The sequence below is a fragment of the Stegodyphus dumicola genome, chromosome 8 (assembly GCF_044657685.1).
Source record: "Stegodyphus dumicola isolate Sdum_Otavi_A_Nest chromosome 8, ASM4465768v1".
Lineage (NCBI taxonomy): Eukaryota > Metazoa > Arthropoda > Arachnida > Araneae > Eresidae > Stegodyphus > Stegodyphus dumicola.
In genome coordinates, this window is record NC_140775.1 from 120,312,993 (window position 1) to 120,457,171 (window position 144,179).

Here is a 144,179-nt window from a genome sequence, read left to right on the forward strand (position 1 = left end):
TTACCCTCAATAAGGAGTATAATCTACCTAGAAGCAATACGGAACATACTGCAATGTGTAAGGTTCTCAATTAGGAGGTCTATCAGTTCTGTATGAAATGATAGCCATTGTTCTTGCTAAGAATTTACAAGAGTCTGAAGAGGAGGACTGAGAGCAGCTATACGTTTTTCTGGATTATCTCAAACATGCTCGATAGGATTCAAGTCCGGTGATCGACATGGGCACTCTATGAGCTGAATTGTTTGGGCCTGAAGGTAATCATCCATGATATGAACCCTTCGCGATATGTTCGCGGTCTAGTGTTATCCTCACCTGTTATCTCGGTTTAAGAGATCACATAAGCGTCAAGAATACCATCTGTATAGGTCTGCGCATTCACGATTCAACGTGTAAAGACATAGAGGACTTTGCGTCCACCCAAAGAGATACCAACCCAAACACAGGCACGCTTCTTCCATATGTATCTTTTTCAGGGATGTTGGATGGATAATAAAGGGTTCCAGGTTTTCTACAAATTAAATAACGCCTATTGTAGCTTTGGAGGCTAAACCTAAACTCATTCTTAAAGTGAAGAGTGGACATCCAGTGGACATATTGATATGCCTACCTCAAACATTCCCTTCTAAATGTCCTTTCAAACGCTCACCTCGATGGATCAATGAAAACAAATAATATCATCCCAGCACATCCCAGCAAGCTCATTCATCAGTTAAAGCAAATGGTACTTCTAACTTCCTCATTCAAGCATCCTCATAAAAACTGCTCATAAAATTTTAGTGAAGCTTAAGGTGTTATCCAGTCTTTGATGCTGCGTGATTACATTATGATAAGATTATGCATTACAACTTCATAAATATCGAAACTTTTTCTAAGGCTGAAGTACAAGTATGATCAGTCGTTAAACACGTAACTAACTTAATATTGTGAAACATTGTGTCCTTTTTTAAGTCTGATAGTTTGCCATATAATTGGTAAATTATCCAGAGAGAGAATATTAATGTATATTTAGGGTACAATTAATTCAAAAATACTCTGTTATAAACTAAGAATGCATTTAGTTAATAGTACCATTTAGTGCATTTAGCTAAGTTCCTATTTGAAATCCTAAAAGGATCTCGTAGCAATAACGTTCACTATATAACACCTACTGTACCATAAAGTCAGAACTTTATTGAAAGATATGAATAAATGACATCAGGCGAAAGATTAAACATTAATATTACTGAATAACGAAAATGTTCCACTCCGAATAAAAATGAAGTAAACAAAGCTTTATGCTCTTCTCATAAATATTTTACATCAAATTTGTTTTTAAAGATGCAGCCTTTACTTTCTCAAAAAGAAGGAAAGACAGGAAGTATCTTTATACTACTAACAAAGAAAGTTTCTTCGAAACTAGCCAAACTGTAAGCAGTTGTCAGAAATTTTATGCTTTTAAACAGATTCTCCATAACAAGAACATCCAATGATCGGAAAGAAGTTCGTTCTGTAATCCTCTGAAGGGAGACGGAAGATTTTGCTCCCGCTCCATCAGTAGACTCTCCCTTCCTCCTCCACAACCAGTCTCGGTCCCCATTTTCAGCACAAATCCCAAGAGTACCGAGTTCTAGTTGAGTAAAAACTCTATGATCGTGATTCGTGGTTGCCATTCCCAACTTTAAAGAGCAGAATAAGCCTCGTAGACCCTTGACTGCTTAAACATCGGAAATAAGAGGAAATTCGAAACTATTGAAGATTTATGTTCCTTTTGTGAATCGGTGGAGTGTTTTCAAATTTTACTTCAACTCACGAATACACAGGGTCAAATTTAAAAGCAATTCCAAATTGTTTCATTTCCATAAGAGCAATTTTACACTGCTGCTTAAGTAAAAGATGTTTATATATATATATATATATATACATATAAATCTATATAAGAACGGCTGCTTATATATTTGAATATCTTACCAATTCAGTGATTAAAACATTCAGTATCTATACCGACTACTTCATTAATAAAAGAGATTATCCTTTTGCAATTCTGCCTATCGTATGGAATTCGAAAAAGAAAATATATGGAAAACCTATATCATTTCAGTTTTACTATTTTGTTGTATAATATTAGAGTTTCAGCTTTTATTATTTCAAATATTCAGCGTTTTTATATTTTTCGCAAAGTTGGAAAATAGTATTAGAAACAAATACTCAGTAATACTTAGAACAAATACTCAGTGTAGAAGATTTTCTATTATTTAACAAAGTTATCTTATTATTTTGATTTAACTTCTGCAACTGTCACCTGCCATCCCCGAAAGATAAATTAGTCAAAAGTAAAGGGTGGCCCAGAAGTCACTTTACATTTTGAAAATTAAATAACGTTTTCTTAAATGACTGTATTTAATTAATTCTTTATTATTTTTTGCTTATTCACATGTCCATTCAAATGGAAATGAGCTTCATCTCCCATGATCAACTTGTGAATAAACTCATTGTCATTTCTTGCAGTTCTCTGAAACCTGACAGCATAATTTACTCGTTTCTGAAAGTCTGCTGGTTTTAAAGATTGCACTAATTGAACCTTGAAAACGCGTCACTAAGTTCCTTATTGCAGGCCTACTAGGGGGATGTCGAACATTAAAATGGCGCATATCTTTGCGTTGCAACAATTGACCGTCCATTTTCAAAGTAAAATTCAATTATCTTCACTCGTTGTTCTGTTGTAAACTTATCCATGCCAAAAATTTCCAGGGATTATATTTTTTAATTCTGAAAAGAGAAAAAGAAATATATTAATAGAAAAAAAGTTATTTAATTTTCAAAATGTAAAGTGACTTCTGGGCCACACTATATAATGCACAGGGTAAAATGCTTGTGCAAAGTATAATGCTTATGCTCAGGGTTCTTGAGTCAGAGACAGTTTTGGATAGTAAAAAATTTCCCGCCACTCTGCTTCGCTTAATTAATCTGCTTTAGCTTCGGCAAAGCTGCATTTGCTTCGCAAGCACATAACAGCCCTACCAAGGATTAAAATGCTTGGAAAATTTGCATTTCGAGTTCCAGTTCAAATACATGTTGTAAACTCTCAGCAAGCAGCGAAATTTTGTTCCTGTTATAATTTTCAGTTTGTTCAACCGTTAAGATAACATGTTATTAAAAAGCATTTTTAATAAACTTTACGTTTGAGTTGTGATCCCTTTAGACTGAAGGAAGATAGATGAGGCGTTTAATAATCTGTCTGCCTTTACGGCTGTTTGGAAGTGGTTTTTTTACTTTAAAATACTGAAGAATATTAAGGATATTACACTGATTTTACATCTTTGCCGAATTATCCTTTCCATTTTATCAAATATTTACTTGCTTATTTGGTTTATATTTTGTTGACTTATTTTTGATTTTGCTTCCCTTTATCTCCCGCGAGATTAAAGATGTAACACTTGTTCGAATCGGAAAAATTTTGAGACTGAATGTATTCATACAAAACGTACGAAACGGGCACATCACAACATTAACCGATGCAAAAGTAATAAATTTAGATATGCCGATACGTTATCCATATCGATCAACATATCTAATTTTATGTATTTCTATGTCCCTATCGTATAGTGACATATCATATATTTAATATATTGTTGCGTACGTACGGATTCGTAATAGATTGAATGCACAAGTCCAATAAAAAGTTAACAAAATTTATTCTTATTACAAGAAATAAAACAAAATGCTGAATTTTTCCTCACAGATATTCGTACAATATCACAACATCACACAGTAGTTATATTTTAACGTTAAGTAAGAAAACGTTTTACTTAACGTTAAAATATAAGAAAACGCACTATTAGAACGTTAAACAGAAAGGAATCCAAAGTACAGAGAAAACTAATCCGATCTCACCGCGAATTCGCTGCAATCAACAAAAACTTAGTATAAAACTGAACTAAGATGATTTCCTCTGGTGTTTTTAAAGATTTTTAATCGTGCACGAAAACATTCAGGTATTTTCTCGAGGTTTCTGGAAAACAAAAGCAGTTACGAGATATCCATTTGTTAAATGCGCATGCTCCTGTATTTTTAACTTTCGGCGGAGCTTTCTTTTAAAACTCGTCAGATGAACATTCCACGGGAAAATGAAACAATTTTTATTACAGTTCTACTAAAAATAGCAAACTAAATACAAAACCCTTAACCATATATTTTCTATAACATTTCTGAAGAAATGTTCTTAGAATATATATATTTCTGTATGTTTCTTCAATTATACAGCTATTGTAAAGATGTTTAGTATATGAATATTTTCTTATGTAGCAAGCATAGTTCTGTGTGGATATTGAAAATAAGATTTAGCTGATAAAGGTATTTTCTGAAAATACATAAAATAATTTTGAAGCACAATGTAATACTTACTAAACAATTCAAAATATGTTATTCAATCAAAATTTAAATTTAATGTATGTGAATCTGTATAAAACATTAAAATACAAATAATAAAAACAAGCACATTTACATTTACGTCTCCTATCTCTTATTTCTAAGTTTCAAATTTTCAAAGTAATAGCGAAATGCTGAAAGAAGCTTCAAGTAATCGAATATTCCGGGAACAGGATATTAACCATTTCATTTTCTACAAACATGCAAAAACTTTCGAATAATAAAAACAGGAAATAGGAACTATGTTTTCGAATGGAAATACAAGAATCACTATAAAAATGAATAAGAAAGTTCATAGTTGTCCCCGTTCAGATAAATCTACATGTAGTATGTTTGTACTGATATTTCAAAAATGAATGTTTTCTATGTATTTCTGTATTTTGGCGCAACTATAAGGATTTGTGTGCTAAAAATAGTATTACTCAAAATTATTACTAAGTTTTTCTTGCCAGTCGCAATATTTCTAAAATTAAGGAAGAAAGGAGAGTTGTAGTAAGACATTATTATTGTATATTTTATCTTGACCTCATAAGATTATTGTAATTAACAAAATTATGTTGATTTCTTGACCGTACAGAGGAACAGAGGTGACCGTAATATCAAAAATAATGTTAGTAATCTTCCGAGAAAAATTAAACAAGGATCTTATTATCAGAAATCGTAGTAGTAATGAAATGTTGAAAAACAGAAAGAGTAATTAATACAGCCTACAGCATTTTTCACCATTGTTAGCTACATGTGTATGCATGTGTAACGTGCAGAAAAGTGCAAAATATTACGAAACTAAATGTCTTTTGAATAGTTTTTAAGTCATACGGCTTCAGTTTTATAAATAAAAAATGAAGTATGCTTGCAGATTACGATTATTCCCATCTTGAAATCTTTCATAGAAAATACTTCTAAGGCAGATTTAGTAGAAATGTAAAAACGTATTGCCTAGTCACTGTTTAAATCATGAAAATACATAATATTTGATGCGGCACTCTTGATATTCCTGGAAGTGCTATTAAAATGCCACTTTTAGAGTCTGTTAAAGGCTGCTGATCAGGTCAGATAGAATGAACTTAGACTAATATAGAACATAGAATAATATAGTACACCTAGAATAATGTAGAGCACATAGAATATACACATATAATAATATGGAACATAGAATAATATAGTACAATAGAAAATATGGAACATAGAATAATATACAAGTATTACTATGAATACTTAGAAACATTTACACTTAGGAAATATAGAACGCATTAAGCTGTACTATCAACAGAGAAACAAGCAGTCAAAGGATAAGTGATATCGCAAGTAAGTTGGTTAAAGAATGGCCGAACTATCTATCTGACCAAAATACCAAAGCACCTTCGCTGTAACACCTTTGCTCAAAATGCGATACCACGCCAGTTGGTCAAAATATGTTTGAACTCCTTTGGCCCAGCTTTCATGCTGTTCCAACACTAACAAAGTTGTTTTGGATACTTTTATATTAAAAATATTTTTACAAGCAGTATGCTAAAAGCTCTTAAATAGCTAACATTATGTATTGTAAAGTTTCATACACGTGACATGAATTTTTCTCGGACATTTCGAACTGAGGAGCGTTTTTTTATATGACCACCTTTAGTAAAAATATATAAAATTTTTATTTGTATATGGAAATAAAAATTGCAATATCTTACCTTACTAAATATGATGAAAACGCAGTTGGAACACATGTAAATTTGAAACTAAAATGTTTATCAAAATTATATGGCTTATGCGATGAAAATGTATAAGCTGCCATTTACGAGGGCTGCATATAATGTCATGTCAGGAAAAATTTCGAATTTATACATTTTAGTAGTTGTAAAATTAAAATTAACTCTTATGTATTTCTTCTAAAATTGTATAAAAATATTTATTAAACATAAGCTTTAATACCTGCAGCTACAAAAATTTAATTAATAATTTTTCCTGTGATTTTCATAGCATTAAAATAACTTTTTTTCTATGACAAATTCAGTTACGAGAAGCACTTTTTCATATTCTCAATGCTTTCGCACAGAGCTTGCATTAACATTTTTAAGTGTCGTATTATTTTCTTTCAGAGATGTTAACCATGAAAGCCTAGTTTTTTCTCATTCATTTCTATATTTGAACGTTAGGTATATGCGCAGTCTTTAAAGATATTTTTAGTCATTTTGAAACACCTTGTGTAATGACATCTGATACGAATTTCTGAGCTTTCAACCATAAGAATAAGAGAATTTATTTCAATCTGTGTTAAGGCATATATTTATATTATTATGCCGAAGAATAATTCATTCACAAAAATTATTTAGCCATTACTAATTTAGTGGAAATAATGTAAAACCAATAAAGTGTTTCCTGTGTGCATTCTGCCAAATGTAAGTAAAAAAAAAATGATAATAAATAACAAAAGCAGAAACAGTATGTGAATAAAAATATTCGTTCCGGACGCTTTGTTCAATTTTCCCTTTCCTGCAAGAACACGACGTGCGCGTCCGACCGAGTAGGACGTCGCAATATTTAGGCAAGCCATTCTTCACATCACACTGGGAACGTTTTCCAGATTTCTTTAAAAAAATAGAAATTACTTTGTCCCGAGTTTGAATTCTGCCATCGAATCTAACTTTGTTCATTCATTTTTCTCGGTGCAGCTCATTGTAACGAATTCAATTTATCTCGGCAAGCTTTCTCTATTGATACCCAACAGAAAGAGAGGAGGAGAGAAAGGAAAAATAAGCGTTTGAAATGAGAAGAAAAATCTCGCTGAAAAATGATAGCGTTGTAGATTAATGGTCGCGTTACACGTCTCGTTCTCTGGCATTGGTTTTTGTACTTCTGATGGGGAGGGTATGCAAAAGAAAAAGAAGGGTTGAGTTGTTATACAAGGCTATCATTCGCTCTGAAGATAGAATGTTGATCTTTGGATAAAACGTTCTGTTTTCCCATTTACAAAGGTAGATTTTTACGTAAAAGCAGGGAATAATGGATACTTAGCGTTTTGATTTTCAAGTATTGTTATATATGTTTATAATAAAATACGGAGTAAGAAGTTTTGAACATGTTCATCACCAAGATTAAATACTGAGGAGCGGGACCATTAGGAAACATAACTTACGGTTTTTTTCAATGTAAATACGTCTTTCTTCAGAACTTAATAAATCTGCCATTTCGTAACAGTATCCAACATTTCTCAGTTTTTCAGATTTATATTTTTCAGTGTACTATGCTAAAAATACATGGTAAATAAATTTGCTTCAAATCTAGCAAATGCGTTATACGAAAGAATGTACTTAATTTTGGAACAAATTTTAGAAAAATATTTTGTAAGCTGAGGCTTAGATATTTCATGCCGAGGGGAAAATTAGTCGAATGTTTAGCTTGTTAAAAATAAATAAATAGAACATAATTTCAGGAATTTAATTTTTGAACTTTTATGTACCTTATGTGGTTAAACGCTACTAACTATTAAACTAAACCTTACTTACGAGCCGGGATCCAACTATTCGTAATTTATAGGCTTAAGAGTTAACAAATACAAAAAATGACTCATCAAACTCATTTCATTATGTTCGAATCATGATATAAACCGCTTTTTTGATGCACATTCAAAGCTTCCTGTGTATCTAAAGTATTCATTTGCCATTCTAACTGCGTCTAATTTTCCTTCTTGTGGAGGCTGACTGAAGAAATAGATGTTTGCAGGAAAACGTTATTATACAAACAACGAGTTATCTGAAAGAAACCTTACAAGCTATAACTTATAATTTGCAAAAAATAGATTAAGCTAAATGTTTGACGAATTATTTAAGTAAATAATAAAAATTTTAGCTTCAGACCAAAGTATTTGATTTCTGCGGATTACAGCTTATTAACAACCTAACGAGTAAGATGTAAGTATAAATAAATATTCTACTTCTTAAAAGAGATTAGTAATTTTATCAGCAATATAAATCACTTTGTTCATAATGTAGCAATCTCGTTTTTTCGAAAAGCGTGTCTCTGGAACGCTGCATTCGTACTTTATCAAATAAAGGTCATTTTAGGAAAAGTTTTAAAGCGTTGATACTTTTGAAAAGATGAGAACTGCACCTCGAAGCGATTTTTTTCGAAATTCGAATTCGAATTTTTTATTTTTTTTTTATTTTATGTTTTGTGACGAAATCGCGTCATTTTGAGACATAATAGGCTATAGAAAAGCGAGATTTTACTCTACGCACTCCATTTGCACATCGTCATGAAATGTAGGCACTTAGCTATTTTACGAACTTAAAATAAATTTCGTGTTTCAATTAATCGATTAAATACGAATTTATTTAACAAAGTGAGCTTAACACCTTTTCAACGGGATTTTTTTCTAAAAAAGTTTAAGTTTAAAAATGTACAGTTTATTTTTCTTTGATTTTTGGACACGTTAAACTTTCACCTTGCGACTGCTTTTACAAAAAGAATTTTGGGAAAATGATAATATTTTATATTTTTAAAAAAAATTTTAAATGAAGCTTCCGAATACCCTTCTCACATCTCACATCTTTAAAAATGTGATTTTGACAACAATTTTTCTGTCTTATTGTTGTTGATAGATTTTTGATGAAATCGCATCATTTTGAATAGTTTCATTCTTTTAGAAATATGGGTTTGGCAACAATTTTTCATCGTATTTCTTATGTCACTGTTTTTAAGAGCTTGAAATATTTCATTGTAATTTTTTATATATATAATACATTTTTATTGATGTTTTTTATAAAGTTGTTCTGCAGAGTGTGCGGATTTTTTTTTTTTTTTTTTTTTTTTTTTTTGAGTTTCTTTCATGTTATTTTTTGCTTATTTCACTGTTTGTAAAATATTGAAAAGTTTTTCATGTTTTTTCTTTTCTTCAACGGAAAGTCGGGTTAATTTTTTTTTTTTTTTTTTTTTTTTTAGGATAATTTATATTTGCATTAAGGGATATAGCTTATTTCATTGTAATTTTTGGTGCTACTTTGGTAGACGGTTGCACGGATTTTGGCGATTTTTCTTTTGGCGAATAATACGACTTATAGTAAACCCATTGCTGGATAAGTTATTTATGGTAACCGATACTTTGTTGTCATTTTATTTAAAATATATTGCGTTTTATTATGCATAAATTCCGTGTTTTAATTATCATTTATGGCTTCTAAATATTAAAAATCAATTTAATTTTGCATTTTATTTGAAATAAAAATTTTGTTGTTTGTAATATTTTATATAATTTTATGTTGTATATGATGTAATCAATGACGTCAACTTACTTAAAAAGTAATTGGTTTTATTAATATCTATAAATTTTTTCTAATGTTTTAAACATTATTTATGGTTGTTAAATATTAAAATACAATTTAATTTTGCATTTGTTTTAAAAATGATTTTATTATGAATGATTATTTAAATAATTTTAATTCTATGCATGATGTAATCAGCTCCATGATTGGTTACTGAATATTTGTGCATTACCGCGCCATTTTAAAATTTTATTATTCATCTCTTCGAATTCCTCAGATTTCAAATGAAATGGATACATCCGTTTCGAAGATGAATGTTTTTATTGGTAATTACCAAGAATTATTGGTATCAGAATAAAAAAAATTGCCCTTTGAAACCTTATTTTGGCCAATCTGGCTTTCCTTATCAAAGATTTATTTATAAATTGTTAATAGCGTCAGAGGAAATTTATTTTAAATTTTTGGAGAAAACCTCTCTAATTGCTACTCCAATGAAGTGCGAGAGATGTGGATCACAGATGAAGATCATTTTTTTTCTGGGACTTATCAATATACGACAGGTAAAATACTTTAAAAAAATCTAAGTACATAATTTTCCTTTACTTTATAATTGTATACTTCAACTTTTATTAAAATTAATTAATACAATGTTTTCAAAAATTCCTGAGATATTTATTGCCACATATGTTTTAATGTTAAATAATTAAATCTTATAAAACTTATTTTAAAGTATTTGAGTAATATTTTAATTCTTTTAAACGTTGGTATGGTGTTTTTAATTCGATATTCAATTTAAGTAATATTTTAATCCAATTAAATGTTAGAGCAATGTTTTTATAGCGGTGTTTTTATTCTATTATATGAAAGTAATAATTTAACCTTACTTTAGCATTTTATACTCTTAGTAAATATATTTATTTACACTTATCAGCCATCTTAAAAATCAACGTTTTCAACAAAAAATTAATCCATTATTTTTAACGATATTTATTTTTTTAAAGTTTCTAATGCTTTACTACATGCGTAAAATACGTAAAAAGAGCATTTTTCAAGATGGCTGATGACTATAAAAACCGCGCCAACAATTGCGCCAATGTAAATCGACAAAAATCCGTGCAACCGTGTACCAAAGTAGCACCTAATATTTTTCTCTTGAAAAAATATAAGATAAAATATCATTAATTATACTTTGCTTTTCAGAATTTTTGGTTTTTCTATTCTTTTATGTTATTTATTGCTCATTTCACTGTTTTTGAGATATTTAAATGTTTTGAGTGATTTTTTTTAGGAAACAAAGTTCTTAACCTCCTTTATACCATTTGAGTTCTTAAGATTTTGCAAAGGGAAGTTGGTTAATTTATTTATTAGGATAATTAATATTTGCATTAAGGGATATTGCTTATTTCATTGTAATTTTGTTATACGTGATAACTTTTTTATGAAGTTTTTCTGCAGAGTAAAATTCTATGCAGTTTTTAAATTTAACGTTTGGTGTTCCCTTCAGCCATTTTCCCGGTACATTTAAAAGCCAGACGAAGGCTCGCAGCGAAGCTGCTAGTTTTCAAATAAATTGGTTTTAAAATTTACCCGGTTAAATTTTAAATTATTACGCATTTTTAACCTAAGTAACCTAAATCTGTATGTCACTGATTATCACCGGAATTTTAATGCAGACTGATTAAACTGCTATCACTAAAATTATATTCTGACAAATATCTTGTGCAATTGATAACAATTAACATGCAATTAACATGTTGAACTTCTTTTTCTTTCTTAGATAGGATTTTATCTTCGGTTCTCATCTGAAAATTTGCAGCTTCTACTCCATTCTTTGCTTCTGATAGTTGCTTCTGTAACGTTTCTGTAGTCTGTTCTGATACAGAAACTTTTTTTTCCAAAGATCTAACTTGTTGTTCAGGAGCCTCCAAATCCATTTGTAAAATAGATTTTTCTTGTTTTAATTGTTCTTCACCTGTAATTGGTAAACGTCTAGGTCTCAAAGAAATAGGTTGGTCATCTTTTAAAATAACATGCATTTCGGTATTAGTAGATTTTCCTTTGGCTTGTCTTCTCTTAAGTTTTTCAGACATACCAGGATCCAGTTCTTCAGCTGGAAGTCTCTCTTGCTGCTTACTCTTTTTTGCTGTTGATATTTCTGTTTCACTATTATTATCTTCAGCCAATTTCTCAGATTTTGAATTCTTTCTTTTTCTAGAACTTCTTGGGTCTGAAGTGGGTTTTTCGGAATCATTAATTTTTCCATTACTGTCTTTGATTTCCTGAATTTTCTTATGTGGATTTTTTCTTCTTCCTTTAGGAATGGAATTCTTCTGTTCCTCTACACTTTGTAATTTTCCTTTCCCACTTTTAACATCCCGTTTTTCTTCCTGAGATTCCTCTTTTTTTAATTCATCTTCAACAGCATCTGTTTCTTCTATAGGGTTATCAGTTCTATTAGAAATATGACTTTCAATTGAGTGTTTTGATTCAGAGCTATGCGCTTTATTCATATCCGAACAATTGGCTAACTCATTTTTTTTTATCAACACTTATATACATTAAATTCGATTCAGTTTCATCTTCTATTACTTTCATAGATATCCCGCTCTTGTTTATAATAATTTCCATTTGCGAAAGCAATTCATTTCCAATAACAGCATTTTCTTTCATTGTTCCTTCAGGCACAATATAAATATTTTATTTAATTCCGCTGTCATCAATTCGTAAGGAATCTTTAAAATAACCAATAGGTTTTACTTTATTGTTACCAAAGACTACTAGAATGAAACTGAAAGAATTAATATTAGGTGAACCAATTATTTTATAAATATTTTCCGATACTATATTTATATTACTTCCTGTATCAATGAGAGCTTTTACTTCTATATTATCTATTGATACCGTTTTATGCATATCATTTAACTGCTTCTTTACAAATACATGATTCACTATGGCAAGAGCTTTTGTATTCGTTTTATTTTTTATACATTCTGCGGCTACGTGACCAAATAAATTACAACGAAAGCATTTTTTCCCTTGCTCTTATTTTTGCAAAAACTCTCCACGTGACCAAGATTTCCGAAGTTATAGCAACGGATATTTGTTTTTAATTTACTTTCAAAATAGTCGCGTCTGGTTTTAGAATTAGGCTTAACGGATTTGTTTTTATCATTAGCAAATTTAATTTTTTCATATATTTTAAGTTTTTCTTGAAATTTCTGCCAATTTTCACAACCATAAAGAATAGCTTTATTAAATGCAAAATCGTTTATACCATTAATAACATATTCAAATAAAGCGGCGTTTTCAATATTACCTTTAGAACACATATTTTTAATTACCAAAAAATATTCATATAGGGATTCTTTTTCCTGCATTTTACGTTTCGATAATAATTCATGTAAGTGAGCAGAGTTATACTGAACACCATATTCATTTACTAATAAAGCTTTGAGTGCATTCCACGAATTAATTTTCGTTTCGCTTTCAATAAATAATTTTGCTTTACCAGTTAAAGATATTTGGGCGAATATCAATTTCTGTAATTCATTTAGTTTTAAGAAATTAGATACATCCTCAAAGTTTTCAATGAATTTGTCAATCGAATTTTACGGATTACCATCAAATTTAGAAATCAAGCCTTCAATATCATAAAAATGTATATACATACTTGAAATCTGTGAAAACGGAAATTGAACTGATGACTTACTAATATTTTGTTTTAGCTCATGATCTTCATCAAAAACAGCGGTTAAAATGCGGTTTAGCCCACTGCTTGGCGATTGTTTTTCAATGGACAATAAACGCACCAACATGGCTAACCCGATGTTTTGAAGCTGTGTTGTTATTCTGTTGCCACTAAATGTTATCGCCCTGTGTTATATTTAAAGAAATTAAATACTGAAAAATCTGCATAAATGTTTCTCGCATTGTGATAAAACAACGGTACCTAGAGCCATCAAATTTTGAATAACATACGTTTACAACCTAATATGGGCATCTGGAAGCCCAAACTTAATTTTTTTATTATTATCTGATTGATATTTTGTAAAACTTGAACGAAATTTTTATTAGCAAACTCAAAGATTTCAAAGCGAGCAACTGCAACACAGTACGGGAAAAAAAAAAAAAAAAAAAAAAAACATTTTTACGTGCAGAGCGCAAAACTGTGTATCAGAAATTCTAAAGATATGCTTATTTTAAAATTATTTTGCGATATTGCTGTTGAACTGAATTTTATGGTTTAAGTGTAAAGAACATTATATGATAAAGAAATGTAACATACAAAACGTTAAAAAAAACGCCCGTAATGTAAAATCTAAAAGCTTTCATTATTTTTATTTTATTTATTTATTTATTTATTTTACTTGTTAATTCTGTTGCGGTTTGAATGTTCTTATGTGGTTTCTTTTTTTTAATCGAGTGTTTTTCCCCCCTGTGGGTTTTAGCCTATTTTCTGCATATATTACAGAAACGGCGTATAAACGTTTGTAAATTTATTTAAAGATGAGGGATCCAAAAGGGTTTCCCCCTGAAATAAATTCACATATAAAACCCCTCAAAAAGACTTTACATTTTTCTTGAAAAGGGTAAGTGCACAAATTTTTCTTGTATGGTTCGTTTTAAAGTTGCTTATTTTAATATTTTGTATTTCTTTTTGGCTCAATCCTAGAGGATTGGAAAAGCTAACATTGTGCAATTCTCTGATTTTTTTTTTTTTTTTTTTCTTAATGAAAATAGATCGATATGTACATGGGCAAAGCGAATGCAGTGCGCAATGTTGACGTTGTGCGCGATGCGAGTTTGTGCAATTCTGGGATTTTTTTTTTTTTAAGTGAAAATAGATCGATGTGCACATGGGCAAAGCCAATGTGGTGCGCAATGCCGAGTTTGTGCAATTCTGGGATGTTTTTTAAGTGAAAATAGATCGATTTGCACATGGGCAAAGCCAATGTTGTGCGCAATGCCGAGGTTGTGCGCGATGTCGAATTTGTGCAATTCTGGGATGTTTTTTTAAGTGAAAATAGATCGATGTGCACATGGGCAAAGCCAAAGTGGTGCGCAATGCCGAGGTTGTGCGCGATGCCGAGTTTGTGCAATTCTGGGATATTTTTAAGTGAAAATAGATCGATGTGCACATGGGCAAAGCTAATGTGGTGCGCGATGCCGAGTTTGTGCAATTCTGGGATGTTTTTTAAGTGAAAATAGATCGATGTGCACATGGGCAAAGCCAAAGTGGTGCGCAATGCCGAGGTTGTGCGCGATGCCGAGTTTGTGCAATTCTGGGATTTTTTTAAGTGAAAATAGATCGATGTGCACATGGGCAAATCCAAAGTGGTGCGCAATGCCGAGGTTGTGCGCGATGCCGAGTTTGTGCAATTCTGGGATATTTTTAAGTGAAAATAGATCGATGTGCACATGCGCAAAGCTAATGTGGTGAGCGATGCCGAGTTTGTGCAATTCTGGGATGTTTTTTTAAGTGAAAATAGATCGATGTGCACATGGGCAAAGCCGATGTGGTGCGCGATGCCGAGTTTGTGCAATTCTGGGATTTTTTTTAAGTGAAAATAGATCGATGTGCACATGGGCAAAGCCAATGTGGTGCACGATGCCGAGTTTGTGCAATTCTGGGATTTTTTTTAAGTGAAAATAAATCGATGTGCTCATGGGCGATGCCAATGTGGTGCGCAATGCCGAGGTTGTGCGCGATGCCGAGTTTGTGCAATTCTGGGATTTTTTTAAGTGAAAATAGATCGATGTGCACATGGGCAAAGCCAAAGTGGTGCGCAATGCCGAGGTTGTGCGCGATGCCGAGTTTGTGCAATTCTGGGATATTTTTTAAGTGAAAATAGATCGATGTGCACATGCGCAAAGCTAATGTGGTGAGCGATGCCGAGTTTGTGCAATTCTGAGATGTTTTTTTAAGTGAAAATAGATCGATGTGCACATGGGCAAAGCCAATGTGGTGCGCGATGCCGAGGTTGTGCAATTCTGGGATTTTTTTTAAGTGAAAATAGATCGATGTGCACATGGGCAAAGCCAATGTGGTGCACGATGCCGAGTTTGTGCAATTCTGGGATGTTTTTTTAAGTGAAAATAGATCGATGTGCACATGGGCAAAGCCAATGTGGTGCGCGATGCCGAGGTTGTGCAATTCTGGGATTTTTTTTAAGTGAAAATAGATCGATGTGCACATGGGCAAAGCCAATGTGGTGCACGATGCCGAGTTTGTGCAATTCTGGGATGTTTTTTTAAGTGAAAATAAATCGATGTGCTCATGGGCAATGCCAATGTGGTGCGCAATGCCGAGTTTGTGCAATTCTGGGATTTTTTTTAAGTGAAAATAGATCGATGTGTACATGGGAAAAGCCAATGTAGCCAATGTTTCAAATTGTGGCTAACAAATATTATCGCCCTGTGTTATATTTAAAGGAATGAAACGATTAAAAATCTTCATATATGTATGTATGTTTCCCTCATTTTGATAAAACAACGGTACCTAGAAACATCAAATTTAGAATAACGTCATCCTCCTGCAAATATCGGCATCTGGAAGCCCAAATTTGAAATTTGGAATTTGTTTTATTATCGTTTTCATATTTTGTAAAACTTTAACGAATTTTTAATTAACATACTGAGGAATTTCAAAGCAAGCAATGACAATGCTCTACAGATAAAAACATTTTTATCTCCAGCGCGCGAGTCTGTGTATCGGAAAATCTAAAGATATGCTTATTTTAAAATTATTTTGTGATATTGCTGTTGAACTGAATTTTACGGTTTAAGTGCGAAGAACATGATATTTAATTAATAAAGGTAACACGTAAAGTGTTAAAAAAATGCACCTTTGGGGCGTAATGTAAAATCTTAAATTTCAGATTTTATTTTGTTTTTTAATTTCATTATATTTGTTGTCTTTTTTTTTTTAAATTTCCTATCGTTGACAATATTACCTATCGCAGCTTTAGATATCGAAAAGGCTTTCACAGCGCTTTTTAATAACTAGATACAAATAAATTTCTTTGGAGAGAGCACAAATGTCCGAAGACAAATTATCAGTTAGCAGACGACAATTTATGCTTTCAAAACTATACTTGCAGTTAAAAAGAATTTCCAAGCAGACGATTTCTTTTGGAATTTTTACTTCGTAATTTGAGCAGTTAATTCATTTGCCGTTTAAATGTTCTTATGTGGTAGTTTTCAATCGAGTGGTTTTATCTGTGTGTTTTTGCTATTTTTCTGCATATATTTCGTTAAATAAACAATTGCTATGGATTTATCTGTGATGCTGAGAGTGGTGAGTGAATGTATATGTAAATTTATTACTTTATTGGAAATGTAAAGGAAACGTGCCGTCATTGTCAAAAAGACTTTTTATTTTCCTGAAAAGGGTAAGTGAAAATATTTTTTCTTTTTAAAATTGCTTATTTTTAATATTTTTTTTCATTGTGAGAAATTAGATTTTTTAAATTTATTAAGGTATCCGACCTCGTACAAAAGACGATTTTCGGTCAAAATTTCGATTTTTACTTTATTACATTATCTTAAATAATACATCTTTGGCTATCAAATACAAGTTCTGATATATTAATTAGAACTGAAGTTATAAGCATTTTTCTGTAACGGAATAAACCGGAAGTTCCAATATTCTGGGCCGGAAGTGAGAGTTTAAATAGATATACCTATTAAGAAACCTCATTTATTATCAAGATTTTGTAAATTATAAACCTTCGTACTAAGTTTAGATATTTTGTAATACATTTTAAGAATCTGGCGATAGTTTTTTCCCTTAATTTCGTATTTAGTTTGGCGCAGAGGGTATTCGACGTTGAATGGATGTGTTGCTGCTTTGTCGATTAGCGTTAACAAAGTCCTTGATGTGAAAGCTATGTCAAATTTTTGCATCATTTGCAACAAAATAAACAGAATGGAATGCAATCTTTAGCACGATATATGTAAAGCGTAACATAATTGTTCTGCAAATGACAAAGAAGCAGCCTCGGGTATGGAAGCAGTTGGTGCTTATGCGCTTTTTGAATGACTTATTACATTACGAAAGCTGAAGTACACGGAGTATTATGAGGATGGGGATTCTAAGTGGTTTTTAAATGTGAAGTATATATATGGTAAAGATTCGGTCAAAAAACTGGAATGCATTGGACATATATAGAAAAGGGTTGGTAGTAGACTACGAAAAGTAAAAAACTCCGCTCTTGAATTGAAAGGAAAAGGTAAACTGGCTGATTCTTTTATTGATAAACTGCAGAATTAGGAATTGCAATTAGAAGTAATGTGGAAACTTAATTGAGATGCAGCAGGTTGTACTAGCTGCTTGTTCCATTGTAGTTCTTCGAAGCAATGCTCTCCTCAATCAATGAGTTGGAATGTGCGATTGCAGAAATCAGGAAAAAATCAGGAAGAAAAAAAATCAGGCAAAACCCTCTGGTATATCAACATATATTTTGATTAAACCTACATATATGGAGTTGATTACATAAACAAGAGTTATTAAAAAAAGTGCATACATGGCAAAACTCAAAATATCAGGGAACGTTTTAATGACATTTTATTGCTAATTGTTCCGAAAGAAACATTCATTAAACTTGCGAACATTAATGTTTGTAGCAAATATAAGTGTTGTGTTATTTAATGTTATTTAATGGACTTATAGGTTTGCTTGAAGCATTTTCAAGGTTAGGTATGTATCCTGAATTTTACACTGAGCAGGGAATTCGAAAACTTGATAAAGTGCAAAATCATGACTCTTGGCGGCATTCCACAAGTTTTACAAAAACCTAAATAAAAATTTACGCTTTGTTCGAAAGAAAAAGTAAAAAGTGTGTGAAGAAAAAATAAGGTGTCAGTTACAAAGAAGGCGAAATTTAATGATCAGAGATGCTTCTTTCATTAAGAAATTGTTTTATGAAAACTTAAAACTTGTTTTCTGAAAAATGATTTTTCTGTAACTATTGCCAATAGTAACAGCCATAACTTAAAATTTTATCGATAAAATTAAATGATGCTTTCTATGCATGTTTCATGTAATATGATGTATGCTCTGAAGCAGAAGATTTTAAAAATATTAATTAGAAGTTGATATGTTACTTTTTATTTTTAGATTTTGGATGCAATAATAGGAAAATATACAGTAAATACTATACATTTTGACATATCTCAAGAATATATGAATATTTCTTAATTATTTTGCTTCATTGCATACAAAACAAGTGTAAATATAAATACAAATTAAAAAAACTGCATATTTATATATAAAGTTTTCACCGTGGTTGTTGCCGTAAAGGCAAAATTTAGGGAAAAATTATCCTTTTGTTTCATTATTTTTCAAAATTAAAACTACTCAGCCTTACGTTTTAAGCTGTTTTCATTAATTAATATGCTTATCTTCAAATTAATATGTTTATAGTTAAAATAAAAACCATTTTTAAAAAAATGGTACCCGAACGAGGTCGGATACCTTAATGTGTAGAATTATAATACGAAAGTATAGAATGTGGTTTAGGAATTTAAGAAACATGGAGATGAAAGCTGTGTATGATGTTGATATTCAATAATAAATATTTTCCCTTTTTTATTAATATAAAGATTAAAAATTTTTAGAAAATAATGAAGATTGTTTACTTACTAGTATGTAAGAGATAGTGTCGTTACGTAGCAATAAGGTAATTTTGTAAAGATGATAAAGTTAAAATGTTCCGCAATATGAAATTAAAATTTTAAAAAAATCTGTTTTTATTTGTATAAATACTAAAGCTTAATCATATTCACCCTGTATGAGAGACTGCGACGTTGTTTACAGTTTTAATAACTGTTACAATTCACTTCCCGTATTTAATAGTTTGAAATACGAATAATTTGCTTTACTTATTTCTACATCTGTAGAGAATACATTGTGACGTCACAATCTTAGTCCCACCCATTTATGAACGTCACATAGCTCCGCGTTCGCAACTTTGTTTATACAACGTTTACTGGCGATTTTTTCAAAATCGCCGCTACTGAAAATCGCCAAGCAGTGAGCTAAAGCACATTTTCACCAAAACGGCAAAAGAAGAGTCGTTGAAAATTCGAGCAGTTGATGCATCGATTTCACTATTAACAGAAGTATTTCTTCTTTCATCCAATATTGCTTCATATGCCTCTATTTGTTGTTTGTAATTTGATCCCGATTCTGACACCAATTTTGTGGGTTCTTTGGTTTCGAAATCACATTTCATAGTCACACAAAACACATTTAATAAAACATTAATACATCTATGATATAGTTCCTCTATTAATACAATATCTATATCAACTTAAATCTATTAATACAATATCTATATCATCTTGCATCTATTAATACAATATCTATATCATCTTGCATCTATTAATACAATATCTATATCATCTTACATCTATTAATACATCTATATCATCTTACATCTCCTCTCATAAAACAAAGTGGAGAGAGTTCTTTCAATTTTACTCGTGCAGTCAACAGCTAAAATTTAGACAGCGCGCGAGGAATAATATTAAACTATGGATTTAAAATCCCACATATATATATATTTTTGTCATAGTTATTATTTTAGGTAATTTTTAAATTTTTATACTTTTATTTTAATTGTTTGTGTTGCATTGTCTCTTCAGATAATTGTTTTAAAATTTTCTATTTATTCCTTCGAACTGAGCATTTTAAATATATTTATTAATATAAATTTTCCAGAATTTGATTTTATTTATTTGAATTGCGTTTCTTTCGGAATAATGCAACCCAGACTACGATGCGTTTGAAAACTGCATATATTAAAAGAGAAAATACAGTAAAGCACAGTTAACACGCCTTTCAATGTTCTGTTCAGAAAAGATATATATAAATAAGAGAGATGTATAACCGACATTTTAACTTAGGATGACTTGCATACACTGCTTTAAACAGTTTTATCATTGTGCCCATTGCTTTACACAATTTTATCCTACATTTGGTTTCTTAAAATGTTATTCATATTTTAGTCAAATATTTTATTTTTGAAATCCCAAGAATCAAATACCAGCGACTTTACCGCTCGGAAGCTGTTTCATCAGGACGGGAAAAGAACATCTTTAGGTGACATCCACATACATCACTGGATAAACTCCTGATTCTTCAAATAATTCGACTGAGAAAATCATGGGATTCTCCATTTATGATACGATACGATGTTTTATAACGTAATTTAAATTTATACAACCGTATAGTCTAAAACCAGTCGCTCTTCACTTTAATCTGCAATCATATCGTTTTTGTCTTTTCTGTTAACACAAGCTTAATTGATGGTATTTGCTGGTGTACACCAAGTGTTTTCTCTTTGAACACCTAAATTCTTTGAAGTATCCTGAAAGTATATTCAAAAGCGTCTAACTTTTTGAAACATCTTGGTATGTCTGACAGCCACATTTCCGTGAAAATTTTTGCTTATCTTTCTCCCTAATTTTCTTCTTTCCTTCTACAGTTATTTTCAGTGCTCACACAAGAAAATTAAGATTTTTCGATTGCTAGACTTCCATAAATTTTGCATTCTTGTCAATTTTTTTAAAATATCAATTATTGCGTTTCAGCTGAAAACAGTTTTTCATTTTCTAGTCATTTTAACGATAAATAAAGTTTAAAGCGAAGTCCAAAGAATAAATATTTTAATTAAAAGATTTTTGATAAATGACAAAGAAATAAAACAGTCCAGCAGGGTTTATTCTGTACCACCGAGTGATTCGATTCTTATATCGGCTGAAACAATCTAAATCATATTAAAGATCATGTTTTTTATACAATCTATAACGCTAAAGAAAAATTAGCTTCTTAAAACATTCTTTCTAAGAGGATTAATGTAAAAGATTATATTTATATATATATTTTTTTAAAAGCTGGGACTTGAACAAAATTGTCAAACTTTTAAAGTTTAATTTACATGGTAGTAATAAATTAAAGTTCCAGTTTGAAATGGTCATGAAAGGAAAACTACCGGACCAAATTTTATTAAACTTGGGAATCGTGTAAAGGAGTTTATGGGAATTTATTTTCCGCGAGAAAAAAAATAGAGTTTAAAAACTCCCCGTCAGGGTAAAATAGCGCTGTATACAATATTGTTAAATGAAATAAGACATGAAAACATCTGTTTAAAATGTGTTTAATAGTTTCCGAAACGTGTTACAAAGCATGTTCAATGTAGCGTCCAGCATTTTCCGAAAGCAAGTTAAATCTTGTTACTGTATTCTCAACAGCAGCTCTTAGCATATCAGGAGGAATGTTACGGATATGTCAGTGTATCACATTTTTTATTTCTGCCAAATTGTTTAGATTATCACCATAAACAGTGCTTTTGAGATAACCCATAGCCAAAAGTCACAGAAGTTGAGGTCTGGTGGGAAGAGGGGAAGTGTCGGCCTATAAGACGTTCATTCGTGAAATGTTACCTAAGTAACTGTGCGACACACGTGAGGTGGGGCCCAGCCTGCATAAAAATTGTAGTATCTAAAATGCCACGTTACTGCAGTTCATGCATCACGAAACATTTTAACATTGACTCTTAAGTGAGCTGCAATCACAGTGGTCCAGCTGTCGACTCCTCTTCAGAGAAAAATGGTTCAGTTATAAAACTAGCTGTCATTCAACACTAAACGGTGTGGAATGACTGCTATGCAATCGAATGCAGTAGGAGAATGCAATGGAACTGGATATATAACATGACAGATTTCTTTGGCCCAAATCGATTAAAAGTGTTTTGAATCAGTATCTTCATGTTTTAGGGCCGAACTCAGGATTCAAAATTTACAAATTAGCGATCTGTAAGAAAACGATTTCCAGATTATACGCACTTGTACGAGTAATTTGCGATCTCACATTTTCTAATCGCTAATTCGTGTTTTCACGGACGAATTTCTCACTTACACGGATGGCGCACTCGACTTTTATCGAATTTAACGCCTTTCAATGGTAATTTGCTTACTTCAAAATTTCTTAAGGGTATACAACATATTAAACCCGTGTAACAAAAGGTTAAGTTAGATTCCGACCCATATTTTATTTAACAATACTGCATACAGCGCCATTTCCCCCCTGGTGGTGAGGTTTCGAATTTTCTTTTTTTCGCGGAAAATAAATTCCTATGACCTCCTTTACACGATTACCAAGCTTGATAACATTTGATCCAGCAGTTTTCCTTTTATGACCGTTTCAATGTGGAACTTTAATTATAACCACTCTGTATATTATTAAATTTTAATTTGAAGCTATGTGTTGTATACCATGCGTAAAGTTTTCGCTTTTATGGAAAAATAAAGAATCGAAACAAATATATTTAAGATAATGGACCAAAACTGAAAAAATTTCCCCTCCCTCCGAAAATCAAATATTGAATTTCGACCTTGAATTTATTGGGTTATCGAAATATATAATTTGACTTATCTTCTTAGTCCTAGTTCCGACAACAATTCCGAATTATTTAAGCTGAAGTAAAAGATTTAGTATATATTCACTGTATGTTAATAAAGTAATCAGATTGTAATAAAAATAGATTATAGAATTTAGGCTGATGCAACTTTTTTCTGACTGCACAACATGTAATGGAAGAGAAAGGTTGTAGAGATCTGTTTTTGACATGCCTCTAAAGGTAGATTTCATACTCCTTTTGTCTCTTCAATGTCAAAAGACTTTCCTTTGAGAGGCAACTTTAGTTTTTGGTAAAGAAAAAAAATCACAAGATAAATTTGAAGAACATGCAGGACGATTGAATACACATACTTATTTTCGGAACGCAAGCGGTTCTCCGACTGGTTATTGAATAAAGAAAACATGCATTGTCATGCAATACGAAACATTTGGAATACATTTTCTGACTGAAAACGTAAGATTAAAAGTCATCTGCTTAATTTACAGCCATTTATAAGTCAACTGCTCGGGCAATTGCAGAATCGTTTTGATCCTGAGCTTGTAAGAGAAACCTAATATCACTAGATTTAAACACATCTTTAATCTTTCGAGAACGTCCCTTCTTTAGCTCATATTCCAAGAATATTAAGTGAATACAATTATTGCAAAAGAAATTGAATATTCATTTGCACTACGGCTTGGTAGTTTACTAAGGAGTTAACAAAACTTAAACTCTGCTTTTTGTGTCTAAATATACAACAATATTTTAAATATTTACAAATAAAATATTAAATTGGATATTTAATTGGAGCCTTACCAGTTGCCTAGCATTTGAAGACTGTTGAATACTAATTGTTTGTTGCGAAGTCTAACCCAGGCTGCATGGTTGGTTTTCGTAGTTTTGTAGGTTTTCTTTACAAAGGTTCTCTATGAAAGCATCTTAATCAAATAGCTCCCATGTTCTTTCTATGTTTAAATAACCAACTAACCTAGTTTAAGCGCGATTTCCAAGTGAAGTTACTACCAAAACCCGAATACTCATTAAAAATCATGTAGCTTGCCAATCGGGAGTAACATGAAAGATACGGCGCCCATAATTGAACTCCTGTTACGGTACGCTGTTTCTAAACTTAGATGGTCATTCCTTAATTAAATGGCCCACCAGCGGCCGAGCGGTAAAGTCGCTGAACACTGGTAGTTCGGTCCGATGTTCGAATCTCGCGAACGGGTTAGATTCATGGGTGTTTTCGTGGTTTTCCCCATGAGTAACGTGTATTCCCTTAGAAAGTCCTTCTCCAGTTTCCCTTAGAAATTCCTCCTCGAAGGCATCCCTCCCCTTAGGCAGATAGCCCTAGTGTGCTTTGCCATAATTAAATAATCCAATCCAATCCAATCCTTAATTAAATATAATTGATTTGTAACTTCTACTAGAGCTGACGGTAAGAATTGAAGTGTAAATAAATAATATCGTGTGCAATCTTGATTAATATAAAATTTAAAATATTTGCATAGAAAAATATTTTCATTCAGACAGAAAGTTTTTTGAAATATTTGCAATTACTTTATAAGAAGGATTTATTAATAACCGTAATAATTACTTATTATATTACTTATCATTCAGCCATTTTATAAGCAACAGTTTCTTTAGAAATAAATTATGCAGTTAATGTCATAAAATATTTTCATTCAATTTCATTCAATTAAACATCAAACGAAAATTCTCAGTTTTAGACAATTCGATTTAAACAAAGTTAAAGTAAAGTAGCAGACAATAAAACGCCGAAGGTAAAAATTTACTCTTCATTTTTTAAAAAAAAAGGAAGAAAGAGAGAAATTTAAAAAAAAAAAATAGTTAAAAATTTGAATAATATCATCTGTAATTTTTAAAAAAATAGCTTTTCATATAGTATTAATAAATATTTATTACGCATCATTGAGGGAAAATATTTCATATAATTAATTCTCCGTAAAATTTTACTTGAAATTTAAGGTTAAAAATAGCTGTGGCAATTCACTGCAACAAAAATTAATAAACCACATTTGGCGTTATTATCGCTCAAAAAAAAGATGCCAAATTTCAAAACGCGAAAGTATGTAAATTCGTGTATATCTTAGAAAATTTTGAATAAAAAAGTCTAATTTTTTGCGGATATGCTTAAAAATACACCTACTTTAAGATGATGGTAAAAATTTTATAGGTTATAATTCAAAACATTTTTCGAAAAATTAATAAACATTTTTTTAAAAATAGAAATTTAAAAAATAAAACACAAAAAATGGGTAAATTTTATTTCGAATGAACCTAAATTTCGAAATGTAAAAGGAAAAAATAATAAAAGTTTAATAAAAAAGAGATATTAATAAATATTTACCAAATTCAATTAACATTGAGGAGCTAAAATTTTTAGAGCTAATATTTAAGAACTACTCGTGAGATTTTTACAAAACTTGGTATTCTGGCATAATTTGAGTCGTAGAATCGAAATATGAAAAAATAAGTGCGATTTTGTGTCAAAATACCTATGTTAGAATAGTGCTATATATAAATCTAATATATATCCTAAGTCGCGCTTTCGAGACGTGAAAAACGCAGTTCGAATTTTGTCAATCGGCCCAGTAGAAGGGGAGATATAGGACTGTCCCATTTTTTTTTTTTTTTTTTTTTTAGCAGTGTACATTTAAAAGCCAGACGAAGGCTGGCAGCGAAGCTGCTAGTAATATATAAAGCATCAAGAAATTACATCATTTATTCTTTTTCCCCAAACAATTGAAGAAAACTGAAAAAATCTGATAAAAATTAGGTTTCATTTTCATGCTGTTCCCTGTCATAAATAATGGACACTGCATAGCTTTTATTATCAGTGTTTATATAGCCCACAGAAGAAAGATAGGACATTGGGAAAGAAATTCTTGTGTTTTAAGGATCCTAAGTTTTACTAACGTTTGTTTTATTTTAAAACTGTACTATCACTTCTTATTTTCTACTTCCGGCCAGAATTAAATGCTTTAACGTGTTTATGCAAATACTTGCTAACGCCCAAGTATTTAAGTTGTGGCTTTTTGCCAAGAGTGAGAGAGAGAAGGAGATTTAGGAAGCGAGTCGCTTGCCACTGCAGGCTTACGAGTTTTCACTCGGTTGCTGTTTGCCTTTAAGGCCAGAGGTTTGGCCCTCTTGATATTTGCAAACGTATTGTAGTTTCAGCAGCTCGGCATACTACATACGTACCCTTTTAAATAAAGGCCAATCTTAGTGCTAGGCATTTGTATACTAATTCAAAGTTAGCTTTTAGTTAGAGTTTTAGTTAATAGTTTTATATTTCTTACGTTCAGACCACAAGTGGTTGGTCTCTGTATCCCGAAGTTCAGAAGTACCTGTAAAGTATAGAAAATAAAGGGTTTCGTATACCCTTCCTGCTTGTGTCGTCTATTCCACACATTCTTGCACATAGCTTGAGTAAGCTCCCTGTTCCTAGTCAGAACCATTCATGTTTCCAAAGCAAATCAAGAGAAACACAAGTCCTGACAGTATGAGTTCTTGTTTTCAGTATCCGCAAATGAAGTACTAGTAAATGCACTTGCACACTTCAATTTCTGATGCTTATGATATTCTCTTCCTATTCGAGGAAATGTATTAATTGCTTAACAAGTTTGAAAATTTCCGTACTTCCAACAGAAAAGAACACAGAAAAATACCTTACGAATAAAGAACAGAAAGATGTCTAGGAATGTGTGTCCAGTCTGCAAAGACTGTTGACAACTTTTAAGTTTCAGTCCAATACCTGTCTTAAATTTTTAACCCTAGAAATTAGATATGAACAAAAGTCTCCGATCTAATTTCTAGTTCTTTCTGTTTTAAATCATATTCTGTTTGAATCCGTAAAAATCTGTGTTGATAATTTGTCATAATATGAAACACTTTCTAGTAGGTATTTTCCAACTAGAACGTAACCGAAAGTTACACAGAGTTGTGCTCTATTGTTTCAAACAACGTGTTGAAAAAACACAGCGCAACGCTGGATTGCTGTTGAAAAATTCTATTTTAAATCTAAATATAACGCAGCGTAAGTCTGCGGAAAAATTCTGTTCTAAATGTAAATCTAGCACAACGCAAATTCTATTCTATTCTAAATATAACGCACTAGGTTAGATTGTTGTGGAAAAATTTGTTTATCCTTACAGTCGATTTTTTTTTCTTTCTGTTTTTATAGATAATGCAAATATTTGAGTTATACATCCTTCAGAACTACAAATAGAGAAGGGCAAGGAAATCACATTTGCCCTCAATTCATCTTCACAGATAAAAGCTCTAAAATATTTTGGAATATCTAAGGTTTTCAACTCTAATTTGTGGGGTCACTGTGTAAGCTCTTCACAATCGTTCAGTAGTTTAATTTAATGCTAGGGTCTCCAAATTATATCTTTAATGGTTAATTTCGCTAACTAGTTTTATATGTGACCCATTTATTTAGCATACTGAAAATTGTGTATTGAATACTTTATCAAAAATTACACGGTTTATTTATCCTGCGCAATTTCACTATGTTTTATTCCTTATAGCATAAAATGCTTTTTCTAGAATTAACTTAGTAATAGTCACTTCATATAATATAAAAAAGAATACATGCAAAAGAAATCTGAATACAATCCAACACTTCTTTTCAATACTGTATTTAAGTATTCATTTATTTATTTTATGTTCTTAAATCATTAATAACCATTATTTCGCATGGTAATTATTGGCAAGTAAAAACAATAAAATAGTCAAGAAAATGTACGGATGTCGAAAAACCTCCTTTATTTGAATATCAAAATTGCGAATTTGTATGTAATGTAAGAATGTTGAAAGATTATACATTCTGAAACAGACATATTAGATAAATTTTAAGAAAATGTAGGAAAATAATTGCGTTTGTTCATTTCTCATGTATAGGAATTTCCCGAAATCCGTTTAAATTAAATGAATCCATTGAATGAATATATATGCATACAAGCACATATACTCATTTTATTTCAAGATTTATTCGTAAATAATCTTATTTGTTATAATTATATTTTCGTCAAAATAATTCTGTAAAGATATTTAACTGTTTCAAATTAATTGCTTATCAATTGACTGCAGGGTAGAATTTGGGAATTTCCTCATGTATAAAGTGAACAGCTTCAAGGTTTTTTTTAAAAGATTCTTCATAGACGCAGCTCTTGCCTTAAGCTTCTAAACAGCTCCAAAGCAGAGGAAGGTTTAAAATAAAATAAACTTTAAAGGTAAAGATGAAGAAATAAAAAGTCTTAAAATATTTTTTTCTTCATCGTTTGACTTTCACACCATTTGTTTAATAACGAAAAACCAGCTCCGGCGGCTTTGAAGAAACAGACCTAATGATTAAAGTAATATTTAAATATTAAATTACAAGGCAAAAAACACTTACAAGCTTCGATTATATCCTCAACTTCCATGAGAAATTATAACTAACAAAGCTAAAGCCGATTTAAATAATTTAGTCATTTGGGAGAAGCAAAAGCCAAAGAGTCAGCGATAACTACTAAAAGCTATCTTTCAAAATCAAGAACTCTATATTTTAACTAATTTACTGATATATGATGATTTTAACTAATTTCTGATAGGAGCCGACAGAATTAAAAGTTGAAACAAAGACAAAATAATAGGCTAACTGGTTAATAAACATAAAACCACACACATGAAGTTAACGTTTAAACATTTATCTTCCCCAAATAAAAATAAAATGTTCAAGGTTTCTTTCATGAATTTTTTTAATGATCTATTAAAATATACTTTGCTGAGCTCTCAAATAATATAAATCATTTATGCGTGCTTACGCTAAGTAATATTTCAATTATTTATTTCTGTTAATAATTTTATGCACAGTTTTACTTCTCTGGTTGCTCACATTTTAATGTATTTTACCAATAATATGACATTCGAATCATGAAAAAGATCCAAGATTAAAAATTAAAATGTTCTTACGATTTCTAATGCTGGAATGTTTTTAATCCTAACCTAACTAATATTCATAATAATAATTCATAAGCATTCTAAGTCAAACATTGGGTAAAGTTAGTGTAATTGAAATACAGGAAAAAGTGCTCATTAGAAAAAGACATTCGTTGAATGATCAGTGATAATCATCATTAATTCACACGGTTGCTAAAATGCTTTTAGGAACTCTTAAAACAACAAAACAAATATTGTTTCTTAGTTTTCTAGAGAGATATCAGTGTTCTATGTTTAAATTTTATCTATGATAACCCTAAAAATGCTTAAAACCTTCTAATTCAATACCTATTTTATTTAGAAATGAATATGGAAAATTTAAAATTCCCTGAACCATTATTCAAATATTTTTTTCAATAATGCTGATAAAACTAACATTAGTGTTTTTAATTTATCAGTTATACACTTCATCTAATAAGTTTAATTTCTATATTATAATAACTATGAATATATATTTAAAACCTGTACTTATAAACGTGGCTAACATTAAATGCAGATTTAAAATTTTCTTTTACTTTTAAAAGCTCTTTACATTATGAAATGTTTTCTTCCTTTTTTTTTCTTATTGTTATTCTCACATGAAGGAATTGAGACATTCGAGAAAGTTTGAAATGTGTTCCAGATGCAAGAATCTTTTAAATTTCGAGTTCAAATTCAGGAACAATTCATTTCTAAATTTTGCCATGCACTTTTTTAGAATAAAGAAAGCATATTCGCTAAGTATCATTCAAATTTCCCAGTAATTAGTGTATTTGCTTAGCTAAATATTTTGCGGTAACATAAAACTTTCCGCTTGCGGCTGTATTAAGAATCCTAATACACAAATAATTTTTTATCAGCATGAAACCTCTTTCCAGTTTCGTTCTGTCAGACCCGACAAAGCGATTTTAAAGGTATTTTTCGTAAATTTAGGCTATTACTTTCCCTCCAATATGGCACTGTAACCCAGAAAATATTTTGTTTTAGAAATTTCAGATATTTTTTTTATTTCAGGTAAAGTTTTAAGCTCATGTTTACAAAAAATTTCAAACATAGCATTTCCCTAAGATTATTGTTTTCAAAATTGAAATAACATATAACGTAATTAATAGGAGTGAAAACGGATTTCTGCACTAAAAGTCATTCCTTCTGTTAGCAATCCTGAGGGAAGAAATATTGTTTAATACAAGCTCTTTATCATCATATTATTTAAATCTCAAATCACATAGAAAATAGTCCAGGAATGAACTAAAAGTATATGGGTTGATCAGACGAAATTCATTTGCAAACAATATCTGGTAAAGTAAAAGTTGTATTTAACAGCACTTTATACATTATGTACGCATCTAGGTCACCGAATTTGTTCCATTCCGATATTTGTCCCAAATTATGACGAATTTACAAATGCTATACATGTCAAATTTTGAAGATGTGGCTTTTAAAACATTAACGGTCAGCCATTTTCACGTGAGAATTTGAGTCTAACTACTGCATTTTCATTATTTACCTGTTTTTTAACATCTTCAGCATCCAATGCGCGCGCACTTAGTGATACTTAGTGATCTTCCGTAATAGTCTCATAACTCATGTTTAATTGATTCTCTACACATCGAATACTGAGATGCATGTTCTCAAAAAATAGCATCTCTACCCTTTTGAACTCTGTGACAACAACATTAGCGTGACCGGGATGAGAATATCATGTGTCCGTTCTCTTCTTTTTTTTCTTCAATCGCGCGTTTCCTGCGTCGCCATGCACTTTCTTCATCCTATAAGAAGCACTTCAGCAAGTTGACATCTTTCAACATTACGGCACTTTAATCTTGTTTTGACGAAATATGTATGTGTAACTCCATCTTTCAATTATTATTCTCTGCAAAGATAAAAGTCATGGCCACGTAATTTATATTGTAAATGAACAACAACCGTAATATATCATGATAAGCCACGGTATGTCACAGAATAATTTCAAAATGCAAATATCATATTTCATTGCTTGAATACTGAATATTAGGCAGATATTATTTATACCTTCATAGTTTATTGTGTACTTTTAGAAATAATGCAATTTATTTCCTTAACATTGCAGAGTACAAATTATAAAAACCGCGCTTAGCTGACTATTGCACAAAACTAAAGGAAAACTTTTGCTTCTCTTTTCTTGTTCTAATTTTTAATAGCTTAGCTAGAATCATTCTATGCCGGAGATTCATATATAAATATAGACGTGTCTACTGCATTATAAATTTAAAACTTGCAATCAAGAGAAAGCACAGAGTGGCATCCTACCATAGATTGTAGATTGAATTATTGGATAGAATGCAGACCTCAGGTAGGATGTAGACTGTAACGACTCAATTCTTTGAAAGAAGATGACTGATATGATGAATTAATACAAGTTTATCATTGATGATAACTCCTCGGTACTGCATTTGTTCACCTGAATTTGTTGGCTTTTCATCTTTCAAAGTATCCCTATACGTAAACTAATTTGAGTCAAAATTAATTAAAATTTTCCAACTGAAGAACCAGTTCTAGTTATCAAGTTATAAAGAATTTCTCCCTCCTTCCAGCATGCCTTCGTGGTGTAACGACAGCACAATCGGCGCGTATTTCGAGAGGTTCAGGTTCGATTGCCAGGTTCGATTGCCAGTGCTTATTTTTCGTCTCCTGCTTTAAAATAACCTAATGAATATACATTTCTGTTAAAAGGCAATACCCGTATTATCAACGTAAGAAGCGATGATGTAATTATAATCATACTTGAAACAATACACACGCAAAGAGAAGAAGTGCACTGCTTAAAATATTTGTATTATTAAAAAACTACTAATGTTATTTTTGTTTCCCAGTAGGCTTATTCGGCAATAAGCTTTAGGACAGCTGTATTTGTTGTTGCTGCCGAAAATTCATCGATATTATTAAAAATGTTTCTTGGGCAATTTTTCGTACACTTTTTGTCTTTAGGAATGGTGGGAAGGCAGTGATTCCAACAATATATTTTGAAGGATAGAGTATTCAAACCAAATTTGGTTACGAAGCAAATACGTTGAAAGGTACAAAAAGGAGCATTTCGTTGACAAATATACAACATTTAACAGAGTTCTAGCAAATTTAATTTATTCATATTAAACTTGGTGCGGATAATTTTGGCATTCTGATTAAGGACTGTAAAGTCGCTGACCGTCAGTCATTACTAAGGTCTTTAAGGATGTCGAAAATGCTGCAAAAGCAATGCTACTAAAAATCATGAATCTTAAACTACAGTAAACATTACTTCACATCCATATTATTTGCTGCAAAGCGAAGCTAATATAAAATTGAAGTTAAATAACAGCATCATTTATTCAATAAAATACGAAATTTATTTTTTAAATTATAACATTTTAAATTATATTATATTACAGTCTTTATAAGACTGTATAGGAAATGTGAGAGAATGAAAATCTCAGAATTAACAAAGAACGATGGGTTTTATTGCTGCAACTTTACAATCCTTTATACTGCCAAAATTTCTCAAGTGGAGAAAAATAACTCTAATAATGTACACATTAAATTAAATTAAATTTCAAAAAAATAATATTTTTAATGCATCAGTTATTCTAGACTTGCTCATATGATGAAAACTTTTAATGCTATTTTCTTGAAAATTTGGAAAAAACTGTTGCAGTTGAAAACATACTTTTAGTGAAATATTATCTCAATTATTAGAACTAGTAATCTTAGATTTCTGATAAAGCTTCTCATAGTGAAATTGGTAGCAGTTCTGTTAAACTCGTTTCTCGTCATGATTTCTCTAATACTGATAACGGATTCAAGATCTTAAGAGCAATTTTGAAAGATTCTGTTTTCATGGTGCAAATTTTTTTAATATGAAGGTCTTAGTGTCATGATGCCCATTTCAATAGAAAAGCCCTGCATCTGTAATATTTGAACATTTTCCGCACAGAAGCATCAAGAGATAACAAAGACCCTGCAAGTTGTAACGGGGCAATTCATTCAAAAAATGTCTTAATCTTTAAAATAACGCTATTTCGATAAATTTTTTTTTTTTTTTTTTAACAACCGGATCTTTTTAATTTTTCCAAAGCCTCACAAACTAAAATTACTTACACTTTCTTCATCAGTCTTAATCTGAATATGAATTGCTTAAATAAAATCTTAGCAGTTGTAAATTATATGTTGTTCCAACCTTCAGAATTAAAACTACATATTTTACACTATTTGAATCTTAATATTGCATATGATAAAAATTATTGTGGAAATTCTTCTGCATCGTGATATTCCTTGTCGTAAAATAAGGCTCACCTGTCGATGTCTAGGGAAACACATATACTAAATCCCAATAAATTGTGAGGTTTATCTGTTATTCATTGAATAGATAAACCTTTCATCATTCGTCATCAGGGAACCTGAAAAATAAAAATAATAGTAATAAAAAATAGAGAGATAAAAAAAATTAATTACAATGAGCAAAAAGTCACTTTAGATGATTCAATCAAACATCTTCAGTCGCCATCTTCGTGTTCAGAAATAATGGCTTTATCTTTTCTTCAATACTCTTTTAGTTGTCTTTTATCTTTAACAGTCTACCTGAACATTATATCCGATTTTAATTTACTTTACCATTTATATATTTTATATTTTTCTTACTATAATTTCCTGAACTTTCTCAGGAATGACGATGCTTCCATCAGCTGATCATGATTCTTAATGAACTTATGAACATTCTAAAAATTGTTAAAATCTTTAAACCATAAACTAACAATTATACATTATAGACTAATAACGCAGCCGACAAAAAGTTTATATATAAAAACTATAAAGCATCCAAAATTTAAAATGAAATTAAATTGGAATCAAGACACGGCAATTCCCTATTAATAATTGAAACCGTGGAAAAAGGTCTACAATGTAATTAAACATAATCAGAGTTAATATAAGTGTTCATCGGTAGACTAAATCCGAAAAATAAAAAACAAATTAGTAATAGAAATAGAAAAAATAAAAATAAAAATAAAAATAAAATGCAAATTGGTAATAGATATAAAAACTACATATTAATTTCATTTTTCTGAAACCCTAATTCAGAATTCATCAGGGAAAATGAATTAAAGTTTCATAAAAGTCGATTAATGTGTCTCGTTTCATTCTTCTGAATCATTTTATTTAATTTTTGTTTTTGGCATATTACTTTGTTTTATATATATATATATATATATATATATATTGTTGCGTTTTTTAAACCAGTTGTTACGTTATCTTCTTCCTTCACGTTCGTAGATTGAGCGAATAACGACGACACTTAATGAAGTATCGAAACACACATTATTTACCAATCAGGGACAGCTCCAAAACACTTTTACACTTACTGTACGACTTTTACAGTCGTCGAAGATCTACTATAAACAAGTTGACACATTCAGCGACACAGCCTCCAGGTTATCAGGCTATCACGGTGGAGACAGGTTCACAGCAAAACACTAGAGTACAGCTCCCGACTCTGCATGGTCGTTCTCCGAACTCCACGTACTCTCGAGACTCTCCATGCTACAACTAGCGATGCACTCGAGGACATACAGAGCACAGCTCCCGACTCTTCGGTTCAGTCGTTACCGAAGCTCAACACGCTCTCTCGACGATTGACTAACCGCGATACACTACGAGACTCTTTCGGTGCACTCGACGACCCACTCGGCACTCGCTGCCCGGTTGTCAACTCGATCGACTCCGCAGGGTTTGACTCGCTAGACCAGACACCAACTCGATACTAACTAACTCGCACTCTATGCGAGGCACTCACTAACTCGCCCTCTCGACGAGGCACTCTCTCGATACTAACTGACAGCGGACCAGAAGGGTTTATATGGCTTTCAGCTTGTGTTCGGGAACATTCTGGGCTAAACTGGTAAGAATTCGTTCCAGAAGGTTCTCCATCCGTCCGTGGCATATCGCCAATTTTGTAGCCAAATGTCGCCAAATGGGCTATTTCTCCCCACATATGGCGACCCGGCCTTCCCTTGTCATTTTATGGCAAACCTAAACTTTCTTTTCGGGGGAGCTACCTTACCGCGCTTTGACATTTCGTAACAATATCTAATGTAGTATATACCATCACCGATTGTAATTTATCAATGACGTCATCAATTAATGACAACAGAAAGCAATCTCGAATATTTATTTTTTTTTATTCAGAAGTTGTCTACGCATAACCGATACGAACCGTTATTGTTTGCGTAATACAATTTTACTACTGTAATCCGAATAACTTGGGTTCATGATTTGTTTTTGTTTATCTAACCATTCAAATCTGTTTATGAATTTCACGCTGCTCTGAACGCGGGGTAAACGTCTTGGCGAGCATTGGACCAAAAACTTTTCTTTCAGTCTCATCTTCAAAGCAGAGGGTTTTATATTATTCGGCTTGTAACTCGTTGTTAATCGCAGTATTTCATTACGCAATTCAAAAAGTTTCATTAAACTTCATTCAGTGACGCACAGTACCATCTACCTATCATGGAAGATATCCTACAATATTTTATGATTCTAAAGGTTTTCGAAGCTTTGTTTCCTATTAACTGTTACAAAAGACTACTACAAATCGGAAACATATTGTAAGGATTATGTTAATTTTATTAACAGTTAAATTTTAAGTTAATTTCCTGTCAAATTCTTAACTTACTACTTCCGGCCAGAACGTAGTTTTGGAATCACTCTGAATACTTAATGAGGAGGAGCGGTATTTAAACCGCGAAGTTCTACTCGCTGAGTTAGAGAGAATCACAGTTTCTGATTTGCGTGCGTGTGCCCTTTTGGCTACTCTCTCTCTCAAAGCTGTTATTACGCTCGGCGGTATTCAGGCCCTTGATAAGCTTCGTAGTCAAATAGAGTTAAGGGGCCAACTCAATTAGAATCTTGATAGCTTCGGCTATATATCTTTAGTTAATCTTAGTTTTAGTTTATTTCTTAGTCCCTTAAGTTCAAGCCCAAGTGTCGGTTTTTATTGTACACTCCAAGACAGAGTTTTGTTAAAACTTATTGGAATAATAAAGGGTTAGTTACCCTTCCATCTTGTTTCTTGTTACACGAACTTAAGCGATTATTCGCTAACTAGTCCTTAAGATTCGTGACTTTTTACAGTAACTGAGAAAAACAATAGTGAGAATCTTACAACATCAAAATAATGATATCTTGTAATTTTTATATAAAATGAGGACAAAGAATATTGAATAAATCTGTAAAAAAGCATTATTCCGTTCTATAATAACATGCAATTTATTACCAGCTTAGGTAACTTTATACGCTTTCAACAAAGTTTGTTAGTTTTATCTAGATTCAGATGTCTAACATGACAGTCGTAAAAATAGATGCTGTTCGGAAAACATTTTCGGAGCCTATTTTATGTATTATTAGCACCACGCTTTCACAGTCAGAAGAAGTAATTCGCAAGGTCAATCTTTCCTAAGCGATGCAGTTCGCTGTGGCTAGTTGTTAAGAAATAAACGTTAAGATACTGAAGAACATTTCATCATCTTGGTTTTGAACATTTACCGTTTACAAGCTTACTTAAATCCACTGCAGAACTGAAATGAGTACAAATATTAAATGTACTAAAAGTAATATTAAATGCTATAACAACAATGATACTGTAACAATTAAGTTCTTGGAAAAATTCCATAACACCTTTAAAAATACGAATCCTAGGAAGGATAGATAAAAAAGGAATCCTGGGACTCCAAAGAATGTTTTACTCGAGCGAATGCCTCAAAAATGTACGTTTCGTTACTTACTTCTTCAAGAAAAATACTATGAAAACGACCCATTATCACCATAAATATTTTAATTTATTCATTTATACTTCATTTACAAGTGCAAAATATGCCGCATAAATTCTACCAGTAAAATAAACGCTTCAACGTAATGGTGACAAATCATATATATGTGTTTGACATAAATGTTTAAAATATTTTCTTCTTTGATTTATTTAAGACGTTTCATTTTGTTCTTATAATGCCCAGCCATTGAGAAAAAAGTGTTCAAAAAAGAGATTATAATACTTTATGTGTATTATATATTCTAGAAAATATCAGAAGGAAAATAAGCGAAGCATTACAACTCGAAATTAATATTTATTCTTAAAATTTCTGATTCTTTACGTAATACTTTCAATAGTCTTTTCTTCGTCACACAATTCATGATACCAAAGGGGATTATGTAAAACAGTTGATTCTATTGGCCCATATCACAGTCTCAATTACAAAAGTAAATTTTAATTCGTTAAGTCAGTTTCGTAAAAGGCCAAAGGGTACCTGAAAAGTACCTGGAAGCAATTCAACTACATTCAACTAAAATTCTCTCTTCTGTCGGAAATTGATGTTATGAAAGGAATATTTACAATTATTTGCTTTTGACGTGAAACATCGATAAGCCTGTACCGAATAGTATGAAGAATTTTTCTATGTTATAAAGAAATTGTCAGACAAGCAATTTTCTCCTCCATCTACAGTTATTATGCTTATACAAACTGCACATTATAAAACAGATTACACTAATATGTTCTTATTAATAAATCGTGTCCAACTATGTATCTACTTTCGGAAATAATTCAAGAAAAATTAGTTAATGTTTTTCTCAGTAATGTATGTAAAATATGTCTCAGTTGGTCTAAATTGCGTCAAGCAAAGTGAAAATGCCGTCGCACTAAATTTTCGTATGCCAAAAGTTTCATTTGTCATTTTAACGAAAGCTTACCTATAATCATGCCTTAATGAAATCTCATCATCAAACTTCCGTTGATGATGAAATTTCAACCGAAGGTTGAATAAGTAGTTTCAAAACGGTAATTTTGAAGGTAGTCTCAAAACGGGATTTCGCGTTGAGTCTTAAACATTTCTCAAATTGTTGCCACCAAATATTATTTACCAAGCTCTCCTTCACATAACATAACTGTTGAATATTTAATATATATTGTTTTTGCTAATTTTAGTAAAATAAAGCATTTACAAAATGTAAACAATTCATTGATTGTTAAAATATAGTACTATAATATAAAATGAAATGTTAGGCAGTATTCTTTGTTTAAACATTGTTTATTCTTCCAGTACATAGAGAAACCATTAAAAATGTTGTATTATGTTACAATACATTCATATAAATGCTAATGAAGAAACGTTATTATTAAATAAACACATTTTATTATAAACATATTTTAAATAAACCTTTAGCATTGTTAATTAAATATATTATAACATTATATTATTGAATAAACAAATTTTATTCACTATTAAAATGCATCTGGGAAACAAGTATTTCAAACTCAGTTTTGCAATTTGTTTTGATTAAGTTTTCTTTGATCTTTTTAATCCAAAGAGAAATATAAATTAATTTAATAAAAGAAAAAGAAATTACCAATAATTTGCGGAAACATTTTCATGCTTTTATTACCAGTGGAATAACTTGATTAATAATTAAATTATGAAGACATAAAGAGAGGAAGTTTCATGACAAAATATTAAATACTTTGTATTATATTACCTGAGTCTTGCAAAATATATAATAGAAATCGCTATTATACCTCATTGAATGGTCTTGGTAAATATTTTCCTGCATGCAGTTTTCTTTTCTGATATTTTTTTCTCTAGGCTAGATAATAACATATCATCTGAGTTAGATTTTTATAGAAGTGAAAGGAAAAAGGATAATACATCTCTTACAAGTTTTCTTTCAATATTTCTGAAATATATTATAGCTCATTGCCGTATGGGATTTTTTAAGACGGAAAGAAGATGAAATCAAAAACTTTCAAGAGGAATATATTTTTGTTATTAGTACGTATTTTTAGTATTTTTGGTCAATCCGGTTTCGACTTATAAGATCATATGTTTTAGAGCATATAATGCTTCGGAAATGTTTCACATGTGTGATTTCTATTATGTGTTTGTAATGTCTTAGATATATAAAAATAAGCACACAGACGCTGTTTGCATACTTTAACACAAAACTTCACATTAGTATAAATAACATGTTAAATAAAGTTTTCTTAAATGCTACCTCTAGTAACCGTTTCTCTAGATAACAGAACTAAATCTTGTTTTTGCAGATGGCACAGCATATATCACGTTAGTCCTGTTTTATTTCATCACCCATCTATTGTGTTCAGTAATCGGACCGTTTTTTTACCTCTCTTCGTTTTTATTCTTATTATTGTCCAAAAGTTTTAGAATTTTTGTTTCTGTGGAGGAAATGTTTAGGAAAGCGATCCTATACGGAAGCTCTTTTATCGAAAATATTATTTAGGCAAGCGCTCGATTAGGAAAGCTCTTATATCTGAAAACCAAAATAAGCCCATTGGTGAAATAGCAGTGTAATTTGAAAGATTAGGAAGACATTATGTAAATTAAACAATTTTCAAAATCATTTTTTGTTATTCTCTCAAAGAATTAGCACTACATTCAGGTAAGTAATCCTTTATTACGCAATTGCAACGAGATGGGGTTGTTTTCATTGTTAGACTTGTGTATAAAAATCCGAGGAATTCCCTCTTAAACGCTATCTTATACTACAGTTGACATGACCTAAGATGCTATTTAACTAATGCGAGAGGTTGGATTTAACATTTTTTATTTTTTATCTCGCGAATAATAAATAATCATCTTTTTCTAAAACTTCTTTAAAACGTTTGAAATCTTATAGATCACATTCTTTACTTTTAAAATAATAAATCGACTTTTAGACCAAATGGCATTAGCCAAGAAGTGATATTAGCCTCAAAACGTGATTTTGTGTTGAATTACTATAGAAGTCTGAATCACTTTTCAAGTTGTTGCCACCAAATTTTATCGCCTTGTTTTATATTTAAAGATGTTAAATAATAAAGAATCTGCATGAACGTATGCATGTTTCTCGCATTGTGAAAAAACAACACAACCTAGAGCCATTAAATTTTGAATAACGTAGCCCTCCACCCGAATATGAGCACCTGGAAGGCCGAATTCATAATTTGTTTCATTGTGCATTTCATATTTTGTAAAACTTTAACGAATTTTTGATTAAAAATTTTAACGATTTCAAAGCGAGCATTGGTAACACTGTAGGGAATATAAAATCGTGGGTAACACTGGCCGTAATACAAAATATGAAAACTTTCAGATTTTTTTTGCTATTACGGTCATTTAAGGAAGTACAAGTAGTAAAATATTTTCCTTTGTCTTCTAAAATATTTTCAAAAAATTCGACTTCACAGTCCCATAATTTTCGTTCACTACACATTGGCAAGGAGCGATAAGCATCACAACCTTTAACTCTTTTAAAACTTAATTTTGTTAGTTATTTCGGTTAATATTACGTCCAATATATAAAGGCATTTAAATCGTCTCTTTATTTTGTGACCAGGTGTCTTATTTAAAAACTTGCAAAATATGTAATTTTTATATACTCGTTCATCCAGTTCAAAAAACAATATTTAGCAAGGCTGTGCTTTGTAATGTATAATACAATTTCTTCTGCATTAGACATGTTAATTTCATAATTTATGCAAAGTCTTTTATCATAGAATAAATATATTTTATTTTGGGAATAGGAAAGGCCTTATCTTCTTTATCTTATCTTAATTTCTTAACATACGTCAGTTTTGCAGAAGTTGATATTTTAATTACATCAAATGAAATAATTTTGTCACCAAATGATAAGTTGTTGCTAATACGTTTTCCCCCAGCAAAACGTTTTTGAAAATATACTAAGTCTTTTTAGAAACTCTATTTTATATTTTTTCTCTCACTTTATTTTAAAAACTCTAATGCAAATATATTTGAAAACTGATACAGGTAGAGATATACTTACATGTACATTGTTCTTATTAATTGCTGTGACAGTTTTTTCGGCGTAACTACCGAGAGCGGTCTCACACACCGCTTTAAAGAAATGTCTACAAATACGTACTTTTATGCCTTTTAAGGAATATATAGATACTTTATGCATATTTATGGAATTTTAATTCATTTAAATCAATATATTTAAACATAAATCATTTAATTTTACGCAGTTAAATTCATATAAAAATATCACTATTTTCTTCGTTTTAAGGAACAAAGTTTTTAAAGAACAAATTTTATTAACGTACATGAAATATGTGACTTTATCAACTATTACTATCAATTAAGCCATAATTCTACAACAGTAAATTTAATTATTAATAAATAATAGATTAGCATATCTTTACTTACAATGATGAATCATAAGATGATATACGGTCAAAACACAGTTGTGAGAGCAGTGAAGACACACTGGTTCCTTGCATTCCAAGTATTTGTATGCTGTTTTTCTCTTCTTACAAGGTGGGCACAGACTACATGTTTTTCTTTCTTCTAACACTTCTTGATTTTATAAATCGACTTTCTTAATTTCCTTCTGCCTAAGGATTCTTCTAATTGTTATCTTCAGTTCCCTTGACCAAAAAAGCGGAAGTTATCCCAATTTTCAGATGCAGTGTAATAAGTTGATTAGCTAATAAAAGCATGTTTTTTTCTTTATAGCATCAGGATATGACTGGAACAATATATATGAACATAAATTCCAAGTATCTTCGGGCTCTGCTCTAGAGCCTATTTTTGCAGGATGTTTCAGACCAGGGAGCTGAACTCTTATGTTATGTTTTGGTGTACGTACCGCCCGACTTGGTTCTTTTTTTTCTCCATTCGAAGTGCTTTTTTCCATAAAAATTATCATTTTGTTCACAGTCATTAGAAAAATTATAATATTCATCTACAGAAACTTTTGCTTTCGCTGTGAATACGATATTGTTACGAATTTGGTATTTAAAAAGCTAATGTTAGTTCAATTACAAATTAAATTATTTTATTTCTCGCGCAGTGCAGCGCGTGACGAATATTAAAAGAAAGCTAAGCCGTAAAATTAAAAATACAAGAGCGTGTGCATTAAATAAATAAATATCTCTTTTTGATTTCGAGAAAGTACTGGAAAATTCTAGCGCGTGATTTTAAAATCTTATAAAAGGAGGAAAACATCTCAGTTTGTAGTAGTTGCTTAGTTTGTTGTTGTTTAGAAAACTGCTCTTGTTGATTGTAGCGAATTCGCGGATTAGCGTTCTTTAGCTGTTTTTAATTGCGTTCTATTGGACATTTGAGTAGTTAAAAGATAACTACTGTGAGATATTGTAATACTGCATGATAATTTGAGAAAATTTAAGCATTTTTTTGTTGTGATAATAATAAATTTTTTTTTGTTCATTTTTCATCGGACTTGTGCATTCATTTCATAACGAACCCGTACGCACGCAACAATTTTTGGTGTCAGGAGTGGGGTTTGAATGCCAATAACAAGAGCAATGGAAGAGCAATTAAGGCAGTTAATATCAGCCTTTGCCTCATTTAAAGAAGAAATTAAAGAGGAAATGAAATTGGGCCAGGAATCCGTTAAGAAAGAAATGAAATTGGGCCAGGAATCCGTTAAGGAAGAAATGAAATTGGGCCAGGAATCCGTTAAGGAAGAAATGAAATTGGGCCAGAAATCCGTTAAGGACGAAATGAAAGCCGTTCAAGCTGGTCAAGAAGAAATGAAAAGAGAAATTACTTGCATAATAGAAAATAAATTTGAAGCTATGGAAGGCAGAATTGACGCAGTTGAAAATAAAGTTGGACATATTGAAGAAAAAGTTTCTTCCGTAAAAGATCATATTGAAGAAAGAGTTTCTTCGGTGAAAGAAGAAATAGAAGAAAGAGTTTCTTCTGTAAAAGAACATATAGAAGGGAGAGTTTCTGCTGTGGAGGAACGAATTGAAGGAAGAGTTTGTGCCGTCCAACACCAAATCGAACAACAAATTGATGAGAGAGTTTCTGCAGTTGCCAAAGAAATGGATACTTTAAAGAAATTCGTAGCGTCGGCAGGGAGCAGGAGTGATGATTTTAAATTCTTACCAATGCCTGCTCGTCCACCTCTGAAGCTATCCACATATGATGGGAAGACCTCCTGGCAGGTGTATAAGACACAATTTTCTATCGTGGCGGATGCGAATGGATGGGATTCCCAAGCTAAGGCCTGTCATCTCGCCGCTTCTCTAAGAGCCGACGCAGCGGATATCCTTCAGACTCTTCCCGAAAACAAAAGATTAGATTTCGAAGCTCTGTCCGGCGCCTTGGAGTTGCGCTTTGGGGAGAAGTGTTTAAAAGACTACAGCAGGCTCCAATTAAAATCTCGACAACAGAAGCCTACCGAAACACTTCAGGAGCTCGCCGCGGATGTTGAAAGGCTGTCCCATCTCGTCTTTTCGGAATGCCCGACAGAAACCAGGGAAATCCTGTCCTTGCAATACTTTATCGACGGCATCCGAGATACTGAAATACAGAAAGCTCTACGAATGGCGGATGTAAAAGATTTAAAAAGTGCTCTAGTGTACGCCATGAAATTTGAGGCAGCCCAGCAAGCCACTCGTCGAGACCGCCACCCAGTCAGAGCTGCTCAAGTCCAGGAGCCAGGGGATCAAGTCACCGCTCGACTTGACGATTTAACTAGACAACTGAACGCCTTGAGACAGAATATTGGTGAGAAGAAACCGACCGTTAAGTGCTGGAACTGCGGTGCTGAAGGACACATACGACGAAACTGCAAAACACCCCAGGGTACTGATGTTAAGACCGCTTCTAACAAGCAGCAGGGAAACTAATTAGTGGCCATCTCGCGGGGCGGAGGTTGCCAGATAATGAAAAGCCCCCGTTTAAAGCGCTTCAGATTTCTGCAGTGAGAGGCGGCAGTAATGGACTTTTCATAATAGGACATATTAATGGAGTTCCGTGCAATATGACTATAGATACAGGAGCCAACGTCACCATCATCCGAAAAGATTTGGCTCAACAACTAGGAAACAAACTTATCTGGACGCCGCCCTGCGTTACCCTCCAGACTGTGTCCGGTGAGAAGATCGACATCGGCGGAAAAGTAAATGTTAACATCACGTTTGGAAGTGCCGCTTACCATCACACGGCATATGTAGCAGAGATCACTGATTCTTGCATACTCGGATTGGACTTTCTAAGAAAATACAATTTTTACTTGGATTTTAAAAATAACGAATTGCATTCTACATCTGAGGACATAGCGTTATTTCTCGTTAATGATGAAGAAGTTAAATCTGTCCATAAAATCATAGCACAAGACTATATCACAATACCGGCAAGAACAGAAATTTTACTTCCTGGATCCATAGCCGAAAATAGAAATTTCCGCTACGGCATCATAGAATATCCCAATAACTGTAATATCCCAAAAGGAGTACTAGTAGCCTCAACACTCGTCGACCTATCCAGAACGGTTATCCCGGTGAGAGTCGCCAATGTAACTGAAAAGTCGAGAGTTATTAAGAAAGGTGAAGTGGTTGCAACATGTACTCCAGTAACCAGCGTTGAAAGAAAGAGTAACATCCCAGAATCCGTGTCCTCAGAGAGCATTACATCGGAGTTATTGCAGAATGCACAATTAAACGATAAAGAGAAAAATGCTGCCGATCGCGTCATTAAAGATCTTCAAGTTGTTTTCTCCCGCTCGTCTTCTGACGTGGGTCGAACTAGTTTGACACAACATAGAATAGATACTGGCGATCATCCCCCAATCAAGCAACATCCAAGACGTCTACCGTTTGCTAAACAGGAAGAGGTGCGAACACTGTTAAAAGATATGGAAGAAGGCGATGTCATCGAGCCTTCAGCGAGTCCATGGGCATCTCCCATCGTTCTCGTCAGAAAGAAAGACGGCTCAACAAGATTTTGCGTTGACTATCGCCGGTTGAATGAGGTTACGAAGAAAGACAGTTACCCTCTTCCTAGAATTGATGACATTCTAGACACCCTTTCTGGAAGCAAGTGGTTCTCAACTCTTGATTTAAAGAGTGGGTATTGGCAGGTAGAAATCCATCCTGATGACCGAGAAAAGACGGCATTTACTACGGGACAAGGACTTTGGCAGTTCAAAGTGATGCCGTTTGGACTGTGTAATGCGCCGGCAACATTCGAACGTCTTATGGAGACTGTTTTGAAAGGCCTTTCCTACGAAGCCTGTCTGATATACCTGGACGATATCATCATCGTCGGAAAGAGTTTTGAAGAGCATCTAGAAAATCTTAGAAAGGTGCTTCAGAAACTGAAAGAGGCCAATCTGAAGCTGACTCCCGCTAAATGCAAATTGTTTCGAAAGGAAGTGACTTACCTGGGACATGTCATCTCTGCAGAAGGTGTGCGCACGGATCCTGAAAAGGTATCAGCGGTTAAATCCTGGACGCGTCCCGAAAATGTCCATCAGCTGAGAAGCTTCCTAGGGCTTTGCACCTACTATAGGAGATTCGTGAAGAACTTTTCTTCCATCGCAAGACCACTTCATAAGCTGACAGAGAGCAAGCAAAGATTCTTGTGGACAAAGGAATGCGAGGATGCATTTAACAACTTAAAGGAAGCTTTAACATCTGCTCCAATCCTGACGTATCCTCAGCTCGACAGACCATTTATTCTCGACACCGACGCGAGCAATGAAAGTGTCGGTGCTGTTTTGTCCCAAGAAATAGACGGCCAAGAACGTGTAGTAGCTTACTGGAGCAAGTGCCTGTCTAAACCGGAGAGGAATTACTGTGTCACAAGGAAAGAGTTGCTCGCCATAGTCAAAGCTGTAGAACATTTCCATCATTATCTATACGGCAGAAAATTCCTCCTCCGCACGGACCATGCCTCATTGGCCTGGCTTTTAAATTTCAAAAATCCTGAGGGTCAAATAGCCAGGTGGATACAGAGACTCCAAGAATATGACATCACTATCCGTCATCGTAAGGGATCATCACACGGAAACGCCGACGCCCTGTCTAGAAGACCTTGCCAAGAAAGCTGCCGATATTGTTCCAGGGTGGAAGCGAAATACGAGCTGCTGACTCCGGTCGCAAGACAAATTACAACATCAACATCGGCTGATCGAAACCCGTGGAGTGATGATGAAGTCAGGAAAGACCAGCTGGAAGACCGCGACATTAAACCCATACTTGATTTAATAGAGTCATCAAACAGAAAACCTACATGGCAGGACATTTCTATCTGTAGTCCTACAACAAAACAATACTGGCCACTCTGGGATTCACTTCACATTCGAAACGGCGTCTTATACCGGAAATTCGAGTCGGATGATGGGAAGACGTTCCGATGGCAACTGATACTTCCAAGATCCCGGATTCCTGATGTCCTCAAAGAACTACATAACAGCCCTACAGGAGGTCACTTTGGAATTATGAAGACCTTACAGAGAGTTCGTGAGCGCTTTTACTGGAATAATGCAAAGAATGACGTGCAAAAGTGGTGCCGATCTTGCGATGCCTGTGCAGGTCGGAAAGGACCGAGGAAACGCAGCCGAGGCAGACTGCAACGTTACAACGTAGGTGCGCCTTTTGAACGTATCGCCTTTGACATCCTGGGACCTCTGCCACGAACTGCTGATGGCAACAAATACATACTCGTTGTCATTGATTACTTCACCAAGTGGCCTGAAGCTTATCCTATTCCTGATCAAGAGCCAGTCACAGTAGCTGAGGTAATGATACAGCACTGGATTTCCAGGTTCGGAGTGCCTCTTCAGTTACATTCCGATCAGGGAAGGAATTTTGTCTCGGCAGTAATCAAAGAACTATGCAAACTACTTGGCATTGACAAAACTCAAACGACGCCATTGCATCCTTAGTCGGACGGCATGGTAGAAAGGTTCAATCGAACCATCCTTAATAACCTCTCATTAGTGGTTTCCAGAAACCAACAGGACTGGGACAAGAAATTACCACTCTTTTTACTGGCTTACCGCAGTGCTGTCCACGAGACTACCGGCTATTCTCCATCACAGATGCTCTTCGGCCGTGACCTTCGTCTGCCTTGTGATCTATTGTTTGGCCGCCCTCCGGATGCTCCTTCATCGTCTGAGGAATATATTCAAGATCTCCAGGCCCGGTTTGAAGTGATGCACAATTTTGCACGAGAGCGAGTCAACTTGGCGACGGAGAAGATGAAGACCCGATACGACACAAGAGCTACTGAACATCAATTCCACGAAGGAGACAAGGTGTGGTTGTGTAATCCGACTCGACGGAAAGGACTTTGTCCGAAATTACAGTCACCTTGGGATGGGCCGTACACAGTCCTAAACAGGCTGAATGACGTCGTGGTTCGGATTCGTAAGTCTTCGAACTCTAAACCTAAAGTCGTTCATTACGACAGGTTAGCTCATTACTATGGCCATAGTACATAATGTAAATAATTGTAAATAGTATAAGACCATGGTCCATTTTGTTTTTAAATGTGTATTTGATTTGTTTTATGTATTGCATTTATTGTTCATGTTGTTTATTATTGTAATGTAATGCTTATTAATGCATTTATGCCACAGTTGTAAGTTTAGTTTCCTGTCCAGGGATTGTACTGCCCGGGACGTGCAGTCCTTGGGAAGGGGGCAGTGTTACGAATTTGGTATTTAAAAAGCTAATGTTAGTTCAATTACAAATTAAATTATTTTATTTCTCGCGCAGTGCAGCGCGTGACGAATATTAAAAGAAAGCTAAGCCGTAAAATTAAAAATACAAGAGCATGTGCATTAAATAAATAAATATCTCTTTTTGATTTCGAGAAAGTACTGGAAAATTCTAGCGCGTGATTTTAAAATCTTATAAAAGGAGGAAAACATCTCAGTTTGTAGTAGTTGCTTAGTTTGTTGTTGTTTAGAAAACTGCTCTTGTTGATTGTAGCGAATTCGCGGATTAGCGTTCTTTAGCTGTTTTTAATTGCGTTCTATTGGACATTTGAGTAGTTAAAAGATAACTACTGTGAGATATTGTAATACTGCATGATAATTTGAGAAAATTTAAGCATTTTTTTGTTGTGATAATAATAAATTTTTTTTTGTTCATTTTTCATCGGACTTGTGCATTCATTTCATAACGAACCCGTACGCACGCAACAATATGATTCTTTAGAATCAGAGTATTCTTTATCAAAAATATTGTTGACAAGTTTGTCAATTTCTTATTGAGAGAGATATACGAGACGTTTTCTTGTAAAATTTGAAGTCCACTAAAACTGGTACGCATCTTTTGTGAGCGGCTCCCAGACACCTTAAAAAGTAAAAGAGCGTAATAACTGAAACCATTATAAAGAAGTGTAAAACTGGATGTGTGAACTTGTGGAACAGATTTGGGAAGGTAGGAGGAAAGACAGGGAACATTCTCCGTTTTTGGGGGTGGAAACGACGGTTAGAAAATCCTCAGCAATCTCTCAAACCGCTCACAACAGTTAAAGGTTAAATGAAACAGTATAGTATATGTTTTACTATGTAGATTTATAGTTTTTCCACTCTCGTGTTTAGTCTATAATCGCTAATGGATTTTAAAATTCATTATGTAAGTTACACTGATTTTGCGTAAACTGATTACACTGATTTTGCGTAAGAAACTTTCACATAGACCCAATAGCTTTGAGGAGGAATATATTATTATATGTATTATTTCTGAAGTGAAATCACCTTTTCCTCATTATCTGATTGAATAAGTCTAAAGGACCATTATTTGGACAAAATTTGGAAGGAAGCTATTATAAAAGTATTTTTATTTGTTACTGACGAATACTAATTATATTGTTGAAAAATATCTTAAAACTTTATAAATGAATTCTGAATAAAAAATATCAATATTTAACATTTAAAATGATTCATTTAATAAAGGCACATACTTTCTTCTATAGACGTACCTACAAGCAATATACCCTGTCGAGTCATTAGGTTATTTTAAGCAGGGAGACGTGTAAAATGAGCAATGCCCTCGCCGGGACTCGAACCTGATTTCTCAAATACGTGCCGAGTATGTTAACTATTACACCACGAAGGCATGCTAAAAGGAGGGAGAAATACTTTATAACCTTTTTTGTGACCTCAGTGAAGAGCCATTACACTTTGAATGCTTAAATAAGAATCTAAAGTGCTTAAGATTGTATTATAGAGAAGTTTATTACACGTTTCTAATGATGCCTAAAATGCTGATTTCGTATAAATGCATTTCTGTCACAATACAGATGGAAATGATGAGCGTTCATTGCAGCCTAATCCGAACTTCAGTTATTAGGGTTTTCTACATTACATGACTGATAGGCGAAGAAATAAAATAAAAAGATTCGGGTTAATCTTAGAACAACTTTTTTGTTTCTCATATATAATTTATTTACGTTCTTTGAGGTATGTTTTAACATTTGCAGTCAGCAACATAACAAATTATTAACTAATTATAAGAAATTAAATATGCACTCATTACTTTTCTCTTTCAGTGATTTGATTTACATTATTTTAAGCTCTTTACTCTCTTTTGCAATGCTTTACTTATGTTAATTCGAATATTAGTGATCTTATTTTTTTCTACTTTCACTGAAGAATTCGTTGACAATAAGCATGCTATTCGCTCGATAATAATCATTTATTATTTCTGTAGAAAACATTCCTTCCTTCTATTTATCTACACATCAAAGCCTGGCAAATCCTTCACTAAGAACATCCCCCCTTACACACGCACACACACATACACCCAAAAAAAAAAAAAGAAAAAGAAAAAAGAAAAGAAAGAAAGAAAGAAACGAAAAGAAAAAGATCAGGAAAGGAGCTTAATGGTAACATCATAATATATAGAATAGACTTTACGGAATACATATGATGGAAACTAAAGAAATTCTGTGCGAATTATTCTATGTCAGAGCGAACATAGGTCTAATTAGCTATACTAATTCAAACATTAAAGCATTTATTATGAGAATAGTTAGATTCTCATAATAAAGAAATGGTAACTGGATTGCTTTATGTTTTCTGTCCTGGTTTATGGGAAGAGTTAGAGGCCGTACATCTGTGAAATTCCTTTTACAATACTTCAAGCATTTTAACAAATAAAATAAATATGCACTGCAAATAATTTAAGTATAATAACTTATAACATGGGTAATTATGTGAAATGGTTGTAGTATAAAATGTCTCAGTCACTTAAATTTCTTTTTAAAAAATATACCAATAACAGATTAATTTTTTATCCAAATGAATACAAAATTCAGTTTCTATTCACGTATAAAATATCGTTTTAATTTACCACATAGACACACAAAACTACAAGCAGAAAAAATGCATATTTCTGTAGTAAGTAATATATAGAGCGAACCCTGTTTTTGGTTTAGTTTAGCCTACTTGAAATTTGCACTGTTTATCATGGCCCCTTCAGTTTCCCTATATTCACAGTGCACACCAGTACCCTCTTTTACATTAGCAAAATTTTAAATTTTCCACTGTTTACAAGTGTACACCAGTAAACATAAACAGAAGATGGAGATGTAAATAAAAAAATACCGAAGCTTTCGGTTTCGAATCGCGAAGAAGGCATGGATGTAAATAATTTGTCCCTTCATGAGAAGTAACGATGGCCCACCTATTAGTGTCCTCCTTAAAAAGTGACCACCGCTTCTAGACTTAATAATAGCACAAGCATATAACGACTAGTAGCCGCCACTGAGGATAAAAAGAATTAAATTTTCTAAATATATTTAATAAAAAAACTTCCATTTTAGAAATTCGAATGAATTGCATGAACCTAATGAATAATTTTTCCTTTTAAACGATTGTTTTTAGTTAAATTATAAAACTGTAACATAAGTATAATCAAGGCTTCCTATTATTGTAAAAAGTTCTTTTTATACGACAAAATAATTGAAGAGAGAAATTCGAAATAAACTTTAAATTAAACTTAAATATATGACCGTTCCGTATTCCTTCTTTATATGATTGAATTACGTTTATATTACTTGGGAAGTCAATAAAATGTTGCAATGTTTTTCGCCGTTAACAAATAAATATCAATCAGAATACTTAATGTATATTATATGAGAATGCAGTTTCTGTTATCTACATTTACTAAAGAAAATTAAAAAAATGAAAGGTTTCAGATTTTAAGGGCCACCTTATAAGGTATTTCTCCCACTTCCCTAGCGTGCCTTCGTGGTGTAACGGTAGCACGCTGGGCCGGTATTCCAGAGGTCATGGTTGTATTCCCGGCGAAGGCGGTTGCATATTTCTCAACTTTTCTGCTTCCAATTAACCTAATGCCTCTACAACCTGAAAGAGCATGCTAAAGCTCTCGTTGATCGCGATGTCTAAATCACAAAAACTTTAAAAGCAGCTTAGAATTTTCGGCGCAAAATTAAGCGTTGCCATACATGTTCCCCTTTCTTTTTCAGTTTATCGTATCAATGATCAGGTTTCTTAATAAGACTGCTTACAAATGTTTTTTCCTTTTAATTATTAACGTTTATGTGTTAAATTTATTTATTAAATATCACGTTCTTACACCACATAAAATTCAGGCAAACAGAAAATCATAGTAGATTTAAATAGAATATATCTTTAGTATTTTCGATAGGCAAGCGAGAGCTGTAGATAAATATGCTTTTTCCGTACAGCGTCACCACTGCTTCTTTTCAAATCACTGAGTATATTAATTCAAAATTCATTAAAATTTTTCAAAATATGAAATACGTAATAAAAAATATGTAGAGCGTCATACTATGAAAATATTGAATATTTTTAATTAGATAGGGCATGATTTATATGAATTTGTATTATTTAAATCAAACCTATTCAAAGCATTCAAAACTAAACGAACATTTTTAAGAACCGCATCTATTGTTTTCAAATAGCTTACTTTGTTAACCCATATCAGACAGACTCAATATGAAACATAAATACCTTATATTTTGCCGACTAGCAACAGACTCGAATAAAAGTAAAACTATGTATTTATAGTGATTTCATGCAAAATCCAAATATCCCTTTTTCGGGTAGAAATAAAGTTACTTACGAACTAAATTTAGAGCTTAAATACAAATTCATTTGATGCAATATCTCATGACTAACTCACATTCCGACTGCGTTTTATTTTTAGCTCACAGTTCCATCAAAATTCCTGAAAGCATGAAGTATTACTTCTGGGTGTCCAATATTCGATGACGTCACACGGTTCGGGCAAAGGATATCGAATTTCAATGTAATTTATTGCCCACCTCATTGTTTCCCCTTTTCTCTCCATCTTAGATGCAGGGGGTAAAGGGAGTGGACCTAACTCATCTGGAGACCTGTCGATAAATTTTACAACTTGCTCGACAAAGTTTCAGATGTGAAGGGAGAGCAATTACTTAAATAGGAAGGAAATTTGTTTTGAGATTGAAGGATTGACGAGTAGTTGATTACTTTGGAGAATAAAAAGCCATTATTTTCCAACAAACTCGTTAAAGTATCAAGTGAGTGGCATCTCTCAAAAGAAGTTTCGCATAATAGAGTTGATAGTTTTCACAATTTTTGTGCTTGTTTAAACAGCACAAAATGTTTTTCTTGGAAGTTAATATATAGTTTATATATTGCAAGTATCCATTAAATAATTTATAATAAAGTTAATAAATGCCACATTGAGAATTTTCATATTAAAAACGATCAAATATGTAGTAAAAACGTGTTTATAACAACAGGGTCTTAACGTTTTCCTACGTTTCTGAGATTTCTTTTCTGGATTAGTATTACGAAACGAAAAGCGAGAACACAGTATTTTGTCATTTATCTATTTAATGGGAATTCAATATTTGAAAAAAAAAAAAAAAACAGGACTATTTTCCATTGTCCTGAAAATAGTATTTTTAAAAATAGTATTAAAATATCCATAGTATTTTTTAAGACAGTCTTGATTTCATAACTGTGTTTAGGCGACATAAAATTTATGCAGAATTTTATATTTCAGATACCATTAGAGTAACTAAAAGCTATACTTATGCCAACTTGCATAGCGTCAATTGATAATTTTTATCCAAATTGCATAGTCATTTTTAATAATGTTGGGGTTTCGGAGTGATAGTTAAGTATCAGAATTTTGCGTGCCTAGAAGAAAGCTGGATGGAAGTGATGAAAGTAAGTTTTTAGTTGCCTGTTTTTTAATACTTAACAGGATAGGTGAACAGTGCATGCCATCCTATGACATATGAAAAAGAAGAGGAGATAAACAGGTGGAAATCTTATAAGGTATTTCTCCCACTTTCCTAGCGTGCCTTCGTGGTGTAGTGGTTCTGCACGCTGGGCCGGTATTCCAGAGGTCTGTGGTTTGATTCCCGGGGAAGGGGATAGCTAATTTTTCATTTCTCTTGCTCCAAAAAAATACTAATGTCTCTACAATCTGACATAATAATTGTTGCGTCATATCTATTCGGTGAACTTCGCATTACAAGACGTTATCGGGCACTTGACTTGTGCATTGCTTTGCTGTGTACATAATACATACTGGCGCGGCTTGAATTCTAAACCCCAAAGGACTCTTCCCGTTCTTGTCTTCGACTGCTACATCCACGTCAGCATTTCATGCCCATTCCACGATGGAGAGTAACACAGCTACAACCACGGCGATAGCCACGCCAATACTGAGGACGATAACCACCATCAGTACAATAACATGGGCTTCTACTGCGTATCGTTGTACTTCTTTTCGTTTTCAGCACTGAGCAGACGCAAGGGAATGGTAACATCTAATTCACTTTCTGATTATTTTTATTCCTGCTTTCAACATTCGATATACTTGCCGTGTTTTCAGCTCATTTTGGAGTATATACCTAAAAATAGTCGTAATAGGACTTTGAAGTTTAATTGCTGATTATGATTTGAATATCTTAAGAAATATGGTGTTTTTCATCACAGAATGAACAAATGCACCGGGGAGATTTAAAGATAGTCAAACAAAAGTTTGTTATCAATTAATAGAGTACACAATAAGCTGGCGACGTTTCCTTGAGGGTGCAAAAATCAGAAAATAATAAACAAAATTTCATTCCATTTTTCGAATTCTCATTTTCCTCCTGAAAAATAGTTTTGCTTTCCTGTTTATCAATCACAAACAATAAAATTGAAATTTCCTTTTTACATGATTGCAACACTTTCCAAACATTCGATATAAAATAAGGCAAACAATTCGGATCTCTAAATTTTCATCTTGTTAGAAATAAAATTATTAGACTTCTTACGAATTTCTAATTTCTTTAACAATGCTTTTCGCGCTTTTTTTTCGCGCTTTCTTAGGGAATATACAGTTATTCGTCATTCTTCTTTACTTTGTACAATATTCTTTTAGAAGAATTGTATCACAAAGCGTTCTTTTTAATTTTTTTCCAACCTAAAATTTTCGTAAACTTAGGTAACTCTAAGTTTCTTACTATCTCCCAGACTAATGCTTAAGATTTGAATGCATACCAAACATAATGTTTAACAATTCAACGTATAAACATTGCAGATGTAACATAATTATCATAATAATATTAATATATTCAGATATGTCGTCAGTTTTCACAAATCACTTATTCATTTTCCCATGAACTATGAAAGTTGAGGGAGCTGCCGCTAAAGTTACAAGCAAAGTAACCGTTCCGGCAAAGTGATGAAGGAACAGATATCTCTTTATTTAGTTAGATAATCAATAGACAACGGATATATATTATTCTAAAAACATAAATAGATGTGATCTCAGGCTTGAAATTATCTGAAAAATAAAAAATTAAATCTTGAGCCATCAAATCGGCGGCCTAAAATCTTTAATTGTATTTACAATGGAAATCAATAAGTTCTCTCGCGCAGATTGTATGAGAGCGCTGTGATGTAACGCCTATTTATTATTGGCACTAAATCCTATAGTTTGCCAAAAATTGACAATGGAAAAGTGCAAATAACCGTACAAGCTATCATTCAAACATACAAATCAAATTCCATAAGATCACACATTTCTATACCATAGCTTATCACTCTACACTAGAGTTAAACAGCAGTTGAATATATTGGAAAGCAATAAACAGCATTAATATATTTCATTTATAATGTCGCCACTTCAATATTCGGATGTGTTTTATTTAATATTGAAATCATACAAGAAGACAATTTATAGTAATACTCAAAATGTTGTCCGGTTCAAATGTTCAAAATATTCAAACCAATTTTCGGGATTCATTTCTGTTTATAAAATCACTACTGAATGTATAATTGAAAGAAATAGCTAAACATGCTCGTTAAAGTACATTACCTGATTAGGTTGTAGAGTCTAGGTGGGTTAACTTCTATCTGAAATGTGAGTAGCAGGAAACTACACAGGAGGAAGGCTCACGTATCCTTTATTAACTCTTTAAAATTTACAATGCGTCAACTCGACGCTAACAAACTTCGCCTCTAATTGGGCGATAACTGAAATTCAGATAATTGAAACTAAACGTTGAAACATTAACAAGTGATAAAACTAGTCTACAAGGCTCAAGGAGATCCCGTAATTTCAACACCCTTCTAAACTAGTGGCAGCAAAGCAATGTAATTAAGACACTTGAACCAGCAATAAGCAAACGTACCTACGGCAGAGACTGCAGCTAGAGCCTAACTCTCTCTTTCTCTTACCGAAACTCGGCTTTTAACTACTTCCTTCAAAATAGAAAATTTGCATTCGTTCACGCGCGCTACAACATTTAACTATTCTGGCACTGACAATTAGGGGAATGAAGGCTTATAAGAAAGTTTCCAATAAAACTTTAAATTATTAGTTAAAATAAATATAAATCCCTACAGGGTAAGTAACGTTAAACGTCTTTCTTAATTGCTAAGAAACTGAAATTAATATTTATTCCCTTTGTTAAAAATATGGAAAACCAAAGTCTATAAAAAAAATTTACGAGCAAATAAAAGGAAAATCATCTCCGTAAAATTAATTCGTAATTTCACAACAGGTATCCAAAAAATATGCAACTGTGATCAACCCCCAAATAACCGAACTTCGATTAACAAGTTGTAGTTTAAATGGGCCTGTCAATGAGAAACATTATGCATGTAACATTATATATTGTATGTACATTATGTATTTGTAATAGCATAGAGAAATAAATATTACGAATTACTATAGTAAAACAAAACTGTCTAACGGAATTACAAAATGAAAAATGCATGATATAACAGCAGATGGTGTGACAGTCATTTAATAGCTTAGCTTTACGGGGATTTATTTAGTTTGACTAACATTTAATTTTTAGTTAAAACAACTTTTCTTTTAGTCCCGTTTTAGCTCACGCTTTCCTGCCAGAATGTTAATAAGCTAGCGCGCGTGTATTCAAACGAGGTAGGAATAAAGTTCTTGGAAGATGATTTTAGAGCATGTTATGCCTGCTTGAAGCCCAGGTTGCCATTTTGAATTACTAGCAATTTGATTCTGTGGCGCTGAGTACTTCAAGCCATTAGGCTTGTTTTCCGCTCACTTCTACGAGTCAGAGCCTTCCCGCGGGTTTACATTACCCTGTGAGCCGTTAGGCTATAAGTCATCTGTTTACCTTAATCGTCACCTGCCAGAAGCCAGAAGTGTTGGGTTTATATAAGCCCAAGGCGTGGCATTTGTGAATTATTGATTGAATAAAGGGTTTTTTGCACCCTTTGTCTGACTTTTCTGTTGTACTAAAGCCTGCAATAATTACTTATACTGTCTTTTAGAGCTCGTTGATTTAGAGCTACCAAAAGGAACAAAAATCTATAGCATTTTTCATTCGTAAGGATGTTCATTCATCCATATTTTACAGTGCGTTCTTTTGATTTCGAATATTGATTTAACTTGCTGGAATAAATGGGTTTATTCTTTAAAATAAAGAACATAATTATTAAAAATAGAATTTAATTCTTAATACTATTTTTCTGTTAATTACAATGTGAGGTATTCCTCTTTCCTGCAATTTTTAACTGCCATCCGATGAACTGCGATTTGACGATAATCATGGACGCTATACATACTGAAACTCAAATTTATCGGGGGTTGACTGCATTATACACTGCTATCCAAAAGTTAAGAAACAGCATATTTTTTGTGTCTAATTTGAGAAAGAAGCAACATAGAAATAAAAAATTTAGAGCACATGTTCTCTAACAATTCTTTAATGAATGTGGCAAAGAAGTTAAACACAAACATGGATTGCAACAAAAAATTGCACTCTTGGCAGAGAAATGCAGTCTTAGATGCACAGTATATCACAGAATTTTTGATTAAAAATGTGGTTTGCTAAAATGAGTTCTAATAAGGAATGTGCCCACCACTAGCTGCAAGACATTAGCGGCAGCCAATATACATTGCAATACATTGCTGCATTATTCTCAGAGTACAGGGTGTTTGTTTTAACTGACGGTACTCAGAGACCTCTGTAGTTCGAACTATTAATCGCGAAGCCACTAAATTTTGTACGGAGACTATTGATGACATGGGAAAAAGGAATGAGCGAAAATAACATTTAGCTCCAAAAGTTGTCGATGGGCGAATATGGCGCTTTTGATCTAAATTTTAACTGCACGATAAAATTTCTGACCACTTTAAAAAGTTACAGCAAACAGATAAATGAATGATAAAGAATTAATTTTTCCACAAATGTGCTTTATTCTAAAACATAATAAAATGATTATAAATGGTAAATGTTCACAAATTTAAAAAAAAAAGAGAGAGAATGTTGTTTTCGACTTCCTTTTTATTTGTTCTTTTGTTTTTTTTTTCAGTAAAATCGTTTTCCTGGGGAAGATATCGACTATTTTCAATATGACCTCCATTTTCTTGGACTAAGCATTGCATTCCGTTAACCGTAGCTGAATGGAACATTTCAGGAGGTGTGTTCATAGCAGCCCGTGTTATGTTTTCCTTTAAAACTGATAATTTAGAAACTCCACCAAGATAAACCTTCGATTTTAAATAACCCCACAAGAAAAAGTCACATTGTCTTAAAGTGTAAAGCGCCGCATTTTCTCCTATCAGCAACTTTTGGAACTATTTTTTCGGGGATTTCTTTCTTCCATGTTGTCAATAGTTCCTGTACAAAATTTCGTGGCTTCGCGACTGATAGTTCAAGCTACAAAGGTCTTTGACAACTGTCAGTTTTAAAAAAAAACAACCTGTATTATTAATTCTCAAAGTATCTCAAAGTATCCATTTCCTATTCTAGTTTTTCAAAATTACTTCGTGAATTTTTTTTTACATTAACCTCATTCATTTTTTTAATTCTTGAAGTAATTCAAATATCTTAAAATTCTAGGTTTTTAAAATAAAATTAAACATATTTTAATGATTAATCACATAACATTTGATTATCACATAACGCATTCTGATTTAGATACTTTATCTTGCATATTTAAAAGCATGTAAATTAAAATTGTAACTTAAATTATCAATAGCCGGATGATTCTTTTTTTAATTCAGGTACTCCCCTCTCTATTTAAGAAACAGTAATTGCTTATAATAACTTTCGCTGGAATGTATCTTTTCTATATTAATCTTTAACCCAGGAACTTTATATTATTAGCGACGTAAATGGAACTAAACCTCAAGCAGCCAATAAAAACGTTAGAGCATCAATAATTATCCAATCAAATAATATTGAAATCGAAACTGATTTACACTGAATTAAGATTTCATCCTGAACACATCATATTTCGTTCCTGTTATTTCTTGGCCCAGATAGACTGATGCTTGCTACTTTTCTTTTGACTGCAAAGCTATCAAAAATATAAAGGTTATATTCTGAAACGGACACGATTAGTGTGCCAAGTTATTTGTAGCCGCAAAACGCTTAAGTAAAATGAAAGAAATATTATTTATATCTGCAATGACTGCTCATTATTTGATATGCTATGTTTTAAGCTTAAATATCTCATGTCTCATATCATTAACCAAGCCACAGCATATGTATATTGTAAAAAGCTTCATATATTTTTATATCATAAAAAGCAGCCACTTCTTATAGGAAAAAGAGCTTTTTTGTTCTTCATAAACTTTAAGAATTATAACAGCAAATTAATAAAAGCTATGCAACATCGTTTACAACACTGGAAAAAAATAGTTTCATGTAGTGTTTCAAATTGTTATTTTTGCAGCAATGAATGCAAGAAAACAGTCGGCCTTAATATCTGTTCATCATGGATTACCAAAGCATTGACAGTTTACATTCCACTTATGTTTTTTGAAGATTCGTCTCCTTTAGGTGCTTTGTTGTTAGGTTAAATATTTTTCAGCGTTTTCCGGAGATTCGGAATTTATTCTTTTGTATTGATAAGGGGTTATGCAATGAAATATCTTTTAAAAATTTAAGAATCTCATTTTCGATTACAGAAAATTTTTAGATTGATATATAATTGAAACAAAAATATGTGATATGATCTCATTCTAAAATTGCTTGGGCTAGACAAATCTGGCCTTCCATAACATGCAGCTACTAAGGGAATATTTCTACACTTTGCATGTATAGATTTATAAAACCCTTCTTTCATGGACGTGTACAAAATATTCTGCGCGTTTGAATGCCAGTTATTGAATTGCAGGAAAGAAATTCAAGAGACACCAGCCACACTCTGAATCTACAGTTCTCCTGCAAAATTTAAAAAACAGAATTTTAACCTTCTGTATCTACTCAGTTACAATGATTTCTTAAATATTCTTAGAAAGTGCGAAGGTCCATTATTTGCTATAATACCTCTCGAAACCAGCATGTTGCTATGTAAACCATGTGATGGAAACTATTTTCGGTCTCTGATTTCAGAAAAATAGCGGAGAAATTTTCTTTTCTGAAAGTGAATTCAAGATAAGAAAGGTCATTTCCTCGAAATTGCTCTGCTGACCAAAAAGAACTCTTACATACAGCTGTTGGCTTCAGTTGTTACACTGCTACTCTGCACTGAGAAAGGGACAAAACTTCGAAGCTCTTAGGAGTGGATGTGCTATTAGTGAAACGTTCTTCTACCAGAATAAGTGTCTGTTACTTGAAGGTTTAAGAGATAAAATACATTGAAGATTACCAGCCACTTTCCTCTTCTCTAATACTTTCCAACTTTAAAAATAAGAGAGAGAGAAGAAATTTCTAGAAGGCTGAACGTTCACATCCAATAAAGCAATTATGTTGATTATCTTTTTTTTCCTTGTGTGTGTATTTTGCTTCCTTGTTCATGAATAGTTTTTTTTCCATAATTCCGCAGTTCTAAATAAACATTTTAAGCAGTATTTACTATCGTAGATGACAAATTCTTAGACTCATTTGCCTGTATGTAGTGAGCAGATTCTTATATTTAAAATTACCTTTCACTAATTTTATGATATGGCTGATTTTTACACTAATAGTATCAAAAGGGAAACAACATTTTCGATCAGTTTTTCTTTGTGACAATGGTTCCATGTTTTTGGTTTTTGTGATTGCGGTGCATATTCAAACAAAGTTTGAAAGCAACTTCTAAAATCATTCGTCACTTTTTATATTTTCCCATATCAATCTACCTCTCGCTCTCTCTCACTTTCTCTTTATATATACAGGATAGTTCAAAACTGTACGTCAAAAATATAAAGAAGCAGGTAGTGGGGACCTGAAAAAGCAAATTTCGTATAGGAATTTGTGTGCGGTAATGCCGCATTAAAGCGCTAGCATGTAAAGCTGCATGGATTATAGGAAACTGAAAACACAAGTAAAGGCAAAAGGAAAAAATATCGACTTTTTATAATGGGTATCCGAAAGAGCGGCCACCAGCAGCGAAACAAGATTCACAGAGCATTAGAAAAGACGTCGGCCATGTCTAGAACATGCCCAGCAGCAAAAGACAAGCAGGTAACAGGAACTTCTGCAGATGTAATGGGACGTTCGTACACAAGGAATTTAATATGACCCCAAAAGAAAATATCCAAGCAGGTTAAATTAGGAGAACGCAGTTTGGCCAGGGAATCGGTCCGCTGCGTCCTATTCAATGCTGGCCGTAGACAGCGTCCAAGTGATTTCTCGTTCCTGGACCCATAAAACGATACACTCGTACTTAAATCGCGATGAAGATGCTCGAATGTTCTACGATCCGGCTGACTCCTATCCTTGAATCGCACCCTGTACATCCTTTGAGCAGCTAATACATTTTTTTTTGCAGTCTTATACATGAAGTGCATGTCGGTAAGCTCCGTATTGGTGTAACGATGCATTTTTCGAGATCCGTGCGGGAAATGAAGAATACAGGTAGCGCAGCGCTTTTATGCGCTGCACTCATTAGCACTCTGCCGGCTCAACGCGCCATTACCGCACACACATTCCTATACGGAATATGCTTTTTTAGGTCCACTCTACTTGACTTTATATTTTTGATATATAGATATGAATCACCCTGTATATGTAGAGAGAAGGGGGAGATAGATAAATAGATGTAATAAAATATAGTAATTAAATTAAAAATGGTGGCAAACAAAGCTAACAGAAAAATATAAACCAAAATTTAAACAAACATAGAAGCCTTATGACATATAGAAATTTGAAATGGAGAAAAGCTAAGGAAGTGAAAGAGTTTATTCACGTTCTTTTTGTACTCCCCTTAGACACCTCGTGGAATCCTATATTTGCATTTTGAACCTAATAAGATTTTCCCGGTTTTCTTTTCTTTTTTAAACTGATGTTAGCTTTCGACTTACTTGTATTTCCTACTTTTTCATATTATTTGTATGTATTTTATTTGTTTAACTTTAATCGTTCAGTTTTTCTCCACTTTTTTATGTTTATATTTAAAATTTCATTCACAAAATTAATTTTATTGAAAGTAATTTTGTTAAATTTATTTCCCTAATTTTACAGACTCTGATCGTACTTTTCAACGTTTTTTCGTAAATAGAGTCGAGGATGGAAATTATTAAGTGGATAACGTCTTAGAATTAAAACAATCATAAATTTGTACAAAGATTTTGGCTCGGAACTTGTCGATTCAGCTTTTGAAATTTATTTTCTTTCATTAAGCTTTTAAAACATTATTATAAATTGTATTTCGTTTACACTCTATTCAGTATCTCTGGAATTTATTTTTCTTTCATTTTCTTTTTTGTACATTTACTACTCTTTCTTTTATTGTAAGTAAGATAATTTAACACTTTGTGGCACAGTGTGTCCGGTCTGCACACACCTACAAATTTCCTTCTGTACGCACAGAAAAATTGAATGAAAAAGGATTTATAGGTTACTCTGAACCTTCTTTATTTATACTAGATGGCAGCTCAACGCAAACCAGACAATATATTTTAGCCATGTTTAGTTTTTTAAGACCCTCATTTTTCAAAGAAATCTGCCAGATTTTTTAGGGTATAAAAGGAATTGTTTGAAAAGAAATTTCTATGTTATTTTTTGGATGTCTGCTAATCTCCTTATTCTATATTAGTTTTAAATTTTTAAGGGCACACTCACAGAAATAAACGATAAGTGTTATCTTCACAAAATTTTGCTTGTGCACTCCTCTAGGCCTAATTAGACTTCCTACCTTTTTTTTTTTTTTTATCATCAAAACTCCGATTTTAAAACGTAGCGTACTGGAAAAAGTAAAAGCAGTATTTAAAAATTATGACTGTTTTAATTACTGCTGCATTTAAAAATTATTACTGTTTTAATTATGCGATTGTGAATAATTAATTAGTTTCAAAGAATGGCAAAAGTAGTTTATAAAAAACTTAGTTTTTAAGTGTAGTCTTATATATACACTCTTTTGCAAAACAACTGAAGAACCAAAAAGGACTTTTGCGATCGTGACAAAATTTGGTATGCAAAAAACATCTTGATCGAACATGCAAATGATCAAAGTTTCAAGGCAAATGAACAGGAATTGCGATCATAGCTCGCATTTTTTGTGTGCAATTCGCAAAGTATAAAACAAGTAACAGAGGCGGAAAATTTAATTTTTTTTATTTTTATTTTTTATTTTTTGTCGCTGACATGATAGCTTCGCCGTTATTTTGAGCTAAGGGTGCTAATTCGGTTAGAATTTTGATAACTTCGGCTATATCTTTTTAGATTTCGAAACATTTTCTCCTAGAACTGAACTGTCTAAAACCAGAGAAACCAACTAAACACTCCTACACCTCATCTTCTCTGACAATGCCCTGAAGGAAGTGCCTGCAGGAAACAGCTCAGAAAACGATCCGGTCTAATACAACTTAGGAAAGACACGATTAAAGAAATTTTTGAGCTAAACAATGGATACGATAAACTTTTTCTGTCCAATTTTACAGTCCTCTGAAGAATCGCTCAAGTCAAATATAGTGTAGTGTTATCTTGTAAGAAATAAACAACATAGTTTTATGGGCCCCTCTCGTTGAAGTTTTCCCGAGATGTTACCAGCTGATATTAGCTTTAAATAGCAGTGTAATATCTAGTGGAGCGGATCTAAAATGATTCCATCTATGTGAATTCTGCCAAGCGCATTATATAATTTTAAGTATATATTCATGTTACAGATGATGCCAAAGTTGTTTTCTTTCATTCAAGTGTGAGTTTCACTCTGACACAAAAGTCACCGACTGTCTTTCTTCATCTCTTCATCACTTTCATCAAACGATAGACTAACGGCTTTGATCATCTTATATTGTTCTGCTCCTGAAATGTTTCTGCTGTTACGAATGTCTATATCATATGTGGCCCAGTGTATTGCAAAATCTCTGATAGTCTTTTGTAAAATTTACATAATTAGGCTAAAACCATACTCTTAGAAACCATCCTAAATGGCGCTAAATTTCAGGTTCGATATTACTTTCAGTAGAAAGTGCAAATTAAATATTTGCATTGGATTCTGTCAAGGTATCATCATCAAATGTTTCGGTAACTTGATGGTTTCACTCATAAGAAATGAATTCTACTTAAACACGTAAAGCGACGTAATGTTAGTCAGTAAAATTTCAGAGCTATAATACTGCCCTTATCTCGAGTGCAACCTTAGGTTGAAATATGTCTTCTTTCTATGGAAATTTTGTACTGTATATCGAAATTTACTTTTGCCAAATTCCATCGCATCTATTTTTTTATATTATCTACAATAGATATTTTGAAATGTGTTTTTAAAGGATCTAAGTAAAGATATATTTCGTCAATTTGTGAAAGATATAGAACTTTCCCACCAATTTAATGTATGTGCGCATTAGAGCCTCAAGTGAAAATTTTTATCTATAGACCTCTTGCGCAGTCTCGTAGCTTCCATGCATATACTTACAAAATAATATCAAAACATTTAAATTTTTACAAAACAGAGTTTTGTTTTAATCATCTAGACAGTTTTCAGCATTTCCGTTTTTTCAGGTCTGTTTGTATATGAAGCTAACAGACCGCCATATTAGAAGCGAAGTCAGCAAACTCCGCTAGTGCACTTTGGCTGTCAAGTACAGCAAAAATACACTCTATAAATATCCACTGAAAAACGCAACAACTTAAGCGTTACAGACTTTGAACGTCTGACGATGACCAGATGTGAATATAGAGATTTTTTTTGATACGGTATACAGAATTAAGTCGCTAACTGTAGGCATGGTAATTTGGTCTGTTATCACATTTCAAGTGCGGTATGGAAAGCCTTTATTACAAAGAAGATTAGAAGACAATAGCTACAGTTTTTATTTTTTAAGTAGATGTTAAAATAAGTGTTCAAAATTCAAGTCACTAACAGTAACAGAAACAAAATACTGTCTTTTCAAAGACTATCTTCGGCATACATCGGAGAGCGTCCTCATTACGTTGCCGGAACTCAGGAAGAAAAGAATCTGTTAATTTAAATAATGCCAGGACTGTCTATCGAAGAAAGATATGCTGTTTTTAAAAATTTTGCGATTTTGCTGCAAACATATGCTTTTGAATTTTATGTAGTGTAAGTGCGAAGACCGTGATATTTAATAAATAAATTTAACACGCAAAACATCAAAATAAAAAGGCAGAAAAATTTTTTCCAACCCCTTTTATTAAGAAAACTGAACATTGATATGATAAAGTGAGGAAATATAAAAATGTATACCAACACTTTACACTGCATCCGGAATTTTAATCCGGCTTTCTCCGTTTTGTAATTTTGCTGTTGAATTGCATATGGAGTAAGAGTAAAGAAAATTATGCTTAATAGTAAAGCTGAAAAGACAAAAAACAAATAAGTTACCAATAGCGAGTGCATCAGTTTTTTTTCGGGGGGGGGGAGACCTCCTTTTTTTAAAGGAACATAAATTCTTTGAAAAAGACATCTTTTTCAAAGTGAATCAACTTTCCACATAAAGCCTACGATACTATTAAATAATGCCTTATTCCAATTCATTATTATTCAGAATAAATGAAAATATTTATACTGTGAATAAATGTTAAATAAAATAAGAGTTCATTCAATGAATGAAAAAAATTATGGAAATTCTGCAGTATTTTGAAAACCGAATACTTCATGAGATGGATAATTTTAATAGAAGTAAAATAAAATTTTGAAACCTTAAATGCAGCATTATTATGCAGAAGAAATTTTACAACTAATCTTTGGGCTATGTTCAGTAAACAGATGAAATACAGGGTGAGCACAAAAACAGTCCCCGGTTTCGAAAGGGGATAACCGAAAGGACTATCTTGCCCAAATTTTTAACATACTTACATAAACTCATAAACTTTTTGGTGGTATTGATTTGAATTACAAACCCTCGATGTGCGCGCCACCTGTTACGCGGGAAACATCGATGCGGTAATTCAGTTCCAACCACACGTTGTGAAGCATATCCGGTGTGATGGAGTTGACAGCAACACTGATTAGTTGCCTTGAACTAAAAAGCATCAGCTTTGTATAATAAACTTTATTGTTACTCTAAAACATAAAATTCTTTAAGAGAAATATTGCCTGCAGCGCAGTGCGGCTAAGAACGCTATTCTACTGAAACATAAACATGAACAACTGTTGCCATTCACACAAACTTTATAGTAAAATAAAGCACGTTGCCAGTAACAAGATTATTGCAAAAATCATAACATAAAATTAAGCAGTGAGGAAATAAAATATACAAAGAAAAAAAGAAATGCAAATATTAAATATGCATCCAACATTAACTCCCACCCTTGCCATTGCATTAACAATAGATCATTCCCGATGCAATGGCAATGGTAAAAGTTTTACTATAGGTCTTTTAAAATAACCATGAACAGTTTTTACTGTAACAACTCTAACAATGCCATTCTTTCCTGGATGGATTTCAACAATGCGACCTAAAGGCCAAACACCAGGAGGCATGTTGTCCTCCTTAATTAATACAATATCACCTACAGACAAATTTGGAAGTTGTTGCTTCCATTTGTATATTTGTTGTAAAGAATTTAAATACTCCTTATAATATCTCTTCCAAAAGCCTTGTTTCATTTGCTGTAATAATTCCCATCGTTTTAATAACGTGGGTTTGGGAATATTAGAAAAATCCTGTTCTAGGATGCTAGTAATAACATCTCCAGTTAAAAAATGTGATGGAGTCAAAGCATCTAAATTACCTACATCATTGTGATTAGTTTTAGATAAGGGGCGTGAATTTAACACAGCTTCAATTTGAGTTAGTAAAGTAGTTAATTCTTCAAATGTTAACTTTGTCTCTTTGTCTTTTCAAATGAAATTTTATGGACTTGATCCCTGATTCCCACAAACCACCAAAGTGGGGAGAAGCAGGTGGAATCATTTTCCATTCCATAGTATTTTCAGCCAAATAATTTAAAATCAATTCATTGCTGTTAAGTGAAAGTAGCAGAGTTTGCAATTCGGACAATTTTCTTTTTGCGCCAACAAAGTTCGTACCATTATCCGAAAATAAGTATCGAGGTGTACCACGCCTCGATACAAATCGCCTAAGAGCAGCAATGAAAGAATCTGCAGTTAAGTCGCTAACTACCTCAATATGGTAAGCTTTGGTAGCTAGACATACAAACAAAGCTATATAACCTTTAGTGGTCTTAAAGCAACGACCTTTGTAACATTTCAAAATTACAGGACCGGCATAATCAATACCTGTGCTAAAAAATGGTCTCTCAAGTGTTACTCTTTGTTTTGGAAAGTTTCCCATTAACTGATTATTAGATGACAATTTATATCTGTGACAAACAATACATTTATGGATAAAAGACTGAATAAGTTTCTTACCATTTACAATCCAATAGCTTTGCTTTAAAATGTTAGCTAGTAAACTGGGCCCTGCATGCATATAAGTTACATGATATTGTTTAACAAGCAACAAAGCAATCCTGTGTTGACCTGGTATAATTATGGGATGCTTAGCATTGAATGACAAGTCAGAATTTTGCAGCCTACCTCCCACCCGTAAAACACCATCATCATCTAGAAAAGGAAAAAGTGAGCTTAAAACACTTTTAGGACTTAAAGATGAATTATTTTTGAGATCCTTTATATCTTTATGGAAGTGCACAAACTGGATCCATTTAATGATCAACTTCATAGCTGCTTGCCTTTCATTAGATGAAGGTACTACTGCAGGACTTTTTAACCTATTATCTTCAGAACCAAAGACCCGTTCTTTGCACCTAGAAATAAATCTTAAACAAAAAGAAATTACATTAACTATTTTAGATAAAGAAGAACAGTTCTGAAATAAATTGTCCAGAGTGTCATTAGTCAAATAAGCTGTTGTACAAAAAATTGATTTTGTCCTTTGTTCAGTTAAGACAGTTGCATCACTGTTAGTCTCATTACTGACAGAACATTGTAGAGGCCACACTGTCGAACGCTAAGAATGATGGCCCATGCCACCATAGGGATATGTTCGGTAGAACTTTAGGATCGATTCCTCTAGAAGGAAGATCGGCAGGATTCTGTTTCGACGAAATATAGCTCCACTGTTGATAGGGAATAGCATCTAATATTTCTGAAGTCATGTTTGCCGCAAAAGGCTTCCATTTTCGAGGATGAGCTGCTAACCAACAGAGAACAACCTTAGAGTCAGTCCAAGCGTGAAAGGAAATTTCAGTACTGGAGAAGGCTTTACGGACAGCTTTGATTAATCTGGCAAGGAGCAATGCACCTAGGAGTTCCACTCTAGGTATGGACACTTGTTTAATGGGAGCAACTTTGGTTTTAGCAACCACCAAATTGACTTCATTTCTGTCGTGAGATGTTGGTTGAACACAGTAGATAACAGCAGCGTAAGCAGATTCTGACGCGTCACAAAAACCATGCAGATAGATGTGGTTAGACGTAGTTTGAAGCCACCTTGAAATTTTAACATTTTTGAGAGCCTTAAGATCTTCTTGAAGTCGCTGCAACTTCTCTTCCCATTCTTTAGGCAGTGGGGCATCCCAGTCAAGTTTTAAAAACCACAATTGCTGATAAAATATTTTCAACTTGACTGTACATGGTGATAGCAAGCCAAGAGGATCAAAGATTTTAGAAGATTGAGAAATGAACCTTCTTTTAGTAATTTCAGTCCCAAAATCCATAGAAATGTTAAATAAAAATACGTCTTCTGTAGAGTTCCAAAACAGCCCTAAAGTCTTGGCACATTCATCTGAGTGAACTTCCAAGTCATCTTCTTCATGATTATCAATGGATAAATTTTCGAGAAGCTTTGAGCAGTTTGATCTCCATTTCCTTAAATTAAATCCACGTTTCTCTAATAGGTGTGAAAGCTTAGAACATAGGTCAACTGCTTCCTCTAAATTGTTTGCTCCAGATAAACAATCATCTACATAGAAATCATTTTTAAGAACGGAAGATACATGAGGATGATCCTGTTCTGCATCCAAAGCAATTTGCCACAAACAGCGTGTTGCTAAAAATGGTGCAGATGCAGTGCCATATGTAACTGTACATAATTTATATGTCTGCATTTTTGAATTAACAGATTCTCTCCAAACAATTCTTTGTAAATGTTGATCCTCATTATCTACTAAAATCTGGCGGTACATTTTTTCTATGTCAGCAGAAAAAGCTATTTTATGTATACAAAAGTTGAGTAATATTGAAAATATATCTCGTTGTAGTGTTGCACCTACCCCTAAAACAGAGTTCAAAGAAACTGAATTTTTAGGTTTACATGAACCGTCAAATACTACACGAAGTTTAGTGGTAGAGCTACTTGGTTTAACAACAGCATGATGCGGTAGATAATATACTATGTTTATTTTCTTCATTCTCAACAACTGGAACCATATGATTTAAAGTTTCGTATTCTTGCATGAACTCCTTGTATTGCCTACAAAGTTCTTTATCTAAATCAAATTTTCTTTCCATGGATAGAAGACGAGAAATAGCCAAAGGTTTGGAGTCGCCTAAATCTTCAGCATTACTGAAAATGGGCAGTCGGACAACAAATCTGCCATTTCCGTTTACTCGATAATTTTCTTTAAAATGCTTCTCACAAAACTCTTCTTCAATCGTTGATTTCTGATTTTGGAACGTTAATTCTTCCAACTCCCCAAAAAGCTTAAGTGTTGCATCGACGTTATCCTCAATATGTAAACTAATGCGATTAACACTAATGGGATGCGGAGTATTGCCTTCTGTTTTAATTCTGCCTGATACAACCCAACCAAAAATAGTATTTTGCGCAATTACATTTTTATAGCCAACAATCTGCCCTGGCTGAAGCAGAGAAAAGAAATAGTCAGCTCCAATTATCATGTCTATTTGTTTGGACGTACTGAAATTCGGATCTGCAAGATTAATTGAATTCAAATAATCAAGGTCCTTGCTATCAATCTTTACTGAAGGCAAATGCGAAGTTAATTTTTTAAGAATATATGCTTGTATTAAAACACCATTTTTTTTCAACTCAGATTTCGGAAACAATTTTACATTTACATAACCACGAGTCAAAGCTGCTTCAGAATCACCAAGTCCCTTTACGAAAATACGGGCATTTTGTCTGCGTATATTTAATTGTCGAATAAATGATTCACTGATGAAAGAAGCTTCACTTCCACTGTCAAAAAGAATGATACATTCGTGACCTTGACCAGCAGAATCGTAAATTATTACTGCCGCCGTTGGTAAAAATAAAGTACTCTGACCCTGAATAGAAAAACTCGAAATATTATTTTGTTCGTCTGAATTAGAAATTTGTTCATCAGATGGAGATGAATTTGACATAACTACGTTATTACTTTTAATATCTTCATGCAGTAAAGTATGGTGTTTTGCTTTGCAAATAGAACACACATTCTGCGATGAACAAAATTTTAATTGATGATTTCCGAAACAATTGAAGCATAATAAATTCTTGCGAATGATATTTTTCCTAGTCGTAATATCTGCACCTTTAAATTTATAACACTTTGATAAAAAAATGAGAACCATTGCAATGCTGACATTTTAGAACAGAATTTTTATTATTATGTGAAACATTCTTCGAAACAGAGCACTGATTTTTATGCGATACTCGCTTTTCATTATTATGAGTGTTTAACATTTCAAGTGAAACACATCTTGAGTTTAAGAATTCCAAAAAACATTCTAAGGTAGGAAATTCTTCTTCACCATTTTTTTGTGACCATAAATGGCGCGTTTCCGGATCGACTTTTTCTAACAAAAAATAAATTAGCCAAACATCTGTAGACGAAGCCTTTTCGCCAAGAGATTTTAATCCACGGATAACTTCATCAGATGTATCAGATAGTTTTCTTAGATTAACAGAATCAGCGCTAGTAATTTTGGGTTGCTCAAGAAATGTTCTGACAATTTGATTTTTTCTATCATAACGATTCATCAGTTTATCCCAAGCCTCATCATATGTAGCTTCGGAAATCGGAATGTGCTTAATAATAGCAGCTGGTTCGTCTTTTAAAAGTCCTATCAAATATTGGAATTTCTGAATTTTTGCTAATGACTGATTGGTATGAACTGTCGCCATGTACAGATCTTTAAAATTAAGCCAATCAGTATATTTACCATTGAAACTCGGAATGTTTAAACGCGGAAGTTTAAAGCTAGCCTCAACTGCAGTGGGATTTGAAATCAAAACATTTCTGGCCGTTACGGATTCAATGGCGGATTGATACATTACTTTCGTTTCAAAATATTTAGCTTCGAATTCAGCAATTTCAGAAGCTTCTTCGGGTAAAGCAGCATCATATTGATCAAATTCTTTAAATATTTGTTCAATTCTTTCTAATCGTGCTTTTAATTCCGTTAAACTTAACTGATTACTGAAACTATTGTGAAGCCGCGTTAGGGTAGATTTCGTTCTCTTAATCTTTTAAGATCAGATTCACTTAATTCTGTCATTATTACCATGAATAATGATTAATAAGCACAAATAACTTCAACAAGATACTTAAGCAGCAAAAAATATTTCCGCTTATCTTTCTGACGTCACGCAGACGATTCGCAGTACCAGTACTTAAAAGTTCGTTAAACACAGTTCTAAAGCATATAATAATAACACATTAAATAGCATTAAATGCCTCACCTGGGGAACCAAATAGTTGCCTTGAACTAAAAAGCATCAGCTTTGTATAATAAACTTTATTGTTACTCTAAAACATAAAATTCTTTAAGCGAAATATTGCCTGCAGCGCAGTGCGGCTAAGAACGCTATTCTACTGAAACATAAACATGAACAACTGTTGCCATTCACACAAACTTTATAGTAAAATAAAGCACGTTGCCAGTAACAAGATTATTGCAAAAATCATAACATAAAATTAAGCAGTGAGGAAATAAAATATACAAAGAAAAAAAGAAATGCAAATATTAAATATGCATCCAACACTGATGCTTTCTTGAAGATCATTCAGAGTTGGAGGTAACAATTTCCTCCGTCGGCCAGAATGTCCTTTTCTTTGATTACAAATGCACTCTGTCTCACTAAATGTGTTATGCCACTTCAAAATGGATTTGTGTACAGGTGGATCAACATCAAAGTTTCGTTTGAACTCACGCTGCACTCTCACAACACTGCTTGCTTTTGCAAATTGTAACACACGCCAGCTTCGTTGCTGCGGGGTGAACGCCATTTTTGATGTCACTGCCCTCTAGCAGTCAAAGTCATGCGTAGCGATTCTGTAAAGAAAAGAAATGAAAAATATTTGAGTTAACTGAGTTGTGGATATTACATTTATCAACATATCCAAGTAACTGTTAATTTTATGACACCTTGAAATCAGGTACTGTTTTCTGCTCATCCTGCATTTTAAGAATTGTAGACGTGAAGGACTCAGCGATATGAAAAAAAAAAATTGCAATCGCAGGTTCAATATATGATTACTTCAAATTTAATGTTATTAAATGAATACTATCTACAAAACACAATAAAATAAAATTGAATATAACAAGGTGCATCTGCTTCCGTAATATCACTTTGTATCATTTAGTTCTTAACAAGACAATTACGAAGGATTTTCTCAGATTTTGATGTAAAACACCTTAAATATTTATTTCATGCGGGCCAAAAAATGGACGATAAGTAGACAAATTAATTCTAAAATACCAACCCCCTTGATATCAAACAGCGACAGCAACAAGGCACAGCAGATTTTCCCTTCTCTGAATATCCCTTACAGAAAAACGCACTAAGAACGTGGGTGCCATTACGTACCCGCGTAACAGGGCACAACTGCAGCGCAGCGACTGTCATTGCCATTCCCGAACTTCCAAAAGTTTTCCGCGCAATTTGCATAATGCTGCTTTTCATTATTTAATCATCAGTGTTTGGCATCCAGACAGAAAGAGATGCTCTTGAAAGAAAGCACAATACTTGATTCCCATTCGGCAAATCGTAAACCTTAATGAGGAGCGGAGAGCGAAGTTAGTCACACACATTTATGCGACTGGTTAAGAGAAGAAAGTTTTGGTAGACTTTCGAAGCATTTGCTCTTGATGGCTGAGTGAAAGGAACTTATAATATTCATCGCATTATATGACCAATTTTTAAGTTCATCAATGCGTTGTCTAATTCAGATTTTCATAATGAGATTCACCAATACATGCTTTCTCTTCAGAGCCTGAGTAAATTAATCATAAGCTAATGATGACATTCTAAATATAATGCGCATGCAATGCTTCGTAAGAAGTTCTGTTTCAAATGACGATGTATTACATAATGAGGTGGCTGTAATATCAACAACATAAGATTTTTGGAAATAAACATTATTTATTTCTTTGAAAAATAGGGGATGATTCGAAAGTACCTATTAAGTTATAATTGCGAGAATTAAATAAAACTGATCCTATTTCATTCGGCATGCGTACATATACTGACTTTTGTGTCACAAATACCACACAATATGCATGAGCGTAATTAATAAACAACAGAATGAAAATATGAATCGTGAAACCAAATGAAAATTTGGACAGTGAACCCACTCTAAGAAGATTTTCCACAAATCAAGACCATTTAGATCTCCTGTAAAAGTACCCGTCTAAGGAAAGATAATTATCAACGATGGCGATTATCGATTTGTATAATGGATTTACCTTATTCAAGCCTTTTGAGTCTGTTAAAGTAAAATACTCAAGTCGAAGAGCGTCATATTGATTTCTTAATGATCTTTTTATGCCGCTGAATATTGATTATTATATTTACTTCTTACTTTATTATTTGCTACCAACGCCCTAAAATTACTTTCTGACTCTTTTTACACTGTGATTTTTGTGTTTCGGAGCTTTAAAAATACATTCTAATTATTATAGGTCATGCATTTTTATACTATTCGAAGATCTTTTGCGAATTTTTATTTCCCTTTAGGCAATCATATCTGTGTATTTTTGCATATTTAATCAATCATTACTTATCCACAACAAACTAAATTCTGCATTTTTATGCCATCACTTTATTTATGGGTTTAGTGTCCCTTTTATAGCAAGTGAAAAATAATTTGTTAGTTATTATTTAATTTGCTTTTTTTTTGTCATTTCATTCATGGTTTATTAATGCCATTAAATTACCAAAATTAAAAAAATAATGATTTCGTTTAGCTTTTTAAATATTCGAAGTGTGTAAACAGTACTTGCATTTTAAAACCGTGCACAAATCATAGAGGAAGAAGTAATTCTATCTCAAAACACATCTTATGTGCGAAAAAAAAAAGAAAAAGTTGTTAACATTGCCATTAAATTGTGCTTTTCAGTAAATGCCGGTTTTAGATTTCATGGTAAAACCGGCAATGGGAAATTGTTTGGTGCCCCCTTTTTCATTTATGCTCTAAGCATATGTTCATATTGCTTAGTGTTTAATCCAGCTTTGACCCTTGTTCTAATTTTTTGTTCATCTCAATTGATGAATGAATATTACGAATATCACCTAAATTCACAGTAAAATTAATAAGAAAGAATTCCTTCTTAAGAGAGAAGCACTTCAAGGGTTTTATTCCCTTTACTGCTAAGGAAGAAGAAACGAGAGCGTGGAAAGGGGATCATTTTGAATTAGAGGGTCTAGAACAAAGTTCCAAACAGTGATATATTATTTCGAACCTTCCTCACAATTTCTATAAGCGCTACTGATTGTGAGAATAGTTTTCTAAGTAAAAATCACATAAATAGGGTTTTAGAACTATAATTGCTTATTTTGCATTTAAGAAATCTACCTGTACTCTTTACACTACAGCAACTGGAGCAATCAAGAAGCCCACTACTATAACTCAGGCAAAGAAAGAATACGCATATTACTAATATTAATTTTAAAATGTTTGAAATAAGCTTTTTCGTCAAAAACAAACTTAGAGCTGTAAGGTCCCTTACTTGAAATTCTAAGTTAATGTTGGAAGTGAGGAACCTAGGAACTGATAAGCGAATAATCTCTAGAGTTCGAAGACAGGAAACAACAAGAGAGAAGGGTAAATAACCCTTTATTATTTCTATAAGATTTAACAAAACTCCGCCTGGGAGTGAACAAATAAAGTCCGTACTTTGGACTTGAACTTAAAAGACTAAGATTTAAACTAAAACTAAGATTAACTAACTAAGTATAGCCAAAGTTATCAAGATTCAATGAGAGTTGGCCCCTTAACCTATTTTACTACGAAGCTTAGTAAGGGCCTGACTACGGCCGAGCGTAAAACAGCTTTGAGAGAGAGAACGGCCAAAAAGGCAGACGCGCGTAGTTCAGAAACTCTGTTTCTCTCTCTGTCTCAGTAAGTAACTTCGTGGTTTAAATACCGCTCCTTCTCATTAAATATTCAGCAAATTCCAAAACTACGTTCTGGCCGGAAGTAGTAAGTTGAAGTTAAGAATTTGACAGGAAAGGAACTTTAACTTAAAATTTAACTGTTAATAAAATTAACATAATCCTTACAAAGCTTAAATTTATTTCCCCACTTTGACATTTTTTTTTCAGTCATTTGTTTATACATATAAAAGGACGCCAAATTCAGAGCCTGACCCGGGTAGCAAACGCTTTGGCTACGTTATTGTTAACGAGACAATAATGAGAGTAAACTTTTGCTGATGCCTTTGCTTCCGCACTTTTGGTAATGCAAAAGAAGTGAATCGATTGTTAATTAATCATTCCTTTTTGTTCTTAAATTTTAAATTACGCTTTTATTACTGAATGAATAATGAGCGGGAAATTACATACAAGTTAAAAGTATTAATTTTATTGATATTGTTCACATCAATATACAATAAAGAATACTCACCTGAAAATTTAGCAGTGACGAGATGTTTAGCTAACAAAAGAAACAGAATAAAAAAAACTGATTGCGAAAATTATGATGGTTTATTTGGTCAGCCTCTATAAGAAGAAAAAAGGAAGAACACCCTCCAAAAATTCAAAAAACAAAAGTCTAGTTATAAAGCCAAAACCATAGAAGCGAATACACCCTTTTTTCTGAACGCTACCTTAAACGCAGTGCTCCTAAACGGTAATGAAGACACGGAAGTACAGAAGACTATGAGCAACAATAAGCACCCTCCAGACTCAGAAAACTGCTCACCGTTCACTCAAGCTGAACTAACGCAAGTTATCGAAAATCTTAATAACAAGAAGCTCTCGGCATCGATAGAATTTGCAATCAAATCGTTAAACGTATCCACCATACCAATCCCGACATAATTTTACAGTTTTGCAATAAGTGCTTCGAACTTAGCACCTACCTAAAATGCCTTAAAACTCATTACATCATCATTTCCTTAAAGAAGAATAAATCATCCGATAGTCCAAATGCTTATCTCCCAATAATCAGAATTTATGGTTTCTTGATCTTAATATTATTTGGTTTTTCTCATGGATTAAAGTCGTTAAACTTTTATAAGTTTTTTAACTATTTGAAATTTTGAATTTAGTACTCTAGACGTATAATCAGAACATGGTGTGAGATGAAAGTTTTAGATATTCTAATTTTGCGTAGAAATTTAAGCAGTTTCACTGCAAGTGAAATTATAGAAATTTGTAAACAGAAAGCTTAGTAGAAACTTAGTAATTTCTCATCGATAGCTGGTACACTTGGCGAAAGGCGCCCTTAAGAGATTGGAGTCAAGATGAAACCATTTTGCTGCAACAAAAGCAATACAAATATCTCCGTCTTACGAAAGTTTCTTTTGCGTCCTTCGTATTTATAAAAGATCTAAAGCTGTATATTTCCAAGTAAATAAAGGAAATCCTAAAAGAACTATTTATGTTATGGATAATACGAAACTGTCTATTAATGCTTGTTTTCTACAATGGCTGAAGACTACTGTATCTTTGGCTATGAAAGAAAACGCAGAATTAGAGCTAGGGGTTTGAGAATTGTTTGATCATTCATCTAGAAATAGGAAAAATACGATGTACTCTAACAGTCAAGTGATCTTAGTACAGCAAACCTTTCAAGTGTTTCTAAAAGGTAAGAAACTTCGATTTTTAAGCTAGGTAAGGTAGACTTAAAAACTGCAGATACAGTGACTTCATGAGCACTAACATCAGATATTAGTAGACATGATTTTCTTTCTTTCTCGGCTATATCTTACTCTCCCATGTCTCATAGTATGGTATTTCTACAGTCCTAGTTCATCCTTATTGTCATCATTATTAATCTTAGGTGTAATCCATTCATCCCAATTTCAAAACAAGCTGTGATATGCGTAACAGTACTCTATTTAAATGAGAATTTTATTTAGCTCATTTTTTTAATTTGAGCACTGTTTCAGGTATAATGTTGTAAGGTATTTTCTCCCTCTTTTCCGCATGCCTTCGTGGTGTAATTGGAAGTAATCTCACGGAGTATTCGAGAGGTCCAGGGTCGAGTTTTCAAAAGGAAAACCTAATGACTCTACAATAAAATATTTGGTGAAACGTAATGTTTTTTTAAAACATTCTGCATTGCTTTCAATATAAGTTAATGGCAATTTTATCCTCACGTTAGGATATTTCGGCTTTTGATTCCCTAATGTCCTAGTGAATAAGGGCAATAATCAGTCCCTTTGTTTTATATCAATCTAAATGTCAGTTTAGTTTAGATGACTTGTTAGTTTACTGAATAGGAACTTATCGATTCAACTGAAACGACAGCAGATTGTACCCCACCATGCGATTAAAATAAGCGGCAATAAAAATGCCACAGTCAACTGCTCCGCAGTGTGAGTTTTAAATCCCTCAACGGTTTTAACTTAATTAAAATATCCCGCGGTCCATTAGTTGAAGCGTCACGTTCGGGATCCTATTACAGAAACACTGACAAATAAATCAGGCAGGGGAATCAACCTCTTAAATGAATATTGACGTTAGGAGTTAATAAATCTGATTTGTAGCGAGTTTTCTATTTGCTCTTCTAAATGCGCAGTCAGATAAGTGCTCACTTACAGGAATGTGTTTAGAAAGGAGTAAAGGGAAAGGTTTACAGGAAGAAGCTCTGAATGGTTAGTATTTGAAGATTTAAATCTTAAGGTGATTTTCTATAAAAGGAAAAGTCAATTTAGATGTAACATTAATCTTCATTTTGATTCTTAACAAATTTCGCTTAAATAAATTCTTGCCAACTCTCGTCATATTCCCGTTCTTGAAATATGTAAGGTTGCATTTTTGTTAATTACTAAGAAAAGAATGAAATTGTTTAGCAGGTTTGATAACGAATTCAAAAATTATGCATCAGGAAAACAAAATACTCTACTGTTTCAATACGTTAAGAAAAATTAGTTAAAGCATATAATATTTCAAAGCGTGTACCCGATTATTTTGACGGATATTCTGTACAAAATTTATATGCATACTGGAAATATTTTACAGCACTTTCCTACAAGAAGAAGAAATATGTAAGTAAAGAAATGATGATTAAAAAGACAACCTGTTCTTGTACATTAGAGTACTTTTATGCAAGGCATAATATCTTACGTCTAAAGTACAAACTTTATGAATTTTTCAGCTTATAGCACGTGATATAGAGCAGGGTTTCTTAAACTGTGTGTCGCGACAGGGGGTCGCAGGACCAGCAGCAGAGGATTGCCAAAACTTTTAACAGTTTTGATAATTCTTTAATTTATTATAATAATTTTAAAAATACCAAATATTTTTACAAAATGTATCTGGAAAAAGAAAAAGATAAGACAATACAGACAAAGAAAAAAAACGAAAACGTTTCGATGCATTCTTTTTGTAATATAAACGTTCATTTTCCTTGCTTTGCACGTGACGCTCTCATTTCGTATGTTACTTATTTAAAATTTTCACATTGTTCTTAAAAGTAGAAATTAAAGTTAATGACCTAAAACTGCAATAGTACATTACACTACAAGTGAAAAAAAATGACAGTTTCACTCACGCGTGTGTCGGATTTGCGCAATACTTATGGAGGTCCCACAAAATTTTTGTAAATATTGTGAGGTCCTGGGGGTTGCAAAAAAATCTCACTGATGAAAAGAGGTCGCGACTAAAAAAAGTTAAAGAAACCCTAATATAGAGGAATGTCAGTTTATGCTAAATGAAAGCAGTAAATCCTCGCACGTTTAATTAATTGTGTCAAAAATGGATAAGGTATTTAAGCTTTAAATCTGTTTTTATTTATTTTCCTACTTAAGGTTTGTTATGTGTAAGTTGTAATTTCTGTTATAAACTATCGAGATATTCAATATTTTCCCTTCTACATCTGAAACCCGGCTTTGTGCTATGCAGCAGCATCAACAAAATTTTAGTGCTGCAAATGATATAGTGCTTCAAAGCACATACAAAGTTAAAGATTATTTTATGATTTCTAGTGCATAGTTTAATATTTTATGCATCATCAGTACATAAAGCTATTCACGGAAATTTAATTTTAAAACGAAAGTATTCGAAATTTTGTATAAAAGTTTGTATTTATGTTATGCGTTCTGCTGTATTTAGCATCATCAATGCATAACACTGATCAGGGAAATATATTTTTGAATTATATCTGTCCAAAAATTTACGTAAATTGTAGTAAAACGTTTTGAATAAAAATCAAAATTCCATTGATAAGCGTTTTTATTCGCTGCTCGTATGCATTCTGTTTTAAAATTTAATGACTGTAAGGTACTGTAAATTGAAGCTGAATTAAATACTTAAATAGGAAAAAAATTATAAGACTTAGAATAAAAATGTCTTAAAAGCCTGAGAGTTACAAAGTTACGAGTGGTTCCTGAAAGAACATTTAGACTAATATTTAAATTGCTGTCTAATATCATAAGAAAAAGTGTAAGAACAATACCAGTCTAGTAAATGATTATATTTACGACAAAATGCATATCATAAACTTTGGAATCTTTAAAAAGCATTTACAGCATTTTCTGATTAATTGTGGATTTAAAAAAAAACTATTCAAATTTAACTGCTGCGATGAAACTTATACAACAAAAATATAAATTTATCATACAGTTGTGGGACATTCTTTAATTTCTTAAATAAAAGAGTTTCATAGTCATTATATATCGTAGATTATTATCTTTATTTTAATAAAACCCTAATAATGTATAGGTAGTTTCCAAAATGAAAATGCTTGTTTGAATCATATAAGCGATTTCATAGTATGTATGTTAATAACCACAACAATGGGAATGTGAAAATATCCAAAGGGGTTTCATGTATAATCATAACTGCATGCAAAATAAAAAAAAATAATAAAAAATTATAAAGTAACGCTATGGACGATCTAGTGGTTAGCGAAACTAAGGGTATGGTTTCGAGCCCAGCGTAAGGCATGGTGCTGGTACCTTTTTAGGAGTGCAGCCTTGAAAAGAAGTCGGCTCAGGCAATCGGTGTTTTTCGATTCGGGTTGCTGCGCAAACAGCGCTACCCTCAATAGAACATGTTGCTGATTTTTCTGACACATATAGTTAGTTCATAAAGTAAGCTAGATGCGGATGAAATGACCGATGGGTTCGGCCAACCTAGATGCTTGCTTCAGAAGTAATTTCGATATTCATTCGTAATATCAGAATTAAAAGCAGAAAAAAACGAATTAAAATTATTCAGTATTCTTGATTTCTAGTTATGTCTGAACACATCACCATGTCATTTCTACATTATTCATTAAAACAAAATCAAAGCTTTGGATACATATTGTTATAATATGAAAAGCACTTGTTAAAAGGACTATTGTTATTAATCACTTAACGAACGCTGGAGATATCTCGGGAATAGAAACCGTTTCGATTTTCCTATAAACGAGTTAACTCGAGCACTGAAAATTTTACCGATATTTAACGCCATCACCCGTAATATCGCGTGGTAATGGACAATTTGCCATGCACATGTTTTCATAGCTGTGAAAGGGGTCCAAGCGGCTTTTGTGATTACCCGCTCAAAGTGATTATTCCCGAGCGGTAATGGCGGTATTATTGTCCAGCCTCTGATGTGCCGTTATGTGTTACACCGTGTTTCAGACTGTACCATACTGTCAATGACATTTATAGATCGTAGAATGTATTTACTTGATTTTTATTGAAGCTCTTATTACCTGTTATTACCTAGACTACAGTTCTGTCTTACTTTCGGCTAGATTTTTTTTTTTTCTTTTTTCGGCTGCTTCATTGAAGCCTGAGTTAACTATGAGCCATAATCTTGTTTTTTCTCGAAAACATTGTTTCTTTTTTGCGCCTCACAAAGCTACATCTAGTGAGCTACATCTGTAGATAATAAAAATGGTATAAAATGTCAGGGATTTTCGACTTACATTTTAATATAAATTCGGTCATTAAGCGGTTAATATTGATAAACTATGTAACTATGTCAAGAATTCTTATTTACTTTATTTATTTTTAACGAATTTCCTTTCTTATTACTATTATTTAGGTAATACGTTTTTACTTAAACAGCTATTTTTAACTTTTATATTAACTGATTAAATGCATTTACTTAGCGTTTTACTGAAATTAATTAAAATAATTTTTATATGTTCTTTAATTATGACTCATTATTATTGCCATTAGAATAAACAATAATATTAGTTGATTAAAAATCTTTCGTTCATTGAAGTTGCACTATTAACTTATGGCATGCTCTTTAATTTATGAATCATTCTAATTGTTAATTAATACTTAATTACTTTTGCTGTTGACATTTCAGATACGCGTAATATAAGAACTCTAATGTCCGTTGTACTTATAAATCCGAGTATCAGTTTTGCGTCAGGAAACGCTGTCAACCATCCCTTCCCCGCAAAAAAAGGGTTTATAGTTTATCGCAGATTTTGGCTTTACTAATAACTTTTAACAAATTAACGCATATTTTGCGTGTTAGTATTCTTAAAATAAAATAAGCTGAATACAAGCAAGTAAGATTAGCAGTAAGCAGAATTTCATGCAGATACATCTGAATCTATAACAATAAGTAACTGTAGATTTATTCTAGTAGCAAAAGTTGTAACGCAAAGTAAACGTTTTCTATATACAGTCTTATGTTTACTGACAATTCTGCCATTGCCAGAAGCTTCGTGTGATGTTTTCTTTAACCGTGTTCAAATACATTACAGCATTTTAATTTCTATTAAAAGATCTGTGTATCTGTTTTCGGAGTAAATAACAAATTATTGCTTTTATACAATTTTGAATTCGTTACATAGCTAATTTTTTTTAAAAATTACTTTGATATCTTACGTTTATGACGTTTCTTTCAAAATTTCGACTTCAAAATTGCTGTACATTTCTAAAATTTTAACTGAATGCTTTTATTTCAAATAACTTATTTCAATAATTAAGGGTATTTTATGTAACTTGGATGCAATGATATTCTTTAAGTTAAAGAGAAAGGTTATGCTAACGTTTCTTCCTTTTTTTCGTTTCAGATAGTTTATTCGTTCATCAAACTCAACTTCTATTGCTATAAGGAACATTTTGGGCATCTTCAACTACTCTCTTTCTTCTATTTTTCATCACATGTCAGCTGGATCAGAAGAAAGGAATCCTGCATTCGTATAACAGACAAATATGAAAAGTGTTATTAAAATGAAAAATGTTAACTATTCTCCCATTTCAACTGTATATATTTTAACTGAATTCTAGAATTAAAACAATTTTGCTTTAATTTTTTTATATTCACTGAAAGGGCAAAATGTATAATTCAAAATTGTTTAAAAGTTATGAAGGTGCGAATAAATAAAAATGAAATTATTTTCTGCAGTTCTCAGTTCTCTGGTGGAAATGGTTTTTATTTATTTAATTTTATTTATATACTTTCACATTTATAAATTAATAGAAAATTTATAAATAAATATATGCTATTTATGTATAATATATATTCGAGTATAATTAACATAAATAAGTACTAGCGTATTATAAGCATACGTAATTTAAATAATAACATAAGCATTTTAACGTTAAAATGCGGAAATCAGGAAATGTACAGATTATCTAGGTAATCTGTAGATTAATTAAGGCCTCTTCGTAAAAGTGCACAAAATAGTTTCAATCCTCACATTATTTTGTTAATCTGCAAATCATGTAGTTAATCTGCACATTACTAGGCACTCATTAAAGTGAAAATAACTTAACTCGAACAACACAAAGTTTTTTGTACGATCAAGACAAACAAATTAGTAACACTACATGCAACTAATTAAAAAAATCATGCTGCATTTGCATTCCATAAAATTATAAATAATCTGAGATAAAAAATCAACAGATTGCAAATAAAGTATACTGGCAATTGTTTAAATATAACTAACATTAATTTACTGATTAAGCGTGTGCAATAATCAGTATATTGTAAATAAAATGTACTGATAATTGTTGAAACATATTATTATTTATGTTGCCTTCGATATATAAACAATCAAGTTGCTGGAAACAGCTAATCAACATAATATCAACACAATCAACGAACAAAGTAGAAAACAAAAATTAAACTAAATGATTTAAAACTATTATTACAATTAAGTGAAAAATTTCTAACAACATGAAAAAATTACTCTTACTTAGGGCAACACTGGTGACACTTTGAATTATATAGTAACTGACTTTTGACACAAGCACATCTATTTGTCATAAATACAGGTTTACAGTCACATTTTCAGAAACTCTATCCAGTACCAAGGGATGGCTTTACTATGGTAAATTGCTGAAAAGTCTTTTTTTTTTTTTTTTTTTTTTTTTTTTTTGTAGACGTTTATGTACTTAAAACAAACAAATCAGGTAATATGCACATTAACTAAGTAATCGAACTTTTAATCGCTTTCGAATTTGAATGTAACAATTATATGTAATAAGCAATATAAATTCAATTATGACTTTATTAACCTGACATGATTAACGAGACACGGCGAATTCCATAAACAAGCGTAACAAGCTCATTTCAAATTCTACCACACCGTTTTAAATCCTTTTTGGTGTGCTAAAATTTGTCGCAGCTCTATTAGGCCAATTTCAAAGCAAAAGTCTTCTGTGTTTGAAAATATACCAAAGCACATTACCAAGTATTAGCCGCCCATGGGGCCACAGTAAATATATTAACTAAGCGTGATGTATCACCTTCTGGTAAACAGAATTTCCTAATTCATCAGCGATTCTCTTTGTTTGATTTGGATTACTTGTCGACGGCGGAAGGTTTTAATAGAATCAGAGCGTTATTCGGCTTAATCCCAGAGAGAATTTCCTGAAAGACATTGCAGCAGTAAACAAACATATCTTTCCACTCAGAAAGCAGGAGACTGGTGTTTCGTTATTAATGTCTACTGCTCTTGAAAGTAACATCTGGGATTTATAAAAGACGATGCGGCCATTAATATCTTAATTTTTAATAGGGGATATATTACTTATTGTACTTCACAAATACTGATTCCTTGATGCTTGTAGCGACACAGCGATGATATATTTATTCACTTGTACTTGAGGTGAAAATGCACATGTAGTTTTGAATATGATATATTATGATCTATTCTTTATTTCGCTGTTTGTTTTTTTTAAATGTTTAAAGACGTTTATCTCTAAATTGAAATTCGAGTATTTATTTGTGAGTCTAAATTTGGCGTGTTACATGTACGTAATACTATTGTTCAAGAACAACGCTCAGATACATACGCAAAATTGGATAATGCCTACGTATATTAATAAACACTAAATACAATTAATGTGAGCATTCATTGGATATTTTCTGTATTACGGTTTGAGCATATTCGGAAGCTTTATTAAATATTTTCAATATGATTATAATTTTTGAAAGTTTACACATTTGAGTTTCAATGCATGTTTCGTTATCTGTGCACATTTCATGAGTTATCATGTTTGGTAACCAGAGTAAGTGTTTGTCGTGACCTTGTTGTATTACTGTTGAAAAGGTATGTCAAAATGCCGCGTAGCTGGCAATTCATCATCTTCCCATTGTCATATTTTTCCTTTCAAATTCCGATTACATATAAAAAAACATTTCTGGGAAATTTAAGCCATATATTGGATAATTATAATAAACGTAGTATTCCAATCGTGGATCTGTAAGTCCAGAAGTAAATTAAATATTCCTCCGAAATAAGTAATAATTCATTTTAATCTAGAATTTACTAGGAATTGTGTACAAAATCATAATATATGCACTATGATATTTTAATAATATGTTTTGAGCCATCTGAACATTTCAAAATTCTTTGTTTATTCTGTTTGATCTTTGTCATCTGTGACGTTCAATCCCAGTATTCCATACATGTTTTAGTAGCAATATTGGTATTTAAAGTACACTTCTATTGCTTAAAGTAGAAAGTACACTTCTTGGCTTCTTTCTTGCAAAACAATGTAACGCACATTCATCTATTTCAATACTTTTACGCTCTCTGTGCATAAAAAAATTATTAATTAACCATCTGTAAAGAAAATGACAGCGAAAAAATGTCTGAGGCGCTATAGAAAACAACTGTAATTCGCAAATATTGCCTTGAACAGTGAGAAACCGAAATACCACAACTCGGCGAAGAAAAAGTAGAATAGAAACAAAACAAAGTTAGAAATCTTGAAAAATGTGTTGAAACTTCAAGGCGCAAACATAAGAGAATCAATAAAAACATTAGCTGGAAAGCGGAAAAGAAAATTAAGAAATAGAAAGCACCGAGATTTTGTTTTTTAACATAACAAATATTGTAGCAAGGTCTTCTTTAGATTTTCATAAGAAACTACCAAAACTATCCCTCATAAAAAGAAAACAGTATGAGCGTCAAGAAGGAAAATTATTATTTCGTCTCAAAAGAACGAGGTTTTGATGTTTCTTCTTCTATGTGAAAAAAATGTAAAAGTCACTGAAAAAAGTGTAAAGGCAGATTGTACTTCTACATCTTGTAAGCTGTTTACATTTTAATTTTCAGTTTTTGCATTTCCAAATATTTTGATTTTTTTAAAAAATTAAAACATGGTATTAACTTCTTTTTTGAAAAATTTTATGTATCTTTGCATGCAGCACTTTCACGTTATCAGGTTATGTTTGAGAATTTAAATAAAAAAATCTGATAGTGAAAGATGTAACAAATTCTGATTCTTACCAAACTTAGTTTTCCTTACTTTTATTTTTAGAAGTTGCTAAACAATCATACTTTGGTTATAACTTCTTAGGATTTATTTCAATGCATGTATGCAATTTTTTTATTGTATTCATTTACATATGAAATTTTTAAACTATCTAAGCATTAAAATTGTTTCATTTAAAAAAGTCTTCTAAATATAAATTAAAAAACTTTTCATGCAAAAAGGAAGTTAGCGCATTTCAGTAACGCATGAACATTTGTTAAGATATTGCTGATTACTAAGTTTATACCAAAGTTCTAGCCGCTTCTAGACATACACAAATTTGCAAATCTATTTGATGTCGTATATGACTCCAAGATTACTGGAATTTTGTTGGCCATAAATCCGGTATAATTACAGCATGTAAAGCCGAATCTCCGTTTATCATCAGATGTCTGATATTCCCACAGACAGGATTTGATTCATTCTAAGACTGTTATATCCTCATAACTGTATATCTTCATATTCTCATATCTTATATTCTCATAACTGGATTTACCTAGACTTTTGCAACCTGTTTCAGATTTTGAGTGTACAATACTTTTCTTTTTGATTCCTCAGGACTCAATAACTATGTTTTGTAAGCCGTATTATTTCTGATTGGACATTTCTCTTTCATTAATGTGTCATTTCACACTACATGGGCTCAATATCTATGGACTATTTTACATGATGTGCTTCTTTCCTACCCTAGAAACTACCCCCTAGAAACTTTCTACCGTATCTAGCCTAGAAAGAGCTTTTAATGGAAGCTTTGGAAATAATTAGTTTGTAGGAAATTACCTAAGTATAGAAATGCCCCATGCTTGTAAGAGTAAATCCACTCGTAAAAATGTCATACGGTTCAGATGATAAATGATACGAAGCACATCAGTCACTGGGCAGTACTGTAGGTTTAGTATGTCCAAACATTCGTCCAGTTTATCACCACTTATCACTGTTTTCTGAGAGGATTTATTAAGCCTTATCAAATGTTTCATATCCAACTGTTCAAAACTCTTAGCGGAAATGCTATTTGAACACCAAACAATAAAGAGAAATGAATGCACCAGCATGGATTGATTGATAAACTGGATCAGTGAGCAGTTATAATCCTAGATTTTCGGTCGCCCATATGCAAATTAAAATTAGGCGTCCTTTTTACAGAAATACATTATGTTTGATAACTACTCCCCCCCCCTTAAATCTGGCCGCCCATGTGCTGTGCACCATCTTGCCCCGCGCTAGGAGTGGCTCTGTTAGTGAGTTCCATATTCGTTCTCTAAAAAGAAGAGATAAATGAGAATCAGTGTCTGCAGTTGTAGAGACGCCTTGGCCGGTAATCGAACCGCGGAACTCTGGAATACGCGCCCAACGTGCAGACCACTACACCATGAAGGCACGCAAAGAAGGAGGGTGAAATACCTTTTTTATTATATGCATCATTTTATTTTTTATTTTTCATACATTTTCATTTTTATTATATACATTTTTATTTTATACATACATATATATTACATATTTTTATTATATGCAATATATTTTTATTTTTTTATATACATCCCCTTTAATTTGTTTATATACATCCTCTTTTAAAGGGCGACTGAGATTTTTAGGGGACCCAATCGCCAAATCCTGTGTGTGTAGAATCATCATCCAAGACCCTTTTTAATTCGGGTGCTAGTGTAGAAACATTATGATTTTTTTGAAAGCAGGAAAGATAAAAAGTGAGCAACACCTTCGCCGGGAATCGAACCACGGACCTCTGGAATACGCGCCCAGCGTGGAGACCACTACAATACGAAGGCACGCAAAGAAGACGGAAGAAATACCTTATACAGTTACTTCATTTCTTGTTCTAAAAATTCATATTCTTGGAATGCATTGTAGTAAATGAGAAGACATGAGTACCCTTCCATATTGTCAAAAGATGAAGGACTCACTGTAAAAAAAAGTTCGCTCTTTACAGGCAAAAGTTTTGTAAAGTTACAGAAATCAAAAAGTTACACAAGAATTTCCTGTAATGGTAACAGGTTGAAAGCAAACTGTGGCTGGTACAGCTAATTTGCCTGTAACATTACAGATAATGTTTCAGTAGCCGCGCGGAAGAATCACGTGACTGACTGGAAATCAGCCAATCAGAAGAAAAGTGTTTGAAAGCTAGTTGCAGAAAAAAACATGGCTGAATGCATGTTGGTTGTATAGCGCAGGTAAGTAAGAAAATGTTTATAATTACGTTACTCATGCACTTTGCACTGTTATATGTAGTGAGTAAGTATATAAACGTTTAAGCTTTGCGATTAATTAATATCAGTGTTCGTAATGAGTTGAAAGAGTGCAGAATATTTATTCCAAATGCAGATCTAATAGTAGTATTTTGTCATTGCGCATCCGATAAATTACGCCTTAAATTGCCCGTATTATTATTTATAACTAATTATTCTAAAATTTAATCACTGTTGTGGTATTTAATTGAAACGGTAATGTGGTTGTTGAAAACAAAATTAATCATGTTAGCGTTCGTTTGCAATCGTCTGACCAAAGAACGTTTGACATCTTTTTCCCGGCAGGCCTTGCGAGAAAAGTTTATGTAAACATTTAGAATTCTGAATGTAATGTATATATTTTTTTTGCTTACTAGGTTTAGTTTATTCTTTTTCTAGGATTACCTAATTAATTATACTTGGTTTATAATTCAATCTAATATGTTTATATACGAGTGTGTTATGAAGTAAAATTACAAAAACTTGAACAATGCGGTCGAGAATCTCGTTTATTCTTTAATGTAATAATATTATTTTTTCAATGGTATTAATTTCTTACGAATATGTTATAATTCCAAAATGAAGTAATTATATTGATTAAAAATATGTCGCATCATACTTTTCGTAATGTTTTGGTTTACTAACTAGATGCAACTTAATTATTCCATATATTTTAATATACCAATATCAACAGGGAAAAGATGGAAATGACCTAAAATATTTTTCTAAAAATTCGTGAAACTAGTTATAAAAGAAAACTAAAATTTTGTACATTATTTCCAAAAATATTCCATTAATATTTTATAAGTTACAAAATTTATTATATTGTATATATAACTACCATTGCATACTTATAAGTTTTTAAACATTTAATGTAGAATTTAGGTTGATTTTATTTTGCCCAATTTTAATACAGTTTTGAAGTATGATAGTCTTGTTACTAGGATAGCATGAATCTGCTAATACAAGTTTAATATATTTCTTGACAAATGTTTCTCTTATTCATGTAATATAATATATAAATCATAAAATAAGTTTTTTTTTAAATAAATTATGATTGTGTATTGGAATTTAACACAATTCTGTATCTATATGTTAGTATTAAAAATAAAATAATAATAAATTTTTAATGAAGCATTGATTTTAGGATTAACAACTGTAAATATATATATATACTCACACATGAATAAATGGAAATGCAAGTTACTTTTCCTTACAAAGCCGTCCATGAATATATACTTCCCTTTAGACTGATAGCCTTTGCATGCTTTGCCATATTCTATCAATCCAAATGATGCAAATATGCAGAAAATTTTACTTTCTTTGAAAGTTAATTCAGGAAATAAAATTCAGTGCATTTGTAAACTACATTAGTTCTCTTATAGCTTGGTATTTAATTGTCCAATGATTTACTAGTCCAAACTAATGCAGAATTCAGATATTGTTCAAATAAAAGAAAATTAATAAGGTCTGATTGTTAGACGTATATATGAAGATTTATTTTTCTAAATATTATTTTAAGTCAACTAAATTAATTTCAAATTTAAGTAAGTATTCATGCCTTTCAGTAGCATTATTTTTGGAAATCTTAAATTAAATAACTGAATGCAATATTTCTTGTTAATAAAAGAAAAGCAATGTTATGAAAGACTAGCGAAGTGGATTTGCAAGTTCTAATTACGAAAGGTCCCATGCTCTAAGGGGTCAATTTTAAAAATACTTAATTAAAAAAAGTATTTAACGTAAAACTTCCAACTTCACACATGTGCAATATTAATTCTATATATTTTATCTCATTTTATTGATTAATTTCATAGCATTTCGTGTGACACTAGTAGAAATTATTTATTAAATTTTATCCAGTTTCTGATCTACGTTTTGATTTTGTTATTAATTACGTTAGGTTACATAAGATTTAAAATTATGTAAGGTACAAAAACCTTCTGCATCTATTAATATATGCTGAAGTGAATGAAATTATGTCAGTGAAATTTTTTAAAATCAAAAACAAATTTCTGTGGAAAATTAAAGTTATAAATTCTAAATGCAAACAAAGGAGTGAATTTGAAAGTTATCAAATAAGCCAAAGTGTTGTAATTTTTGCAGTTTTGCAGAAGAATTTTTATACTGTGCAGAATGGGAATATGATGTTTGGTTTTGTTAGTACAGTCAAAAGTCGTTAATCCGGACTCGTCGGGACTTCGGCGATTCCGGATTATCAATTTTTCCGGATTACAGATCATCAGTTTAAATCTGGTAAGATGGCATGCAGAAATTTTAAAATTAAAAATATGAAACCGTAATTTATGAAATAAAGAACAATTATGATTTAAAGGGTATCAAAATTTACAAAAAAAAAAAAAAAAAAAAAAAAAAACTTAATATTTATTTGTTTACTTTATTAAACATTTCTTTCAATGTAAGTTGTTTAAGTTGCTTCGTTTTATGTGATCATACTTTCTCTTTAATTCTATAAACAGCCATAATTTCTTCTTCAGTTACAAAGTTCCGCTGTTGAAGTCCTATAATTGCTGTGTCGAGAATACCGACTAATTTGACGAAAAATTTAGGGTAACTTGTTTTGTGAGCGCCTTAAGAGAGACAAACATTACCTAAATCATTAAAACAATTTCAGAATCCTGTTGCTAAAAGAAAGCTTGGGGGAAAATGTTGTCCGAGTCCCAGTGATTCATTTGGACCAATATATAATATTGTTTTAGAAATTTAAGGTAATAAATATAATATTTTTCGAATGCTAAAACAGTTCGAGAAATTTATTCAAGTTCTGAATTCTGAATATAAGTATACTGTATATTATATTTAATAACTATGGTGGCTTCATTTATGAAAAGATTTGCATATTGGCTGTTTTTGTACAATGAACCTTCTCTAAGCTAGTTATGCGTGATTCCTGAAGATTTTGATCTTTAATGATATTGGGCATCTTAGAGAAATTATGTTTACTAATTAGTTATTTTATGAGGAATGCTGGTTAAATTTAAAAAGTGATTGACTGAGGTAGCTTGTAGTAATGAGACGGTTCACTGTAATGCAATTTTTTAAAGTATTTAAGCTGTTCCTGATTACTTAAGATATTATAAAGAAATATGATTAAAAGTGTTATATGAGCACATGTTTAAAACATCTATTAAAATAATTTTTATAAGCTTTTCAAGAGCATGATTATGATTTTAAAAGAAATGTTTTTTTCTTTATTTAGGAGACATGGTTTACAAAGGGGGGGGGGGAAACCATTCATTTTTTCCAAGCAGTCGAAACGAATTTTTATGAAATGTTATATTGTGTTATTTTTTAATTAATTCTTTTTTTAAGGTTTTATGTAAAGTTTATGAATTAAGTAATAAATTATTTTTACTTCTGTATTTTAATTAGCATATTAGTTGCTTCATAATGTTTCACAATAAAATTATGAATTCAATAAACTTCATAATTAACATGCTGTAATATATATATATAGAGAGAGCATAAAGTTTGTTTTCTGTTGTCACATGTATATTTCACAATTTTGTATGCAAATCTCGAAATTTATAATAACTAAGAATACTTTTTAGTATCACTTTCTAAATGGTAACTATTAAGCTTAAAGTTTTATTACATATCACGTTTGTAAAAAATCATAGGTAAAATTAAAATGCATTAAATTTTAAGTTAAACTGAAGTATCAATTTTTGAAACAAATTTGTTAAAGGCATAATTGTATTAAGCATCAAGAATTTTAATGGAAGCAAGGCTTTAAAAATTAAGGTCAGTTGGTGAAGTTTTATGCTTATTCAAAAAGCATGATATTAGGTTTTTAATGAAAGACTTCTATCTGTTAATTCAAAGGAAATTATTTGAAGGTAGGGTAAAAACGTTATGCAGTTGCCCTCTATTACTTCAAACAATAGCAGACTGTTGTCAAACACTGAGTGCAAATAAGAATAAAAAGGTTAGTTGGACGTTGTAATTCAAGCTTATGAACAAAATTTTGAATTCCTTGTAGTAACAAAATAAAGTTCATTGCTATGTTGAATTCTTTAATTTACTGAAAATGTCATTTTTTAGAAGGAGAGAATATAATATTTTTGAAACATAAAGAACAGCTGTTCTGAGTTCTTCATAGAAATATTTCACAAAATGTCTTTTATTGTAATAATATGATCATATCAACATGCAACACGTTTACTCATATAAGTTAAATCTAAAGCAACATGTGTCTATTTTAGCTAAAATTACTAAAAGAAAGTTCTAGAACATATCTTAATAATTGACACTAAAACATGCAAATAAAGCATATTGTTTTTTTTTTTTTTTTTTTTTTTCTCAGCTATCTTACAGGCCAAATATAAATTCCAGATGCCATTTCATTATTTTATATAAAGCATATACATGTAATTTAATGTAAGGAGTAGCATATCAATTTGAACTTAATTATCAAGTTAAACTCAAATCGATTATTAATCAAAATGATATATATACATACAGATATTGTTTTACTGAAAACATATTGATTACAATGTATTTTATTATAATAAGCATCATTTTATACAAAAATCTATTACTTTTATAGACATATGCTTTAGTATTTCATCTATGAAAAATATATTCTACACACATATAATTACTTAATGAGATATTAGAAGGAAATAATCTGAAACCTTTACAGATACAACCATTGGAATTTTACGTAAGAAAAGTATCTTCTAATCACATAATAACTTGCTGTAATAATACAAGCAAATAACCTGTAACGGTTACAGATATATCTGTTGAGATCTTACATGAGAAAAACATGTTATTTTTACATAATTATTTGATGTAATATTACACGCAAATAATCTGTAACCATTACAGATATATCGTTTGGGATTTTACACAAGAAAAATATGTTCTACTTACATAACTATATGCTGTGATATTACAAGAAAAAGATCTGTAACCATTACAGGCAAAACTCTTGTAAAGTTACAAAGAAAACACCTGTTGCTGTTACTCAAATAACCCATGGCATCCCAGTTTCCATGAGTTTTCTTAGTAACCTTACAGATTTTTTTTTACAGTGTAGCGGTATTCACCTCAAAAGAAGAACTGCGACCTGAAAATGTTTGTCAAATGTATGGTCGAATATGATGAAATTGATCCATTGGGAATAATTCCTTTGTAACAGACCATTAATAATATTCCTCAGACACTGCTCCTTCAAACTACAATCTTTTTCTATCATTACAGAATTCCTTGACCTCTCAATCTTTTGATGATGTACAAGATGTAAAAACAACAGTACAACATTTGTTTTACTAAAGCTAGAAGAAATTTATTGACGATGGATTAATGTACTCCAGGGCAGACGGCCGGATATCATACTTAATGCTGGAAATCACGAGAATACATAGGTGCTCCAATTGTTTTTATTAGCTTTTTTCCACACACATATATATGCGGAAATAAATAAAAGCGGATAATTTTTAGCTTATCCAATACATTATTTAAACATTATTTCTACCGTATATCTGAATTATTTATTCAGATGCCCTTACAAAAGACTTTCTCATATGTCACCTATCGCAAATAATTTCAAGATATATAGTGTTCCTTATGCAAATGAAAGAGCAGAGAAGGAATATGTATTAACTCTGGTAGTAAACATAAGTATATATATTTGTGTTTATCTTAATGACGATTACTCCATCAGACAAGTTCCATTACGCTCAACAGTTTTCTTCCCCCGTTTTATCAGTTGCTCTACACACATATAAAATAGCTTCCTTATTTATTTCTTCCTTCTTATTCCGTCATTAATTTCCGTAATACAATTTACTTTTATAACTTACATTTAAGACAGATTGTCAGATCAGTAAGCTCATCAAAAGCATTGTACCTTCGAAAGCACTAATGCTGTACCATACACAATTTGTTCATTCTTACATAGCTATTAAAGCACTAATACTGTAGTACTATCTGCTGAAAACGCATTATACTAATCACAGAAATTTATACTCTAAAGGAGGCACCTCTTGACTCCATGGTCAAGCAAATATCTTCCTGAATGTTATCAACTGCCAACTAATTATCAATTTTTGCAATGTTACTAAAAGGGTAAAATTCTACAGCGTTTTCGAAATATCCTGTACCTTTGAGTTATACATGTTTCTTGAAATATTCCAGTATTAATTTGTGTCATATATTAAAAAGTGAATTCGAGGTAAATATTTCAGATATTTTTGTTCAAAGAATTTTCTTATAAAATATTCACATTAAGTTTATATCTTTACACTTTGTTTAATTAGTTTTATAAACAATGATTACGATAAACTTCGTTCGCACATAGGACATTCAGACCTAAGCAAATGTGATATTTAAAAAAAATACTGCAAAATACATTTTAAAATGTATGTTCCCAAAATAAAACATGGGCCATTTTTATAAGAAAACGCAGTTTTTCATGTTACAAATGTGAGAAAAATTACTTAAGCTCCTCGGTATGCATTTTAAATATATGGTTTTCATAAATCTAAAGCGGCATGAAATTTATGTTTACGGAAGCACGCTCTAAAGTTTACAATAAATATTTTTCACAACAGGAAATGTGGGCAATGACGAATGAAAGCTGCAGGCAAAAACTCTCTTTTTTCTTTCCTTTATGTTAGAAGCGACAATGAAGTATACGACAGATATTCGAGATTGGAGAAATGAGATATTGTAAAAGAGGAAATGTATAAAAATAGCTCATGAATTACATTTATGTGCCTTAAAAATTAATGGACGGTAAATTTCAAATTATTTAGAAATTTTATTTTACTTGCAGGTATAAAATCAAAATATATTGATAAGAGTAACATGGTTCTCTTTTTAGCATTGCATTATACAGTGCTACATACATTACGATTACAATATTAAATTGGAATATTAATATATACGCATATTTTCTTGCATTTCATTTAAACTTATTGGATTGAATTAAATCTACTTCGCCGACAGCGCATAAACCACAATAGAATAAATGCATTCTTTAAAATTCACACTAGTATTTGTTTACCATAGCGACACTCCGGCGCTAGATTCACTTAACAGTATTAATAATTGCATAACAGTTAACTTATATAATAATTATATAACGGAAACTAAGTTAACTGTTATATAATCCAATAATTATATAACAGTTAACGTATACATTTCGTTCATATTATAACTCATAATGCACAAAATTTATATCATTTAAAGAATAGATTATCTAATCGCTGCCACATGTTCTACTCAAATACTATAATAAAGCTAGAATGATGTATAAAAGAAATTAAGCAAACAAAACAAAAAAGAAACAGTTTTTCACAGACGATTAAGTATTTCTCATTTAATTAATTCAGTTCTCACTTCGCGAGAAGGCAAAAATACATAAAAACTCAAAATATTTATATTAAAAATTACGAAGTAAATCTCAAACACTTATTTCCTCGAAAAAATTCCAGAAAGAATTAAGCATGATTTAATTGGCAATAATAAATGAATGCGTTATCTTTGTTGTTGCGAAGCTAAGTTTCTCTAGATTGGCAACAAATCCACTAGTCTCCTGTTTCAAATGTAAACATCAATGGCCGCCATTAAAAACAGGCTTAGCGGCAATTAAACAACTTTAAAATTGCTGATGATTCTAAAAATATTTACACAGATTTACTAAAAATATTTACACAGGCATAAAATCCTTAACCGGAAGATAAAAGCAACATAACTCAATCATTTTGTAAATTTTCAAAAAATATACAATTTACAAACATATAAAAGTAAAGAAACTGAGATCACTGAGCCGGGTAACAGATTGGATATATATATAAATATGTTTATATACGTTTGGTGCGGCCGATTGCAACCAAAATACGAAGTGCACATCTAGATGTTATAGCAGTCCTATATACAAAATTTCAACGTTCTGAGGCTACTCCTTTTTTGAGTTATGCGAGATACGTACGCACGTACGTACATACGTTCGTACAGACGCCACGAAAAATTCCCTTCAGAATTAATTTTAAAGCAGTTTTATAATTTTTTTGAAGGAAAAGAGTCTTTTATTCTGTCCTTACGTACAGATATCACGCAAAAACATCGTTAAATTGCATTCGATAGCGGTCAAAATGGATATTTTCGTTGAAATATGCTGCCTGAAACTTTTCGCGATTACAATACTTCCTTTTTACTTCGTACAGGGAAGTAAAAAAGGAAGGAAGGAGTCGGAAATCTAAAAGCTTTCAGATTTTATGCTATGCCCGAAAGGGCGCTTTTATGACGTTTTATGTGTTAACTTTATTTATTAAACATATTTTTTTTTGCATTTAAATCACAATAAATTCATTTCAACAGCAATATTGCAATATATTCAAAAACAGCATATCTTTAGAATATCTGATACACAGTCTGGTGCTAGAGATAAAAAAGTTTTTTTTTTTTTTTTTTTTTTTCCGTCCAGTGCTTTCATTGCTCTCTTTGAAATTGCTCAATTTGTTACTAAAAATTTGTTACGTTTTACAAAATCTGAAATAAAAATAACATTGCCAAACATTAAATATATTATTATTATTACCGAGCGACCGCTTGTGGGCAGAAGCATTTGGCAATGCAGAATGAATTCACTCTGCTTTTCTTCCTCGGTTCTTGAATTTAACTTATCCTCCTGATTTTTGACTGTCTGCTTTGAACTGTGAACACATAGAATCGGGCCAAGCTTTCATATACCGTATTGATTTTGTATTTCGCATCTAATTTCATTCGGACTTTGTTCTGAATTACCCGTAAGTTGTGGAATTATGTTTGTATTATCTGCTGATTTTGCGCAACTTTCGTTTGATGCATTATTAATAGCCTTTATCTTAAAACTTTACTTTGATTTACGATGTCTCTAATTAGCACCCAGACGAAATTCGTCTAGACGTTCCTAGGTTAAATGTCGGTGATTTAGTAAAGCAAGAGATGAATCATATGCAGTTACCTAAAACTGAATTAAATACAGAAATAAGTAAATAAAACCAATACACAACATTTAAAAACTCATAAAAAGCAAAAAATTATTCAAATAATTATATAAGTAATAACCTCATTCCGTTTTTTAAATGACATCTAAGTAAAGTAATAAGTAAAGGATAATTTTTTTTCAGTTTTCTTTTCGTATAACTATCACATATTTCTCTCCTTGAAGCGTGCAGATTTATTTTTGGGGTACTTTTGTCTTCTATTCAATCTAAGTATTCTTTGTATTTCACTCCACGACTGTGCTGATTTGAAATATCAGTTTGCCTTGCAGTTCTTTTCCCTATTTCATATTTTATGTATTACGTTGCATTCTTTTGCTTTCTAAAAATATCTTTCCTAGTGCACGAATTCTCTTTCTTTTCCTCTTTTTTAATATCCGAATTCTGCATTCGCTGTAGAAAAGTGATTTTCCATTTTATTTGAGTAAAGGTATCTGATTTTTCTTGCCTTTCCTCAGCGAATTCTTGCAGTTTCCTAACGTTTCGCTGACAGCTGATTCGGTGTTGCTCCTTCATGATTATGAAATAGTGGTAAGAATGCAGATTTTGTTCTTGTGTCAGCTGCATAATATGGTTGATTCTAGCTACATAATGTGACCTGATTTTGTGAGTGATTCTTCGGAAATCGTGCACAAAATCAGATCAGTTTTAGAGATAACACATGTGTGATTTCTGTTTCAGTATTAAAAGTATGAAAGATTTAGAGAACAGCAGGGTAAACAAAGTACTTTAAACATTTTGAAACACTCAGTTTTTTAAGGTATAGATTTAATGCAAGTGCAAGTATAATAAAAGAACTTGTGAAGTAAAATTACTTTCATGTTTAGATTATTTTGAAGAAATGTTAAAATTTAAGTTGCATTTATAAAACTCTTCTCAATCGTATATGATATAGATAAAACAAAAATGTGCTAAACAAAATCCTAATTTTAATTTTTAATAGACTATTCTATCTCCATTTCATTTTAGTGCTTTTAACTTTATGTCCTTAATAATAACATGATTTTATGTACTTTTTAAAACTAAATCATTTCAACACTATTCCATGTCGTATGAGTCTTAAATGCCTCTAATGTCTCAGAGGTACTTCTCATGAGTGATAGCGTTTAATGTTAAGATTCGCAACCTAAAACCTGTTATGTGAGATAAATTTATATGTAATAATATTGTATCGTTTTTTTTAAACTAACCCACTTTAGCTTAACCTTCTCGCTTACTGGTGTTTGATAAAATAAAGATACGAAGTATCACCTAAAAATAAACTTAGAACTTCAAACCCTTATACTGAGTAGAGGAACTGTGTGATTGACCTAAAACTAAATTAAATCAATAAATTCACATCCTTAAAATCAATTAAACAAAATTCAAGTTCACACTTATTAAGGTATCCGACAAAAGACGTACAAAAGACGATTTTCGGTCAAAATCTCGATTTTTACTTTATTACATTATCTTAAAGAATACATCTTTAGCTATAAACTACAAGTTTTTGCTTGTTGATAGGTTAATTAGAACTGAAGTTATAAGCATTTTTCTGTAACGGAATAAACCGGAAGTTCCAATATTCTGGGGCGGAAGTGAGCGTTTAAATAGATATACCTATTTAGAAACTTTATTTATCAACAAGATTTTGTGAATTATAAACCTGCGCACTAAGTTTATATATTTTGTAATACATTTTAAGAATCTGGCGTTAGTTTTTCCCCTTAGTTTCGTATTTTAGTTTGGCGCAGAGGCTATTCGACGTTATATGGATGTGTTGCTGCTTTGTCAATTAGCGTTGACAAAGTGCTTGATTTGAAAGTTATGTCACATTGTTGAATCGTTTGCAACAAAATAAACAGAATGTCATGCAATCTTATGCACAACATATGTAAAGCGTAATATAATTGTTCTGCAAATTATAAAGAAGCAGCTTTGGGTATGGAAGCAGTTGATGCTTATTCGCTGTTTGAATGATCTATTACATTACGAAAGCTGAAGTACGCGGAGTATTACGATGATGGGGATTCTAAGGGTTTTTTAATTGTGAAAGATATATATGGTAAAGATTCTGCCAAGAAACTGGAATGCATTGGATATGTACAGAAAAGGGTTGGTACTAGACTACGAAAAGTAAAAAACTCCGCTCTTGAATTGAAAGGAAAAGGTAAACTGACTGATTCTTTTATTGATAAACTGCAGAATTAGGGATTGCAATTAGAAGTCATGTTGGAAACTTAATTTAGACGCAGTAGATTGTACTAGCTGCTTGTTCCATTGTAGCTCTTCTTCGAAGCCAATGCCCTTCTCAATCAATGAGTTGGTGCAACTATGAATGTGCGATTGCAGAAATCAGGGGAAAAAAATCAGGAAAAAACCTCTGTTACATTAACATATATTTTGAATTTAATTAAACCTATATATATGGAGTTGACTACATAAACAAAAGTTATTAAAAAAGTGCATACATGGCAAAACTCAAAGTATCAAGGAACGTTTTAATGGTATTTTATTGCAAATTGTTCTGAAAGAAACATTCATAAACTTTCGAACATTAATCTTTGGAGCAAATGTAAGTGTTGGGTTATTTAGGTTAGGTATGTGTCCTTAATTTTACATTGAGTAGGGAATAACTTGATAATGTGCAAAATCATGACTCTTGGCGGCATTCCACAAGTTTTACAAAAACAGAAAGAAAAAATTAAGCTTTCTCGAAAGAAAAAGTGCAAAGTGTGTGAAGAATAAGCACGGTGTCAGTTACAAAGCAGGGGAATTTTAATTATCAGGGATGCTTCTTTCATTAAGAAATTGTTTTATGAAAACTTTAAACTTGTTTTATTTAAATCAATAACCTGGAAATCCAAAGGATAAAATCTTCGCTGGTGCTCGAAAGATTGTGCTATCTCTCTTAAAAATACCATTACTTTCAATTCATATAAGCTAAACACTCAATGAATTTCATAACTTTCTCAATATATAATAATAAAGTAATTTCCCTGAATTTAATTTCATAAACACCAGAGAAGAAATATTCATATAGATCAATCAAGCGGTTCGCCGTGAAATAATAAATCCAATGAGTTAAAATAATTTCTCGGCATCTTCAAATAACCAAATAATTTACAACAATAATCTAATATATTAATAACAATAAGTATTAAAAAGTAGTTAGTACATGTATAGCATAGCTTTTATTGTGTTTACAACTCTTAAAAATAGTTAACAATATCCTAGGTAAATCTACATCCATGTTTCTTCAAATTCTTACGACTCAAACAAATGGAGTGACTAGACAGACCACCAAATAAAATAACTCAAATTAAACATAAAATATTTATCATTAAATAAATTTATGAATTTCTAGGTTAAATACACATTCATAACTAACTGCTTGGGTTAACTGATCAGTTCCCTAAGATGCTTTTAAACACATACATTACAATTCGCTAAATAAAATGTACTCATTTTAACTATTATATCTTATTTTAATATTATTTTTGCATTTCCTAGTTCACAAATTTAAATGACCAAACAAATTTTCTAATAATTTCGTTCACATATACCTTGAAATGATCATTGATTAGTCACCAATTTTCCAAGATGCCTAAAACCGTCAATATAGAGAAGAGAAGACAGAAGAAAAAAAGTCATCACTCATAGGTGAAGCCCCGTACATCAAACTTCTATTCCTGCGGAATGCCAACTTCGCCTGAAGAATAGGGGGTTTTAACAGTACAAAAGATCGTCCTGTTCATTTCGGTTGACAACCGAGGAATCTCCATCCAAATCCAAACTGACGAATACTGATCAAGAAAATTTAAAAGCTTGGTTCACTATGAGTTCACACCAGTTTCGAGTCCGGAAGTGATTATCATGAGATGCAGGTTAAGTCTGTGCTAGATCATCTCGCAGTAAACTGCACTTTCATAAGGAATACAAAGTAGGCTCTAGTCGTTCACTCTAGCACGTTTTCCTTCGTTTGAAATCTCTTGATAATATCAGCCATTACCAAAGCTACCAATATTATATATTTTAAGAAGCCCCAACCAATTTGGGCCCATAGCGAAACAGCGCTGGCCCCTTGCCTTCGGTAGGCAAATCTCTGTTCCTAGCAAACTCTTGTCAGGAAAAAACGTGTCTTCAGCCCGCTTGCGCATGTAAGCCCGCAGCAAGACAAAACTGGCCTCAGATTCGTCTTTTTCTTACTTGATGATTTCAGATCAAACTTCAAAATCGGTTTTTAAATCACGCACAAGCCTCGAAGAATATTCGGTTTATCCAACCACTAAAATGCTACAGGCCGAAAATTAAACATAAAATTAAGTTTGTCCAATCGGAAGAATTTCCTCTATTTTGCTTTTATTACTTTCAGTGCCCCCAACAAATAGAAATAGGGATGTTGCTACAAAGACGAACTAAGCATCTGCACATCGAGTCATCCTAAACGCGTGAGAAGCAGCAGTTCGACCTCACCTAACTTCGGAGAACAACACAAAGGAAAAGGTCACTGCTGCCTTTTTAATTGCCACTCGAAAAAATTCACTAGACAACCGTCCGTTCGAAAAAACCATTTATCCATCTTCTTGCAAAATTCACAAAGCAAAAAGTGGAGAAAGATGCCAATTAATTCTTCTTTTCATAGGCAGTAAACGATTCCGCTTCTCATCGTAAATGCTATTCGCAACCCACCAAAAGAATCAGTTTGGAGAACACTGATATATAGTAAAGAACACTAATATATAGTATGACCAAGTAAGTCTGGTTTCCGCCCAGATTTTCCGAAAAAATGCTCCTTGTTTCGTGAAAAAAAGCATCGAAAAATAAATACGAAAAGCTTTTATTTAGTAAAAAAATAATGTACGACACTAGTCACAAACAGTTTCAGTTAAATAAGTACTTAATTAGTTAAATAATATACTAAGCACATTTAAAATTTGCTACACAGCAAATCTCTAGCAATAAATCCGAGTGAAGTCCAAAGAAAACTTGATGATACTAACTGGAATCTGGACATACTTTTTTCTTTTGCTACTCTGGTAAAGTGTGTACGCTTACTTTTCTTCCATCGAAATTATTAACAATAAATATAACGAAACTAAAAATGTGATTAAGAACGTCCACGTGTTTTATGAATCAGTATGTTTATCAAGAATATTATGAAAATATTTATCAAGAATGTAAGTATTCAAATAGCCACGATTGCACCTATCTTTTATAAATCGACTTTCATCATTATAACATCTATGTCGTCATCAAAAATCACGTCCTCACTTCGGTACATCTACCTGCATATATACATATAATAAAAACTATATCCAATTAATACTTTTTATAATTAGATACTGTTGTTGATTTACATGCATTTATCGGATATAACTAAAAACGATATTTCAGAAGCTTTCAGGGAGCTAAATGACAATGATTAAATTTTATTGAAAGACAAATTGAAATTTTAATGTCTTTTAAAATTGTATAATGTTTACTATAATTAAATGATATACATTTATTTAAAAGCAAAAATATATTTATGTAACTTAAAAGCAAAAATAGGTTTATGTCACCATTTAATAGAATAATTTTCGTTTTTAGAAAATGAATTAAGCATGAATTTTAAATGCAAACTGATGAACAACGTCACCAACACTAAACCAACGGATGGTTTGCACAATGGATGTTTACGTACTCAACAGATATTTTTTGCCTAGTCAGCTGTTTCCTCTGCCAGGTAGAAATTCTTTGATCGGCTTCTCTTTTATTATTTAAAAACAATAAGAGGAAAATATTTAATTATCTTTCCTAGTTAACCAAGGCCATGTTCCGTTATAGAATTTTAACTTCTGAAATCATCAAGCACTGAAAAAATATAATCACTGAATATCGCTGAAGTTACTACAGCATAGCACTTGAATTGGGAAGAAGGGAGAAAGAAGGATTTTTTTTTAGAAAAAGAGCTTTTATTTCCTTTGTCGGGCGTGTATCTAAATTTTACAAAGAAAAAATTTAAAATCTTCAGGATGAGTGCAAAATTAGTCTCATAAAATGAATGCACATCATAATATGAATTGTCACAGAATCTGAGTATTTATTCACAATTATTAAATTTTCTCTAAAGGTTCGTAAATTATCGGCATCACAATCAAAACATATCATCCAGCCGTCCCACGACAACGCAAGGCCTAATCAGAACTCAGGTATAAGGGCATGAAGGCAGCAAAAACGTACGTTTTTCTTCTGCATTTTATGTTCATGTGTAGCGGCTGTAACAAAGAAAAAGGAATTGGATCTAGTGTGTATCACAAGCTAGATCCAGTTTATGTCAATAAACTTCGAAACATAATTACAAAACGAAAACCAAATATGATACCTACAAGATAGAAACTTGTAAGGAGGATGAAAATATTGCATCAATCCAGAATGCAACTACATCGAACAATTCATTACAAACGCATTAAAATCACATCAATACTTGTTAAGTTATAAAATACTATTTTTAACGTAGATACTTCTTTCATTAAAACTAAATAATATTAATTCATAAGAAAACGTTTCAAAATCTAACCCGAGTTTCTAAATACATTCATTTCTGCTCAAAGGAACACAATTTAGTTTATATATTAGCTAAGTGAATCATATGTTATTAATATTGAGTATTTTTCGCGCACGCTTTCATGACAGAGTGAAATTTCTTTTCTAAGATTTATTAAGAAGTCAGATATATCTTAGAAGCAACAGGAGAAACTCTTTTGTCAGGAAGTAGTATAACTTCCTCTACTAAATTATTCACATATTCACATACTTCCTATTTAAAAGCTTTTCTATAACTAGTTAATTTACATTATAAGCCATAATATATGTACCGAAAATATTTCAAAATGAAATATAATATACATACAAAAATTAATTATCTACATGTAAGACTAACAATTAATAGTTTACTACTGCAACATATGCAAGTAACTATCATTTTTATCATTTATATGTCATCGAAATTTCCCTCTTATAAATAATATTCTTAAAAGTATACACTAGACAACTCCTTAGATAACGGTAGCAAATTCAATACTCTCAGAGAACAGACGCAATTTCCGAACTTTAGCTGTTTGCTTAAGATGTATCTTTCATGTTAAAAGCTTATCTTATCACCTTTCGTATGTCAGTCGTCCAAACACGTGTATGCATTGAGTTTATTTTGGATTAATTTTACGTATTAGAGTAGTGAAACAGAATGGATTAATTTGTTGTGTGATTTGTAGTGTCTTACAGCTTGGCGTGTTTAAAGATTATTAAAATGGTCTGTGATAATATTTTCTTAATCAAAGGAAAGATATATATGAGAGGAATTCGCACATTTTTATTTAACTTTTAAAATTTAATTATGTATGTAGAGAATATTGTAAACCTATTATAAATTTTGTACAAAATGCATTCATTTTCTGGCGTAAACTCCACGAGTATTTACTTGGACAGGGGAAAATGTTACGTATTGTGAAATGTTCCATAAACCGCAAAAAAAGTGATTATTCAAATGCAGTAATAAATACATTGTTTTCACAAAATATTAGATCCCAAGTAGCACGGCAACGTCGTGGTCCGAGAGGTTGCAAAGTGGTCATGGTCACTTTTACGACGTCTTTACAAAGTTGCAAAGACGCAAAATATTTGCCGTTGCATCTTGGAAATTTGTCGACTCCGCTGAAACGTCATGATATGACCGTTTTTAGACGTGGTCGTTTTAGAATCTTTTTCATAGTTCATCAGCGTTACTTTCAGAATGAAAAGACACTAAATCTGCTCTTTCAAGAAACTGAAGTCTGCATAAGATTTATTTTGCAATGTTTCATTACTTTATTTCATCTAAATATATTAATCTAAAGTAGATTAATCTAATGAAATATAAATTTAATATAAATACTTGAATTATTAAATCTAATTAGTACTAAAAAGACGTGCTAAATAATTGTTAAAATTTTGTTAAAATAATTAATACTTAAAATACTTTTTATAAATATTATAGCAAAATATTTAAAAATGAAACTAATCTACAAAAGTAAATTATTATGTTATGCATTTTATACATTTTAAAAAATCCTATTTCCAAAATCAATGCAAATCACATGTTAGCAATTATTTTACTGCTGAAATATGTAATTATTTTTCGCGTGTATCTGATTTTTAATTTACTATATTTTGAAAAAGAATTTATTGTTTTCTGAATGTTTTATTTATTTAAATATTGAATTGCCAGGTGCTATTTGAAGATCCTGACTTTCCCTTCCGTGACTCGGACGATGACGTAAGTTTTTTACACGTATTTTCGTAGCGTATTTTATTTTTATTTGATCGTATTTTACCATTTCAGCTTATTTTATTTTGAACGTATTCACTTTTCTTTTGCTAGTTATTTGATGAAGTTGATCAAATATTCATGGAAAATCCCCTGGTTCTGCCCTTGTATTATCAAGTGGGTTCCGGATTCGAGGTAAGTATTTCAGTATTTTTAGATTCTGTTAGAATATTTTTTTTCTTATTACTAAAAATAAATGTGTTTATTTTTATTTATTTACTTTTAGACTTCTCTGTCATCAGCTCATGGCCGTATGTAGTAATACACTAATGTTAAATCTGTTTATCAATAATAAGGTTGAAAAGATAAACAACCAAAAGCGGTTGCTGGTGCAACAATCAGGATATGACTGACCTGTAGTCCCCATTGGGAGGAGAAGCAGGCGGAATAATAATAAATAAAAATATATATCTCGCCATGTGTGTTTACATTATTTTAAGGGCCTTGAGAAATCGAGCAGACTTTGTAAAGAAAAGGGTTATCATAAAAAGTTCGAAAAATTTATTTTAGAAAATAAGAGCCGAGGTCGACCGATATCATGTTGAGGAAAGCTTTCTTCAAGAATTCTGATTAGGGAATGCTCTGAACTGGAGGTTAAGGACACCAAAGTTTAAAATGTTCCGGCGTTTGCCGTGAAAAGGTGTTAAGAGCATGATAACATACTCCATCTAAAACAACAAAATTTGATAACGATGCTCATTAACATAAAACATCATCTTACATAACGCATCTGCATTTGCATACAAGAAAATGGCACATAGCAATAAAATCGTGCTAAAGATACAGAAGGTGCTAAATATTTTCAAAACGAATTTATCTTGATTCGAAAAATTTCTGCTACTAGAATCCAAAGACGCAGCTTTGGAGTTTAGAGTTTACAGAAGAATCCAAACAGAGATTCAAAATTTAAAACCAAAATTAAAATTTATAAAAGCGACTGAATAATCTATCTAGTAAAGGGAACAGCTTTCAAATATAATGAGGAAAAGATGCGAAGTTTTCTGCTACTCATTCAAATTGCCGAGCTGAGATTTTTGCTTTTATTGAAAGTCGGATGAAGAGAAATGTTTGGGAGAATAATTAAAGTAATTAATATGCTAATGTCTAGCACCCTTAAAATACACAATCTTACCAAATATTTGTTTCGTTTGTCATACCCTCTTCAAAAGACACAAGCATTTTTCTGATATAGAAGTATGAAGCAATTTTAGAAAAGAATTGCAAATTTTTGGTAAGAAATGGCACACATTCTAGTGACCGCAATTGTCTACAGTATTTTTATATCTAATACATTAGAAAGATTGTTTTAAAAAGTATTAAATAGTTATTCTGAAGCTGAAGTTAACAATTTTCGGTATAAAACATATTCCAACTAAACTCCCGAACCAAATTGGAGTTCTCGTATTCAGTCGTTACTATCAAGGGAGCATTTTTCTTTTGCTGCTTTTCAAAGGCTGAGTCATTTTGAAATAGTATGCTGTAAATTGCTTGATCACAACTAGACAACATTTAGAATGTTTTAAAGAATTTAAAATTCATATGAATTTCTCTTCTTTTGCACAGCAGTAAACAACACGAAATGCAGAAAATATTTTGTTTCTCATAAAAAGAACAAATTCAAATACTTATAAATACTCTTTTATTAAGAATTTATCTGCAGTGCGATTTTCATTTTTATTACTTTACCCAATGCATGGTTGTAGAGTGACTAATATTTACGTGAGCTAGAAGTGCGTATTCAGATGCCCTAATACGTGTAACCACTAATATAATGAAAAGTTAGGTCCAGTGTTAAAGGAATGGATTGCAAATTCAAACAAAGAGACCAGATATGGATGAGGAACAATACTTTTTTCCCATGCATAAAGTTTATATAGGAAGGTTACCTTCAGAAAGTCTACCATGAATTCTTAAAAAGCCTTTCCGTCAAGCAGATAGTCTTCGGATGCTTGGCCACACTCTTACCATTGTATAAAAAATTAATTATTTTTAAAGAACGTAATTTTCTGTTGATAAGATTAAGATACACGGCTCGTATACTGTGGATTGCTTCTAAACTCGCGGCCCTTTTTTAGTTCTATAGCATGTACACAAGGAATAATTTTTTCCTGTTTCGAAGAGTCAATCTGAGCTGTCACAGGAGTCATTAATATTATATATATGTAAGATATAACAAAATATGATAGCTGTTTCAAAAAATAATTGGCGACCTCAAAATTACCATTCTAAATTGGTAATCTGCCACTAAATTCATCTCTTCTCACAGATTCCAGATTTTTCTATCTTACCTAAGATTTTAATGCAGATACCTCTTGTCCAATCAAATTAATTGTAAACCAAACTCTGAACTGAAATTTCCCCGATACCCACTCTTCTTCCTTTGAAGTTCTATGATATTTTCCCTTTTTCGCATCAGCAAGATGCTTTTTATGTATGCTGCTGCTGCTTACTTGCTTAAAACGACGTCGTACTCTGTATTTAAATATAATTAGGAAATATCTTGTCTGAAAAAGGATGTGATTTTTCAAAATACATTGTGCTAAATTGCGTCATCAAGCTTTCCACTCTGCCTCTTTCAACCCACTACGGTTTTCTCGGTCATCTACGCAGTATGGTAAGCTGTTAAAAGTTCCACTGTTTTCATCTACACATTTGGAATCATTACATATATACAGAGCTTCCAGCAAAAGAGTCCTCGATTTTAAAATTAAAAGTCTCGGAAACAAAGATCGGTAGAGGAATGCAACAAGTTATATATTTATTGAGAAAGCTTAAGATTGTCGTATAGAAGTTTTGAAATAATAGTTAAAAAAGCTGCCAACAGATGGAGCTATACTTTGGCTCCTGGACGGATCTGCTTGTGTTTTGCTGAATAATTCCAGAAAAATTTGCGACATTTTCAGGCGTAACTATAATTTGCCTGCCACCAAAACTTCCTACCAGATTTCAGCCACGCTGCCTGTCCGTTGGACATTTAGCGAAGAGAATTTTGTGAATGGTTTTTCACATCGGATCCTTTAAGTATATTCAATCGTGTTTGAAGACTAAGCCTTGTTGCCATAGGACTATGATCTAACATCCGGTATCCCACTACCAGAAATGCACATTCTTTGATGGAAGACATGATTTCAACCTCTTCTTTCCATATCCTAACCTCCTTTCACGCTGCAAGGGGATATGATCGCTCTTACCAATACCAGTACCAATCTTGAATTATCGCAGATTTATCGCGCGAAGCGTAACGTTATCAGTTCAGTTGAAGTACTGCCCTTTTATGAAGCCTGACATTGCTTGAACAGTGGCAGTGTAAAGTTCCGTGAGGACGGAAGTAAGAAAGTGGAGAAAAGAAAGGGCAACGAGTTGCGGCTAGCAGTAAGGTGTCCGCCGAAAACATCGCGAACGGAAACGTCGCGGAGAGAACAACGCAAGGCGAAACCTTCGTGGTACAAAACATTGTGGTCGAAAATAAAGAGATTCAAAAACTTTTTCGTCGTTTAAAAACATCGTCTCCGAAAATATCGTGGTAAAAACTACCTACAAATCATCGCATGACGATAACATCGCACACATGCGTTTTCAGGTTTTAAAAGTTGCAAATGCATGTTCGTATAGTGATTTGGGAGAGTAAGAAGGAAACAGGCATTCTTTTACTTCTATATTTCATATTTTCGACCGAATTAATAATTTTTTGCTTAAAACATAAGAAGGAAAATTAAGCATTTAAAAATTGAAAATGAGTAGAAAATTAATGCAACTTATAGAATTTTAAATTAACGTAGTAAATAAACAAAGGTCATTAATAAATTAACCCTTTGTTATAAAGCTTTACTGGTAATTTTTATAAAAAATACATTCGCAAAATGCTTAGAAAAAGGAAGATAAATAACTGCATGAGGTTACCTCTATAGAAATTGCTTGGTTAATGATCTAATTATTTTCTTTCACATTTGTTAATCTAATATTGTTTTAGTGAAAATTGTATATTGTTTTGTTTCTTTTTATTTAGTGTAGCTAACATTTTCATGTATAACGTGCAATCAATTTTTTGGATGTCGATTTGTTAGTTATGACGAAAGTCAGTTACATAATATGTCATTATTGGATTTTAAAACGCATATGTGCGATGTTATCGTCATGCGATGATTTGTAGGTACATTATTTTTTACCACGATATTTTTTGACGACGATGTTTTTAAACTGTGAAGTTTTGAACCGCTTTATTTTCGACCACGTTATTTTGCACCACGATGTTTTATAACTGCGATGTTTTCTTCCATAATATTTTGTACCACGAAACTTTCGCCTTGCGTTGTTTCCGTTCGCGATGTTTCTGCCGCGGTATTTTCGGCTATAACCAGCGGAAAATCTTGAATGAATATGCACGAAAGGCTACTACTGGAATGTGTAAAATAAGAAATTATTTTTGTTAGTCCAAAGGGTGGAAATTTGCCCGGAAGGATTATTAATTTCTTTTCGACATTTTGTGTTGATTCACTTCAAGATTTATTTCATTTTTCAAATTGTTTCCACCTAATAATTTCGTCTAGTATTATATTGAAAGAAATTAAATAATGAAGAATATGCATAAATGTGTGTGTGTTTCTCGCATTGTGATAAAACAACGGTATCTAGATAGTGAATTTAAGTCTTTAATTTTAATAAATCCGCACTGAATCATATTGTCTGAATTTGAACCAAAATTTATACCACTATTAATGTATCCAAATACGGAATTTTGAAAAGAAGACGGAATTTTTAAATTCGAATTTCGTAGAGGAATTTGATCAGCCTTCAATAGTTCATAAAACCATTCTGCACCTAACAAGGCATCAGTTTTCTGTGGTTGATTAAAATGTAAACCTAAATTAAATAATTTTGAATGAAAAATCTATATCAGTCATAACAAAGATAAAAATGTAGCTCATAATCATATTTAATTTATCTTCGTATCGCTAATAACTGAAATTTTGCAATGTTAGAGCTTAGCAAGGGTACAATATTTTACAAAATGACGAATTTTTGCAAAGGTTGTGTAAATGTAAAGTATAATATATCTAATTGTACTAGAGTTGTTTAAAAGCGAAAACGGCAATATGCGGAAAATATGGTATAACTTCTAAATATGGTATAACTAAGCACATGGACATAAAAAATATTTAATTAAATTTACTAAAATTTTGTTTTGCGATTTTAGAGTCAAATGATATAAAGATGTTTTGGAACAATAAATAGATAAACAAACAATACCCTTCTTTTCATATAGTACGTATATAGTCGAATAGGGTACATATCATCTTCTTTGGCAGAGAAGGTAATCATTCTAACAGCGCCTTATACAAAAGCCTTCATTACAGTTTCGAAATTTATGCAGCGAATTTTGTAAACATGAAAGCACCAGTGATAGAGCGGAAAATAGCTAAGCATTCATAGATCTCCATTCTTCAAATCTGGTAAAACTGCCGGTTGAATCGGAAATTTCGCTGCTTTCGTCATGTGCGATATGAATGCGACCCAATTTCCTTAAAAAGTATTCGATGAAGTTATTGTTCCACAAAGACAAATTGATGTCACCTGCTATGCCGCTAAGATAAATAACGCTTAATCTGTAAAAAAGCAAAACGTTTCCTGAAACAGTTACCTAAACGATATTTTCGAATTCAGCTATTTAAAAGGTTTTCAATAAATTATGAAGTTTATAGCTAAAGGTTAAAAGAAAAACAAACTATCCAATAACTCCGAACATGACGAATGCCATTCAGTTCATGGTAAAACATTTTTATTGCCTGTTTAATAATATTTTATGCTCATACAAGTGTCAGAAATATAATTAGTTTATTTGACCAGTTCTGAGGTATTTCTAAATAATTAATTCATTGCTCTTGGAAACTGCAAGACTACTTTTCTTACTTACTTAGAATTTATATTCCACTCTAAAATTTTATCTAATTTCGTAGCTTTCTTTCTCTTAAGAGCCTTCATAAAAGAAAAGCCAGAATTCAACAGGTGCCGAGTAGAAGAACCAAGTGTTGCAAGAATACGATAGTCCTGCTTCCTGGTGTCCGAAGGTTAGGATCACCTTGATCGTGAATGTTAGATCTATTTTTATCGTTCGGACGAATAGGCTACGAAATACTTTACTAAATAGCATTCTATAATAATATTAATGTTACCCAAAACATAGCAAGATACACTTAGAAATTTGCTTGTTTTTGATTGAAACAATGATGCCGTCCCAACCGGTGTAGTAGTTAGTGTTTCTGGTGTTGTGTCGTTAGGCTCGGGTTCGAACCCAGGAGAAACCATGGATGTTTATAAGAAGATATTATCTATATGGCCTGCAGCACTCAAAATACGCAGTGAGCGAAATGTCCTCCCGTGTGGTTTGGTGTAGCAGTGGAAGAGTCACCAGTCCGTTTCCAATTGGTTACCACGTAACGCCTCTGTCCGTTAACCATCTTACCCAACGGCTACTGAAAGCCTACGAAATGAGCACTCGAGCATGCGCCTTGATACAGTATTACTTACCTTGCTATAATATTACTTAATATTTTATTCAGGTTAATTCGTTCTTACTTGCATAATAATACATAAAATTGAGTCCTACAATAATATAGTCTTAAAGACAATCCTGATTATAGACATAAATGCTATCCTAATACAAATATTTTTTTAATAAATAATACGATCCGCGTGGTATTTGTCATCAACATTCCGGCAAAACTTAACATCTAATGCGGAACTGTTCCTGTATGACGAATGGGCAATATCTGGTGTCTTGCCCCACTCATACGATTACCACTGTGAAACAATGTTCATAAATTTAAAAATCAATATAAAATATTTAAGTTCAGTTTTGACCGACATGTCAAGGTAGATAAAGTTCGAGAAATTCCCATTCTATGTTATTAACTATTATTTCTTAACAATTCTTCGATAAAACGTTCCCTACATCTTTATTCGCGAGCTCGCGAAAGCAGGAATTTTTTTAAGCTTGTCTTGGAGTGAAGGTGCCTGCACTCTTATGAAGATAAATTTTCAATTTGAAGAAAGCAACCTCCATAACGCTACACAAATATGGTTAATTCTCTTAGTCTGATTCCGAACACGCGCTTACTTGCATCGTGATGGCCTAACATAAAGATGTTGCCATCTTTATGAAAATTAATATTTTCAATTTGAAGTTTGATTTTCATGAGAGCTGTGGCACCTACATTCAGAAACATTTTTTGAAGATTTCTATCTTCGTGAATAGTCGCTGCCTGTTATAAAGGTGTAGCCAACTTTTAGACGGGGCAGTGTTGCGAAGACACCCCTTGTTTTATCTAGGAAATTTATTCTTTATGTAATTGAATCTGAACACGAAGAAAACATACACATCAATAGAGTATTAGTACAAAGACTAAATGTAAAATTATTCAATTTCTAGCAAGAATTAATGAAATTAACCTCCAATAAAGCTGTAGAGACATTATGTTTTATTTGGAAGCAGGCAAGATGAAAAATTAGCAACCGTCTTCGCTGGGAATCGAACCACGGAAATCTGGAATACCGGCCCAGTGTGCAGAACCACTACACCAAGTAGGCACGCTAGGAAAGTGGAAGCAATATCTTATATACTCCCCTTTTTAAAGGGCGACTAGGGTTTTTAGGGGACCCAATCGCCAAATTCTGGGTGTGGAGAGTCATCATTCACAACCCTTTCAAATCGGGTGCCACTTTAGAGACATTGGGTTTTATTTGGAAGCAGACAAGATGAAGAATTAGCAACCGCCTTCGACGGGAATCAAACCACGGACCTCTGGAATACCGGCCCAGTGTGAAAACCACTACACCACGAAGGCACGCTAGGAAAGTGGGAGAAATACTTTATAAAGCATATCTAAAATTTCACATTTTTTATATTGTAAGCAGATAAGACATGAAAAACATCTTCCGATTTTTAACTTAAAATGATTCCTTTTACAAGAATAAAAATTTCGAAGAGAAATATTCATTGTTACATGTTTCAATAAAAGCATCTTTTCGAAATTAAACCAAATATACAGGTAATCTTATTAAAAAAAGGAATTAATCATCTGTGGCTTAATTACAAATTGTTCTCTGACTTCATTACCTGGATCAATAGATTTTACCTTAAACATTCTAAAAAGGTCATAAGGAATAATAAGGAAGACTAAATTCGAAGTAAATACCTTCCCCATATATACATTGCTACTATATATTTTAAGGGTCTCTAAATATTTAAGAATGTGACATATGTGCTTCTGAAATTTAAACCACTTTTAAATTCGTTTTGTAACATAGACGTAAGTGATAAACATGTGCAGAACCGACGAAGGGTATCCAATTGATCTAGCTTATTATTCACGACATTGCTTATAGTTCTGAAGTAACAAAGGATTTATGTCTGAAAACGATACAAAAATTTATTCCGCAATACATTATTTATACTTCATCCAAGCAGTTTTTACAAAATCAAATAGAGCCAACTTATATCTTTCCGAAGTGTTAGATCAATATGAAATCAATAATCTGCCCATGTAAGTAAATACGAAGTAAAGTAAATAATAATATAAAATATTTCCAAAGAAAATAAATTAAAGTAAAATCCCATAAGGTTTTAACAAGCTTATATAAGCAATATTGAAACATTTCAAATATAATCAGCGAAGCCACCTCAAATTCTTAGAGGTTTATTATGTTGTTAATGATGAAATTTTCTTCGGGGATTCATTAGAGAGGCGTAATAATTTATTATATTCTAAATAAAAAATACATTTTTTTTTACTGTTTTACTCCACAAAACTAAGAATTTATTAGTAGGCAAAATAACTTCCTAAATCTAATTAACATAAATAATCAGAAAGCCCTTTGTTGTAAATTCGTTTCAAAATTCCTTTTGAAAAATGTAAACAATTTCGAAAAGTGTTTAAAGAAATATTTTTCTACCAATGTCATTAAACCCTAATCGACGAAATATCAATGAATTTCGAAAGAATGTCAAATAAAAAACATAGAAAAATTCATTTTGTTAATTAGTTTTTTTTATCAGAAGATTAATTAACAACTTTGCAAATATTTTTCTGGCGTAATCTCCTTTTGAATACACAGAATGTTTCTTAATGAAGTAAAATTTGAACTCGTTGTCCTCACGTTATTAATTTTTCTTAACAAAAATTATAGACTGACTTTTAATTAACCCAAATTACTAGCTTCTTAACATTTATAACACAGCATATCCATTAAAAATGGAATCAAATAAAAACTATAACGCATCAAAATGTGGAGAAATGTGCCTGCTACCACAACGAATTCTCCTTCACGATACTCTGTTGCTCATTTCATTTAGAGCTTGCGCTATTCTTACAGATTTCAAACCCATTGAAATTTCAATTTATTTTATGCAAAGCAATACTGAAACGTATAACTTTCTCCTGAAAGACTATTGTAATATATATATATATATATGAGAAATTCTGGCAGGAAAAAGGATGGCTCCAAAATACTCAGACTACACATACCACAACTTGTTCTGTCCTCTGTTTATTTGTGCATTTGTACTCATGTTTTGTATGTTGTATACTGCTAGAACAACGAACTATTCAAGAACTACTTCTAGAAATAATTATAAGGAAGAACGAAATCGAAGTAAATATCTTTTCCATATATGCAATGTTACTATGTATTTGAAGTGTCTCAAACTTCAAATACTATGTATTTGAAGTTTAATAATCTGAAATATGTGCTCCTGAATTTTAAACCATTTTTACATTTGTTTTAGCCACAGAAATATTACTTATTTTATTGAAAAATCGTCAATCATCATTTTTAGTTCAGGAACCAGTCAGTAGATATTTTGCCAGACTTGTTCCAAATGTTTATCTAAAGCACTGAGCCCCTTTATTCACATTCTACACTGCTGGCCAGCCAAATTTCAGCACTAAGAAAGACAAGAGATATCACAACAAAATTTATTTCGTATATAACATGTTGACCAAGTATCAAATGATTAAATTTATAGACTTCTCTGATGTGTGGTTCCTTCCAGAGTATTGAGTAGTAGTCCTGAGTAGCCAGAGTAGCCGCCATTGTTGGAGATCACCGATTCCACATGCCTCGGCATTGATTCAAAGAGACTTTGGATGTGTTCTTGGGATACAGCTGACCAAGCAGCTTCCACACGTTGCCAAAGTTGATCTGGTGTGGCAGCTTGGGATGTAATCTGGGTAAATCGTTCAGCAACCAAGTAACTTTAAAGTAAAGTAATTAAGGTAATAATCAATCGGTCAGCAGTTGTTTTGATAGCTCAATAACAAATATCTAAATATATTTTGAATTTTATATTATTAGCAATTTATTCACCCAGTTCCAATTAAGTTTATCGGCTAAAGTATAATTGCTCTTAAATTTAGTTGCTTAGCTCTTGTAATACGCATTAGCTTTGTAAAGTGTAGTTCATGAACATGCATGGTGTCAGAACGATATTTTCTATAGTTTTTGCCTTTGCCTTTAAGGTAATGCCTTAATTTCGTTCCATAATGACAGTTTCTTGAATATATATCGAAAACATATAATATAAATAACGTAAATTATCAGACAGTAACATATAATATCAGACAGTAAATAAGCAATCTGATAATAAACATATAACATAAATAATCAGAAGTGTATTACTTCTGATACACTTCTGTAAAAGTGTATTACTTTAACGTCAAGCAACAGTGCATCCTATTTCGAAAATAATTAAATTTGAATCGCCTACATGTGATTATGTTAATGATCGAAAACAACCTCGGTCAGAGAGCAATCAAAGCAACGGTTTTCACACAAAGGTGTGCTGATAATCCCGATCTATCACAGAACTTACGAGCACTCTCTGCCTAATTTTCGCTTGGAAAAGGAGTGGAATATATGCAATAGAATATATCATCTTCAAAATATTTGTAAAACACTCCGATGATAATAACTGTAATAACAAAAAAAGTAAGAACAAAGCAAACGTCTGAAGGGGTTCGGATTTTAATGGGCGCACACAAGATTTTGTTAAGATTTTTTAAGCTCTCGCTAAACTAGCAGTCTACCAGTCTGCGCACTCATTAATGCTAGCACGTTTTTCCTTCTTTTTTCTTTTTAGCTTTATTATTAAGCATCTTTTCTTCGTACTTACGCAACACAGTTCATTAGCTAAGTCATTCCTGACACAGTGTTAAGTAACAGCATAGAGTCTTTTCTCAGTTTATCCTATCAATGCTCTCTTTTAAGATGTTCTTCTTTTATGTTAAGATGACTAACAATAATTTTTCCGTTGACCTTTAATTAATAACGTTTTGCATGTTCACTTTATTTATTGAATATCACGTTCTTCTCACTTACGTTACATAAGTCAGAATTTCTAAAAGACAGTGTCGCACGGTGCACATAAAAATGCTTTATTCTGTACAGTGTTGCCACTGCTCGCTTCAAATCATTGACTAAAAATTCCTTAAACATTCCCCAAAAATTCCTTTTAAAATTTAAGCTTCCAGGTGCACATTTTCGGATGAAGAACTATGTTATTCAGAATCTAATGTCCCTAAGTACCGTCGGGTTTTCACAACGCGAGGAACAGACACACATAGTACATACATACACGCATATTTTTAATTATTTAATTTCTTTAAAAATAATGCAATAAGAAATAATTAACACTAATCGATGGCAAATTTCGATCACCGAGGAAAACGCCATCAGAGAGTGAGTTAAAGCTTACGAAAATAGCTTCCAGCTTGTAGTTTCATTGGGACTTAAATCACAAATAACAACGAGCCAACCAGCGGCCGAGCGGTTAAGTCGCTGAACACTGGTAGTTCGGTCCGAAGTTCGAATCCCGCGAACGGGCTGGCTGCATGGCTGTTTTCGTGGTTTTTCCCATGTGTAACGTGTATACGAGCCAGTTTCCCTTAGGAAGTCCTTCACGAAGGCATCCCTTCCTTTAGGCAGGTAGCCCTAGTGTGCCATAATTAAATACACCAAATTCACCAGAAATAATAACACTTTCTAGGCGGGCCTGAGTGACGCATTTTTAGTTTCTGGAGATAATTAAAGTTTCATATTCAATTTTTATTGCTTACTGATGAAATAACACTGCTTTGCATTAAAATATGTTTGTTAAATTATGATGAGAAAATACATTTCAGGATAATTAGGTATTTCATTCGTTAAATTTCTTTTTGAACTTTTCGAATAGATATAGATGTAATTTTAAAATCTATATTATTAAATTTAAATGCCGATTTTAAATTATAGTTTTCTTGGTCTTCTCGTTATTATTCTTGTATGAGACATTCCTGAATAAATTAAATACGAAAGGTATTTTATCACGTTCCTCATTCCTATTCTAACGTTTCGCTTTTATATACTGAATTAGTAGAAATATACATATATATATATATATATATATATATATTCCTTAAAAAGAGACACCTTTGATTTTGCTCAGAGATGCATGAAATGCAGCTATCATAACCGAAATATTTCAACAGAAGCAAAAAAAGGTCTTGGAAACGCAAAATAGTCAATTTACTCTTAAACTGAAGAATATTCATATATTAAAATTTAAAATGGATAACATAACAACTGAAATGACTTTAGAAAATTAAGTCAGCATAATGTTATGATAACAATGCTAATATCCTTAAAATGCATTATCATATAATTCAAGATGAAATGCATATATACGAGCACCTTGCACAATAAAATTGACATTTCCAATGTCCCGTTCTACTGGGCCGATTGACAAAATTTAATTTGTTTTTTTGATGTCTCAAAAACACGATTTAAAATATGTATTGGATTTATATTTAGCACTGTTATAACATAGGTTTTGTTACATGAATTTGACATTTCCTAAAATTACATATCTATTATTTCCATATTTCGATTCTGCGACACAAATTATGCTAAAAAACCAAGTTTTATAAAAATCGCGTGAGTAGTTTTTTTAAAAATTAGTTCTCAAAATTTTAGCTCCTTAGTGTTAGGTGTACATTTATCAATATCTCTCTTTTTATTAAACTTAATTGATTCCTAGTTTCATAATTCGAAATTTAGGTTCGAAAGAAAAATTCTCAGATATTTTCTGAGTTATCTTTAAAATTTTCATTTTTAGTAAACTTTTTTTTAAACAATTTTTAAATTATAACATATAAATGTTTTACAGTCACCTTAAAGTAGATGTATTTCTAGGCATACCTGAAAAAATTAGTTTTTATTCAAATTTTCCCAAAGATATACGCAAATTTATATAACTGGTTTTGAAATTTAGCATATTGCTTAAGCGATAATAACGCCAAATTTAACTCCTTGTCTGTAATGCAGCATTGTGGTAACATATGCTTATGTGCCAGTACATTCTTACTCACTTACATTGCTCAGTCATTACAATTTGCAGTATCTTTATTCAGTATAGCAGTTATACAGAATTACCCAGACATGCATTGAAATTTTTGAAAAACGTGGTGTCCTGGTCAATTTTGCTGAAACATGTTCTGTAGTGCAGGGTTTCTCAAATTATAGTACATTACATTATTTGTTATGGTCAGTTTTTAAACGAAGCATTACAATTAATGATAAAACAAATGCTAATGGCTCTCTTTTTGGCACATGATGGTGCATATATTTACGGTTTTCATTTATACACTACAAAATTCAGATAGTTCAAGAATATCTGCTATAGAATAATAATTGTAGAATCATTAAGTTTACTTAGGAACAGAAAATATGAGAAATGTGTATCGCCCTAGGTAAGATTTGAACTCCAGACCTCTTTACTGCTATTCAAATATACTTCCAATTATACCATAAAGGCACATAGAAGGGAGGAAGAAAATCCTATACATAATTAGATACGTAGTTACTGCCCTGGTGGGCCCTTTTATTTAAAACAATGTACCAATGTTTGTGAAAAATGCAACACCGTTAAGAAAATGGCGTAAATGAATGAAATTTATTCCACATATTATTGATAGTAGTACAAATAAACGATTAAATTTACAAAACAAAAAGCAACAAAATGAACGTTGTAAATCAGTACTTTTTGTTTCTGCAATGCTGAGCGATGAGAGCTTGTACTGAGCGATGAGAGCGTCGTGGTGTTGAATCATACAGGTTCCGAATCTCACCCTGGGGAATGACATCTCAAATGGCTTGAAACCAAAGTTCAGTCTTAGTGTGTGCCCCAGCTGTACGAGAGAGTCGCCGTTCGATGAAATCTTAAACATGCTTAATGGGCTAAATACCCGGGGAATGAGCAGGCTATGGAAGAAGCGAAACCTGTTGTGCTCCTAAAGAAGCTTGTGGAGTATGAAGAACATGTGCGCGAACATTATCCTGCTGAAATACAGCGTCCGAAATGCGTCGAGGAATGGGAAGAATCTGTAGCTCCACAACTTCCCTTATGTAGCTATCACTTTTCCGCTATCCCTCCATCTACACTAAATGGTATTGACAATTATACCCATCCGCTCCCCACACCATGATGCTTGGTGTTTGTGCGGTATGATACTGGATAACGCACTGTAGGAGCAGACGTTCTCCTCTGCTATGTCTAATGTGTACTCTTCCATCGTTGTACTCCAGGTTGTAGCGAGACTCATAGGAGAAAACACCTGGTTGCCACAGGGCATGCCACGCACTATGTTGCCGTGCCAATTCAAGTAGAAGGCGTCTGTGATTCAGCGACAGGGGAATCCTGCGTAGAGGAAGCCCTGCATGCAGTTCATACTGCAGAAGACGGCGACGAACCGTGGAGCTAGACAACATAACCCTTGTAGCCGTGCTCAAATGTTGTTCTAAGACACGAAAGGACTCTGCCTAATTCGTCACAGTTATGCGGATAAGGTGCCTATTGTCCTGTACCGTTGTGCTATTGCGTGCTTCACTGACAGGATTTCGCCTTGTTTGGTTCTCCACTGTCCATTTCTTCCAAACATGCATTACTGTTGGAACATTATGCTGCGTATGGGCTGCGACTATTTTACACGAAAGTCCATCCTCTCGCATACCTTCCATGCGGCCTCGTTTGAAACCCGTTTTTTGTTGGTATGGTACCCTCCGCTGAAGACGGGGCATATTGACCAACAAATAAAATTCACCGCAGACAGAAGACAATAAACAGATGTCATCCTGTAAGTTTGGTTCGGTTTGCATAATTCCTTCATGGTGTTGCAATTTTCACAAACATTAGTGTAGAACAACATAATAACGAAAACATAAAAATTTAGGCAGAAAACAGTACAAATTCAAAATAATAAATAAAACTAACAATAACCTAAAATATTACGATTTTTGTAAGTATCCTTATAGGTAAAGGGAAAAAACTAACCTTCGAACGATGCTGATATTACGAACTCACTATGGGGGTATAGGTATCAGGATAAACCTAGACTTGCAATTCGAATAGGAAAGCTAACACAGAATTCATGTTGCCAGTATAACAATTGTATAAGCAAAGTTGCCAATCGCTAGAAAAAGGAAGGTACACCGGCTTGTAGCTAACTCGATGCAAGGTTTCCAGTAACAAGTAGTTTATTCCATGCAAATTTATTAATTTATTTATTATATTATAATTTATTTTGACAGCCTGTTCTCCAGTACGAAATATCCTATACTAAGCAGATGCGATTTTTGATAATAATATTATCATTTTTACATTTATTTAAGCATAATAAATAATGGATGTTAAATTTCTTTTCATTTTACAGCAAGACGAGGATTATACATATGTAAAGTATTTTATAGTGTATTGTTTCGATTTTATGAATAGTTTTATCGTCCGAAAATCGAGAAGAAAAATTACGACAGTAATTAAATTTCGGATAAACGCGGTTACAGTAAGAAGATAAATGAATAATAGTCAGGGATAAACTACTGGTAACTATCGCAATATTATTTCTTTGAAAGAAATCTACATTACAATAAGAGTATATAGTAATATTAACAACAACATTTCGGATGGATACTGAGTCCGTATCTGAGGGATATCAATTACCTTGTAAAGCCCAAGGGCACGTCACATGAATAAGACTTGACCGCAATTCCCTAGACGGACATTGCAGAAACGAAGGAGAAAGAGGGCGAACACAAGACCAGGAATTCGGGAAATATGGAACACATCAGCAGTCGATAAGGATGAGTGTAGTGGAGAAGAATGAGTGGATGTGTGGAGCGCAAATAATAGAAATAAGATGAAATCATGTGTTTGAAAAGTGTGAAAGCAGCTGCAACGTTCCCTGTAGTTTAACGAAGAATCTGCCTAAAATACGTTTCAAATAATAAATTCAAGGAAAAATAAACGGATTAAATGTTTTACTACAAAGTTACAAATACAAACTGAATACAATGTTTAAAAACAGATATATCCAAGAAAATATAATTTCGCAATAAACTAATCCTCAAAGGGAAAAACTATCTATTTGCAACTGAGTAATGTAGAAATTATGCCAATACTTTAAAAATCTTCAAAACCTAGTGCTAACAAGCTAAACGGAAACATGCTTGGGAAAATGTGGCATAGGTAACGAGTAAATAAGGGTTCTGCATGCATAAATATATATAAGTAACTTTTATTAAAAGAAAAACTAAGATTTAAAAACAAAGGAAAAACAAAGTGAAAAGAAATTCAGTGTCAGGAAGAAGATGCCCTGGAAGATACGTAATGTACTGGCTTTTAATCTTTACTTCGTGTATTAGAAGTGACTTTCATTTCAATTGATACACAATAGTTATTAGCATTTTTAAGAATTTTGTAATTTTTGTGAAAATCCATTCTTATATTTTCGATACTGAATATGATATTTGAAATTGCTTTGTTTTCATTTTAATAATATATGAATAATTTAATGTGATATATTATTTTGCATATGTATACATATATAGATACACACTCACATATATGTGTATATATGTATATGTAAAATATAAAAAATGAAATATGAAAGTCTTATATCATTATAGCATAATAAAAATTCATACGTGATATTTACTACTGAACATCATTTCTGTAAAATAACATTTGTCAATGTTCATACTAAATTATGAGGTAGGTAACTGTGTGTTATATGTGACATAACAGAACATCTCAACCAATATTGTATCAATAACATACTAAGTGTGTGAGCAGTTATCATAATGTAACATAAGAACAAAATATGTAAACAATTCTAAATTTTCAGGAAGTGCGTTGTGAAAAACAAAAACCCATTCTAGTCTAAAGTCCAGTGTAAGGAATTAAATACAATAATTACAAGGCTAGGTAAGTAAAATCAATCTAACGTTTATTAAGGAGTAAATAGTATGCATAAAGTTACATTTTAAAATGGTGGCGACTAGTCAGCCCTATATCTGAAGAAACAACTGAAGTTTACATACCTTCTTTACAAATTTAACAATTCACCTTTCCCGTTTGGGAGGCATCAAACAAAATTTTGGGTACTTGATACAACTCAGATGGACACTTTCACGAAGCAGGTATTAACAATTTTTCGTTGTAGATTACTTCTGTAAAAAAAAAAAAAAACAATATGAGAATCAATAATGGGCAACCCCTTCGGAGGCCAGGCTCCGAAGATGTTCGCCATTCTGCGATTCAGGTGCTTCCACTGCGTCCGTCGGTCAAACTGTCTAATTTCTTAGTCTGCCATGGCACGCCGTCGGCTGGTCCCCTCTCTGCATCTAGGAAGTCATCGAAAACAGCAAAAATAAAATTCTTGTGGACCCTTCCTTCAAAAGTAAGTCGTTATTCGAAATTGGTTTCCTCTTCTTCCTCCCTCTCGAAAATACTGCGCAGCCACTTTAATAGCTGGCGCGTGTTTTTGAAAACTTGGCGTAGATGTTGATCAGCACGAAGCCAAAACCAACAACCCAACGCTAGGAATCTTCACAAGGAGGGGTTTCCTGACTACCAAAAGAGCCGTTTCTCGCTATTCCACCATTCAGCTTCCAAGGCCACACCAACGTGTCATTAGATCTGCAGACGAAAACAAGGGGGGAAGAAACTAGCCTCGCTCGAGGGTCCCAGTCGATAATTCAGATCTTCTAACTCAACGAATATTTTCCCCACTATAAGTATGCTGTAGAACATCTCCATGCTTGCCTGTCCAGCAAAACAGAGTCCTCTTTTCGTGAAACACCATACGGTATATCCATCCAGCACATCGCCCCCCCCCACATATGGTGTTTCGCTTGGTAAAAGGAATTTTGGGGTGCAGTAAAACCGCTGATAAGAGTTTCCGAGAAAGAAATCCAAGCCGAGGGCTAGGGGTGAAAAATCTCTGAACCAAGTTAATACAAAGATGACTTTTGGAAATTAAAAATGAAACTATTAATTACACAACATTATAATTCATAATAAAAATGTCAGCACTGTAAAAATTGTTTCTTCAGCCACAATTAAATTATACACACATATTATCCAAATTGAAATACAAATATAATAATTTATCCTACCGCCAGTCAGAAAATATGTATTCGTTTAACTTTAAAAAAAAGAGGGATACAAATTAAGTTACTTAAGGTTAAGAAAAAAAAATTAACACACCAAAGTGCAACAGCAAAGCTTTAAAAAATTAAAGTTAAAAGTTAAACAACCTGAAGGGTCAAAACAACAAGATACAAAAACCAAAAATCTTAAGTCCCTAAACTCAAATTAAAATTAAACAACTTCAACTCAAGAAACTTTTAAAGCAACCTAACCAAAAATTTAAAGTTTACAAAAGTTACAATTTAAACTTACAACCAACTTTAAACAACAAAAAAATTAGAATTTCAATTACAAATTAAAACTGAAATAATAAGCAAAACAACTTAAGCTTGAAAATAAACGATTAATACATAACAAATCCTCCCCCGTTCCGAAAAGAAAAATTTTGGTTTACCAACATTTTTTGAAAGAATCAATAGTCTCTAACTTTACAAACACTCATATAGCAAGAACAAGCTAAGTAGTGGTGACAGTGACATAATTTTAAGAATTACCTGGAAACAAAACCAGCTCTTAAACTGGGAAGAAATTGCAAAACTTTAGCAAAACACTTAAGTGAAAACATAATTAACTAACCTACCAATTCTAATGAGAATCAGAATCACCCAACACTCACAGCAAAACAAAACACAAAAAGTAAGCAACTCAAAGTATTAATCAAACAAACGACGAAACAAGCCTACAAAGAAAAAACACACACAAGAATTTAACTAGTATACTTTAGTACACAACTAACCTCACGGAACCAAAACGGTGAACCCGACGAAATTGTAAAGATCAATGAATCCAATATCAAAGACGAAATATAGTCGTCTTCCAAAATAAAATCAGTAAACTACAAAGTAAAACCAAAGTTGCTCCTAAGTTGTTCAACTAACCTACCCAAATAGATACACAAAAAGTTGGCAAAAATGAAATAACCCAAAACTCAGCAACACGTAAAAAATAAGAAACAACAACCAACAAGTCAATACTAAGCCTAAAAAGCCCTAAGTTGCCACTTAGAAAGGAAAAAAAATTTGATAACCTTAACTTGAAGAAGAAACCAAGTGGTCCAGCCACCAAGATTTAAAAAAAAAAAAAAAAAAAAAAAAAAAATATATATATATATATTGAGACAAGAAGGTTGACAAACCTGACAAAACGTGAGCTGGATAAAGCCAAAACAACCCCAAAACAACTAACCAATCGCGCAGCACACACAATAACAAATACACTGTATCCAGTAAATCGTACACAAACAAAACTTGTGGTGAAGAAGAAATATCTTCCTAACCCTACCAATATGTATAAAAGTGTAAAGCTCAATTAATTCTTTACAAAACCATGAGTGTCTCTAGACCTTAAATTGTAAGGCACTTGTGTAGTAGTGTCACTAAGTTGACCAGCAGAACAACGATCTTGATCAGAGATCTCTAAAGTAGGAAATATAATTCTATCTAGCACCTTGGTTAAACGATCAACATGTACTACCTGACGTGTATGTGGTTTAGAAACCAATTCTATCCTGAAGTTAACCTTTGATAACTTCTCTACTACTCGATAAGGTCCCTTGTTAAATTTACATAACTTCTTAGCCGTTCCTGGCTGTACCACATGAGTATATAAATACACTGAATCACTGAACCACTGAATCTTGTGATAAGCTTTGAGACTCTCTCGTATTTTCTTGTTTCTCAGCTGCAGTAGTTAAATTTGTCTTTATTACTTGAAATGATTTTTGCAGTCTTATGAGCAAATCCTTTGAATATGTCTTAGTATCATCATAAGTCTTAAATTTTGACTGTGTCAAAATGTCAACAGGTAACGTTAAATCTCGGCCATGCAAAAGAAAAGCCGGACAGTCATCCAAAGCCTGATGCTTCCCAGTTCTATGTGCTAACAAAGCAAATGGTAAATGCCTGTCCCAATCTTCTTGTGATTCAGACACCAAATGACTTGAAGAATTGATGAGTGTACCTCTATCTATAATTATATGCTGTGACACTCCATGAGATGCAATAAACATTTCCAATTTTTCAATTATTGTTTCAGACGAGCAATTTTGTAAAGCATAAGCCTCTGGCCATCTAGTAAAATAATCAGTAATAACCAAAATATATTTATGTTCAGAAACTGTCAAAGGCAGAGGGCCTACAATATCCATGGCAATACGTTCAATTGGTCTATTAGCTATTGGAACTCTCATTAAAGAAGCTTTCTGTGAAGGTTTAAAACCACGCTTCTGTATACATGAATGACAAGACTTTATGTAATTTAGAATTTGTTTATGCATGTTCTTCCAGAAGAAAGCTTTCTGAATTCTATGAAGTGTTCTATGAAAACCAGAATGAGCAGCTACAGGTGAATCATGATTCTGTTGCAAAAATTTTTGGAACCAATGTTTGTGGTACAACAATTTTATTATGTTTTTGCCAACGAGCTTTAGGATTCTTAAATTTACAGTACAAGATATCATTTTCAATCGAAAAAATTTGTGAAAGAGGTTTTGGAGTTTTATTGTTTAGTAATTCTTCATTTATTTGTTTACAATAAGGATCTAGAGCTTGTTGTTCTTTAATGGCGTGTATAAGATCAGGTGTAGTAGAAGTTTGTATTTGTTCTACTACATTGACTGATCTGGATAAATAATCAGCAGTCGAATTCAATTTTTCTGCTTTATGCACAATTTTATAATCATACTGAGACAACCCCAGTATCCACCTGGCAATCCTAGATGTTGGATCTTTTAGTTTTAACACATGGGAAAGTGAAGCCTGATCACAATAAACAGTAAAACTTTTCCCTAAGAGATATTATTTAAAATGGGCAGTTGACCAAACTACAGCTAATGCCTCTTTCTCAACTGAGCTATAATTAATTTCAGGACCCTTCAGCTTTCTGCTAGCAAAGCAAATAGAGTGTAAAAATCTATTCTCATCCTCTTGACCTAAAATGGCTCCCAGAGCAAAATTCGAGGCATCTCTACACAAAGCAAAAGGTTTCTTGAAGTCAGGTAAAGCCAAAATAGGCTGTGTTAAAAGTTCAGTCTTTAAAGTATCAAAAGCCTGTTGAGTTTCATCAGTCCAACTAAAATTTACTTTATCTTTAGTTAATTCAGTTAGTGGTAAAGCTTTGTGTGCAAAATTTTGAATAAATCTACAATAAAATCCTAAAAGACCTAAAAATCTTCTCACCTCCTTCCTATTGTTAGGCACTTGAAAGCTATTAATAACCTTAAGGTTTTTATCATCAGGCTTAATTTTACCTTCCGAAACGTTAAAGCCTAAATAAGTTATCTCATTTCTCAGAAAATTACATTTAGAAGGTTTTAATTTGACAGTATGTGCATCAAGTCTATCAAAGACAATTTTTAATTTGTTTAAGTGTTCCTCAAATGTATTAGAAGCTATAACTATGTCATCAATGTAAATACCTATCTGTAAAGGCGAAAGATTTGCCAACACAATTGGCATTAAGTCTCTGAAAGGAACTAGGAGCATTTCTCAATCCAAATGGAACACGTGTCCAATGATAATGACCAGAAGGTGTAGTGAAACCACTTTTGTATGTGTCTTCAGGATGTATTTTCATTTGAAAGAAACCTGAAGTTAAATCCAACGTAGAAAAATAAGTAGCATTCCCTAAACCCTCAATAAGTTCAAACATGTTTGGCAGAGGAAACGAACCTTCAATAGTCTTTTCATTCAATTTTCTAAAATCTGTAACCAAATGATAAGTACCATCTTGCTTCCTAACCAAAATAACAGGTGCAGAATAAGCACTATCACTTTCCTCTATAATTTTTGCCTCTAACAACTCAGCAATTTGTTTATCTAACTCTTGTCTTAAATGATAAGGAATTCTGTAAGGTTTCTGTCTGACAGGAATATTGTCCTTTAAATTGATATTATGCAAAATAGTATCACAACAAGTAAGTTCAACTGCAGAAGCAAAAATATGCTTATACTTGTCTAAGAGACAAATAAGTTCATGTTTCTGTTGTTCCGGTAAATGACTTAAGTCAAACTGACCTCCCCATGGTTCAAACTGATCACCAGTCTCAAGACTCGTTGAAAATACAGGCTGAATATCAGGTGTACTGGCATTAACAGGAGCCAAAGTGGCTAATTTCATACCTTTGTTGATGTGTATGAAGTCAGGAGAAAAATTTGTAACCTTAATGAAAAATTCATTACTATCATGTTTACTATTGACTGAACGTGCTACACAAAATTTAGAGTGCTGATGGTGAGTGAGAGGTTCAATAAGTACAAAAGACTGTGAAAAGGGTAAAAGAAGGGAGGAGACTTTGAGAATATTCTCAGAGAAAGGAGGAAGTTTATGTTTAGTGACAGAGTAGCAAAAGATATCATTAGCAGGGCTAATAGGAGATGAAGTACAGTTATTAGAAACATCAGCATTTGACGTAGACTTGTGAAGGTGCAAAGGCACTAAAATGTGTTGACCTAGCCAATTAGATGTATTAAAATCAATACACAGTTTGTTTAAACTTAAAAATGTAGTTCCTAACAGTGCAGCATACTGATCAGACAAACTATCAATAATGAGAAATTCAGTTTCAAAGATCTGATTTTGAAATTTAACAGGCAAAGTGGCCTTCTTGTTAACTAACACCTTGTTGCTTGAAATCCCTTTTAAATAAACTTCCAACAAGGTTGAACTTTTAGTTTCTTCCCCAAACACTGACAGTATTTAGCATTTAATAAGTTAACAGTAGCCCCTGAATCTAAAAGAAATTTGAGTTTATTACCCAAAATCGAGCCATTCACTATTGGAAGAGGTGCTTCACCTAAAGAAACTGAATACACTGAAGGTACCTTCAAAAGGGCTTCCTGGGATGAACTGAATGTTTTGTTCTCCCTACCCCTAACTAGTTTAAATTCTGGCTAAAAACAGGAGCCTGAGGATTTAACTGAGTCGTGTTGCTTGTATTAGCCTGACCTGGAACCTGTTGTGTGTTATGTGTCACTCTAGCATTACCTTGCTGGCTAGTAATGTTACGTGAAAACTGTCTCGCTCTGACATTGTTGTTAGGAACCTGAGATAAATTCCCCATACAATTTCTAGCTATGTGACCTAACCTATTACATCTGTAACAACGAGGACCTACTTGTCTACTATTAACTGTAGACTTAGACATCAATGACTGTACTTGTGTTTGCAAATTACCTAACATGTTAGACAAAGTAACAATATTCTCTTGCTGTGCCTTGATAGCTGCAGTTAGTTCGTCTTTCGAACTATTATCCTGTGCAGCCTTAACTGTGACACGAGGAGCGGAAACTGCATTAACTTCAACAGTATGCACATTGTTAAGCTCATCTGCATGAGTCTTAACCCAAACCTCTTCTTCAGGTATAGCATGTCTTTTAGCTGCTGTATATGTTTTGTGGTTCTGAGATAACAACAATCGTCTCAAATGTAAATGGAGACTTTCCAGAAAAACTGACAAAAGTAAATCAAATCTCTGACTCTCCACAGTTGGATCTTCCATCTTATCCAATGGCACGGTTTTACATGAAAGTGCCTCTATTCTAGTAGCAAACTGCCTAACTGTCTCTCGAGGCTTCTGAAAAGCCTGAATTAATGCTCTAATATGAGCATGCAAATTGTGCACTGTCGAAAATCTGTCCTTTAAGGCATTCACTACAGCAACCAAGTTGCTCTCATTCTTGAGACGAGGATTACTGCGAATAAATGCAGCCGCCTCACCCTCCAATTTTACTTTAATGGCAGTCAACTTATCAGAATCAGTCCAGCCAACATGTGCTGCAACTAAATTAACTCTGTCAATAAAATCACTAAGCTGTGTAGAACCTTCAGCTCCACTAAAAGTGGGAACAGACACAAGGGGATCAGCCCCAAAAACCGATATTCTACTAGTAGTAGGCTGTGTAGTCTGATTCCCAGTAGAATTGTTATTCACCGCCATTCTGGTAGGTGCTCTGGTATTCTTCCTTACTAATTTATGAATTACAGGCATTGTGAAAGTTAAACTGATAAACCATATAAAAGTGTAACAACAAAATAATATGTGTAACCTTAATTAAACACAATTTTTCATCACAAAGCATAACAGTAATCAAAACAGTAAACAAAAGCAATTATGAAAATCAAAACTTAAACAAAGTAAGCATTCAGTTAAATTTTACTGTCACAACTACTAGCACAGAAATTTTTAAGTACACTGGACCAGAATTTAAAAGCACGGCACCAAAATAATATTATATCATTATAGCATAATAGAAATTCATAAGTGATATTTACTACTGAACATCATTTCTGTAAAATAACATTTGTCAATGTTCATACTAAATTATGAGGTAGGTAACTGTGTGTTATATGTGACATAACAGAACATTTCAACCTATATTGTATCAATAACATACTAAGTATGTGAGCAGTTATCATAGTGTAACATAAGAACAAAATATGTAAACAATTCTAAATTTTCAGGAAGTGCGTTATGAAAAACAAAAACCCATTCTAGTTTAAGGTCTAGTGTAAGGAATTAAATACAATAATTACAAGGCTAGGTTGGTAAAATCAATCTAACATTTATCAAGGAGTAAATAGTATATATATAGTTACATTTTAAAATGGTGGCGAATAGTCAGCCCTATATCTGAAGAAACAACTGAAGTTTACATACCATCTTTATAAATTTCACAATTCACCTTTCCCGTTTGGGAGGCATCAAACAAAATTTTGGGTACTTGATACAACTCAGATGGACACTTTCACGAAGCAGGTATTAACAATTTTTCGTTGTAGATTACCTCTGTAAAAAAAAAAAAAAAAAAAAAAAAAAAAACAATATGAGAAGCAATAATGGGCAATCCCTTCGGAGGCCAGGCTCTCCGCCCCACAGCCGCTGCCGTCCGGCAGGACACCGGTCATCACCAAGATGTTGGCCATTCTGCGATTCAGGTGCTACCACTGCGTCCGTCGGGAAAACTGTCTAATTTCATAGTCTGCCATGGCACGCCGTCGGCTGGTCCCCTCTCTGCATCTTGGAAGTCATCGAAAACAGCAAAAATAAAATTTTTGTGGATTCTTCCTTCAAAAGTAAGTCGTTATTCGAAATTGGTTTCCTCTTCTTCCTCCCTCTCGAAAACACTGCGCAGCCAACACTGCGCGTTCTTTTCTCATAAAAATAATAACAAATATTAAATTAAGCATTTATAACAGAAATTTACACTGAAAATTTAACAAAAAAGTGCTCTTACCTCTAGAAAAAGCGAGTGTTGCGTTCGCGCAACGTCAGCGGAATAAGACTACGAATATAAACTCCTTTATAAAAATTATGCTATAATATTCACCTATAATATTAAAAAATCAATAAAATACCAATTAAATACCAATAAAAATTATAAGAGAAAATTGTTTGTTTGAAATTTTCTATTAGTTCAGATTTAAAATATTAGTTTCTAAAACAAGCAGTTACAAATTTCCTTAAGCATAAGTAAAGCTGAAACGTAGCCAGGCCTGAAAGCATGCAACAGCTTTATAATTATTTAGAACGTAAATTATGCTTGATAAATATGCTAAATTAAAAAAAAAAATCAATCTCAGTTTGAAAAATAAAAATATCTAAAAATAACAATTTGTGAAATGAGACGTTACAACCAGTTTTTTCTTGTCAATTATACAGACTGAAATAGCCAACCATTGTAAGCTTCTGCAAGTCGTGCCTAGTCCTCTGGATGTAGTCAAGGTTACAGCAGGGAATGCGTCAGAAGAGGGAGAAAAGCCATTTGTGTTAGTCTATTTCTTATAAGGTCAACGGGATTCAGTTTTAACTTGTGTTCAAAGTCAATGCAATAAATTTACGTCATCATGTGCCTATCTAATGATACATAACATTAATCAAATTCTTATTAAACGGAAGTTGCTATTTAACATGAATCCTTGTTGACAAACAATATAGAATTCACGTTTAATATTAGTAGAAAATAACTCCGACTTCTGTAAACTAATAACTTCTTAACATACTATCTGACCTAAGCTTCCTTTAGATATATTTCAGAAAATTGCTTTCAAAAACTAAAGAACAGTAAATATTATTATTTTTTCGCCACAGGTGCTTTTTTAAGCAATATTAAAAGATTATTTAAACATATATTTGCCTCGTCAAAAATAATTCATTTCCTGTAAGTATTGTGACAAAGAAGTTTTCTTTCTCATAGAGTATCTTCTACACAGTTGTAATATCTTACTCAAAGTGTTACAAAATTGAAATCCGAGAAATGTTTATAGTTTCGTTGAATGTTTCTTTAAAATAATTCAAAACTACTGCCTGGACACCTAGTTTTAAATTTTGTTTTCATTAAGGTAAAAGTCGGGTTTAATATTGCATTTTGAGATAAACTAAGACAAAATGCTTTGTAACCCTTATTCCGTTAATATAGAATTATTCTGATACTTTTCGTAAAACGCGAAATGTATATGTATCTACTCAGCTTGACAGATAATTAAAATGAAAGTCAAAATACTGTTTCAGTACTTAAACATGCAGCACGCGTTTTGAAAGCGAAGCATTTTTATTTCAGCTGCGAAAGTGAAGCTGACAAAAATGAAACGTGTAACTATAGAATAATAATAGAAAAAAAAATTGAGAAATGTTCCAGTTAAGTGATAGAAAATGACGTTAAATGACAAGAAACGAAATGATGTCTTTAGGATTGTAGGAAATAGTTATCTTGGTTTTCCTAGAAAATTTTACGTATTTTTATTAAAACTATTTAAGATAGAAAAATGCAACTTTTATGTATGTTTATTTTATACTCATTATCGCTAAGGGAAGCAAAATTTTGTTTAGACATCAAAGGTAATAACTGGCAATTTTATTTACTTAAGAAATAACCATGACTTCTTCCAAAAATTTAATACATTGGTTAATATCATTATTTTTTTTACTATAGGTATTGCACATTCAGTTCAAGAATTTATCTAAAATGTCCTGAACTTTCTCAAAATATAATGTTCTTATTCTGAGAAAAGGTTGAATTCGGAACATAAAATTTATAACCATTTTTGATGATAAAAGTATTTATTTCAGGTTTAAAACTATTAAAAGCAACATCAAAAGTAACTTCTTTCTAATAAACACGACTAGAATAATTGTTGCATCGCCATTCAATATTCCAAATGTATTCATTAATTAATATTCAAAAGTAAGAGAATATTCTCACATCAGACAGATAGATTATGAAGGCATATTTTAACTCATGCGAAATATTGTGAGATGATGCTTCTGTATAATGCATATAAATAAAACGCCACACATTCCCTGTATGGACTAATACTGCTGGACTTTTCAAAAGAAGAGATAATAGCTAAAGTACTTCACGGCTCATTAAAATAAGAATTATTAAAACTTCTTCGTCTCGCAGGTCACTAGATATAAATGCATAATTAAGATCAGAGGCCATTTTGCTGTATGCGTTAAAGCAGGGTTTCTTAAAATTTTCAGTCGCGATCCCCTTTTCTCGTTGATATTTTTTTCGCTATCCCCAGTACCCCATAATATTTATGAAAATTTTGTGGGACCCCATAAGCATTGCGCAAATCCGACACACGCGTGTGTGAAACTGTTAATATTTTTACTTGTACTATAATATATTATTGCAGTTTTAGGTCATTAACTGCCATTTCTTTAAGATACAGAACAATGTGAAAATTTTAAATAAGTAACAAACGAAATGACAGCGTCACGTGCACAGCAAGTAAAATGAACATTTCTATTATAAAAAGAATGCGTCGAAACGTTTTCCTTTTTTCTTTGTCTGTATTGTCTTATCTATTTTCAAATACATTGTGTAAAAATATTTGGTAATTGTAAAATTATTTTAATGAAAAATATCAAAACTGCTAAAAGATTTGCCGACCCCCTGCTGCAGGTCCCGCGACACCCCCACCCACAGTTTAAGAAACGCTGCGTTAAAGCAATCATAAAGCATTACGAGAGATATCAGCAGATCATGTGGTTTATCATCAACAGACCCTACATAATTGTGATGCGCATTCTTAACATGCTTCTCTTAACAAGAACTCTTGTTGCGAGTCAGACAGGAACCGGCGCAATTGTGCTGTGAAGTAAGTGGAGTTTAATGCAGAATTTTTCTTCAGCATTCTTTAGTGTGGACGAGGCAGTATTTCAACGTGGCTGGTTTCAAACCGACTCATCTCTCATTTTTGGAAAATTCCTCGCGGTTCATCAGCTATCAGCTGTGTTGATCCATTAACGTTTTTATTTGAAGTAAAATATAGGGGTCGTTCAAATGAAAGTGGCATTACTGTAATAACTCCACCATTTGAAGAGAAAGATGGGAACAGCTTTATAGCCCACCCAGAATTTTAACCAAAAATTATCGCAATGAATGGCGATAAATGATGTGATGTGGCAACCCATACTGTTCGGTAAACGCAATGTAAACAACCGTAAATCTCTGATTTCTAAAGAAGATGGAATTACAGTTAACATCTAACATAGTGTTCAATTACATTTACTCAGTTTCGGTACAAATTACCAAGACATCCATTTACTCAAAGTTAAAAGAACGTGCCCCTGTATTTTTACTTTTCCGGCCATTTTTACCTTACAATTTTTCTCGTGCTGCATTCCACAGGGAAATATAATATTTTTAATTAGAATTCTACGAAAATTAATTATCTAAACACAAAATTCGCAACACTATTTTCGGCGATTGTTTGACGATCAGATATTGTGGAGAATAGTGTTTTGGAGATAAGATTTTTGCATTTAGTTATGGATTGCTCTAAACCTGCTGTTAAGCATTAGGAGATTTTAAAGAAAAACTGAAGATATGAGTTTTCAAACAAGCGTAAAAGTTTGGAAAAGTCAGGCATTCCAAACAGATAATTTTATGTATGAATTAAGAAGAGAGTATGAACTTTTTAGAGGATTTTTGATGGATTGTTGATTATTGAAGGATAAAGTTTGTGGAAAATGTAAGATATCATACAAAGGTATCTTACATTTGGGAAAGCCGAGCAAAGGTGAGATTTTTCCGGCATTATTTTTAAAATTACAACCTTTTAACCTTAACCATTTTCATTAATCATTCCTTATTTTTTTTTTTAAATTCGTGTATAATAGTTGCAAGTTTATTTCTATTATCTACGATTTCTGGTGAAATTAAGATGGCCTCCATTTTTGAAACACGGAGTTTCGTCCAAAATTTTGGTGGTAACCATTTTTCCAAACAACGTATTTCACGCGCTTTGACGCTAAAAACAATTCGCCAAACATTGAAGATGAGCTCTATTGAAGCTATTCCGAAAGATGATTGCGCATGCACCTATAAAGGGCGCTGAGTGCTGGAATTGCACGGGATATCGTCAGATCCCGCCAGACGCATGTGTGATAGCGTCAGAGTACGTTAAGAGGCATCGTTCGCATCGTGGGTGCCTCCAAACGGTGCTAACGCGCGGTCGTGCAAATTTTAACAGCGGAAAATGCGAGTGCTTCTGAAATCTGCCGTCGAATGAAAAATGTATATGAAATGCAGATCGGTATTCCGAAGGTGTAGGGATTTTCGTAGGGGAAGAAGCAGTACTGACGACAGGCCACAACCTATTCAAGAGCATGTGGTGATCACCCAGGAAGCAGTATTTATTACGAGCACACTTCCTATGCTTATAGACATTTCCTCCGTTATTTCTCGTGTGGTTATTTGCCGATTCATTTTCATGAGACGGTTCACATCTGCAACTGCTTCGTGGATGATCACCATATGCGCTTCACCAGGTTGCAGCCGGCCGTCAGTACTGCTTCTTCCACTGCGAAAATCTTTACACCATCGGAATACCGATTGGCCTTTCATACACTCCATGCCATACACAGTTTGCATTCGATGATAGATTTCAAAAGCACTCGCATTCCTCTCTGTTAAAAATTGCACGACCGTCCGTTGACACCGTTTGGACACATCCATGATGTGAACGATTACTCTTGGCGTGCTCCGACGCTATTACACACGCATCCGACGGGATCTGTCGATATCCCATACAGTCCCAGCACCTAGCGCCCTCTATAGCTGCATGCACAGGGATCTTTCTCTTCAAATTGTAGAGTTATTAGAGTAATATCACTTTCATTTGAACGACCTTTATATGTAAATGTAACTATTAATAATCACATATTTAACATTAATAATAACTTAATTCTTACTTCAAGACAACTCTAAAAATCCGACAACAATTCTTTATTTACAATATTCTGTTGCCAGTTCACTGAACTTTATTATATTAACCAGATAGAGCTGCGACAATTTACTCAAGTTTACTAAAAAGTTAAGTTCAATTTGAATCTTTCCTATATTCCACTGTTTCGTTATTGTCTCTCATACTCCAGAGAATGATGTAGATTTGAGTGGCAAATCATTTAGAATAAAATTATGGCAACAACACGAAACCGCATGATCAACGTTTGGCTAATGCTCAGCACGACTGCCTCTTTGCGAAAGCGGATGCTTTAGGAAGTTTAGGATCTTACGATATAACTTGGTTGGTAAGTTAAGATTTGAGCTAGATTTTGTTTGCCGTTCCATAGCTTGTAGCTCTGCTCAGAAAGTGTTTAGAATTGTAATTTAACAGTTTGTTAAAGGATTATTTTTTTACTGCCAAATCAAGGCGACTTGTAATTTAGTTTTGTAACATTTTACATCGTCCCTCGGCGAAGTCGAGTAAACTGAAGTTAAACTTAGACATTTGTGTTTGCTTGCTTTCACCATTTAGTTACGCTAAGTGTGATACCTAACCAAAAATATAATATTTAAAATATAGTTGTTGAATTTAACTTAACTAAAAGTTACGGTTAGCTCTTTTAAGTATTACACTGTTACCTATATGTAACAAATATCTAGGAGGTATTTCGACTAATTTCTTATTGAGACCAGGTTTTAGGAAAATTTGTTAACTAGACAGAAAAGAACATTTCATCTTTTATAAGAGAAAAGAAGTCGCACTTCATCTTCTACAGAAAACATTATATGATGTTATAGATAATATGTCTTTATCCACATTACTATTACACTGCCTTCCGTTCCAACATGACAAAGACCCACTCAGCCAATATACCGCAAGGCTTCTTTCGGCAGATACATTAGACAATAAAATATCGGCTAAGCTCGTACTGTAAAACAGTCTTCGCAGTCACAAGACAGAATTAATTCTTCTGATGTACAGTCTTCACTATCACAGACAGAATTTCTTCTTCTGATAATCATATTAAAGATTACCCGTTGCTCAACTTCGTTGCTTGACCTATCTCTAAGAGGAAGGTCATGGACTGAAATTTCTATCAAAATGTTATCTACAAGCACCAACTAAACTTTTTATCGCTTAAAATTAAAAGCATGATACCACATTTCAACAGAAAGCTTCATTTTGAAATTAATGTAACCAAAACTAGTACAACGCTTCTTTATTTTAACTTTTTACACTTGAATGGCAACAAAAAAAAAACTTAGTTTTAAAAAATATGCAACGATTTTTTTTTTATTATTTTTTGTGGAAAACTACAACAATTAAATATCGGTACTAAGTAAAAGGATTTTTTTTTAATCTAACGTCGTTACGATGAATTACAATGGTAAACCATTTACTAGATAATGATTTACAATGGTAAATCATTGTCTAGTCTTGACATAAGCAGTGCATCACTGATGCGTACAGTACACTTTCCATGCTCATCAATGTTCATGGAGAGATACTTTCATGAATATAAATATGTATTGTGAACTTGGTAACTTCCTAGAACACGCTCGACATTACTTTCCTTCCGCAAATTATGGGATAATGACTGATTTTGTTAAGCTGTACTGTCCCAATACGTATAACGTATCCATTAAATAATTATTTTTGAAGTTATGTCTACATTTTTATTTCCAAATGTTGCAACCAATGCCTCGCATTGGTTTCAGACATCTCAGGCTAAACAGCTGATTATTTGCCGAACCTGTTCGTATTATGTATTTTCAATTATATAATATTATGTATATTATGATTAATTCTAAATTTGCGATTCTGTTTAATTTTGAAACTGATGTTTTGTATAACACTTATACTTTTGAGACACGATTACTCATTTCTGAATTTTGTTGTTAGGAGCGTAATAATTGTCCCATTATTTAGGGTGTAATCACTTTTATGGTAAAAAAACATCAGATTAACTATTGCAGCTAGTTCTGCTGACCAGTTTTTAGAAACAAAAGGGCCTTCATTTAAAAAATATTTAAATAAATTATATATAAAAAGTTCTTTAATGAGGGCCTAATTACCATTCAATGTTTTTATATTATAACTTATTATATATATACACCCATTACAGTACAACTTTCAGTAGAGTCCAACGGTTTCTGAGCCGACAATGCAAAAATATATGAAATTAATATTAAATTATAAAAACTGTTAATTAAATTAGTATAAATTAAATCAAGATACGGGGAAATTTGAACATAGGCTGCAATGGAAAAGAAACCTTTCCCAAATTTTAATAAAGTTAAATAGTATACCAAAGGCGAAAGTAAATGTATAAGAAAAAAGCAGTAAAAAGTCACCCAGACGGTTAGAGGAGCCTACTACGGTACCGAAATACCCGGTATGGGATTCCCAGAGAAAACATGGATGTTTGTAATATAAAATGTATACTGTAAATTTAAAAAAAAAAAAAAAAAAAAAAAAAAAATACTGTAATTTGGAACAATGCAAATAGTTTCATCATAACATTAAGTTATTTACAGATCAGAAGCTCGAGTCCTAAAAGTCCTTGATTGTTGATGAAAACATTAAATATCATAATTGTTATATAAACTCTTAATCAAATTTTAAAATCTTTATGTTAATTACAAATTTAAAAAACTATGCATAATAAATTAATAAAAGCTTTTGGAAAAGAAAAGTAAATTTTGGAATAAATCTAACCCTAAAATGGGAAATCGGTACTATTCCTTTTTCAGGACCGTAAAAAATCGCCAAACTAATTGTTGATGCCAGTGCTGCCAAAAATAATTGTGGCAACCGTAAGAAAAGAAGTAAAATAGTAAATAACTATTTAATAATATTATTGTTTTAATTTAGATGAAAGGTTAATTTCATATAATACTTTTTTATTATTATTATTTATATAAAAAAGGCTAAACATAATGAAAGCATAAGAGTAAAATAACTATTTTAAATCATTATTATAATTTATATTAAAAAAGGCTAAACATAACTGAATTGATTCCTGCATCGCTATTTCGCTACCGAGTTATCGCTAATGCATTATTTCATCTCGTTGATTGTTCAAACATAATTTTGTATAATGAATGATGCCTTTTCTTTGAGAAAATTCTATTGCAGACTTTTCGTCATAGGCAATTCCCAAATTGTTAAATAAACTAGGATATCAAAAAAAGATTTAAAATAAAAAAAAAATGATTTAAAAATTAAACTAATATTTCAATGGCGTCTTAAGAAATATAGAACTATCTAAACTTCCGCAATTTGAAATCAGCGCGTACGCTAGGTTTGGTGCACTCTTAAATGCCCGGGTTTGCTAGATTTGGCGCTTTTGCGCATACATTTTCGCTGCAATTTTTTTACGGTCCCCAAAACGGAATAATACCAGTTGGATTAAAAAAAATCTACATAACCTAACCCTAACATAGGAAATCTGTGAAGATAATATTTTTGGTTACTACTTAAGTTAAACGTTAAAAAAACTGATAATTATAAACTTAAAACCATATAATTATAAACTTAAAACATCTAATAAATTGGAGTCAAAGCAAGGTAATTCCTCAACAATATTAATGATTGCATCTCTGTATAAGAGGTTTCAATTGCTTAAATATTGGCTAAATCTTTTTATACAGGGATGCGATTATTAATATTGTTGAGGAACTGCCTTGGTTTGATTCCAATTTACTTTTAACATGACATGCTTTAAGTTTATTTTATTTTAATCCTGCAGCTATAGCTCAGGACGGGTATAAAAAATTTGTTTTTAATATTTGCCTCTTATAAAATTTCTTTATGTGCATATATATCTATGTATATATACATTATTTAATTTTTGTGGAAAATAAGTACTCTAAAAAAGTTTAATTCAAGAACTAGAATTTCTTCATTATGGCTGAATAGTAGCAGTTAAAAATCTAATCCAGTAAGTGAGGTTTAAAAAATTTCTATCGTTAAACTCATAAAATTTTATAGCAAAAATAGTTTCATACAAAAGTAAAAAGAGACAAATATTACCCTTTCTTACTGAAAAATCCTTTACTGATTTAAATATAGCGACTGTCATTAAAATGAGAGTTTTAAATCTTAAAAATGGTAAGATGACATATTTTAGAGAGTACTTTGAATTATTTAATATTTGATAGCCACCTTTTCATATCTTTATAAATCAAATTAATCCTTTCCATTACCTTAAATATATGAGGCTATATTTCTGGATCGATTCATGACATTTTAGATAAAGAATGCTGCACGAAATGCTTTTCTGAAACATATATCTTTATCTACCAGATGAGAATTTTATACCCTCTTTCTTAAAATAGCACTTAGTTTTAAGTGTACTGCACGGCTGATAAAACACAACACTTTAAGCGGTTCGCTGCGTAATCTATTAAGCTGTATTAAAGGCCCATTTTTAGACGCTAAATATTCATTGAAGAATTTTGTAAGCAATATCTCTGTAATTTAACTGAATGTTACTGGCTGACATAATTTCACTGAAAGATATGTAATTAATTATTATTTTTTTCATCCTTGAAAGGTATATTATGTCTAGACATATGTGATGAAAAATGCCAAAACACGTATATAGTTATAAAAAGTTGACTCTTTTATATATTAACATTTTAATAATTTTCATAAAATAGTGCTACATTTTTAAAATCATATATATATGTAATCTAAGTTAAGAAAGATAAAAATTCCATCTCCATAGAAATGTATAGGGACAATTTTATTTTTCTTTCGCCATATACATATTAGCTTCAAAATATACAGAATTCAAACATGCAATACTTCTTGCTAACCAAATAAGAAATAATCTCTTAAATTCTCGCAATCACGCCAACTTCAGCAGAATTCCATTCCGGACCATTCACAGTTCATCAATATGCGAAGAGCCTGATTTTCTGGGCGAACTGCTTTAATAGACCTTTCTACCATTTTCTGTTTCCCACAAAAGCTTTTCCACCCAGAAACGCTTCAAAGAACTTACGCTCGAGGGAGTTTCAAGAAGTGCGTGTCATATACAATTTTTGATTTTCGTTAACTAGTACAACCGAAAAGAAAATGAGCTGCAGACCGCGTTTGGAGAATCTAAACAGAAAGCCACGAACTCAAAAGGATACGCAAATACCTCTGAGCTGCTAAAATTAAACTCCACGTTCGGATTCTGTTTTCTTTTCGTTTTAGAATATTCCTACCTTTTTTATCTCCAATTGGAAATATAGTCAATGATCAAAATTCTGATAAAATTTGCAGATGTTTTTGGAAGATTTCTTTAGGCTGATATTCAGAATCGTTTGCAAATATGAAACACGATAATCTATTATTTATTTATTGTTGAAATCTGCATTAAATTTCCCATGAGTGAAGCGCTATGAGGTAATATTTAATGCAACTCAAGGCTCATCAGCGTACATTTTAAAAATTCTTTAAATTTTTTAAAATGCTTATGCTTGTAACTTCTATTGAAATTAAATGCTTAATTATCTCTTACAAGTAGACTGGATTAGATTAAATTATTATGATGTGATACTATCATAATCTTTTAACAAAATAGAAACTTATTGCACTAAATAACAATATTTTCACTAAAGTTTCTTGCTTGAACTTGATTTTAATTTTTACGAGACGTCAGTCAAAGGAACAGTCACATCAGTATTTTTTCCCACTTATTTGCAGCAGACTATCAGAACACTAAAAAATTTAGATTATGTCCACTTAAGGTTTTCGAAAAATTTAAACAACTGCGCTCAGTAGGGGTACAGGGATCACGGATCTGATAGATTCCAGAGAGAGCTTACTGAGGAACTCAAGAGAATGTGACGCTGCTGCGTTAACAAGGGCGATTTACAACCTGTTTCCTCCTGCTGTGGTGACACCACTCCTTCCAGAATGTTCAACAACTACCACTCTGTGCGTATTGTGAGTGGCTCTCCTAGATCCTGGACAAGCCTTATATAGAGAGATCCTGTACAGTTTTGTATCATTAACTGAATCAGAAACCAGAGATACATATTGATATAGCACTATCATAAAATTTTAGTATTGTAGGACACCTACAATTTTTTATGTATATTAGACTAAACCATAGACTGTAACAGTTTCGTTTCCGAGTACTAATCATGCAGTGAAGTTTCTTTTTCCAAAACATTCGAAGACATTTCTTTTTCCAAAAGGAAGAAAGCTTCAGCTAATAAAACATTTCCAAAATTTTTCGAAGGGAACCACTTATTAAATTTAAAATACAGAATAATAAATTTTAATACAATAACAACTCTATTTATTACTTTTTTGTTTTTCAAAGATATAAAAGAAAATTTCTATAAGCAGTTTTCGGTTAATATTTAATATAGTTTCTATTCATGCCATGTGTTATGCAGTGTTTTTAGCTTTAAGGATAATTAAGGGGTCAGTGTTGTGCGATTCGTTTTCAAGAACGTCCAGAAGTTAGAAGCATGAGAGTGGTAAATGCAGATGTCAGTAAAAGTTACGCAATTATTATGGGAATAAAGAATCCTTTCCTTCTTATGTGTCTGTTGCAAAATGAAATGATACCTTCTGTTCCGTTAATGAGCAAGCAAGCAGCATAGGGTTACCTAGAAAAATAATCCTGCCCTACACGGAAGTGTTATAGTTTTACAGACGTCAAGAAATGACTGAACAATAAAGGTTCCTGACCCATACTGATAAGTGTTTTATTTTTACAGACGTTTAAGAAAGGACTGAGCGATGAAGTTTCTTGTCCTACAATGGTGTATTCCAGTTTTACAGACGTTAGGTAATGACTGAACGACAAAGTCTCTTGCCTTGTACTTATGAACTGTTCCAGTTTTACAGACGCTAAGAAATGACTGAACGATAAAGTTTCCTACCCGATACCGATAAAGTGCTCTAGTTTACGAACATTGCTCCAATTTTACAGAGACTTAAAGAAAAGGCTGAGAGATAAAGGTCACTGATTGAGTTTTCACAACTTTTTTTTTTGTGATGACGAAGTATTATAAAGAAAACTGTTCCGGACAGAGCTGGCGACTTAGAATATTGGCAACGGCTGTTAAGACGTACAAGGATTACGGCGTGGTACCTAATCGCAAAATGCAATAACGAGTCCCATCGGAGTCCAGGTTCTGTGACTATGAGTGACTAATGTGATGACAGTGTGTAATAGTATGTACGACGTGAGATACAGAGATTAGAATCGTTTACCCACTGCGTTAGGAAATATTATTTTTGATCGAAATACCGAAACCTGCTTATGCAAGTACTTTTAACTTTCCCCTTGCGTGTAGTGATGATTACGTAAAACTACATGTTAGTATTTAAATAGTTAATAAGACGTTTAGCTCCGAGATTAGGATAAAGTCTTTATTTATATGTTTACGGTGAATTTAATACGTAAATGCAATATTTAAGGGTGCGTTTTTCTAAAGAATTTTGAATGTGTTAACAAATCGAATTAGGCTTGTGATGTATGCAGTCATACATTATTGTAGAAAATATTCATTTGAAATAAAGAATAATATATTGTTGAACTCCATGTGTGCTAAATATTCTGAGTAGTATATACAGCATATATAAAATTGCATACATTTCAAACACAAAAGTAAGCGAGTAAATAATAATCATCTATGGTGTAAGAATATAATAACATAAACAAACGTACTGCGTTATGAAAAAATTAATTGCTATAACCTAGTACTAATGTAAATAAATGGTGTAGATAAATACTAGTGTAAATAAATGGTTTGTGTAAATCTATAATTCTAAATGAACAGTCTTGTTTTTAAGCAAAGAAAACTATTTTTTTTAGTAGGTTCAGTAATTTTTACTGTTCACATATACCAACTACATTCAGGTGAAATTTACATGTAGACAGTCTGTCAGAATAGTGGCATATCTGATTTTCATTTTTCAAAACGAAATCAAGATTGACGTACCTGGCATTACAATTGGGAGGTGAGCACTCCAGTGATAAATATTTTCTCACTTTGTCATCATAATAAAACTATTAAGAAGTAAACATGCAGGAATGAAAACAAAATATTCTTTT

The 144,179-nt window shown here is 32.3% G+C and overlaps 2 long non-coding RNA genes across 2 annotated transcripts; both read left to right on the plus strand.

Moving 5' to 3' along the window:
* Positions 1–16,841: 16,841 nt before the first annotated feature.
* Positions 16,842–82,433, plus strand: LOC146995939 (uncharacterized). The gene is made up of 2 exons (XR_015042890.1): positions 16,842–17,041; positions 82,078–82,433. It is a non-coding gene; the product is annotated as an uncharacterized LOC146995939 (long non-coding RNA).
* A 21,762-nt stretch (positions 82,434–104,195) lies between these two features.
* LOC118183404 (uncharacterized) lies at positions 104,196–105,756 on the plus strand. The gene is made up of 4 exons (XR_004757235.2): positions 104,196–104,304; positions 105,259–105,306; positions 105,412–105,492; positions 105,584–105,756. It is a non-coding gene; the product is annotated as an uncharacterized LOC118183404 (long non-coding RNA).
* The last annotated feature ends 38,423 nt before the right edge of the window (positions 105,757–144,179 follow it).